Raw genomic sequence first — 121,896 nt, forward strand, 5'->3', positions numbered from 1 at the left:
TGGTACGATGGTGAAAATGCGATGGTACGATGGTGATAACGCGATGGTACGATGATGAAAACGCAATGACACGGTGGTGAAAACGCAATGGTACGATTATGAAAACGCGATGGTACGATGATACGATGGTGAAAACGCGATGGTACGATGGTGAAAACGCGATATTACATCGATATTTCACCATCGTACCATCGCACCTTCGCGATTTCATCATCGTGCCATCGCGTTTTCACCATCGTACCATCGTTGTTTTACCATCGTGCCATCGCGCCATCGCGTTTTCGTCATCGTACCATCGTGCATCGCGGTTTAGTATTAAATAAAAAGTCACGATTGTCCTAACGGAACACCGTAGAAAAATGTGAAGCCAGACCGAGACTCGAACCTGGGGCCTCGGAATACCGTTCCGATAATCTACGGACTGAGCTACCCGACCGCCTACACATTTTCTGCCCGTTTCAATATTCAAGTTCTATACCGTGACATATTTCCCAACCATTTTGAAATTCGTCCTCGAATTTCAGCGGGTACTTTATAAATCAAGCAATTACAGGCGTCGGAGACTAATCAGTATAATGCCTCATGGACCCACGTTGGGCGCCAAATGTCACAGGATGAGAAAAATGTACAGTCAGACCGGGACTCGAACCCGGGGCCCCGGAATATCGTTCCAATGCTGTACCGACTGAGCTACCGCCTATACATTTTCTCCCCATTTCAATATTCAAGTTCTATACCGTGACAATTCCATATAGGGGACGAAAAATCTAACCGTTAATCGCAAATTTTGGTACGAATATTAACTGGATATCAAGAAAACTTTCACAATAACCACTTATTTATGCGAATATGTGGATGGCAGAAGTGGGCACTAACAGGCAGTTTTGTCCTGTTAACATAATTATCTGGATAACACGCAATATTCCCACTTGCCAGATAATAACTGGATATGTGACATTTTCAGAGAAAATTGTCTACATAAATAAGTGGATATGTGGTTGGCAGAAATATGCCACCATACTTTGGAGATAGCAAAATAACGCTACCTTAGTCTTACCTTAGGTCTATTGTAAACCATACCTTAACTTACGATACGAATAAGATTTCGAGATACAGTTGAATATCGTTACCTCGATATCGGTTAGCTCGATACTCCGGTTAGCACGATGTGTTTTAGTCGGTCCCGATTTTTCCCTATATATTCTAATGTAATTATTTATCATTACCTCGATATGATTAGCTCGATATTTTGTTTAGCTCGATGAGATTTTTCAGTCCCGTCAACTTACCTGTAATGTTTTTACACCTGGTTTCGTCGATATCACAGCGTGTCAAAAATATCCATGTTATTTGTAAGGTGTGAAAAGCAACCTATTGTTGTCCGGCGATGTATTCATCATTATCAAGTTAGTGTGTTGTTATTTAATCTTTAATCCAATTCAAATGTTAGGAAGTTTGCATTTAATTCCCATTGTTTTCCAATACAACAACTAATTTGGATGAAATATTTTTCTGTATCTGCCGTTTAGGATTGAGTAAAAATACGCGTATTAAACAGGTAAACATTTTCGTTATCGAACACAGTCAAAATGACTACACAACTGAGAACATTACGGCTGCATTCAGACTTGTTTATGGAAGGAATAAAATGCTAAATTTTAATGTTTACACGTATATTTTGAAAAATTTAAAACTTAAATGAGTGTATGTACTATTTAATTAAGATGTTTTTTGTCAATGAAATCAAATTATTTACTTCTTATATTATTTCTTTTCCCTTTAAAACCCTCTGAAAAAAAACCCCAAAAACCTTGGATATAGTGACAGTAAAGACATCCGACAAAGTACAAGGTTGTCCCAGATAGTCGATATCGTTACGTCGAACTTCGGATACGTCGATGCAATTTTTACAGTCCCTTGAATATCGAGGTAACGGTATTCGACTGTAGTGGCTTCGATTAAACATGATAAAACGTATGTTATAGTTCAAACATCTTTTTTATCCAATGACAAGCCAAGGATTTTCAAAAATGTAACCAACTTATTTTCATATTATTTCATAACTGAAAAAAATGTTCCACTCATTAAGTGGTACAAAATTAATGAGTATTCATTATTCCGCCTACTATGGATTTCGCACATTCAGGGAGGCGGAGCAACTGCCAAAACAGGGACTGCATTCAAGAAATAATACGTCTATATCAATATAAATATCTAATTGTTTTTTCTTCTTTTATCTTTATAATGCAAGCTGTACTTTCGTAGTTCAATTTTTACCTTTCTGCGACTTTCACTCTTTGTACTAATTGTTGCATTAGAAAGTCAGTAAATGATCTATAACCTATACTTTTATTAGACTAGTACACGTCCGTTTTTAGGCTGGCGATATTCGCCAGACTATTATAACCATATATCGAGTTTCTGTAAAGTTCAACAGGTGCTGAGACTGACAACACAAAATATAATTTCATGCGCAATTTAAATAGTCCGCCACGTTAATCAGTTTTGCCATAGAGTTGTATAAAGATTGTTAAACTTACCTGTTTCAATAGATCTACTTGCGCAAACATGTTATAATAATGTTTTATTTTTCTAACGGTAAATACTTGAAAGATAACATTAGAAAATATTACATAATGATGGTAAATTAATTCGCCTCCATGAATGAAATGTCCGTATGAGTGGAACTAACTCAACGGTAACCGCTTCGTTATAGATTATGACCTCGGTCTATAAGGAGCTAAGTAAACAAACGCTGGTTCCAAGAAACAATCGTCGATATGAATTATACTGCGCATTATTCGACGACCTGACATAACGTGGATAATAAGAAATATGAAATATCAATTAAAATGAACTTATAGTGATATGAGTTATGTCAGGTCTTATATTTAGGGCTTAAGTTTTAAGAATCTATTCTTTCAGATCATTTGTTATAGGTACTAATGGACGTAATCGCTGCGTGATTGCCACAGTAACGTGATAAGAAACAAATGACCACATTATACCTGTTTTTAGGTTATTTTTATACTAAATTCGTTTTAAACATTATGACGAATACTGAAAGATATAATGTAAAAAGCGCGTTGTCACCAATTTGCTTTAAGGGTGGGGGTGTAGATGTAGCGAGTTTTGTTTAAACATACGTTTTCAACTTTTTTCAGGTTATATTAAGATAGTGGACCCGTATTGGTAATGTGTAACAATTGCACTAACTTGATACAGTCCTGAAGTTAACATATTTCGCACTGTGATTCATCTTTAAATGACTTTTACCGTGTCGTTGTTGCTTGTTTGTTTGTTTGTTTGTTTGTTCTTTATTTGTAAATTTTGTATAAGTTGTGTCTTTTTTTCCTCCAGCTGAAACAGAGACAAATTTCAAAGTGATAGCCGTTGTGCAAAACGATCACAGAGAATTCATTTTACCAAATATTTTTCTAAATGAAACCTCAAAATATAGCGTAACAATTATAAAACACAAAATAAAATTGGCGATATCAATTTTTCTGGGGAGCCTCGAGTAAAAGGATTTAATCGGAAAAAAAATTAAGCTCCAACTTTTGAAAATTATGGCCTTGCTCTATGCATTCATAAAGAACCATAGGGCAGAAGTAAAACCAACCAACCTACCTACATTTATTCCAAACTTTGTAAAAATAAATGCAAAATCAAGAACTTTTACAAATGTAATTAAGTATTTTTCAAAGATGTCTAAACATTCACCCTTCAGGTCAAATTCATTTGAAACAGCAAGAAATGACTAAGAAATGGCTAATGAAATAAAACATTTCCGCTTTTGTACGAGAGATCAATGATAATATGTCTTAAAAAAACAACAGTTTATCTTACTCGAAAAAAGAAAAATAATGAACAAAGTTTGGTCCTAGTAGGGGTTGAACCTACGCCCTCCTGAAAAATTAGTTAAAGTAATCTCATAGTAGGAACTGAATACTCTTCAAAAAATACATTATTACGGGTACGTCAATTTTCCTAACCACCGTATTAAGGAAGCAACATGACTAGACAATAATCATTAACAGTCCGGTTTATAGCGGGGTTCGAGCCCAAAATTTCCCTCATACCGACAAGAAAATCGCCCCATTTGATCAATGTTCATACATTCACACATAATGTGTGTGTTGGGTGGGGGGATTGCATATCGAAATATAGATGTTGTGTTTGTTACCTTTATATTTTATCTGATATTATGTCCCTCAATGTTTATTATCGCTTCGTAAGAAACATATATAAACGGTTATGGCACGCCAGTTGTCCAATAATAGCGTTAACCCAGGTTTATGGTAAAAAAAGTAAATTAACAATTACAGATAGACAAGGGTTTTCGAACGTAAAACCAGGTTTTTCTAATACTTACCCATATTTTCGGGCGAAAACACGCCCGTGAACCCAAGTTTCAACTAGGTTTTTCAATTGAACTTTGAATTTCGGCCGTTATTTTATGTTCACGAGCGTGAACCTACGTTTACGGGAGTATACCAGGGTTCTCGGGTGTAAACCATAGCTTACGAACGTGAACATATGTTAACGATCGAGAACTTAGGTTTACGACCGTGAACATGGGTTTACAACCGTAAACATAGGTTAACGCTGGTGAACATAGGATAATGACCAAAAACTATAGTCTTGTTCGAGAAACCACGTTTTTCGAACTTAAACCTACGTTCACGTTCATAAACTATGGTTCACGCTCGTAAACCCAAGTTCATGGTCGTAAACATAGGTCCACGTCCGTATACAATGGTTCCTGGCAATCAAATTATCCAACAATTACATTCTTTGTCGAAAAAATATGATTATCGAATACTAACAGAAATTTTTGAGCGAACACACAGTATAACGGGCTTAAACTATAGTTTACTCTCTTAGACCCATGTTTACGTCCGATAAACTAGGTTTCTCGATTGAACTTTAACTTGGATGCACAAGTTAATCAAGATCACAACAATACCCTATGCTCGCCTTAGTTTAATATGGAAAACCCATAATATCTAAGATTTTGCAAACCTCTTTCCCGCACAGTTTTCATTCAGTGTTTTGTGGTAGCCAGCCTTTTTGTACTTTCAGTACTTTGATTATTTCCCGTAAACTATTGTATTTCATATTATGTGTGTGGCGTCCTTTTTACGAGGATCATTGCGTAAAATTATCATCGTTATATTTCGTCTAACAGTATTTTCTATTTTATTCAGGCTATTAAAAGAAATCATAAAATTTATGTAATATACATATGTGTGGATCCATGCGAATATTAGCTTTGCATCGAGAAATTAGCGGAACAATATTGCATAATTTTACGCTGCAGAACTCGTGCATATTTCTCAACCGTAAATTTCTGCACATGATGAAATGGTGAATCGGTGCGTGTTATTGTAACTCACCATCATTATCATCATTTATAGTAACGGCAAAGACATTATGGTCATGCGTGGGGGTTAGAGAAATTAAAAGACTGACAGGTTTCCTAGGTTACTCAGTCTTAACAGTTGTAATAAAAAGGTGCAAAAACCTAAGAAAACGTTAGTATGGTTAAAAACAGGACAAATGCAAATGAAAGTATCAATGAAACTGATACATTATAGTACTCATGCCCAATGGGTTTTTTTTAAACTTTGTTTAAACATCTTGAAATTAAGAAAAAATGTGCACCTTACTAACTTTTATATTGCTTATTATTTTCGCATAAAAAGTTCATACACTTGTATGAGATCATACCTCGTCTGTAGTTTTACAAAAGTAAAACTTTTTTACATAGACCAAGACGTTTGTGTGGCTTTGATTAAAAAACACACAAATAGTATTTCTCTGAAACTGAACATCGTTAAGAGAACATCCAGAAGGCAGCATTTAATGAATGCGGGACAGTTTAGTACACCTACTAGACTAGCCGCTACACTGGTAATAAATATATTTCTACATTTTCCTCTTTTTTGTCTAATTCAATTTCATAGAGACAAAAGCCAGTCTATTTTAGACATTTTCACAGAGGAACGATGTTAAAAAAATGTAAAAAGGATATATCGTAGTCTAGGAGCTAGTCTATTCACCTACACCGGCGGTATTACTACGGAAGCCTCTGCAGCGTACACTTTGGACATCGTGGACCTATAGGCGCACTTCATGAAATACATACACTCATTGTAAGGCGAGGCCCCTGAGTGGGATTACGTGCAGAAATGGAAGAAGAAGAGTTATCATTACAACTCAGCAAACAGCGGATTTAATCAAGGCTCTTTTTGCGGCTTCTCTTCAGAATTTCAGGGTACAGTAGCTGTTTAAGGAGACTGCATGAGTTCATTTTGGATTCATGTGATGAAGCGGTCTAGTGCTGATATAGATTCCATAAAAAAGTGCTAGATTAACTCAGCATCAACACATAACTGAAATAGTGTTGAAAAATACCTACAAAAGCCAAAGGTACTGTGATATAATATATATATACACGACATAAGCGTAATCCATTATGTATTACCCTACTAAAAATTTCTTACATGTTCAGGTGATACGTACATTACTTTATCGTCGCAAATATATATATATATAGCATTAAATTAAGGGAATCCGTAACCAGAAAAATACACCCCTTTTGTCCCACTTGTAAAAAAGAATATTTATTTTATATCAAAATATCGATCTGTCCCCATCTGAATGACAGCACGACAGCACGATACATCTTTTTGTCGCGTTGGCGCCTCGCGTGACATGGCAGAAACGAGCCACCATATTTTGACCATAAACTAAATAACAGATACATTAAAATATCTGATAATTCCCTGAAAATATCCACTTGTCGAATAATACTTGTGATCACGTGTATTAGTATGATATCTGAAAAAAAAATCAGGAAGAAAAAAAGAACGTAACAAACACCTGTGAAATACTTTTTTGGTAATTTGGAGGGCATAGAAATCCTTTTCTAAGCTTTGTAATGTTTTGCAACTACGTCGCCACGTTCAAATTGGATGAGGGGGACGATATTGGCCCTCCAGTTGTCACAAAGTTTCTTTTAAAAGTCACATCAAATAAACAGACAGACGAACTGACTTCTCGTGACAAATGTACGAAGCAGGAAACGAGATTTACTAAGTGAACCGTTGAATAAATTCAGTGAAAAATATGAAGTATAAAGATATTATTACATTTGTACGTATATACCGTTTTGTTTTTGTTTGGCCTAGAGTCAAATCGACATATACTTAATTAGGTCAAATGATGACTTTAACAGCATGTGTTATTGAGGAAAACCAAATTTAACGTATCCCTCAGGCATTGTTCCAGACACAGACTAACTTATTTCGTTACAGGACTTTGATTTACAAATACTTTACTCTAGTATTGTGAAATGTATAAAATTTCCTGTTACCCAATCCAATACATTGGATGGTGTGGATGTTCCGTGACAGATATAAATCTTTTGTATTTTGTAGTAAGCAGATCAATGGAGGAATAATTACAAAATAAATAACAATTTAGTTCAATTACTGGTGCGGACATGCTCATTACACCAGCGACAGTGTTTAATTACAATTTCACATGGTAGCGTCATCAAATATTCAATTTGCTGTAGAGCGAGCTGAATCAATGAATGAGATAGACAATATACTGTTTACAGTGTGATTTTGTTTGGGAGTACTGCCGTAACATCAGACATTGCTGTTTTCATTTTCTCTCAGATTTAATATTTCTGTGGACTTGGATGTATTTATGCAATGCTGGAGTTGGATTATCCAATGGAAATGTCCATATCAATTTCACAGATTGCAATAAACGGACGTCGCATGACGTTACTAATCAGACGTCACTCACCTTAAAGGATGATGCGAACGGGGCCATGCAGTATACGGTGGCAGTTGTGTTTGTTTATAGTATAGCTGTACTCGGTGTATTTGGCCTTGGACTATACAACCGCAGGAAACACCGACGAAATCACGTGGACAACGAAACACGAGCGTTCTTGAAAAATTACGAGGACGTGAGACGAATATGTGAACAGAAGTCACGTCTAGGTGCTATACAAGCTTTGTTACATCAAATTCACAACGAACAAATGACAAATTGTACCGACTCTTCAGTCAATAACCTTGCCCTTCTGCCATTTTCTCTTTCGAACATAAGTGAAAACACTTTGACAGATTTTGTTGTCGATGGAGTAACGGAGTCAAACAAAAAACTACTGGACGAAGGAACACATAAACCAGAAAAAGGAAAAGGTTCTCCAGCGCGCGCGAAACTGACATTGCTTGGTAGTTCACGAAGGTCATATAAGGAATGCAAGCGATGCTGGTCAAGACGGGGTGTCGTGACAACTTATGACAAATGCATGTGTCGGTTTTACGACGACTTAGTTACAGGTGATAGTGGTCAGCTTACTGAAACTGTTGACTTATCGAACATTGAAGAGATGCATATAAATTCGGAAAATTGTGAAAAGACATTTAACAATGTGTCATTTCAGTAAATTTTTTTTAGAATGTATTCAGTATACATAATGCATAATCACACTACATGCGGTAAAGGAGTGGAAAAGCAGAATGAACTGCAAGCTGGAAAAAAAAAGACCTAAATCAACGAAAGGATACATATTACATAAATATAGTACTAGAGGTCAGTAAAAGACACAAAAAAATAATAATCCTGCCTTGCACTTGTCTATTTACCTGTACGACATCAGTCAAAAGGAACAATGAACTAACTAAATGGTTAAAAATTTAGTGATGAGTCACTTCATTGTAATGTCAATTTTCAAGGTAAACACTGACGAGTTTTTTTTTTCTTGTTTTTTTTTATATATATATATATAAGATGTGTGATATGGTACAAATAATATTATGTCTAAATTTCTGCTTAAACAGTGGATCTGAAATTATTGTAGTAGACTGTATTGGATAACTATTTTGGAGTCAGATCAATTCTTCTTGCACTAATTGGGTATTAAATATTTATCAGTGACTTGGTAGGTAGGTTTATGTCTAAATTCTGTTTAAATGGTGGATCTGAATTTATTTTATTGGACTTAAAACATCATCATATTCCTGATATCATACAATATGTATATATTGGAAAACTTTTTCGAAGTAAGATAATTTTCTTGTATTAAATATTTATCAGTGACTTGACAGGTAGGACTAGGCTACATGGAAATTAAATAAGAAATTTCAGAGAATCTTAAACCAAATCAAGACTTTAGTATTATACTTGGTCTCAGCACTCAACTTAGGTTTTTACTGTTTTTCATAATTTAAACTTAAGATACCATCTCTATGTTAGATTTTTGATCCGCTACATGATTTGTTTGTGAATTTTATCTTGAGCAAGATTTTTTTTGAATATAAGTTGTACATTATTTTATGATGCTGAATAAAACATGAAAATACAAGTCTAGGTGTGGTGATCGAAACTTTTGAATTTAAGGATAATAAATAATACTTTTACTTCAACATTGTCGAGAGGTAGTTGTCATCTTGCAGTGTTCAACGACTGCTGTCTTTTACTTATAATCCTTGAGGATGCATCTGAAGAGGGTCATTACACGCAGCTTCAAACAGATGTTTTGAATTTCAAGTTCAAAATTGTATTTCTACAAAACAGCATGTTTTCTATATGTGGTGACATCTGTAATGTACAATGCAACTTTCAGTGCATGTGCAATCGACAGATTTTTAGAATTGTTCTCCTTTTACTATATAGCACTGCAGACATTCGGAAAATATCAACACAACCATAAAGACTATAAAATTGCGCATTAAGCTAATAAAATGTGTCTGTGTTAATGCAAAACTGTTCGACACACAAAATGTTGATTGAATAATGACTGCCTATTTTACGGATTTGAATTAAATATAATCAAACCGACAAATAATGAAATAAAAACTAATTTGTTCATTTCCCAAAAGCAAATAAAATCATTTCGCATACTCTTTATTGCTTTGCAGCAATTAACGATTCTTGTTTGGTGGAAAACAGTATAATTATTTCATAGACGGAAGGTGAGGACTAAATTAGAGAGCCGACCACTCAACCTGTGGGCAGCGGATTCGAAACCCTTTGACAAATATGAAAACAGACCTGATTCTTTCCCAGAAAAGCAGACTCATCGTTGATTCAATACATTCGGAATAATGTATATTGTGCACTTTTTTCCTTTTTCTATACCAACTAGTCCAGGTATTTGTGTGGCAACACAGAGTCAAACTCATGAATGACTGCGAAATTTTTATAAACCAGACACCTGTCTTTGTGTTTCAGATGTTTTAAAAACAAGAGGACTTCTCTATTTATGTAAATTACCATGAAAATGGTGCTTTATAAATTTGATATAAGGAATATGAACCCTAAATGATCAAGTTTAGAACCTGATCAGGATTTTATAAAGACCAGATTTTGGACAGGTCAAGTGTTATAATAACACGGTTTTTCTGTAATCTGAATCAGTGCCCATTCGTTTTAAATTTTAATCCTAGACGACCCAGTTTCGAATCGACCTAGAATTTATAATTCAAACATTTTGACCAGGTAACATACATGTCAAGTAGAAAAAAGTAGTAACTTAAGTGCTGATAAAGGTTTTCTATGATTTTACCCTTTGAACATAGTTTTTGACGCAAAAGACCAAGTTGTGAACTTTACCTAGATTTCATAAAGACAACTCCTCTGACCAGATTGTATGCGGATCAAGCGGAAAATGTGCCACATGGCAAGAAATATTACGCAAATCATCTCAATGCAAAATGTATAAATAAGTGATGACCGCAACCAACGTTAGCACGGTGTGCACGGTCCTCATTAGGAGGGAAAAGGTTACAAGAAACAAAACAGTTCTGTGTAATATTAAAATCAAAACTCTTTTACATAATTGAACTCAGCCGAACTTGTGACAATATGCTATATGTTTACGTATAATGAAGATTGCTTACTGAAATGGGTCTTTAATACGTTTACAGTAAAATTATTATGACGGATAAACGGACAACGGATAGCGCACGCCTCTCGGAGAAGTATGGCGTTGTCTGTTGATGACGTGTGCCACTATTTTAGAAATTACCACGTTAAAAACTAACATATTACCTATTTCAAAGAGCTATAAAAATAATATATTTATACTTCTTTGCCTATTTGTAGATATCTGAGAGCAAATTGTGGATTTTCAAACCCATACATCCTTCATCTACGATTTAGGAAAACAGTTAGAATTACTTCCTTTTAAGGATGTACGATCGAATTTTTTCTAACGTTAAGAATTTTTTTCATACTCTGTGAGCTTGCAGAACATTAGTTTTCAAGACAAACAAGAGAAGAAAAAACATAGGTCACCGAACTCGTTTTAATTTTATAGGGCATTTTCTACACCCACTGTTTAAGAATTTCTGAAATTTTGTAAAATTGAAAAAATGGTTGTAAAATGCATCTACTTTATAAAACATATGATATCCCATAGGGATTTCATGTCTTACAGGTTAATATGAATACAAGGTGATGTCAGTATTATATAAGCATAAATGTCACAAACAAATCTCTTTCATTTTTACACCTTGACATAATTACCCCACCCACTTTATTTACAATGGAAAAAAATATATTTAGATCTACAAAAAAATTTCTGACGGTAAGATTTTAAAAATACTTTGCAGCTTTAATGACGCACAAAAATGCTTTAAAATGGAAAGAAAAAAAGTAGGGGTCACCGTGCATCTAAGAGATTTATTAAGAAAAAACTGTCAAAAACTGGTGAATTTTGATATTTTGTGTTCTTTTTTTATTTAATTTATATTTTCCAGAAAAAATAAAGTGCTGTCATGAAAACTTTTATTTCAGTTATAGCTTATCATTATATGTATCAGTCAGGAAAATATCAAAACGAAACCTGATCTACTTTCGTAGATATTTGAAATTACCTACCCCTATCCCATTGTAAAACTTACGTCAATTTTAGACAAATGCCAGCCAAAAATAAGGGTGAAAATTTTTTTTTCGCAAAGAGCAGAATCTATTTGTTTAAATGGTACTTTATTAGCCATATTTTAATGATTTAGCATTAATTTTCGGCAAAACATTTGTTGGAAGGCAATATTTGAAGAAACATTTTTCAAAATGGCGGATATCCTGAAAAAAACGCTCGTACATCCTTAATACGAAAATCAAAATTTTATTACGTTTATCCCCATTTCTCAACTTCTTAAAATGAAAATGGAAAAAGAAGCAAAGTATTATAACCATTTAAATTATAGATGATCAGACATGCATTTTCAAGTCTATAAATACTTTATTATGCTCATTATATATGTAGACAATCGATGAGATTGCATCATTGCAAGCATAATCTACTGTTGTAAGCGGCAGCGAACTTCATAAAAGCATAATGACACAGAGCGGGTGATTGCACATGCGCGAAGGGCGTTATATGGTAAAACGCCAGCAAAGCAGCAAGGGGAATGTGATTCTAGTGGTTTTGATGTAATTATTCAGAAAATTGACAGCCTGGCTGTGGAGATTAAGAATGTTACTCAGAATGTTACGGAGCGTATTGATAAAATGGTAATAGACTTGGAGAAAAAATTGACTGATAAATTGACAGATAAGTTTGCACAAGTGTTAGACAAACGTGTCAATACTGAAATGAAGAAGATCTCAAAATCTTTAGATGAACGCATTGATACGCTCAGAGCAGACTTGACCAATGATCTAGACACTTTGAATGGAAAAGTTAATTCATTGACAGATACAGTTCAGACTGTGAACCCAAATTCTAGTGATAGAAAAGTGAATGTAATTTTGAGAAAACTCCCTGAGTCGGTCAATGAAAATTTGTCAGATAAAGTGAACAGTATTATTAAGGACCATCTAGAGATTCCAGATGTGAAAACTAAGTCCGTTCGACGTATTCCCAATACGAACACTGAGTCGTTAGTACCAGGGCTGGTGGTAGCAACATTTTACACTGAAATCGAACGGAACAGGGTGTTGAAAGCTAAATCGAAGTTGAACAAAACTGTGTATAAGGAGGTATACATGCATGCTGATCAAACACCAGAGGAGCGCCTTACAGCGGGTAACATGCGGACACTTGTGAATGCTGTAAACAATCGAGGGAGAGTTTCGCTAAGAGGAAACCGTGTTATCAGTTTTAATAATGATTCAAATAGGCATCAGAATTTCAGTACAAATAATAATGCTCAGCATCGTGGTCAAAGTGTTAATGGTAATCCTCAAGCTGGCAACAACAGTGATACAAATACAAATAGGAACGTTCCCCGTGATACATCACAGGGAAATAGTAATTTTCGTGAAGGTGCTGGCAGACGCGGACGTGGTCAGGCATATCGCGGTCAAGGTCACAGAGGAAGTCGGGGTCATACAGGAAATGATCGTGGACAAAATGCATGGAGAGGACGTGGTGGCACTAGATAGGTGCAAATCGGGTTTTGGAACGTTAATGGCTGGAGCACCTTAGAAAATAGTAACAATTATTATTTAAGAGAACAGTGTTTATATTTTTTAGATTTTGATGTTTTAGAAATTCAGAGACTCATCTGAAACATGATCAATGTATTATTTTACCTGGTTACAAATGGTTTGGTAATAACAGAAAACTATTGCATATTAATGCTAGAACTGGGTCAGGGGGTGTTGGGTTTTTAGTTAAAGAAGAATTATGTAACTATTATGATATTGAGATGGTTGAAAACAGTCATAATGGTATTTTGTGGCTTCGTTTCTTTGAAAAACACACATGTTTTGTTTTTCATATTTGTGTTTGTTATTTGCCACCCAAAAATTCCAGTAGACAGGTTGACGAGTGTGAATTTTATGATCAACTATTAACTGATATATATACATTTCAAAATAAGGGACCATATTTTATTTGTAGGGATTTTAACAGTAGAGTTGGGGAAATAGATGATTTTATAGTTGGTGTAGATGAATTACCTTTGAGAAATGTCATAGATTTTACAATACAAGTAATTCTTATGGAGATAAACTGATAGAATTTTTAATTGATAGTAATACATGTATACTGAATGGGCGTAATTGTGTGAAAAATGATTTCACGTCAATTTCAGCAAAAGGTTCTGCCGTAGTGGACTATTGTCTTGTTCCACATGATTATCTGTATATGTTTAGTGAATTTTCCGTAATTAGAAGTACGGAGTTAATATCACAGTTGCAGCTGCATAATGGGTTCTCACCGTCGTCCGTGCCAGACCATTCAGTTTTGTCTTGGAAGGTCGATTTTTCAGAAGTTTGTAATATCGATAAGAATTCTGTTACAGAGTCATACATAAGCACATCTAGTTATGAAAAATTTGATGTGAAAAAATTGCCAGAAAATTTTATGACTTCAAACAGTTTTATAAATGCTGTCCACGATACTGTTTTTAAATAAGAGCAAAGTTTACGGTTGCAAAATGATATTGATGCTGCCTATGCTGATTTATGTTGTAATATTAAAGCTGAAATGTTTGATAAATTGCAATACAAAACAATAAAGGCCCCTTATATGGTTCTAATAAAAAGAAAAAGGTTGGAAAGCCTTGGTGGAGCAATGATCTTTCCTGCCTATGGACTAGAATGTGTGAGGCCGAGCGTGAATGGTTAAGATGTACAGATGGAACAAGGAGGAAAACCCTTAAGTCATTATTTGTCTCAGCCAGACGTGTCTTTGATAGGGAAGTCCAAAAGAGTAAAAGAGCTTATTGGGTGTCTTTTCAAAAAGAATTGTTATCGGACTATGATAATAATAACACTGATTTTTGGAAGTCCATAGGAAGAATAGGTGTTTCACATTCCAGGTCTAAACCAATACCGTTTGAAGTAGTAAATGATGATGGGTCTATTTCAAATAATATTGAAACAGTGCTTTGTAAGTGGAAAAATTATTTTAAAAATCTTTTTGTGCCTAGACCAAATAATTTGCATTATGGTAATAATGTAACAAATGACGTAGTAACAGATGAAAGTCGGGCTAGATGTTCAGAATTAAATAGAGATATTTCTATTCTCGATGTTAGAACAGCTATTATGAAAGCTAAATGTGGAAAAGCATGTGGAATAGATAGTTTGCCTGCGGATATTTTAAAAAATGACACATGTGTCTCCTTTTTACATATTTTATATAATGTTTGTTTTAACACAGGGGTTATACCATCAGAATGGGGTAAGATTATAATTAATTCTATACCAAAAAGTAGTACACTTGACCCTCGAGACCCATTATCTTATAGAGGTATTTCGTTATCATGCTCGATGTACAAAATATATTGTTCTATTTTGAATACCAGACTAGCTACTTGGGCGGAGCATTATGATATTTTAGTCGATGAACAAAATGGTTTTCGTAAGCAAAGGAGTACAGTCGATCATATTTCTTCCTTAACAAATATTATTGACACAAGAAAAAAGTCTAAACAATCTACCTTTTGTGCCTTCATAGATTTTAAAAAGGCTTACGATTTTATAGATAGAGGTATTCTGTGGTTAAAATTATCCGACCCAGATGTAGGTATAAATGGAAAGATTCTAACTGCTCTGAAATCTTTATATAGGAGAGATCGCCGTGACGTCACGCGTTAACATCTGTTTATCTGGTGGTTGGCAAAACAAATGTTTTTAACACCGTTTGCGTTTGAATCAGAATTTTTAATTTTTAATAACTTTTTTGCTCTTTATGGATATTCAAAATTCAAAAAGATTTGAATACTAACGATCTTCATATTTTTGTATCCAAATATCTTTTTTCAAATAATAACCGGTTTTAAATGACATATAATTTTAAAGCGGCGTAGTGATTTTCACAACCTTTAGAAAAACAGTGTAAGTTAAGCGTTCATAATTAATCCATTTTATTCGAAATAACAATTAAAAATAATCAATAAATTGCTTGTTTTATAACCTTTCCATTGATCAAAAAATTATTTATGTAATTTGTGTTTTAAAAAAGTTTAGACCGTTAGAAAAACATCACTGTTTACAAAAAAAACATGGACGATCGGGTTCTGCCCACCCGATCACTGTCTTATCAGTTCTAAAAATAGAAAATACACCGGATTTGTATACAAACACGATCTCTCCTATAGCAATGTTACTTCATGTGTGAGAATTAACGGTCTGTGTACCGACTGGTTTAATGTTCAATGTGGTCTTAGGCAAGGGTGCTCGTTGTCACCTAGGTTGTTTAATTTATATGTTAATGACCTTGCTGTAAGACTTAAGCAAGCAGATAAAGGTATAAGTTTAGAAAATAGTAAACTATGTATTCTTTTGTATGCGGATGATATAGTCCTACTAGCAGAAATGAAGAAGATTGCAATATATGTTAACATTTTAAATGAATGGTGTAACCAAAATAATATGGTTGTTAACCATTAAAAAGTAATATTGTACACTTTAGGCCACGATCTGTTCACAGAACTGCATATACTTTCACATGTGGAACCAATGATATAAAGGTGATTAAGAAATACACTTACCTGGACTGCTATTGGATGAGTATTTAGATTTTGGAATAACTGCTAAAAGTGTTTCTCAGAGTGCGGTAGAGCCTTGGTCTGCTGATTGCGAAATGTAAGTCTGTAGGGGGTGTGCCCTTTTAATGCTTTCAAAAAGTTTATATGACAGTACAGTATGGCAGTTTGGGGTACTAAATCTACTCTTTGTGTTAATGCGGTGCAGAGTCGAGCGATGCGGTTCTTTTTGGGTATGGGCAAGTACACGCCAAACAGTGCTCTCTATGGTGAACTTTCATGGAAACCCCCACATGTGAAACAATGGAGATCTGTGGCCAGCAATTTATTAGAATAAAGACTATGGATAATAATAGAATCAATTATAGAATCTTTGCTCTATGCTGTAATAAGAGTAATAGAAATTGTAACTATGGCAGTTTCAAGTTTAAGTTACATTTGTCTTATACTGGATTTGCTAGATTACTATGAAAATTGTGACAGGAATCGTCTAGATATTTTATGACTTAGTTGAAAATGCATCTATGGTAAATATTTGAAATTTGGAAAGAAAGTTTAGAAAATGAAGTTGGTCCATCTGGTAGAGGTAGAATAAATTGAGGACCTATGCCTGTTCAAAACTTGACTATGTAACAAGAACTATGTTAAGTCCTTTTAAAATACCTTTGAAACATAATATCAGCATGAGCAAAATTCAGATGTGGCGTTGCCCTATTAGACTTGAGACTGGTAGATATGAAAACTTACCAGAGGAGCAAAGACTATGTCCAATATGTAGGCAAGGAGTTTGAGAATGAAATGCATGTATTGTTTACACTGTAATGCTTATTGATCAAAGAAGTACAATGTTTACAAAGCAACTGATATTGATAATGGTTTTAATAATTTTTCTGACCAGGAAAAACTTGTGTTTGTTCTCTCAGCAATAATGATAATATGCTTAATGTCACTGCCAAACCGTTATAATATTTTTAAACTAGAAATAATCTGTTGTATAAGGAATAACTAGAATTATAATTCTTATTGAGCTACTATGGGAGGGTCTGCGATGGATATTTTTGGACTGGATTGGTCACGTTCTAGGTGTCTGGTTTGGCCGTCTACTTTGGTTTATCTGCACTGGTGTGCGCATTTACTGTCGAATGTTTGAAAGGCGGTGTGGATCAAGAAGCACATTGATGTTACCTTTTCTTGCGTGTATATCTTTGATGCTGGTCTTCTCATGGCGTAGCTCATTTCCTCATTTTATAGACATGTACAATATATTAAGCAATAGTGGTGAAACATGATTTATTTCATGGGAATCATTCCTTAATACATAAGCCTGTAGTAACACATTCTTTTTTCACCAATAATTGAGGAGGTATATGTTACAAATGGTCATTTTTTTTTTTGTATGTAATGTGAGGACTACTTTGTATGAAAATGTGACTTGTTTAGTAGTAAACCAAATTTTACGATGTAAATATGTATTAACTCAGTTAAATCTTATATAATGTAAAGGTATTCTTTTATGACAGTGCAGATTATCATTGCTAACCAGTCCCCTCATGATCTGATCATGGAGGGTAATTGGTTTTTTAAAATATTTTTTATTTTGCGCACTACTGCCCGATTTACAGTCTTCAGTATCTTATTAAGTCATAACTTTTTATTGCAGTTTTTTTTTTTAATAAAAAAGGTTAGCAGTGGTAAGCTGATTTTTAAGATGATTTTGTGTAAATATTTGTTGTAGCATTGTGTCTGTATAATGTCCTAACAATTAAAGCTCAGTGGATTACCAGATCTATGACGTTTAGCAATTATGTGATTATAAATTATGTTTGGTCTGATCAGAATATTACTTATCTTACACAATTATCATTGGCTGTGTTAGTTAGTGGTGTGAGAGTCCATGTCTTGGTTTTCCTCATTGATATGGCTTTATGATAAAAAGTCTCTTATAATTCTATTTCAAGAATGGCCAGTACTATGTATCTTATGTTTTGTAAAATCTTTATGTGCATATGTAATGTATTGGAAGAGACTGAAATAAATAAATAAAAAAAATAGTTAACTTTCTCATCAGCAAAGTTTTATAAATGCATTCTGTAAACAATACCATATTCCAGCGTGTACCTATTTATTTAGTTACTCCATTGACCTCGCTTGTCACAATGGTTCTACGCCTCTGTACAGCATTACAATGGAAATTTCATTTCAAACTGAAACCAAACAAATAATTATCTCTCTCTTTCTCTCTCATACATCTATTATTTACTCGCTTAAACAAGTAAGAGAAAAATCAATTACTCCATTCCTTCTACAAGCATTCATGACCTTATAACTGAACAACTGGCAAATACAATTTCACAGTATATTTTCTCCTTTTATAACTTAATTATTTTGCTGAAGATCAGCGTATGAAAATCAAGTAGGCACAACTGACTATAAAAAGTATGGAAATCTAATTAATTTTTTGCTTTAGAGGCAAAGTCTAAACAGACAAGTGATTCAGTTAGGCTACTATTTTGGAACGACTTTACCAGAAGTTCTTACTCGATTAGGCTAAACATACTGTGAATGAGTTTATGCAAAATTCTCCTTTTTTCTAAATTTGCTAAGACTGATATCATTTCTGTCGATGGTCGCAGTGCCTAGTGAATAAATCTTAACAGTCAGTGGGCTGCAACAGTACATCTTGAATTTTATTGCCACCGATTGAACCTCAACACACGACGCAGACAATATCAAATAAAATACATTCATAAGATGGCAATAACGTAAGCCACCGTGGATATGTAGGTTTAGAAGTGCCAATTACCGCTAAAGGTATTGTCATTTAATCAGTTATGTTTGGGGTGCTCAGTGCTTCCTGGGAAATCTACCTTAACATTTTATTTTTCATTACACCTGACCTTAAAATGACACACAAGGTGCTAGTAACCGATTATTGTCCATATCCCCAATTATTAAGATGGCTATGTGAAAGCAGTACACCATAATCTTAAACGAGTAGCATCAAAGCTTGAGTTATGGTTCTTGAGCAATGTGTATACTACCCATGATAGTCTTTAAAAATTCTACATTAGCAGATAGAGAAATGAGATGGTTGTCAAGTTGAAGGAATCGGGACAATGCTTTGAGATTCGTTGATGAGTCTATTAAGCATAGAAGCAAAGTTGTCCGTATAGCTGACATTCGTCGAAAACTCCGATGATGATGTAGAATCAGGCGTGCAGAAATCAGGCATACAGAGGAACGTGTTGAACTTCACATAATTTTCGTTAGTCAGCTTTCAAAAGCAGGTTTAGCAGATCGTTTGAAAAGTGATCTTTGGAAATAGCGTACTTGTGAACGTGACGTCCTGTGGTACCAGTGGATTCTTCGGCTGCGCCAGTGCCTCCAAGACGGATCCATTGAAGGTTCGTGTCTCCATGACCAAATACAAGCGGGATCGAATATATAGACAGTTGCTATACCTTCCTTATATTTCTTGATCAAAAAGAATGGATTCTATGGAAAAACATAACGTCACGCTACAAATGATTAAACTAAACACGAACTTTGTTGTGTGTATTTGAATCGTCATGACGTTACCAATGTAGATTCTTCACGGGTGTAAATTTTGAAATTGTTTATCTCTGTATTTTTAGTAAATTTTAACCTTTATTTAGTCTATTTGATGGAAAATGATATGCGGCTATGGTACCAAATTTACTCTGTGCCGAGAGGTGGTGACGGAAAATTGACTGTGGATTGCGAGTCGCAACAAACGTTCCTTTGATAAAAGATAAGAATATTTCGATATAATGTTGTGTTTAGATTTTTGATTTTATCTCTATAAATCTAATATTAGCTTAGAACTTATACAGAAATCTATCATTTTAGCGCCAAGTTTTCATTTCCGTTGAACGGTGGTAGTGCCGTCTGTGGCATTGGTGGTTGAACTGTGGTCGTGCTGTCTGTGGCATTGACCGTTGAACTGTGGTCGTGCCGTCTGTGGCACTGGGGGTTGAACTGTGGTCGTGCTGTCTGTGGCATTGACCGTTTAACGGTGGTAGTGCCGTCTGTGGCATTGGGGTTGAACTGTGATCGTGCCGTCTGTGGCATTGACCGTTGAACTGTGGTCGTGTCGTCTGTGGCATTGACCGTTGTATTGTGGTCGTGCCGTCTGTGGAATTGACCGTTGAACGGTGGTAGTGCCGTCTGTGGCATTGACCGTTGAACGGTGGTAGTGCCTTCTGTGGCATTGGGTGTTGAACTGTGGTCGTGCCGTCTGTGGCATTGACTGTTGAACTGTGGTAGTGCCGTCTGTGGCATTGGCCGTTGAACTGTGGTCGTGCCATCTGTGGCACTGACCGTTGAACTGTGGCAGGCCTGTAGCCAGAGGTAAAAATATAGAAAGGCACTTTCTAGTGGAGGGGGGGGGTCGGTGGGCATACTCGCCCGGGAAAATATTTTTCCGAGGGTGCCATTTCGTGCGTTTTTGCTTAATTTCAAACATGTTTTTCTTATGCTATAGTGTTAATTATTCGTGATATTAAAAACAAATGGGAGAAATGAAATAATAGTGCCTCAGCTCGGTTATGCTTTAAAAGATGCTGCCTCAAAACATTTCCTTTTTTTCTCATAATCTTGGTAGAAAAACAGGGAGGTACGCCTCCCTGTGCCTCACTGTAACAGCCTGTGCTGCCGTGCCGTCTGTGGCATTGACCGTTGTACTGTGGTCGTGCCGTCTGTGGCACTCACCGTTGAACTGTGGTCGTGCCGTCTATGGCACTGACCGTTGAACTTTGGTCGTGCCGTCTGTGGCATTGACCGTTGAACTGTGGTCGTGCCGTCTGTAGCATTGACCGTTGAACTGTGGTCGTGCTGTTTGTGGCGTTGACCGTTGAACTGTGGTCATGTCGTTTGTGGCATTAACCGTTTACTGCGGTCATGCCGGTTGTGGCACTGACCGTTGAACTTTGGTCGTACCGTCTGTGGCATTGACCGTTGAACTGTTGTCGTACCGTCTGTGGCATTGGCCGTTAAGCTGTGGTCGTGCTGTTTGTGGCGTTGACCGTTGAAGTGTGGTCATGTCGTTTTTGGCACTGACCGTTTACTGCGGCCAAGCCAGGTGTGGCATTGACCGTTGAACTGTCGTCGTGCCTTTTCTTGCGTTGCCATGTGGTCGTGTGTTTTGTGGCGTTGACCGTAAGAATGTGGGCGTGCTGTTCGTGGCGTTGACAGTTGAAATGTGTTCGTGCCGTTTGTGGCTCTGACCGTTGAACTGTGGTTCCATTTGTGGAATTTGGGGTTGAAATGTGGACGTGCTGCATGTAGCGTTGACCCATGAACTGTGGTCGTGCCATCTGTGGCGTTGACCGTTGAGCTGTGGTCGTGCCAGTTGTGGTGTTGACAGTTGAAATGTGTTCATGCCGTTTTTGGCACTAACCGTTGAACTGTGGTGCCATTTGTGGCATTGGGGGTTGAAATGTGGACGTGCTGCATGTGGCGTTGACCCTTGAACTGTGGTCGTGCCGTCTGTGGCGTTGACCGTTGAACTGTGGTCATGCCGCCTGTGGTGTTGACCGTTGAACTGTGGTCATGCCGTTTGTGGCATTGACCGTTAATCTGTCATCGTGCCTTTTCTTGCGCTGCCCTTTGTTGTCGTTCTGTATGTGGCGTTGACTGTCGAACATGTGGTCATGCCGTTTGTCGTGCTGACCGTTGAACTGTGGCTATGCTGTTTGTGGCGCTGACCGTTGAACTGTCATCATGCCGTTTGTGGCGTTGAGCTGTGGTCATGCCGTTAACAGTGTTAACCGTTGGACTGTGGTTGTGCCGTTTGTGGCTTAGACTGTTGAACTGTAATCGTGCCGTTTTAACATTAACTTGCATTTTTGAATCACTATGATTGATTTCTGATATTTTACCTGTTTTTTCTGCTTCACAATCAAAATGAGGACATAGTAACACATTTCGTAATTATCTCTTCTTATTCCTTTAAGTAATTATCAAATTGATAACTACGAGAAAATTATAGTTTAACAATAACTTAAATTTAACTAAGGGAGACATATTATTTTTGCCCTGTCCGTCCGTCCAATCAATAACTTGAGAACATTTTCACCTACAGCCTTCAAACTCCATAGGGTGATAGGGCTTATAGAGTAGATGACCCCTATTTTTTTTGGGGTCACTCCATCAAAGGTCAAGGTCACAGGGGCCCATTTCCGATCAATAACTTGAGAACCACTTGATCCAGAACCTCGAACTTCATAGGATGATTGGACATGCCAAGTAGATGACCCCTATAATTTTTGGGACACTCGATCAAAGGGGCCTGAACATAGAAAATCCGTTTCCGATCAATAACTGGAGAACCACTTGATACAGAATGTTGAAACTACATAGAATGATTGGACAAACCGGGTAGATGACCCCTATTGGCTTTAGGGGTTACTTCATCAAGTCACAGGGGCCAGAACATAGAAAACCGTTTCTGATCCATAACTCGAGAACCATTTGACCCAGAACCCTAAACTTCATTAAATGATTTAAAGTGTAGATGACCCCTGTAGTATTTTGGGTCACTCGATCAAAGGTAAAGGTCACAGGGGCCTGAACATGGAAAACACTTTCCGATCAATAACTTGAGAACCACTAAACTAAAAATGTTGAAACTTCATAGGACGATTGGACATGCCGAATAGACGACTCCTACTGTTTTTGGGGTCACTCCATCAAAGGTCAAGGTCACAGGGGTCTGTATATGGAAAACCGTTTCCGATCCAAAATTTGAGAACCACTTACCTAAAATCTTCAAACTTCATAGGTTGATAGGGCTTAAGAAGTAGATGACCCAATTTGTTTTCGGGCCCTCGATCAAAGGTAAAGGTCACAGGGGTCTGAACATGGAAAACTGTTTCAAATCAATAACTTGAGAACCACTTGATCCAGAATGCTGAAACTTCATAGGATGACTGGACATGCAGAGCCCTATTGGGGCCACTCGATCAAAGATCAAAGTCACAGGGGCTAGAACATGGAAACCCATTTCCAAGGGACCAGAACATGGAAAACTGTTTCCAATCCATAACTTGACCCAGAACATTGAAACTTAATGGGGTGACTGGACATGCCGAGTAGACGATCCCTACTACATTTCAATCACTAAGCCAACCATCAGTAGTTGACCCCTATTGATCTTGGAGCCATTCTTTCGGAGTTCAAAGTAACAGGGGCCAAAACATGGAAAACAGTTTCCAATCCATAACTTGAGACCATTTGATCCAGAATGTTGAAACTTCATGGGGTGATTGGAGACATGCCGAGTAGATGATTCCTATTGCATTTCAGTCAGTAAGCCAACCATCAGTGTCTCTGACTTTTGCTCCAGTCACATATTGACTTTTTGCCTATTACTACTATACCAAAGCATCTGCTAATTATATTATAATTAATAAAATTTATCAATATGGACACTAGTTATGCTTTCCTTAATGACGAGGATGCCCTCATGCACTTGTCATAGTCTAAATATTGAGACCTCGGGTAGACCGATTTTAAATTCTGATATTTCACATAGTCTACCTAGAGGGGGATATCGACCAGTCAAAAAAATATAACAAAATTCAACTGTTGGGTACAATTATTTGGACACAGTGAGTTGTCACTTTTATTGTCACAGTTATTCCAAACTTAATTCAGTTTTTTCATTAATTAGATCTTTTGAGATGTACTAGCAATTTTCTGGAATGGTTGCTTTGTACAAAATCATAACATTCTGTTCTTTTATCTATTTTTTTTAGTATAACACTCTTTTTTTCTGATCATATTGCTGCAAAATGCCTGTCATTTAAACTTGGTAGTTGTTGCAGTGTAGTAATGTGTAATTAGTGAATACTTAATTTAAAGTTAGTCTTTGTTTTTATGGTCTAGATTCACGGATTTCTTTCCAAATCAAATATTTTCTCGTTTTATTGTTTTCTGCAGTTAAGTGTCATTTGAGACACAGTATTTGGTAGTAAAGGTCATTTTTGTGTGCTTTATAACCCACCATCCCTGCCTATTCAGCATCAACAGTCTGGGTTTCAGACATGTCTGCTGTCCCTATTTGGGGAGTCTTTTGTTTTCCAGATGCCAAGTGTTGCTGTACAGTTATTTTAGCATTTTATACAAGAATCTTTGCTAATGTCTTAATTAAAATACTTTAGCTTTTTTCAGAAACTGTTGCCCTATATATCAAGCCCTTCATGATTGGACGTCTTACTACATCGCTATTATCATGCATTACATAACAAAAGCTGTCAAAAGTGACAATGTGCTCGGCTATTTCGATGCTGGATAGTGAAATTGGGCACATCTGAAGAAAATAACTTGGATCACCAAAAGATTGAGGATCACAATTAAGGCCACAAGTTATTGTTTCATATTTAACCAAATAGATCTATATAACTATAAAGACTGACAAAACTGTTACAGGACACAATTACCTTAGAAAATTCTCAGCCACATGGCCTACCAGCAGTGATGCTAAAGAAACATAAATATCATCATCATAGAACAATAATATGGGCGAAATGTATAATGATACCACACTGTTCTTATGGAATAAGTTGTTTTTAACATTACAAATGATGAACAGTGCTCAAATTATGTACAATCCAGTTCAGAATTCTTGAGTACTCACCAGTTTTACATTTCAGTATGAACCTGCATTCCCTACATTTACATTGCCTGCATTGATATTTCTTACAAAGATATTGAAAGTATAATTTGAAATGCTAAAAGTGATCAACTGTAAGGCACTGACATTATGAAAATGATATATATCAATTATTGCTGTAAAACTATTCTGAAATCAGGCCTGCAGCTTCTGAGGGAAAGATTTGTAAAGTTTATTCCTTGGTTGTCACAGTAGCCAGCTTTTTGCATGGATGACCCAGATTTGAAGAAGTTGAAAGAAGACCACCCAAGGAACATTCCAGTAAAATTTTATTGAAACTGGCCTTGTAGTTTGGGAAATGTTCTTTACTAGCAAAGAAATTGTGGACAATGGACAAACAGACATTAAATGATATGCTGATCAGGAGTCATTCTTGCTCAGGTGAGCTAAAAATTAAAGAAACTAAACACTAAATATAATGCGTAAAACCAGTATCAAAAGTAAATTCTGGATGTTTTATAATCTAATCATAGCATTTTTGCCCACCTTGTGGTTCTCTGTAAATGAAGTAACGTTGCAAAATCAATTTGAACATCTTTTATTTGATACAGAAAATATTTCTCGTTCACCAGTAACTTTCTGTCTCTAGTCACAAAGGAACTGACATCTGATATGCACTTTACAGCACTGTCCGATAAAATAACATGTTGTAAAACAGTTGCAGATAATGAGAGAGTTCCCAGTGGAAGTGCAGAACATCTGCCTTTCTGACAAGCAGTTATATTTGATCCCTCATCATCTTCAAGTCTATCAGGGTCGTTGATAAGGGTGACCAGCTGCTGCAACTTTTATCTGCGTCTTTATTGAACTGGGAGCTTTTGTCATCGTTGGATCTAAAATTATATAATATTTGTTTCAATGCATTTAATTTACAACAAGAGCTGTCGGAGGACAGCAACGCTCGACTATTCAACAGCCTTGTCAATTGAATGAATACAAAAGTTGAAAAAGGGGCATAACTTTGTAAAATGCAAAGTAGAGGTATTGAACCTCTGTACTGCATGTCATATCATGACAGTGAACAAGTGTGTGAAGTTTCAATCCTTTCCAATTTGTGGATACTGAGATACCAGCTTACATACAAAAACTTAACAAAAAACTGCTAAGTCAAAGGGGCATAATTTTGTAAAAATGCCAAGTAGAGTTATGGGACCTTCACAGTGCATGTTAGATCATGACAGTGAACATGTGTGTGAAGTTTCAATCCATTCCAATTAGTGGATATTGAGATATCAGATTACATACAAAAAATTAACCAAAAACTGCTAAGTCGAAAAAGGGGCATAATTTTGAAAAAAAAGAGAGTACAGTTATGGGACTTGCTTAGTGCATGTCAGATCATGGTAGTGAACAAGTATGTGAAGTTTCAATCCATTCCCATTAGTAAGTACTGAGATACCAGCTTACATACAAAACCTTAACCAAAAATTTCTAAGTCGAAAAAGGGGCATAATTTTGTAAAAAAGCAAAACAGAGTTATGGAACCTGTGCAATGTAGATCAGTTCATCACAGTGAATAAGTGTGTGAAGTTTCAATCCATTCCCACAAGTGGTTACTGAGTTACCAGCTTACATACAAAACCTTAACCAAAAATTTCTAAGTCGAAAAAGGGGCATAATTTTGTAAAAAAGCAAAATAGAGTTATGGAACCTGTGCAATGTAAGTCAGTTTGTCACAGTGAATAAGTGTGTGAAGTTTCAATCCATTCCCACAAGTGGTTACTGAGATACCAGCTTACATACAAAACCTTAACCAAAATCGGGACGCGGACGCGGACGCAGACGCCGACGCCGACGCATGGGCGAGTGCAATAGCTCACTATTCTATGAATAGTCGAGCTAAAAATTGAAGAAATTCTATCTGACTTTATACACAGTGAACTTTTGGAATTGTAAAATGACTAAAATGTCACTGCTGATTTGTGAGACATGATAACAGAGATTTGAGTACATATGCAAATGTTGAACCAGTGCGAATGTGTAGTTCAATTGAGTGTGTATATAAAGCAGCATCAAAACTAATCTTACTGGGTTAGTGGACTTGCTGTGAAATATGCACGCTTGTTTGTTCCGCTAGGCGCTTTGCCATAATTGGTCTGGTATATTGTGGTGGTGATTACCGGTAGTTCGAATAAATTCTCTCATATATAAATAAATTAAATATATATGTGTCAGTTTGTAGATCTTGCCATAAAGTTTGATGAGTGTGTGTATGAACTCAGTTGGATCATTAATGTGGGCTGTAGGATCAAAAATGTTGTTTATGAAGGTTTTAAGTTTCAGGTGAAGGTCATGTGAGGGGTTATTTATATATAGGTCAGTTTGTAGTTCTTGCCACAAGGAATGCTGAGTGCCAGTATGAACTAAATTCGGTCATTTATGCGGGATGTAGGCTAAATGGTAAACTCTGGTTAACAGAAATGTTGCTTTTTTGAGGTTTTAAGTTTGAACATCAAGGTCATCTATATAAGAGTCAGTCTGTCGGTCTTGCCACAAGATTTAATGAGTGTGAGTATTAGCTAAGTTGGGTCATTTATACTGCCTGCCGGACCATAAAATGTTGTTTATTTTAAGGTTTTAAGCTTGAAGGTGAAGGTCATATGAGGTTTAAGTTCAACTATATATAGGTCAATATGTTGGTCTTGCCACAAGGATTATCGAGTGTGAGTATGAACTAAATCGGGTCATCAATGTGACACATCATACAGACATAGACATCAATTTTTAAAACACTTTTCACTGAAAGGTCATTGCTTCATAAACCAAATTCAGCCTTTAATATAGAATAATGATATAAAATGTTCCCACTTACTCTGCATTTTCTGTTGCTGCTGTTGTGGCATTCCAGCTTGTGGAGATTCTGAGAGTCGGTTACGATTTGGTTTTAAATTCTTTCCAAATAATGTGGCTGCTACAAGCGTATTTGTATCAGCAATAGATGATGTTTGTGGCTGACTGCTCTTGTGACCTGTAACCAGCAAGATTTGATTTTTATCAAGCTTCAACTTTTCCACTTATTCTCCTAATAATTAAAACCTTGATTTTCAAATGAATTTTTTAAGAGCCTCTTTCAACTTGTGTGAGTTAATCAACTTGCAGTATTTTCTAAGGAAACACCTTACTAAAATAATTAATCAACGTTATGCACAGGTTTCCGCACAAAAAATATTAAATATTCCGTGCGAAGTAACAAGAATGTGCCAATAGTAAATTATCACCTGGGGCCTCTGCTGTAAATTAGTTAAAGGTTTCTGATGTTGGAATTTTTTTCTTGAGGAATAGAGGAAGCTAACAGTAGCTGACATTATGTCAGCTCAGTGGTTCCTCCCAAGCAGTAGCTGACATTATGTCAGTTCAGTGGTTCCTCCCAAGCAGTCGCTGACATTATGTCAGCTCAGTGGTTCCTCCCAAGCAGTAGCTGACATTATGTCAGCTCAGTGGTTCCTCCCAAACAGTAGCTGACATTATGTCAGCTCAGTGGTTCCTCCCAAGCATCTGCATGTACCTGAAATAATGTCCTCAAGGCCAAATACTAACGGTCTTTCTTCTTGAAATGCTGACATACGACCAGTATCATGTTTCAAAACCTTAGAACACAACAAACAAAATCTTCACTGACCTTAAATATTACAGCAATCCATTTTACTGAACAAGAGGACTAAGTAATTCACCTCATGTGGACCTTGACATTTTGGCCATGATTCAAACCAAGTCCTCTAGAATCCTCAAGAAAGGATCAAAACCATTTGGACAAAATTAAGGTCCAAGTATGGATGCTAAATATAAAGTCTGGCGACAATCCCTCAAACAACAAGAGGACCATGATGGTCCTGAATCGCTCACCTCTTCCCACATGACCCAGTTTTGATTATGACCTTGTTTTTTCTATTATTTGACATAGTGACCTAGTTTTTGAGCTCATGTGACCCAGTTTTGAACTTGACCTAGATATTATCAAGATAAAAATTCTGACCAATTTTCATGAAGATCAATTGAAAAATATGGTCTCTAGAGAGGTCACAAAGTTTTTCTATTATTTTACCTATTGACCTAGTTTTCGAAGGTACGTGACCCTGTTTTGAACTTATATCATCAAGGTGAACATTCTCACTAATTTTCATGAAGATCTCATGAAAAATATGGCCTCTAGAGAGGTCACAAGGTTTTTCTATTTTTATACCTACTGGCCTAGTTTTTGATCACACGTGAACCAGTTTCGAACTTGACCTAGATATCATCAAGGTGAACATTCAGATCAATTTTCATGAAGATCCATTGAAAAATATGGTCTCTAGAGAGGTCAAAAGATTTTAATAATTTTAGACCTACTGACCTAGTTTTTGACCGCAGTTGACCCAGTTTCAAACTTGACCTAGATATCATCAAGATGAACATTCAGACCAACTTTCATACAGATCCCATGAAAAGTATGGCCTATAGAGAGGTCACAAGGTTTTTTTATTATTTGACCTACCGACCTAGTTTTTTAAGGTACGTGACCCAGTTTCAAACCTGACCTAGATATCATCAAGGTGAACATTCTGACCAATTTTTATGGAGATCCATTCACAAATATGGCCTCTACAGAGGTCACAAGGTTTTTCTATTATTAGACCTACTGACCTAGTTTTTGACCGCACATGACCCTGTTTCGAACCTGACCTAGATAGCATCAAGATGAACATTCAGACCAATTTTCATACAGATCCCATGAAAAATATGGCCTATAGAGAGGTCACAAGGTTTTTCTATTATTTCACCTACTGACCTAGTTTTTGAAGGCACGTGACCCACTTTCAAACTTGACCTAGATATCATCAAGATGAACATTCAGACAAACTTTCATACAGATCCCATGAAAAATATGGCCTCTAGTGAGGTCACAAGGTTTTGCTATTATTTGACCTACTGACCTAGTTTTTGATGGCACGTGACCCACTTTCGAACTTGACCTAGATATTATCAAGGTGAACATTCTGACCAATTTTCATGAAGATCTCATGAAATATATGGCCTCTAGAGAGGTCACAAGGTTTTTCTATTTTTAGACCTACTGACCTAGTTTTTGACCGCACATGACCCAGTTTCGAACTTGACCTAGATATCATCAAGATGAACATTCAGACCAACTTTCATACAGATCCCATGAAAAATATGGCCTTTAGAGAGGTCACAAGGTTTTTCTATTATTTGACCTACTGACCTAGTTTTTGAAGGCACATGACCCAGTTTCGAACTTGACCTAGATATCATCAAGGTGAACGTTCTGACCAATTTTCATGAAGATCTTGTGAAATATATGGCCTCTAGAGAGGTCACAAGGTTTTTCTATTTTTAGACCTACTGACCTAGTTTTGATGGCACGTGACCCAGTTTCGAACTTGACCTAGATATCATCAAGGTGAACATTCTGACCAATTTTCATGAAGATCTTGTGAAATATATGGCCTCTAGAGAGGTCACAAGGTTTTTCTATTTTTAGACCTACTGACCTAGTTTTTGATGGCACGTGACCCAGTTTTGAACTTGACCTAGATATCATCAAGATGAACATTCTGACCAATTTTCATAAAGATCCCATGAAAAATGTGACCTCTAGAGTGGTCACAAGCAAAAGTTTACGGACGGACGACGGACACCGCACGATCACAAAAGCTCACCTTGTCACTTTGTGACAGGTGAGCTAAAAAGGCATCTAAAGTTGTTTTTTTATATTCTTTGCTCTGGCAGCCTCTTCAAGGGGTCAAGTGGAACCATTTGGAGTGATCTGACAGGACCATTCAAGGATGCTACAGACCATGTGGATCATGAGGAAAAGTTGCTTCCAGGTTTAATTTAAGCTCTGGCTGCCCTTTAAATGAGACAAGCACATCCATTTGAACAAATTGAGAGAGGTCCATCCGAGGATGCTACAGACAAAGTTTATGAGTAGAAGTCAATTAATTTTTTTTTCTACTTTTAGCTCTCACAACCCCTAAAAGGAGCGAAGTGAAACCATAACATGGATGAGGTTCAAACAAGGGTGTATGAGACTTAAGTTTGGTGAAGTAGCAAACTAGAAGAAGTCACTTAAAGATTTTCTGTTTTTACCTCTTGCGGGCCCTAAAAGATGCACAGCTGTTCCATTTGAACAGGTTTGGGAATGGACCATACAAGGATGTTATAGACCAGGTTTGTTTAAGATCCATCTAATGCTTCATGATAAGTTATTTTAAAGGTTCTTATATTTTTCTTAAGCTCTAATGGCCCTTGAAGGGGTAAAGCTAAAGTACTAGAAAAAATTGAGAGAGTTCAATGGCAAGATGATTCAGATCAAGTTTTGGAGTAATTCTGACCAGTATTTTCAGAAAAATATGTTTAAGTAAAAATGTTGACGCAAGATACAGACGACTGACACCAGATTATCCACTTAAACTTTTATAGCTCAGGCGAACTTTTAATAACATAGACACTCACTAGAATCATTTTCCCATTCTTCTCTTGTAGAATTTATAATATCTAGAAGGTTACTGGTCACTTTATTTAAGTTGTTCAGTTGTTTCTGAAAGAAAAAAAAAAACAATCAGCAGTCTGTCATACCAACAAACAGCTTGATAAACTGTGTAGTTTCCTACTCAAATTGAATCACAAACATGTATATAAGACAATCTGTTAAAGGAGCATAATTGAAAACATTTACTTCTATTACTATAACAATTTAACCATTATTTTTCTTTCTACCAGTCTTTTTTGCTTAGAACGTTAGTGACTCATCTACATGCCCAAACAAACCACAAAAGCCTGTATGCTGAAGTGTTATGTTATATCTATTTGTATGCCTTGCAAAAGAATAGGCTACTAAGTTCTATATTTAGTTCACATCTTTCTGGTACAGGAAATTTAAAATAAACATGTACATTTTTCTGACAAGGCTGTATCAATATTTTGACTGCAGGGTAAAAAGGTAGGGAAATCACACATTTATGCCTTATACATGGAGGGGCACCAGAGGTCTTCCCTAACCATCAAAATTCTGAAAGCTGCCATATGACCTGTAACTGTTATCATTGTGACAACTTTCTCATATGAGTTCCAAGCTCAAATTGGTGAGGGGCAAGTGGTTCATAGTCAGTGACCCTAACCACTCAGCTACCGACTCCCCAGATCCTGTGAAGCTTTTTGTGCTATGTGTGTGTGCTATGTGAAGTTATTGTAGCCAGATCATGTGGAACTTATTGCACTATGTAACTATATATTGTACTATGTAAACTTACTGTAGCAAGATCATGTGGAACTTATTGCACTATGTTACTATATATTGTACTATGTAAACTTACTGTAGCAAGATCATGTGGAACTTATTGCACTATGTTACTATATATTGTACTATGTAAACTTACTGTAGCAAGATCGTGTGGAACTTATTGCACTATGTTACTATATATTGTACTATGTAAACTTACTGTAGCAAGATCCTGTGTGACCTGCTGGGATTTGTTGGTAAGCTGCTGTGTCTTTTCCTCCACGTCTGGTTCCAGTTTAGTTCTCAGATAATTTGGAGCAATTTCATGGTTAAACATCAACACTCTACCCTCTGTCAATTTCTATAGAAAACAAATTGAGATGCCAACTTAGTAATACTAACAATAAACCATAACAATCTGAAATTAAAGACATTTTTTTTTACCAAAAAAAACAACAACATATGTCTCCCTATAATTTTCATGCAGACATTGTAAAATTAAGTTTGGTGTAATTCTGACCAGTAGTTTCAGAGAAGATGTTTATGTTAATTGTGACTGACGAATGATGGATGCCAGACTATCAAGTATCATCCAAAATTCAACCTGGACCTTTGGTTCAGGAAAGCTGAAAGTGGTAACGAAACAGGTGACAAAAAATGGGCAATCTTAGGCCAAAGATTTTACATCCAGGGCTCCGTATCATTATAGGGAATGCTTAATTAACTTAAAGTTTTTAAAGATGTAAACTTACATTCTAATGACAATTCTAGCCAATACTCATTTTTTAAAATAAATCCAAGAGTTTCATCTACTATGATAACAGTGATACAACAAACAGAAATGTAATGCACTTAAAATAGTAGATGTTTTTCAAAAAAAACTACCAGACTAAAACCCTCATTATACGAGTGGATGACAAACAAACAAATTTTATTATCAAATTTAATTGTTACCCCAAGATTTTCATCTGGTTCTGGACTAAGTTCTATGGGGAGAAGCAACTGGCTCTTCAGTGATGGTACCTTGTCACTTTTCAGTACACGACCAAGGGAATTCAACTGTCCTGACAGTAGAGCAAAGTTGTCCAGTACTGATGGCCTGCAAGTCAAATTTATTAATACAGCTGCAGTACATTATATTTTATTTTTGTTTTACATGTTCAGATATTAGCTATAATAATGTACTTTGTATGATTAAATGCCTAGATTAAAGCAATCTGGTTCAGAGAAAAACATATTATTAAAAGGGAAAAAGATTCCAAAAATTTCTTCAGAAAATCTGATGTATCTTATTTTGTCAAACTGATCAAGACAACTGACTATAACTGGGCTATAATATGATAAATGATTATAAAAGTACAAGTTGACAGTTTATTTCATGAAACTGTCCCAGAAAAATACTTAAAACATGTTTCTACTACCATACTAAAGACCATTTTACCTATTCCTTGAGTGCTGAAAATAGTCAGTACAATATAGAAATATCGGTAATTTTTTGATCTACTGTGGATCCTTGTGAGGTTCAATGTCATTTTTGGGATTAAAGGTTATAAATAAGGTAAGAAAATACTATCATACGGTAATGAAATGTTATCCTATCAACAGGTAATAAAATAATATCAGTTTTATTTGCTGCATGATTCTTCTGAAACAAGGAAGCTATTTTGTTCAATATGATGCTAGAAAAGCATGCCAGATTACTTTCTTACCAGGCAGTCCGGTAGTAATTTGTAAAGACAATGGTTTAGCATGACCTAGAGTGTAAACATTTAGTGATTTTAAGACAAACTAGAGTTGTCACAAGAGTGATGAATTATACCCCCACAATATGGCCTTGTCACAGAACTAAGCCAATGTCAAAGCCGAACTTGCTTGACCTTTGACCTAATGACCAAAAAATCATCAGAGGTCATCTGCTAGTCATGATCAACCTCCCTATGAAGTTTCATGATCCTCCGCCCAAGCGTTCTCAAGTTATTGTCCGTAAAAGGTTTAAATGACCTTTGACCTTTGGAACTCAAAATCAATATGGGTCATCTGCTTGACATGACCAATCTCCAGATTAAGTTTCCTGATCCTAGTCCCAAGCATTCTCAAGTTATTGTCCGAAAACTGTTTAAATGTTCCGGGTCACTGTCACCTTGACCTGTGACCTACTGACCTCAAAATCATTAGGGGTCATCTGCTAGTCATAACTAACCTCCCTATCAATTTTCCTGATCCTAGGCCCAAGCATTCTTAAGTTATCATCCGGAAACCATTTAAATGTTCCAAGTCACTGTGACCTTGACCTTTGACCTACTGACCTCAAAGTACAACTTGACCTGTATTTCATGTTACACCTGTGTACTAAAATTTATGATCCTTGGCCCAAGCGTTCTCAAGTTATCATCCGGAAACCATTTAACTGTTCTGAATCACTGTGACCTTGACCTTTGACCTACAGACCTCAAAGTCGAATTTGACCTGCATTTCATGATGTTACACCTGTGTACCAAAATTTATGATCCTAGGCCCAAGCGTTCTCAAGTTATCATCCGGAAACCATTTAACTGATCCAAGTCCTTGTGACCTTGACCTTTGACCTACAGACCTCAAAGTCGAACTTGACCTGCATTTCATGATGTTACACCTGTGTACCAAAATTTATGATCCTAGGCCTAAGCGTTCTCAAGTTACCGTCCGGAAACCATATAACTGTTCCGAGTCCCTGTGACCTTGACCTTTGACCTACAGACCTCAAAGTCGAACTTAACCTGCATTTCATGATGTTACACCTGTGTACCAAAATTTATAATCCTAGGCCCAAGCGTTCTCAAGTTATCATCCGGAAACCGTTTAACTGTTCAGGGTCACTGTGACCTTGACCTTTGACCTACTGACCCCAAATTCGAATTTGACCTGTATTTTCTGATGTTACACCGGTATACCAAAAATTATTTCAATTGGTCAATCCTTTCTTGAGTTATCATCCGGAAACCATGCAAAACCAACGGACCGACCGACCGACCACCAAGCTCACTCCTATATACCCCCCACAAACTTCGTTTTGTGGGAGTATAATGAAGGGTAAACAACTCTGGACCTACAACTCCAATCTGGTCCCTAATCCTATACATTTGAGAACTGGTGAATGGACTGTAAATACTGATAAAGACAGCATTTTGTAAAATTAAATCAATGTTCATTACATATGAGCCTTTGGACTTTGACCAATAATCCAACTTGAACAAAATCTTATTGACATACACTTTTTGTTCACATTTAATTTAGATTGCTTCGGAAATGTGGATGTGTCACTCAGTGTATACAAAGAAATTGCTGAATGACAATGTAGACATCTAACATTTAACAAGTTCACCGTGAGCACTTTTCACCATGAACAAAAAGTACTCATGTGAGCTAAAATCTGACAAAAGAAAACATACCAATTAAGGGTCTCATATTCATGTTCCAGCTTGAAGATAAATGCCCCAACAGAGTTCTTCAGCTCACTTACTCTTTGTATCAATGATTCTAGGGACAACTCAAGCTGCTTCTCTTCTTTCTAAAATAAAAACAACAGAAAATTTGGGTCTTGCTGCTGACCTGGCAACAAACTTTGACCTTGACACATAAAGGGGATTCATACCACAACTAAATGCTTTGTAATGGTAATAAATAATACTCATTGTTTCTGTTAATTCTACTATTCTATTTTTTTTTATTTTCCATGAATGAGTAAATTGTTCTTGTACTGTTCAGTTTAATCTTTAGCTTGCTTTACTTCTAAAATGGACTGGTTCATCATTCAATTTGGGCAGTACTACTTACCACTTGAAGAGGTGTTTACTGAAAAATTTATTGACTGCATAGCGAACAATGCAGACCATGGTCCGAAGGCAGAATCACTTGCTGCCAGCAAGCTAAAGTTTAATCCATTTTCACCTATCACTGTGTTATTTTGAACTCCATACAGTGTTTTAGTTAATTCAAAGTTACTTTTAATGTTAAAAGAATAATGACAAATAAGTACAAAAATATACAGTTATGATCCCCCTGTTCTTTATTTCTAGACATTAAAATAATTCCAAATCAAAAGCAACATTACATTATGACACTATGCCTGAATGGCTAATCTGGATGACTTATTTCATGATCTGATATTTTATAGTTGTCATCACTGCGACCTAACAGTGACAGTCAAAAGTTATCACGCTGTTCCAAAACGTCCTATTATTTGGACTAGGTCTAGAGGTCAGGTAACCGGACCCCTAGCCACTTCTTATTTAATAAGACCTTTGTTGAAATAAATGCAGGCTTTCAAGCACTATTTGGCAAAAAATTAGGGCTAAAATTGGGGCTATTTTTGCCAAAAATAAGGGCTCCCGGGGGACCTCAGGCCTAAATAGCCAAACATATACTGTTGTTTGTTGTTTATTTAAAGGTGTATGCTTGGAGGTTATAAATAATTTATGCTCGTTTGAGTGAAACTGAAACTGAATAATTTGATTAAACGCCTATTTTTATACAATGATATATTCAGTAGCGTTGTACCTAATAATAATTATTATAACAATATTAATAATGACAATAATAATAATAACAGCCTTATTGTAACAAACAGTCATGACCGCACCCCTCCCCTTGAGGTCATTTTACCCCTATTGCAAATACCAGTGCTTAGTATCACATGGTACACCCAGACAAGCTGCATACAGAGGTTCAAAGCCCCCGGTTAATGGTGCCATTATATACTATTCAAGAAAAAAATACTGCACACTACCCTACCCATAAAGCTTTACCAACAAGTACATTTAATTAAACAAACCTTGGAAATATAAATGTTGAAATGTAAAACCTTTTACAAATATTTAAGAACTATCACCAGCTGTTTTCGCATAATAAACAGTTATCAAAAAATTTAAAACAATGCCGCGAAATCTCTGAAATACGGTGTCTCAAGATTTTTTTTGAATGTGTCAAGTGATTTACTTTTGCGTAGTTCTAACGGTAGTTCATTCCAAAGTTTTGGACCAATAGTACAGAAACTTCTATTATTAAATGTTTTGCACTTGTTGTATGGAACAACATAACGACATTCAGAATTTTCAGACGAATTAAAGCCTTGTCTACTAGGAATATACTCTGTTAGCAATTTTGTTAAATACAGAGGTGCTCTGCCAGTGCGACAGCTATACATGAAAGAAAGTATCTTGAACTCAATTCTTGCTTTCACCAGCAACCAATGTAAGTAATACAATGCTTGTTTAGAACTGTCAAATTTCCTCCTGTGCAGGACAAGTTTTGCGCACATGTTTTAATACGTTGCATCTTACGCACCTCACAGTTAGCTACACCATACAGTATGACATTGCAATAATCCAGATGTGAAATAACTAGAGACAAAACTAAAATTTCAGTGGCTGGATGTTCTTAATTCGTAGGTAATTTAACATGGCTGTACGACATTTGCGATTTACATGATCTTTAAAGTTCAAGGTTTCGTCAAGAAATGCACCGAGATATCTAATTGTGCTTTCACGTTTGACATCATCACCAGCAATGTTAATAGAATTTGTAAAACATTTGTTCAATTGTGGTCTGCTACCAAACATAATAAATTCAGTTTTGGACGTGTTCATTTTTAGTTTGTTTCTGTTCATCCAGTCATAGATTATAACTGCGCACCTTTCAAGGTCTCCGATCGCCTGTGAGTCTACGGAAACAGATGTAGGACGATAGTTTTTACTTGCTATATGATCATCAGCAAAACCGTAGACTGATATGGATTTTGGAATGACATCAAAAAGAGTTCCAGCATAGGCGAGATACAGCCACGGACCAAGGAAACTGCCCTGGGACACACTGCATTCAAGATGGCGGTCTGATGAATATATATTGTTGATATTAACCTTACAAGTATGAGGCCTTAAACAGGAATCTACCCATTTAAGAGATGTATCACAGACGCCATATTGTGCTTTTAGGACATCTAGAAGAATGTCATGGTCGACAGTGTCAAATACCGCACTTAAGTCAATCGCAATAAGGGCCTTGACTTCCTTTTTCTCCATACCACTTAGAAGATCTCTAACCAACCGAAGTAGCGCAGATTCACAGAAGTGGTATTTCCTATATGCAGACTGGTTCTTAGGCAAAAGACTGTTTTGAATTACATGTTTGTATAATCTGTAAAGAACAGTTTTCTCAATAAGTTTTGATAGAAATGATAAATTAGTCACAGGACGATAGTTGGAAAGCTCTAGTTCAAGACCTGCTTTTACAGCAGAGGTCTAACAACTGCTTTTTGTATTTCACTGGGAAAACACCTTGTAATGAGAGAATCACCAATTTAGTGAAAGTAGAGAGTTCATCTACATGTGATTTCAGAATACGTGTTGGCAAAATACAACAAGAGGGCCATGATGGCCCTATATCGCTCACCTGTTATCATTGCACTTGAGGACAGAAAGGTCCTCAAAAAAAATATCTAAGTCCAAAGGACAGGAACAACAAAGGGAAGAAATTTAACCAAAAAGAAAAAAAAATTCTTACAAGGTACAGATATGTCAAAATGCACCTAAAAATTGGAGGTACCATCCATGTTGTACCACAGAAAAGTGGTCTCGGTTTTTCCCTACGGCCAATAATAAATCAAAGCACTGAAAGTACTGGAGGATCGATTGTCTCTGAACAACACAGATTGTACACATTATGTGTAAATATCAGTGGAACCTTTTCTAGTGTAAAGTAAAAATGTACACAAAGTTTGACATTTAACCATATTTGTAAACTTTACTTTTGATGTAGGAACGGACGGCTTGCATTCAGTAATCATATTTCACCATCCTATGACCTATCACAGCAGTATCTTGAATGGTAATCGAGAAGTAGATTTTAACAAAACGAAACTGAAAATTCAAAGCTTTCACAACAGGTGATATTAAGTTAAGGGGACGCATATTGCTACATTCACAGTTCATACAGCAATGCGGAAGGGGTGCATATTCAAGAAATCAATGGTGGGAAAATAAAAAAACATATTCCTAAACTGATATAATACTGATGGACACCTGTAATATTCAGTATTTTGTGGATAAGGATGTGGTACTATGAATGTAATAGGAAAACAGAGGTCTTTGTGAAAGTACATTCAACACAAAATATTACGCTTTTGTATAAGGAAAAAACAGGTTTTTCACAGTAACAGTGTTCCAAATAATGTTGAAGGGATGAGATTTTCTTTCTAACACACCAGGTTTGCTTAAACATGTAAAAATTTAACGCCACGTCAGTTCATCTCGAGATGGACGCCATATTTCTCATTGATAAAAAATGTAAACAAAAAAATCAGAGTGGGATTAGCATTGCAAGGGCATAACATTACATTCTACACAATGAATACCTTAGAACAGATATCTAAGATGCTACACAGGTCAGGCTGGTTAAATGCATAATGTCGATCACTTGAAATTCATCTTGAAAAGGTGGTTAATTTTAGTTTGTTTACATGGTTTTTAATTTTCCCACAACTTCTCGGCGATTCACTGCAAATGTATTACTGCGCCGGACGAAAGGTAACTCTAATAAACAACGGGAGACAACTACGGTGTCAGCACGTGTACGATTTTTAAAAAAACATGTCGATGATTATAATTTCTTATCAAATAATGAATCCTATTCAGATATTCGTCTTTAATATTAGAAAATTATTAATTTCTGTGGACATTTGTCAAAAAATATTACTTACAGTGGACTACTTTGCGCATCAAACTGGTTTCCGCTTCAGTTGTGAGGCACTTCCGTCATACTTTTTGACAACAATAACAAAACACAAAATGAATCAATAACGTCACCGACTGCTACTTTAAATCAGTGTAAGTAAAGTTGTTGTTACAACATTATACATGTTCGTTACGTTATGAGATAAAGTTTGTCTTGAACTGCATAATCCATTAATTACGTTTAGGTGATATTGCATTTACAACTTATTTGACCCCGTTTTTTTACGTGAATGACAGCATTCTCGTGCAACTCGTGCAAACAGAGTTATGAAAAGTATGGTGGAGAATTCAAGGACAAATTATAAATGACATTAAAGTGAGGATAACTGTATATTCGTCCAGTTTTGATCATTGACATTCCTGCTGTGTATTAGTAACTTTTGTGAACAAGATTAGAATGTTGCTTTTGCACATATACACATTGATTGGACCTCTCAACCAAATGTCATACCTTTTTTTAGGGATTTTTAAGAAGATACATTTTCAAAAGTTTGTTGAATGTGTTTTGATATTTAAGTGCATTGTAGTTCATGAATACCAAGTTAAAAATTAATAATGGCAACATTTCTAAGCCTTTATTGTAAGCCACTAGACTTCTGTAACGATAAATGTTTAATGTATTAAGGGGAATATACTCTTTTAGTTTTGGAATGTGGCATTCCTTGACCACCGTATCTTTTCTTATGCACTACTTTGTAAACAAACTAAATATTGTGTTTTAGCTCACATATGCCAAATGAAAAGCAAGACAGTGAACTTATTTCACATTTTTTCTTTAAATTAGAATCTGTAGGACATTGATAAATGTTTGGACAAAGCGAAGCACTATTATTTTCGCACCAAAAAGTCTTAATTGTTGACTTTGAATGTACACAAGAAGTCTTATGTAATTCAACAATAACTTTCTTGTTTCAGTTTTTCTCATTTTTATTTTAGTGAGCAATCCTTTGTGTACTTATAACAGTTGAAACAGTATTCATTTCATTTACCAAAACCTTGAACTTTTTTGCAGGTAAATTTTATAATACCCCACCCACTTTTTTCTAATTTCAAAGTATGCGTCCCCTTAAGCGTACTTTTTGTGAAATCAATTCAATATTTATTCAATGTCTGTAAAAAATATTATAGTTGAATATAACAATACAAACATATTAAAGCTATGTATATTGTATAGCTTTTGACTTTGGTATATTAGGGGTTGGTGGTACACTATAATTTTTACATTTCCTTTTTAGTCACTTTTTATGCAGAGCAGGTATGTTTTTATCCAGTCTACATTTTTTATACCCAGTAGTAAAGTACTCTCCACTGGGACTTGATGCCCAGACCTCTTCCTACATGGTGTAAGAAGCATTCTTACATTGAAATATAGAGAGGATTTAGCAAAATGTTGTAATACTTGAAATACAATATCAGAAGAATTCAAAACAAATGTATACACATTAGAATGACAAAGTGAAAATGTATTGTTATGCCTACATGTATTTTCCTCCATCTATTTTATTTCAAGAAATTGAAAATCATGAGATTAATCCAAAATTAAATTCTTCAACCAAATGCAAGTTTAAGAAATTACCTATGTAATTATTTTAAAATAGGATGAAAATTTTTCATAAATACTTATAGGTCTGTTTGTGCAGCATTTTTTAAACCTATAGTTCTCTTGTAAAGCTAGAAATACTTCAGTCACACTGGTAAAATTTACTAAAACTGAGTTGTAATAACATACAAATTGGACACTGTTTTTGGAAATCAGGAACATAAAGCAAAACCACTTAACTGCAGTGCCACCTGCAAACTCAAAGGTTACATCAAAATCCAACCATGCATGAAGAAGAACTTCAATTTGAAATTTGACCCCCAACTGTGACCTTGACCTTTGAAATAGGAACATGGGGTTTATGCATGTCACATCTTCTAACTTAGATAAACATTCATGCTAAATATAAACAAGATGCATGTAAAAGTTATGATTTGGACAGACGAACAAATGCACACACAAACACCTACTCCTTAAAATGATGACAAAGTCCAGTTTGTGGAGCTCATTGCAGGCAACTCATTTCTGTTGTTCAGAAGCTTATTGTTTCTTTTATATTTTTGCTTAATCTGGAATTTACACATGTACTCAGGAACCAATGTTTTTCTAAAATCTTGTTTCAAATCAAAATTTTGTTTGCACATAAGTATCAATATCTTTAGTAAATAACAGGTATCAGTAAGTTTATTCATTAGGAGAGCCGCGTCATGAGAAAACCAACATAGTGGCTTTACGACCAGCATGAATCCTGACCAGACTCCGGGCAGATATTCGCAGGCTGGTCTGGATAAGCGGTAGTTGCAAACCAACTATGTTGGTTTTCTCATGGCGTGGCTCAAAAATTTATTAGTCTGGACGGCTACAAAATCCCCTGCTAGGCATCAAGTTACCGGACAGCTAGACACTTCCTTTAATATTTGCCATTGTATTTTCACCATTATGTTTCCTGTAACTTTCCACATAAACGGACAAGAAAAAAAGTAGGAGAGCAAACTTTTGAAATCATCACCCGATTTTATATAGGAATGGGACAATTCCTTGGTTAATTGGATCCGATTTGATTACTAGGTGAAACCAGTTTCAATTTTGCAAAACCGCTAATTGCTCTTTATACTTTATCTTTATACATTTCTTTGACAAGCAAATAGACCCGCAATATATTTCTGCTTAAACACAGTGAACATAGTCAGTAGTCAATAATTTGCTTGTGATGATATATTTAAAATAAAGTACACCAAAATATGACTTATCAATTAGCGTACTGCTTGCAAATGATAAAGTCCGCCGGAAGTTCCTAATGTAATCAGCTGCTGGATGTACCTTGACACAGTCATCAGGAAAGAGAACAGCATTTTTAAATATGGCGGCCGATTAAACAAATCGGTTTGATTTCATATAAATAATCCGTTTCAATATTTTGAAATCCTCCCAGCCCTAATTTTAAAGATAAAATATATGTCTCTCAGTATTCATACTGTCCTGTACATGGTCTAAAAGTTCTGTTCTTGGGCCCACTAGTCACTGCTAATTTTAATATTTTCGTACTGATGTCACAATTCATCTTCGTTATTTTTTCTCTTACTGCGATAATGTCTGAATACTGAATATAAGACATTACATGTATATATTTCTTTCAGATGTTTAGATTTTAACAATTTTTTCAATGGATTTTCAAAGGTAAAACAGTTTTGAAAAATTTACAATTTTCATATTTTAGTATGCAAAAGATTTTTAAATTCCATGTCACACCAATAGTGGAATGTGATGTTCAAAATTTTAGAAAACCAGTAGTTAAGCGTTCATAAATAATCCACTTTATTCGAAATATATTGTGTAAAGTAAAAACTGATTAATGAATTATTTGGTTTATAAGCTTTCAATCCATCAAAAAGATATTTCTAAATTTATGTTTCATGGATGAAAGTTTATGCCATTAGAAAAACATAACCGGATGTTCGGCAATCAATGTTTTATCATTACTAAAAGAAAATAACAATGGATTTGTATACAAACACGGTCTTATTTGTTTTATCGACTGATAAATTGGTAATCTATCCGAGAAGTTGAAAAATGTACATTGGTATGTATTCACAGTGTGAATTTCATACAATATTTTGTTTACAGATTATTAAAGTACTGATATCATAAGTAAATAACAGTTAATCACCTGAGAATTTGTTAGCTGTCCGGTCACCGGAGGGCACGTCAAAATAATTTGACGTTCAATGTTTTACACTTAAAATAAATCCCAATTTGTCAGTTTATATTGTATTACTATTTTATTAATAATGCATATATTTACAAGACATTTCAAATAGCGACATCTGAATAGGTTCTGAAGCTAATTATTGATTTATTTTTGGCCGACTCACGGCTAGCGTAACCGCATTAGGTGTTTTGACCAATATTGCATATTTTGCACGTGCAGGGCATGCACACTAACATGCACTTGTTAGCGAACATTTTTGGCATTACTGACGAAAGTCCTACTAGAAAAACACATATCATTGTGAAATTGACACAAGAGCAACGCGCCCGGGCTGTCGGAATTTTACAACAAAACTCAAAATTCAGGTCACTTCAGTGAATTGTCCTTGGGTTAAATTTTGTCAAAAGAGCGCGGATGGTAGTAAACCAACGATTGAAGCTTCTTGTTAACGGAAATAAGGTTAACAAGAGCACCGCCTTGCGGGTGCTGACGCTCATCTGATTTGTTTTGTATAATAGAAATATTGTCCTACCCATGATTTTCTAAGTCTAAAAAGGGCCATCACTCTTGCAAAAAGCAGGATAGAGTTATGTTTCTTGATGTACAGTGTCCACTTATGATGGTGAAAAACTGTTGCAAGTTTTAAAGCAATAGCTTTGATAGTTTATGAGAAAAGTTGACTTAAACATAATATTCAACCAAGAAAATGATTTTTCTAAGTCCAAAAAGGGCAATAATTATTGCAAAAAGCAGGATGGAGTTATGTTGCTTGCTGTACAGGGTCAGCTTATGATGGTGAACAAGAGTTGCAAGTTTTAAAGCAATAGCTTTGATAGTTTAAGAGAAAAAGTTGACCTAAACATAAAACTTAACCAAGAAATCTGATATTTTCTAAGTCCAAAAGGGGCCATAAATCTTGCAAAAAGCAGGATGGAGTTATGTTTCTTGCTGTACAGGGTCAGCTTATGATGGTGAACAAGTGTTGCAAGTTTTAAAGGAATAGCTTTGATAGTTTAGGATAAAAGCTGACCTAAACATAAAACTTAACCAAGAAAACTGATTTTCTAAGTCCAAAAGGGGCAATAATTCTTGCAAAAAGCAAGATGGAGTTATGTTTCTTGATGTACAGGGTCTGCTTATGATGGTGAACAATGTATTCCAAGTTTCAAAGCAATAGCTTTGATAGTTTAGGAGAAAAGTTGACCTAAACATAAAACTTAACCAAGAAATCTGATATTTTCTAAGTACAAAAGGGGCCATAAATCTTGCAAAAAGCAAGATGGAGTTATGTTTCTTGCTATACAGGGTCAGCTTATGATGGTGAACAAGTATTCCAAGTTTCAAAGCAATAGCTTTGATAGTTTAGGAGAAAAGCTGACCTAAACATAAAACTTAACCAGGCAACGCCGACGCCGACGCCGACGCCGACAACCGCTCAAGTGATGACAATAACTCATCATTTTTTTTCAAAAAATCAGATGAGCTAAAAATGGAAATAACCATCAAAGTAACTGCTACAAACAAATTACATCAAAATTCCTTTGAAATTGCAAAAATAATTACACACGTGTCGTAAATGTGTCCCGGCTAGCAACATTCCGACAGCTTGATCGCGTTGCTTTTGTGTCAATTTCACCATGATATGTACGTGTTTTTCTAGTAGAACTTTCGTCAGTAATGCCAAAAGTGTAAACAAACACGTGCATGTTGGTGCACATGCCCTGCATGTGCAAAATATGAATGTTAGTCAAAACGCCTAATGCGGTTACTTTGACTGTAAGTCGCCAAAAAGTAAATAAATAATTAGCTGCAGTACCTATTCAAATCTCGGTATGTGAAATTTTGTGTGAATACATGCATTATTAACAAAATAGTTATACAATATAAACTGACCAATTAGGAATTTTGTTGAGTGTATATTTGTGACACTCCTGGCAATCTTAACATCAAAACTTTGAAGGACCAAAATAATGGAAGATATATAAATCAAAAAGTACAGTCATGTAAAGTTATTGGTTTTATCACTAAGGCCAAAAAAAAACACAATTGTTTCAGGTATCCCGACCTACCCTTAATTTTTCACCCGGCCCTAAAGTAATGTTTTTTATGGCCTTTGAGAATATTTTTTTTTAACTTTTTAACAAAAAGATGCAAAACTGCACTTTTTAAACTTTAAATATGCCCAGTGATGTTGGTAAGCAACTTACTGATGCTCTTAAGGCATAACCCCCTTATTTGTTTTCATTTTTTGAACAAAAATAATTTCCAAAAAGTCTCCCTTATAAAAAAAAATAATAATAATAAAACAAAAAATTAAAAAAATCCGAATTACCTAGACCCTTTTTTTTTGCATGTTACCGGAAACAAAGAATTTTTTTAGGCCTAACTCACTTGCAAAAGAAACAGTAGATGTTAATCGTGTACAGTACATACATAGGTTTAAATCACCAGAACATTTGTAATTTTGGATATTATTTGATAGTATTTACATAAATCAATCAGGAATTGAATCCCCATTTGATACATGTAAGTTGCATTTGAATTTATTGCAAATTCCGTGCAAAAATTGGCATTTAAACCTATAGCATGTGAAGCGTCAGCAGCGATGAAAGTTTCATTGGAATCGCTTCAACTATTTTGGTCTTTCGAGTGTTTGACGTGAGTGGAGATATTGCCCATTTGAAAAAAATATCTCAAGATTTCTGAGGACAACGTCAAATTAGTTTGACCACTCAAAGAACTAAAAATACACAGAATGGCAACTGGGGAAAATCCTGTGTCATCTCGTGTTAGAGCGTTATCTTATTTCAAAGCGTTTGCCGACTTGATCAATCGTGATCAAATCAACAGACGCTTACTGAAGTATAAAATTGACGGTACGCCCGAAGCGTAATAAACCGAATCGAGTCCTTTTTTCAAACGAAAACTGTTGATTTCTTAGACTTCCAATCATAAATTCATGTAGAAAATACTAATAACATTAAAAAAGCACCATTATCATTATAAACAATCGATCCGAGAGTAACCTTATTTAAAAGCGTTTGCCGACTTGATCAATCGTGATCAACAGACGCTTACAACGAGATCTCATTCAGTTGTCACGGGATGTTGGCGAGATTTGCTCTATATGCCTTTCAAGTTGCCAATCTATTTATTTTTATAGCTCTTTGGACTAGTGAACTCAGGCTGGTAGTAGACATACAGTTACCAGATGACGAGACACTTCCAATGATAAAATATATATATATTATATATAGCAATTTGTACACCATAATCAGAAGCTTTTCTTTAAAAATTCATATTTGTCTCGGAACTGATTGATGAAAATAATTAACGTTTCCTTCAGTCAAAGAACTATAAAATACAAAGAATGGCAACTGGAGATACTTCCGCATCTTCGCATGTTAGCGCCTTATCTTATTTTAAAGCGTTTGCCAAATTTATCAATTGCGACCAAATCAACAGACGCAAGCTTTCCTTAAGTATAAAACAGACTTACGCCTGGCCCTAATAAACCGAATCAAGTCCATTTTTCAAACAACAACTGTTGATTTGCCAGACTTCCAGTCATAAGTTCATTTCTTCCCCATGTAGAAAATACTAATAACAACAAAAAAACACCATTATCATTGTAAACAAACATCCGAAATTAATCTAATTTCAAAGCGTTTGCCCACTTAATTAATTGTAATAGTGATCAACGGACGCTTACAACGAAATCTCATTCAGTAGTCACGTGATGTTGGCAAGATTTGTTCTATATGCCTTTCAAGTTGCCGATCTATTTAATTTTTTTTAGCTCTTTGCTCCAGTAAATAAGGCATATGGAGTGTGCTCATGACTTGTTGTATAAATTATTCAGAATTATAAATAAAACATTTACAAAAATCACGATAACAACTAATCATAATTTTTACAAGCAATTACTTTATACACTTGCTTTACAGTACATAATACGTACATGTTACTTATTGTATATTAAGTAACGGATCTCTAACCAATAGCATTAAAATTGGGGACGAACTGACTGGGGCGAAATTACGCTTTCATCCTGTATCAACAAACTACAGCAGAGTCTAGAGCATTTACAGATTAAATCAGCATTCCTGTTGTACAATAAAGTTATGATTTGCCTGATGATTTGAAAAGTTGGAATGAGATATTAAACTCTTTTTGTTCGTGGAAAAATGTATTTCAGACAACATAATATGTACATGTTACTTATTGTATATTAAGTAACGGATCTCTAACCAATTGCATATCTTATTGGGGATGAACTGACTGGGGCGAAATTACGCCTTCATCCTGCATAAACAGATATCAACAAACTACAGCATAGTCTAGAGCATTTACAGATTAAATCAGCATTCCTGTTGTACATTAAAGTTATGATTTACCTGATGATTTGAAAAGTTGGAATGAGATATTAAACACTTTTTGTTCATGGAAAAATGTATTTCTGACATGTTTGCAAAGCACGTAAATAAAACAAAGGGAGGTAACTTTTTAAAGACGAATTGAACAACAGCTGTTTTCCTTGCTATCTTGGACTGTTTTTTTCCCCAATTCAATAAAATCTTATCGGACAAAATCGCTACAGAAAAGACTCTTCTAGGTTAGCTGTAATCTTTAAACAACATCTCAAGGATCAGTCTGTGCTGTAAACAAAGCTGGCATCGTAGGTTGTCGGTGATCTAGTTTTTGCGCATTAATATGTCAGTGCAGTCAGAAATACACAATAGAAATGTATATTATAAAAATTGGAAAATATGTTAAGAATTTCTTGTTTTGGACGTTCCACAGCTGAAAATACAGTAGTGACAGAATAATTGTATTTTGATGGTTGACCTAATCTCTATGGCATGGAACTACTTTCCACACTATTTTGTTCGGTTTGCAGTAAGGAAATTTCTGCATTGTTAACCTTGGATCGATTGTGAGACAATTGATCCAAAAAGTTACTAAAAATAAGCTATTTATAGTACCGTAAAAGGGAAGTAATTAAATTTTTTTTTACTGTAAGTGAACAAAAGAAGGATCTGCCAAATAAATCTGTTGACATAAATGAAATTTCAGATCAGTATCTTCATTAGTTACGGAGATATACCCATTTTAATTTGAAATAAAGGGAGGTAATTTGACATAAAATCAGTCCATAGTTAACTACCCTGATTGGCTCAGTCTAACTAATGACAATAATGAAATTTCAAATAAGTCCTATAAGTACTTACTGATATAAATCCATTTTGATTACAATCTGGGGAGGTAATCAGATATAAAATAACTCTGGAACCTACGATTGGATCTGATTTGTCATGGAATCCAAGATTTATTGTTGCTGAAGATATTTTGGAAGTTTGTATCAAATAAAACCATAAATGAAGTCTCTATATGGCTGCAAAAGCCAAAATAGCCAATTTTGGACCTTTAAGGGGCCATAACTCTGGAACCCATGATGCAATCTGACCAGTTTCAAAAAGGAATCAAGATCTTGTAGTAATACAGGTTGTGTGCAAGTTTGGTTAAAATCAAATCATAAATGAAGCTGCTATTGTGCAGACAAGGTCAAAATAGCTAATTTTGGCCATTTCAGGGGCCATAACTCTGGAACCCATTAGGGATCTGGCGGGTTTAAAAAAGGAACCGAGATCTTATGGTGACACAAGTTTTGTGCAAGTTTGATTAAATTCAAATCATAAATGAAGCTGCTATTGTGTAGACAAGGTCAAAATAGCTAATTCTGGCCCTTTCAGGGGCTATAACCCTGGAACCCATAATGGAATTTTGCCAGTTGAAGAAAGGAACCAAGATCTTATGGTGATACAAGTTGTCTGCAAGTTTGGTTAAAATAAAATCATAAACAAGAAACGTGGCAATGCCACGAAACCAGATTTTCAACACTTTTCATAAGAATAAACAAGAGTCCCAGAATGTCACAATATACGCCCGTCACAGCAAATTTCTTTACTCTAGCACCTGTATTTGCAGATGTAATTTTAATTTTGTGGTTGTTTAGTAATCATTGTAATTCTTTTGTTTTTCTAAGTCCACAAAAAAACTCCTTACCAGGTAGAGATACCTTAAAATACACCTAACATTAGAAAGTAACAACTATGTTGTACCACAGAAAAGTGGTCTTGGTTTTTCCCTACAGTCAATTATAAATAAAGTTAAAATATAAGTTATTTATAGTAACAACTAAGGGAAGTTAATCTTAAAAAAAAAAAAAAATACAAATTTTTTTTTTTACGTCCACACAGAAATCTTTACTAGGTAGAGAATGGTCAAAATACACCTCAAAATTGGATGTAACATGCATGTTGTACTACAGAAAAGTGGTCTCGAATTTTCCCTAGGTCTAGTAATGAAAAAGTTACAATATAAGCTATTTATAGAAACAACAAAGGGAAGTAATTCTAAAGAAGGGAACTGTGCACTTTGTCTCATGATGGTGTATAATTGTGCCAAGTTACATCAAAATCCCTCTATGCATGAAGAAGATATGCTCTGGACAAAGTTTTCATTCTTGTATCCTTTGACCTCTAAGTGTGACCTTGACCTTAGACCTAGGGACCTGGTTCTTGCGCATGACACTCCGTCTCATGATGGTGAACAATTGTGCCAACTTTCATCAAAATCCCTCCATGCATGTAGAAGATATGCTAACCCTAACCCTAACCCTATTTTTAGTAACAATGACCTTGACCTTGATCCCAGAAACCCCAAAATCAATCCCAAGCTACAACTTTATATAAGTTTTCTATACACCAAGTTTCATCATGATAGCTCATTCCTAAGTTAAGTTATTGACCGGAAACCCTTTTTCTATTTTAAGTAACAGTGACCTTGACCTTGACCCCAGAAACCCCAAAATCAATCCCAGCCTTTGTCTTGATATAAGCTACATACATACCAAGTTTTATTCAAATATCTTTACCGAAACAAAAGTTATTGACCGGAAACCCTTTTTCTATTTAAAGTAACAGTGACCTTGACCTTGACCCGAGAAACCCCAAAATCAATCCCAAGCTACAACTTTATATAAGTTTTCTATACACCAAGTTTCATCATGATAGCTCATTCCTAAGTTAAGTTATTGACCGGAAACCCTTTTTCTATTTTAAGTAACAGTGACCTTGACCTTGACCCCAGAAACCCCAAAATCAATCCCAGACTTTGTCTTGATATAAGCTACATACATACCAAGTTTTATTCAAATATCTTTACTGAAACAAAAGTTATTGACCGGAAACCCTTTTTCTATTTAAAGTAACAGTGACCTTGACCTTGACCCGAGAAACCCCAAAATCAATCCAAGCCTTTGTCTTGATATAAGCTACATACATACCAAGTTTTATTCAAATATCTTTACAGAAACAAAAGTTATTAACCGGAAACACCAGTTTGACGCCGCCGCCCGCCCGACTGACCGACATCTACCCCAATCTAATAACTCAGGTTTTCGTTGAAAACCTGGTTAATGAAGCTGCTATTGTGCAGACAAGGTCAAAATAGCTAATTCTGGCCCTTTCAGGGGCCATAAATCTGGAACTCATATTGGAATCTGGCCAGTTCAAGAAAGGAAACAAGATCTTATGGTGATACAAGTTGTGTGCCAGTTTGGTAAAAATCAAATCATAAATAAAGCTGCCATTGTGCAGACAAGGTCAAAATAGCTAATTTTGGCCCTTTCAGGGGCCATAACTCTGGAACCCATAATGGGATCTGACCAGTTCATGAAAGGAACAGAGATCTTATGGTGATACAAGTTGTGTGCAAGTTTGGTTAAAATAAAATCATAAATGAAACCACTATCATGCAGACAAGAAATTGTTGATGCACGGACGGACTGACGACGGACGACGGATGAAGAGTGATCACAAAAGCTCACCTTGTCACTATGTGACAGGTGAGCTAAAAAACAAATAAGAGCATAACTATGTTTCATGAAGCTGTAGCCTAGGAACTCATGGAAACTGACAGAAGCATCCTCTGTTAATGAATCTTAAAGAATATCAACTTCAATAACTTAACTGGTTCATTCAAAGAAGTATAAAATACACAGAATGGCAACTGGCTGTAATCTTGCGTGATCTCATGTCAGAGCATGAATCGGCATTGTCTTAGTCACAACAAACATCGGCGAGCATGGATTTACAATTTGTACCTTTAAAACTACATTTAAAATACATGTGAGCTTCTAAAACAACATTAGTTTAATGTGAAATAGTCTTAAGATACAAAATACACGTTTCTAACCATCAAAAGAAGCGTGGTCATACGGTGATAATTAATTTACTGATGAATAATTGACCGTGCATACAAAATGGTGCGTGGAGAACACATCACTTCCAGTAAACGAGATCTCATTCAGTTGTCACGTTTTTTTGGCGAGATTTGCTCTATATGCCTTTCAAGTTGCCGATCTATTTCTTTTTATAGCTCTTTGGTTCATTATATGCATAACAGTGCATTTTTTTTTTCTTTTAAGCAAATCCCGCCAACATCCCGTGATAACTGAATGAGATCCCATTTACCGGAAGTGACGCTTTCTCCATGCGCCATTTTGTATGCGAAAGTAATTATTCATCCGTAAATTAATTATCACCGTATGACCACGCTTCTTTTGACGGCAAGAAACGTGTACTTTGTGTCTTAGGACTATTTCACATTAAACTAAAGTTATTTTAGAAGCTAACATGTATTTCAAATGTAGTTTTAAAGGTACAAATTGTAACTCCATACTCACCGATGTTCGTTTTTACTAAGATAGCGCTGATTCACGCTCTGACACGAGTTCACAGCCAGTTGCCACTCTGTGTATTTTATACTTCTTTGTTTTAAGTTAAACAAAAATTACAAAAAAAATTGGAATACTTTAAAAATGAGGGTAATTAGGAATTTGGTCCTTTCTTAGTGATTTTTTAGAAATTTTAGGGAGGCCTAAAAAATTAGGACTTTTAGGAATTTTACGGCCACTTGAAAGCCTGTAGATTCTAAATGAGGTTCGAATATTATTGGGTACGAATTAAGTTTTAAATTGTCTTTCTTTCGTTTCCCTATTCTCACGTTTACGCGATAAAAAGTCTACTTTCGGTGTAACCGGAATAATAAAATCTAGGTTTATACCTGCATTTTAGAAATACAGAGCTTATTTGGATTTTTGGGGGAATCCCTTGTTTGTCCGGAAGCAATCCAGTGACAATGTATTACGCATGCGCTAATGTTTATTTTCGGCTACAGTATAAAGCCGCCATTATTTTGCCAGAGAAGACTGACATTGAATAAATTTGTTGGTAAATATGCGACACTAATGAACGTTTCTATCCTGATTTTTAATTTCCCACGAAAACTTTACGGTTGTCCTTTGGTGTTGAACTCATGCAGTTCATTCACCGGCTTTAACAAATGTGCTGAGCTGTAATTTCATTGGCGGGGGACAAGAGTCTGATTGAGTTGATTGGGCGTCATTCCTGACCAATTTATTGGTCCGTTTCTAAAATTTTAGCCATTCGTCTTTCTTGTTCCAAACTCGCGTGAAACTAACATAAACATTGTAGTAAAATGTTACTACTTCAAGTCAGTTTCAATGACTTTCAATCTAAATACCTCTTAATTCGCATTTTATTTCCGTATGACGTCATGGTGACATTTTTAGCTTTTGACAGATTTGCATATCCCAAATGGACATCTTACAAAGAGCCAAGTAGTAAGTCATGTTGTTAAACAGTGTCAACATGTTCTGTTTCAGTTTGTTACACTATATATATCTGTAAAGGTTTTTATATCTTAACAAAAGCTACACAACCTGGAATTTTCAAAGAAATCCGCGGTTCTTCAGATAATATAGTTCATACTTTAACATGTCCAATACATTGGGAATGATACTATTATTTCATTGGGTATTGAATTACCTTTCTAACGACTTTATCATTCGACTCCTGTATAAATCGTCGAAGTTTTAACTAAAATTTAAGGTACAAATCGAAATAATATTTCAATGAACTTCAATAGTTTTATTGTTTTAGATTTGTTGAGCATGGTGCAGTGAAATTCTTGATTTGAATTTCTTCAAATGTGTGATATTATTTCTAAAGTCACTATAGTTCATTGTAAATACTGTTATAACCAATGAAACTGCAGTTGTACCTAAATCAGCTCTCTGATTGTCAACTAAAACCCTAATGTACTGTGATGTCATGATAAAGTTATGAATTGTTTTCTTTTTTTGCTCCAATTTCTGTCGAACTCCATGTGGGGATGTAGACAGTTTACATGTCAAGACACTGAGGCTGTTAAAAGAAAAGAAAAAGAGAATATATAATAATAATATATATATACAAGTAAAAAGAAGGTAAGCAGGTTAAAACAGTCAAAAGTAAGCACATTTTTAAAAACAGCTTTAGTTAAGGTGAGAGTTGGGCAAAAATTGAGGCCAACAGCCATACTGAATAATTCAGTTGTTCAAGTGTTGGTTAGGATAGACTATTCCAGTGTTAAACAATTCATAGAAAATACGAGAATGTTGATATTTGCATTAAACTAAAACTCAGCTGATGGGTATATGTCAGAGGTCTACCTTCTGTGGGATGGCGACTGGTTCAAAACGTATGGAATAGCGCGCTCTCGTATTCTATAAATAGAACCAGGGGTGTGGAATTCCTGTGTCTGACTTGTCCGACACAGGACTTTTTGACAGGGGACAAGTGAGTTTTTGCATTCAGCTTGTCCGTTGACGAGCATAAATTTTCTGGGTTGAAATGAGAAAAGAAAAGAATAATTTTGAAACGCTGAACATTGCTTCAAGTGTATGGAGTTTATAAATGAATTTGACGTAAGAGTCGAATGTTTCACTCATCGAGGGCCTCTCGATTTCAGCAGTTTTTGGAAAACCATACTGTGTCTAAATTTAGCATCTCTTTTTCTGCATTCTGATTGGTTTACTGTCTCGGTCTCGCATAATTTTGCACACGGAACATTGGCAAATAGAAACCGGAAACGTAAAACAGTTATCACAAAGTTCGGGAGAAATTCGTCGTTAAAAATTTCGTCTGCCAGCAAAATCAATCTTCAAAGCACAAAGTGCTTGCCAGTAGAAGTCAGAAAGTTTCATGTACCCTAATACAGCTTCGCATGGCATGACGGGTGGTCTTTTAGGCATTTGTATTAAATGCTGTAATGCCTCACAGACACCAACAAGTCAGAGCTCTGCAAGTGTTGGAAAGTTATTTTTTTAAACAGTTGCAGTATTACACTTTATTAAATTTGCTTTTGTTATTGTCCGAAACAAATAATTACTATTAGTTTCATTTATAAATGTTGAAATGTTTAAAATCTGGGCAAGTAAGTTTTGACTGCGGACAAGTAGATATTAAGTCTCATTAGTCCGTGGTCAAGTGTAAAATATTTGGATTTCCACACTCCTGTAGAACACACCGCAGATATACCATAATGCAACGCGCGAATTGTGGACAGGTGAGCATTGTTTATATACAACGCATATATACATACTAAATTTTTACATTAACCTTTCAGTAAACTTCGAAGAGAATTAAAAAAGTAAAATACAGAAAATTTCACTTTGCCTGCATAAAATTCCTTGAAAAACCTGCTAAATAAAGGAATCAATAAGCATATACACTGGGACCTCGTTATAACGCTGTCCTCGGGGTCCAAGGTTCGAGACCCGCGGATCTAGCGGGGTTGAATTTATAACGCGTGTTGATCGTATAAGCGGTATATGCAATAACCCACCTACCGGTAATGTATTAGATGTATTTTGAACGCTGTTTTATGTTACATAAGAAATTCTAATCGTATAAACGGGACATCTATTTACCTTTAATGCTACTGAAAAATACATTAAAAGAATTATAACGCTGTGTCAGCTTCTCATTTCGTCGTGATTCTAAAAGAAAGTTGGAATTGTGTATCCCTGAAGTAAACATATAACGCTGTGTGACGAGTGTGCGGTCGTGAAAATTACATATGCATTGGGGGTTTATGTAACTAAAAGAGAAAAAACACGGACAGTCTTAAAAAATTTAATAATGAATACATGAAGAAAATCGATAAATAAGATAGAAAATTGTAAAATCATCGTCGTTAATATACGATATTTAAAAGGGAGAACAATCTCAATATGGCTTTCAGTGCGCCAAATCTTCGTTAATTCGGATGAACTGAATGTGATGATTACGTAAAAACGGCTGCATTTTATTACAAAACTGGGCCTGTTGTTTGATTTTTTATTCACTCAAATGTTCATGTCAACCACTTAAGGGGAAATGCCACAGTTGTGTCGGTTTTTTATATAGGCAAAGAAGGAAAATTTTAACTAGCGGGGAGAATTTTCTTAAACTTTGCATGATCATAGAGCATCATTAGGGTTGGATACTGGTTCCCGGTATCGGTACAATACCGAATAATCACTTCGAAAAGTACGGTATATACCGTTTCGTAAAAGAACCGGTTCCTATTTCGGTATTTCCATAAAAGTAAAAACAAAATTCTTACAAAATCTGCGGCAAAATAAAGCAGAAATTTAAGCAAATAGCGTAATAACGCGATCAACATTGTTTACTGTGATACCGCTCCGAGTAACCTCCCTTGACATAGAGAGCTAACCGTGCGAATAGTTTCGTATGCTAAATATTACCTGAAATAATTCTTTTCCCGTCGTTTTAAACAACATAAACCAATACTTCATTTCAAAATATACGACACTATTTTTCTTTGTAGTATTCTTTTAAAACTAATGAAAAAAATTATGTAAATAAAAAGTTACGAGACTAAGCTGTAACCTACGTAAACAAATAATCTGTTTTCGCGAACCATTAGAAATAATGTTATTGTTGGAATGTTGGTTGTTTCAAGTGTTTTGAAGGTTATTGTTCAATTTAAAATGTGTTGCAGAGTGTTTCACATTAAAAACATTACTAGTCAACCTAGTCGAAGATTATCATGAGTGAAAATGAGTCTGACTTGTTAGAGGGGTAATTTGAAAGCTAATAAGTGTTCAGTTTAACAGTTCTAGACAGTACTGAGCTTTAAAAGCATTACTACAGTGAGTGTATTCATAGATTTAAATTGCATAGTGAGCGAGGTATCTACTCTAGATTTTTATTTTGGAAAACTAGTCTGTAAGATATGTTTATATTTGACTCTTTCATAACCTAATAATACAACATTCCATTAACAGACTTAAAATGTTTATTTATCACAGCAAATTTTCATGTATATCTGCCTACATACAAAATGTAGGTGTATATAATACTAAGCAAATCACTGCTTATGTGATGTACTACAAAGCATGGGATCGGTATCGGTATCGTTAAAAATACCGTATCGTTTCGTTGGTATCGGTATTGGACCGCTTCGTCCTTAACGATATCCAACCCTAAGCATCATATTAGAAACAAATTTATGCAAAAAAATCTGCGGGTCCCTGTGCTACTTTTTGAGTTATCTGCACCTGAATGCGAGATTTTTGCTCTTTTAGGTCATTTTCAGAATGTTTGTTCGAATGAGATCAAGGTCGAGTTTGAATATGGGTCATCTAAGGTCAAAAACTAGGTCACCCAGTCAAATTATAGAAAAACCTTGTGTACCAATAGGGGCTGCATTTTACATTGGATATTCAGAAAGTTTAGTCAGAATAGTTGCCTTGATGAAATCTAGGCCAAGTTTAAAAATGGGTCATTTTGGAAACATGTTTACTCTGTTATGTGTTTCTCAGGTGAGTGACCTAGGGCCATCTTGGCCCTCGTTTTTTGCATTGACAGCGCTATATTTCCCCCCTACAGAAAGCCACAGGTTGTTTTGAAGAATCCAGAAAAAATCATTGTATGCATATCTCTTATATCAAATATTTCAAAGTTTATATACTTTAAAGTGTAAGAGATATATAATGAGCTTCATGTTCATGTATTACTGGTATTTATTTGTGTACATTATCAGACAACGAAAGTAAGTTTCTCTCGAACAGAGCAACTCTGTATTATATCTCAGTAAAAATGAGAGTAACCCACAATTTAAACACTGATTCAACATAGACTGTATTACTTAACATGCTATCTCTGCCCTTTACTTAAACTTCTGTTGCAGACTATAATAAATTAGTGTAAACTTGGTAATATTAAAGAATACTGGAATAGCAAGAAAACACTCAGTTTATACCATTCTATTTGTTGACCATTTCTGTCAAATGAAAGCACACATCTATTTTTCAGATACTGAGATACGCCAGAAGTGTAGGCTCATTGACAATGACAGATCCACCATTTGCTACAAGTGTTCCAGGAGCTGGGGTTTCTACAGAGGCTGCCAACATGTTACAAAACTTTTGGCCAAAGGTCTCCGATGACATCAGAAATATCAAGAATGTAAGTAAGACATTATCTACACAGACTGTTTTCTGTCTAATATTTATTTATTGATTTTTAACAGAGTATGGTTTATACTGAAGATTTCTTACATAGGAATGAAGTGGTCATGGTGAGCTTTTAGGATCTTTGGATGTCCATCCTTTAAAGTTTCAAACCAATAGGCCAGTTTCAACCGAATTTCACAAGAATCTTCCTTTGGTGGGCCTCTACCAAAAGTTTTCAAAGAACATTAATTATTCAATGCAGAATTCTGGTTGTCTTGGCAACCAAAAGGAAAAGCCATCAAGTCTGATTCTTCAAACTGCAAAGCTGGGTACTAAGGTATTTGGTATGAAGTGGTCCTCTATTATAGTCTATAGTAATTCAAGTTAAAGTTGACCCAGCACAGGAGTCACGTGTTTTACATAGATTAATGTAAGAAAAACTTCAGAAATGTTTGTATCTGAAGCGATTGGATATTTTGTATGTACCATTGTCTGGTGCTCCTCTACCCGCCAAAGGTGGAGGGATATAGATTTGGCGTTGTCCCGGGGATTTTTTTCTTTCACAAACTGACTGTGGTAAATGTAGTCTGTCCCCAACTGAAAAAGCATGCTTTTTCCCCCCAAATGGAAGGCAAAAATTCCCCAAATTAAGATCTAGTTGACAGAAAAAATGAATGAAAGGGTAAACTAAAGGGCTAGTTCGCGACTATAAATATTAGGATATGGACAATGCGAAGGCAGATCTTCTGTATTATTGAAATTATGTATGTTAAAATTGACATATTGATTGAACTGAATAGCAATTTATCAACAGTTTGCCCACAAAAAATCAGAAGTATATAATTCTGTCTGCTTTGGAAGGTTCTTCATTTTGGGATTTGAAAACTATATAATTATGTCTTTGCACTATCAGCACCAGGTCTACAAAGTGTCATCTCTAAAATCTTTGAGTATCACACTTGCTGCTCCACCGTCAGCTATTAGTAATCGTTCACCATGGCCCAGTGGATAAGGCGTCCGCCTCGGGATCAGGATGTCGGAGGTTCGAGCCCCATGGGGAGCATTCGTCTGGGGGGATGTTTGTCATGGGACTTATTCTGTAAAGGCCAGTTCATGAGTCGCAAGCTAGTTACCGACTTCTATCTGCCTGGCACCTGGCCTACAAATGTAGTGGTAGGAGTTGGGAGGTAATTGGTATGCACAATAAAGATGTCTCATAAGCCAAATTGGCTGGCCCTTTCAATAGGGGTGCCACTATAATAAACAAGACCTTTACCATTACCTTATTAGTAAAATGGTGTCAGTTTCTTTTTCCCCTAAATATATATAATCTGTAATTTACAACACTTTTCTCTCCATTTTACTTCCCCAAAATCTGATAAAAATCTCTTTGTCTGTCTGACTGTTTGTGAGTGTGTCCATCCCTCCGAAACTGAAAATGCTTATAATTCAAAAAGTAATTTAGCTAGAATCACCAAACCTCACATATTATTAATAAGCACATGACCTAAGCTCACATGTAGTATTATCCCCCTTGACACGGTAAAGTTTTCTCCCTTGACTTGGTAAAAAATAGGTATTTTAGACTGTTTTTATAAAGTAACTTATTGATAGATCATCATGAAATTTTACACAGTGTAGGTCACTTTAAGGCAGTGGTGCATGTGCAACTTTTTTTCAGGATCACTTTAGTGATATATAACTTTAGAGTGCCCATTAATTATTTTACAATCCATAAATTCCCACATAAAGTAATCCAGGGATGGACCTTCATGGAAGTTAAAATAAATAAAAACTAAAGGCCTTATGTGCTGGAACCTGCGGATCCTCTATAAACGCAGTATATTCGCCTTAAATTTTAAAAAGTGAAAAATCACAAAAAGTAAAATAATAAAAAGTAAAAAAAATCACATCGGGATGTACTTAATTTGAAGATATAGCCCTTTAATGTTTAATACAAATTACCCTGTTCACAAACACCTATTCCCTGACAGATATAAAAAATTCATTAATCTGTTCTAGCTTAATGTTTGGCCTATTACGACATTTAGTGATTAAGGTATTTGTTTTCAACCTGTAACAGGACAAAATAGCAGCTTCAGTCATGTTTTCCATGCTTCAAAAAAAAAGATTTAAGAGCTTCTGTTTAACAAGCTAGATAACAATTGGTTCAGTCCACTACAAATGTTTAAAAGTTGGTTACCTAGTTAGAAATGAATGAGCACTTAGTGAATAACAAATCAAATTTTGTAATGCCTGCATAGCCATTTTTTTTCACACACTATTCTTAGAAAAACGTAAGATTTCTATCTGAAACACTGAAAAATTGCCCCTTAAAATTTCATCATTTTATCTTACTGCCATTCGTTGTAAATCTATAATTATTTAGTCATTAAGACAGAGGCCATCATTTATCTCTTTTATTTCTAGTAAACGCCAGTGAATTCCCTGCATTTACTTTCTCAATCATCGACCAGGCACTCCTCTCATCAAGAAACGAATTATGAAATGTTGGTACTTTATACACAAATCCATAATTATTCTTTTATAAACCACCACAAAATGGAACAAGAAGATTGTCACCAAAACGTTTAATTCTGTTAATGATAATTTTTTCTCATAGCCACTTTGTAATAAATAAATTTTCCTTTTTTAATTTTAAAAGACATTTGTTATTTCATTATTAAAATAAAATAAACATAAAAATATACAGTTAGGTGGCTGGGTATTATATACCGTCTGACATGATGATCAACTCCCCAATTATAAATTTAACCCTGCTATCCGTGTTCGAATTGGAGACCCCGAAGACAAATAAAATGGATGAAACGATAGCTCAGACCCGTTGTATAATTTACTAAAAAGATTATTGACCATACTGTGATAGTGTCCAAGAAGTGTGAAGGAGAACCATTCTTTAAAATATTGTGCTTGATTTAATTCTTAAAAGTGATTAATTCCCCTTCGAACAAATAACCAATTGATTTCTCATTTAGACTTATAAACAAGTATAATTTAAGGTATATAGCGGATTTGATCTCTCATGTAATGAATGAGTTTATATAGCCCTTTATTTGTTTTTATTTATAACTAAAATATAGACTTTCTGCACAAAATCCTTTTCTCCAAATAACGGATATAAATTTACTAGAATTTGGCTATTGTTGACTTTTTCAAAAAAGGGAAAGAAATGTCTAGCCACAATAATTGTTTGACTATTTTTAAAAAAATAGATTATGTGCTCACTGTAGCGGTTTCGACGTCGGGGTTAGGCGTTCCGAAAAGTCAGCCCCAACTATCAAAGGTTTCAACTTGGTTGTTACAATAAGACTGTACAAAGAAAAAAAGTTTTTGAAGAGCTTTTGTATTAAAAAAGCAGATTTGGCTGCAAGTTGTGTATTAGGTCACTTTCTACCTAATGCTATCAAAGCTATGCGAAACCTTGGTTTAGCTTAGCCATATAATGAATGTATGCTAATCCCTCTAGTTCTTGCCAACAAATTGCTTTTCAAAAATCATGTCTAATTGTCAGTTTATGTTTAGGTCAGCATTTATTAACTTTCACAGACTTCTTTAGAAAAACTTGTCAAATCTTCTTATCTAATAACCGTAGAAGAACTACTAGCTTAGTATTGGCAGTTAGCATTCATGGCCAAGTTCGTTAGAAAATCAATATTCTTGAGTCAGGTTTTTGAGACAGAGGCATCATACTTCTCTTAAACTTCAAGCTATTGCTTTGAAAATTCATGTTCACATTACTGACCTTACAGAGCACACTCATTTCAGCTAACAATAACTTCCTCTGTATGGATTAGAAAATCATTGACGTTGATGAAGATGTTTAAGTACAATTTACCATAAATAAGCATGTTAAATTGCAATTCTTTTCACCCATCAGGACAAAGCACATTCAAGACATAACTCTATCCTGTCTTTATCACAAGTAAAGATGATGTTTCAGACTAAGCATTAGAAATACGTTTCTCTTCAAAAGTAAATAGCGTCCACCCCCTCTTTGCTTTGCAGTTAGATCATATATTCCAACTCACATTTTGAAACTAGCATCAGAGATGTTTTTTATTTTTTTGACTGTTAAACAGTACATAAAGTGAAAAATTTCATAGTATTGAAGAAAATATATTATATAACAATTAAGATAATATAACATTTAGGAGGACCGTTATTTTTGAACCAGACTTAGAAATGAAAATGATTGATCATATAAGGAAATTTCCTAAACTAAAAAGTGCCATAAAACTCTAACTCGTTTTGTTTTTCTTTCTCGTGGGTTATTGAATAGAAACTCATATCTTCTTTAGAATGATACAATTATAAATCTACATAAGACAAATTCTTTTGATATGTTCCCGTAACATTTTAAAGTTTATCATAACCATTAAATAAAGATTTTATTCTCCCACTTTATTGGGATTGGAAATTGTGTCCACCCCACAATATTGCTGATTGTTCCAACCATTCCAATAATGTAGACGGTGAGATGCTTGGGAAGGAATCTTACATTTTGATTATTTTTTACTGCTGGCCTTATATTTCGATTGAGAAAAACTTTTTCCCCCCCACCATAGCCTTTTGCTTATAACCTATCAAAAAGGTGAATTATAACATGGTGTCGGTACTTCAATTTCTGTCTCTAAAAACAGTTTTTTAAACTAATCTGCTCAATGTTTTGGGCATAATATCTCGATTGTAAACAACAAAATTAACTTTTCGAAAAAATGTGTGCAAGAAAATTTATCCATCTTCACCAACTATTTCCATAATATCTCGCCAAGATAACCAGATAAAAACTTTTCGATAATGGTTTACAGGGAACTATTTTGCCTTTTCAAATTAGTGAAAGCTTACATGCATCTCACAAAATTGTTTTTAGCTCATCTGCAATTTCGAAAAAAATGAGGCATCTTGTTATCCTTTGAAGCGTTCGATACCGGCGTGTGACGTCTGGCCTGTTCCAGATTAAAGTTTTAAAAGATTAGATAACGGTACTTTTTAAGCTTTTTCCTAAACTATAAAAACTTTTGCCTTCTAAAACTTGGAATATCTTGTTTCACCATATAAGGACCCTGTAATAGCCAAAGAAATGGACTTTTTCCCTTTGCTTTTTTTTGCAAGAATTATGGCCCTTCTTTAACTTCAAAAATATGAAGATTTTGGTGGTTCATCTTTACATTTTTAAGTGTCAAACTTTTCTCGATCAAACCCTATCAAATACAAAGTGTCCTTTAAATTGAACATACTTGTGTTCACAAAATTCATTTAATGCCAGTACCCTGGACACAAGCTAGAAAAAATAACTTTAAACTTTTAGCTTTTTGAAGAATTACCTTGGCCACGCTCATTTTGAAAATAAAATCTTTTTGTTGCATATAAGTTTTATGTTTGAGGTCACCCATTCTAATCCCCAAAAAATCAAAGCTATTCTTAAAAACTTGCACCTTGTTCACCATCATAAGCTGACCCTGTACAGCAAGAAACATAACTCCATCCTGCTTTTTGCAAGATTTATGGCCCCTTTTGGACTTAGAAAATATCAGATTTCTTGGTTAAGTTTTATGTTTAGGTCAACTTTTTCTCTTAAACTATCAAAGCTATTGCTTTGAAACTTGCAACTCTTGTTCACCATCATAAGCTGACCCTGTACAGCAAGCAACATAACTCCATCCTGCTTTTTGCAATAATTATTGCCCCTTTTGGACTTAGAAAATCATTTTCTTGGTTGAGTATTATGTTTAAGTCAACTTTTCTCATAAACTATCAAAGCTATTGCTTTAAAACTTGCAACAGTTTTTCACCATCATAAGTGGACACTGTACATCAAGAAACATAACTCTATCCTGCTTTTTGCAAGAATGATGGCCCTTTTTAGACTTAGAAAGTCATGGGTAGGACAATATTTCTACTATACAAAAAAAATCAGATGAGCGTCAGCACCCGCAGGGCGGTGCTCTTGTTTTGTAATTTCAGTTAGGATCAGGTATTATTACCAGACTCGGAGATTTTGGAAGGAAGCTCTTGCATCAGAGGCCATGGTTTTAGTTGTATTTTGGGTTGCTTGGATCTGGTTCAAGATCATTGTTACTAAAAGTAGAAAAGTGGTTTTCTCACAATAATAAATTAGTTCAATAGACCAAACCAGACAAATAGGTAACATTCATAGAGACCAGTCTTTTGGTTGCAACCAGGGTCTACTTAGTTACTAAATATAGAAAAATGGTTTGCTATCAGTAACTTAGGAAGGAGAAATTTCAGCTAAACTTGATATAAAAGGTAGCTTTCATAGACTCTTAACTTCAGTTGCATTTTTGTTTCCTTTCGTCAAGGTCAAGGACAGTGTTACTTAAAGATAAAACTAAAAATATAACTTCTGTTAGGAATGACATACTAAACTTTGCACTCGAGAATCTTACACATAGACCAAGGTACAAATGCATTTTCGTCATTGTTACACATGATATACACTTAAAATATAAAATGCCTTTTATTCAATAACCAGTTAGAAGTGAGGTACTTTTATTATTCCTCCCACATTTATGTGGGGGCATATAGCGAAATCTTGTGTCCATCTCCTCCCACACTATTTGCCTGATTTGCTTCCAACTTTCACAGATGAACCAGCTAGACGTGCAGATGACCATTAAGGAAGGAATTCTTTCTTTGATTATTTTTACTGCAGTTATGGCCCTTTGATAGTTTTGCTGTATAGAATATAGAGAAATATCTTGTGTGTCCAACTCCTCCCACACTATTAGCCTGATTTGCTTGTTATACGCCTGTCTCTGAAAGAGCGGGGCATATTATGTGAACACCCGTGGTGGCCGGCGGGTGGTCGGTGTCCAAAGCATGTCTGCTCTCTAAGTCAAACAGTTTTCATCCGATCAACACCAATCTTGCTGACAATGTTTGTGGGCATAATATCTCGGCCAAGTTCGATAACCAGCCAAATCGCCCCAGGCACTCTTGGATTATGGCCCTTGAATTACTCGAAAAACTGCGAATTTAGCCTTGTCCGCTCTAAGTCAAACAATTTTCATCCGATCTTCACCAAACTTGTTGACAATGTTCGTGGGCATAATATCTCGGCCAAGTTCGATAACCAGTCAAATGGCCCCAGGCACTCTTCGATTATGCCCCTTGCTTTACTAAAAAAAACTGAGAATTTAGCCTTGTCTGCACTCTTTAGTCGAACAGTTTTCATCCGATCTTCACCAAACTTGTTGACAACGTTTGTGGGCATAATATCTCGGCCAAGTTCGATAACAACCCATATCGCCCCAGGCACTCTTGGATTATGCCCTTTGAATTAGGCCAAGTTCGATGACCAGCATATTTTGTGACAGTCTGGCACTCTTGTTTCACAGATGTACAAGCTTGACGTACAGATGACCTTAAAGGAAGGAACTTTTGCTGTGACTTTTTTTAATGCGGTTAGTTTTGCTATATAGAATATAGAGAAAAATCTTGTGTGTCCAACTTCTAAAACACTATTGAAAGGGTAATATGCTTGAAAGTTTCACAAATGAAGGACCTTCATGTGAAGATGACCATAAATAATGGACTTTTTCTGTTGCTATTTTTTTCTAGAATTATGGCCCTTTCTTAATTTCACAAAATAGGCGGTAGTGAAGAAATTTGGTGTGTTCCACTCCTCATACACTTTTTGAAGGAATTGATTCAAATTTGCTCAGATGCACAACCTTATCTGAATACAAAGTGGTTCAAACTTTAAGTTGAACATCCTTCATGTGAAGATGGTCTTTACTAAAAACTTTACTATTTAGAAGATGGCACAGTATGTGGGGTCATGTGTGCACAATGGACACAATGCTAGTAAAAAATATTTAAACTGTTTTAGCTAAATAACTTTAGTAAGGAATGACGCTTTGGGACCAGACTGACATCAATTTTGAAAATATAAATGTTTTTTGTATGCATAGAATGTGTTTTCACTGAATTTGCATGTTTTTGTGCACCCATCCCTCCCCACCACCTTCCCCACAAAAAATAAAAAGATAAATAAATAAAAAATTCTTTAGGGAGGCACTAAGAGTTGCCCTTGTCCTTCTGTCTGTCTGTCCTTCTGTCAGAATTTGTGTTTTCATATGTCAAGAAGTATTCGACCCAGAGTCATCAAACTTCACATTCAGCACAGGAAGTTGTGCACCAGGGGTTTTGATTTGGATCTCACACAACCAGATCAAAGTTATGGCCCTTGTCTTATTCAAAAATATGCATAAAAAACATAGAAGTTGTGTCGCACATATCTCGAACAGTATTTAACATAGGTCATGAATCACCTGGAAATTTGTTCCGGATTTCTGTCAGTCAGACCATAAATGGGATAAAAGTTTGTGTTGCATGTATCTGACTTACAGTTAAGAAATAATGAACTGTGTTTTAACGTTATTAATACACGGAAAGAGGTTATACATCTGCAGAATAATTTCACGAGGGTGTAGCCCGAGTGAATTGTGGCGACGTAGAATCGATTTTGAGTGTATTAATTTAGGTAAAACACAATTTTGCTATACATTATTTCGATTCTAATATGCCCTTAATCTAATACAACGCATAAAATATAGTAGCGCTCTTTTGTGGTTGCAATAAAAATATTGACGTAATCGCATCTTAATGTGACATCATTTTTGCGTAATCGTGTTTTAACAGAAACAAGCAGATAAGAATCATAGGTTAAACATTAGGGGATTGTTATATAGCATCTTAAGTTGCTCACCTGGTGTTCTGCTTGGGATTTCACTCAACCAGACTGGAATTATGGTCCTTGACTTAATGAAAAATACACATAAAATGCTTAAAAGTTTGTGTTGCACATGTCTTAAAAAGATTTCACCTAGATCCATGAAACCATGTAGGAATAGTATTCAGCTTGTGAAGTTAGAGCACTCTTCTTTGACATTTAGAAAATTGTGTTGAAGTTGTGCATGTAAATTGGTACTTTTGCCATAAAATGTATTATTTGTGTTGAAATAACTAGTTACATAATACGTTAGTCTTGCCTGACTATAATGAAAGTAATGGCCCTTATTTAACTTAGACATTGTTGTACAATTGAAAATGCTGTCCTATGGACAGCTCTTGTTTATCTAATTCTACTGAAGTTATGTAGATGAACCAAGTTAACTGTTTATGGTACAAAGACACAAAAATGAGTGGTTTAACCTCAGTTCTTTTTTGTTATGACAAATGAGGAATGTTAAAGTTAGTTTTCTATGTATTTTCAGATGATAAGTGCAGAAGCTCCAGTACTGTTTTCTAAAGCTTGTGAAATATTTATCAGTGAATTGTCTTTGCGAGCTTGGATCCATACTGAAGACAACAAGCGCAGGACACTACAGGTATCAATATACTTTATAGATAGTTTACGAAATAATATTAGTGTGAAGGCCTCTTAGTTATATTCTGCCTAAATAAACATCATTTAATGTTATGATAAAGTTGGTATAACAGTAAAAATTAAGAGTAGACTTTGGAAGCAATGAGCATGGCCAACACAACCAGAGCCACACATCCTGAAATACACCAACCACTAATAGATAAATATTGTTATGGAAAGATGTAGCAGATGAGCTGTTTCAAATATCCATTAACAAGTACATTGTATGAAATATATCAAAAAAGGGTAAAGAAAAGTGGAGTGTGGGAAGAGGGGCAAGGTAAGTTAAAAGGGAGGAGGGGGGATTAATGGAAGAAACACCACGGTGTTGCATCAAAAGAGGTGTTGCCTTGATGTCATGCAGAAGATGGTAAGATGTAATTTTTCAACAGATTCATTTAGTAATATAGTAATGACACCATGGCACCAGTGTCTTATTCCAACTGAAAGTTTATCTGTAATGGCTAACAAAAAAATATTTTTATTTACAGAGAAATGACATAGCAATGGCCATAACAAAGTTTGATCAGTTTGATTTCCTCATTGACATTGTTCCTAGGGAAGACATTAAACCTGCTAAAAGACAGGTAAAAAAATATATATGTACTGTATATTTATGAAATAGTTATGGCCTTTATGTTGTTTATTTTCTACCAGAAATTTTACAACAAAGGCATTTGCCAGAGTGGTTAAATATCCAGACATCTGAAAGACGGACCAGGATAAATTGGAGGATTAAGCTCAAGAAAGCCCTGTTTATTGTCATTCTGATATGTTCATTGAAATATTATGATAGAATTTAAGCTTGACTTCATTTATATGAGGAGTAATCATGCAGCAAATTGATGTTATAATACCAGTCCATGCATCAGCTGCTGTTTATTGCAAATTTTATCACGGTTATTTTCCTTCATTGTGAAAGCAATCAACAAATCAGTTACAATCTATGTTTTAGATGATTTATCAAAATCACGAAGGCAAATTGAAATCAGTTTTCTTGCAAAATATGTATTGTTTATATTTGTAAGAGAGAACACTAATGGTTAATATAGTGGGACCATATTTAAAAGAAAGGTTGATTTCAAGTTGTTATATCACCAGGTTCAACTTCTTTTAGAAGAGCTTACTCTTTTTTTATTGAAAAAAAAGTAAATACCAATCAGGAAAAGAATCCATCAAAATCAAAATGTGAGCCGTGCCATGGGAAAACCAACATAGTGGGTGTGCGACCAGCATGGATCCAGACCAGCCTGCGCATCCGCGCAGTCTGGTCAGGCTCCATGCTGTTCGCTTTTAAAGCCTATTGGAATTGGAGAAACTGTTAGCGAACAGCATGGATCCTGACCAGACTGCGCGGATGCGCAGGCTGGTCTGGATCCATGCTGGTCGCACACCCACTATGTTGGTTTTCTCATGGCACGGCTCATGTCAAGAAAAACCTGTTTATTTTTTTTAATATGAGAACTTTTATAATCATAAAAAGGATGAAGTTCGAACATCAGTAGTACCGGACCAGATCCAGTACTATCTCCAGTTAGCTCAGCAGCAGGCCCAGCAACAACAGCAGTCACAGACCACTGCTCCTCAGGTTCAGACCACTGCCCAGATACCACAGGGAGCTCAAACTGCCCAGGCTGTTGGTGGAATACAGATACCAGGTAACTTTCTTATTGGGGCAGTGATTTTGCTTGACTTTCCGAAAGACACATAGTATTTTGTGAGTAAATGTACCAATGGTAACGTCTAAAATACATAGAATTAAAGAACAGCTTAAGTCATGTTTATGGCTGTTTAATTAAATATTTATTTGCCAGTAGAATATTTTAATGATAAAAATTAATGATAGGATAATGTAATTTCAAAATTACAGCATGTTGCAAGAAAGGCTAAGGAAGTGAAAGTGATTCATGATAAAAGCAAGACATGATCACATTATTGTCAGTCTAGATTTATACTTTCCCTAAAGTTTCATACTTGGAAAAATGGTATTGTATTTGATGCTGTTTTGTCTCCCTGCCAAAAGGCAAAGGTTATATGGTGGTGTTTTGTTTGGGATTTTACACAGCCATACCAGAGTTATGGTCCTTGATTAAGTCAGAAATATGCGTAAAAGGGCTTAAAAGTTTAACCTTGGTTCATGAAATATTTTAGGAATATTATTCAGCAGATGAAGTTGTGCATCTGGGGTTTTGTTTTGGATTTCACCTTGCCAGCCCAGAGTTACTGCCCTTTACTTTGTAAACAATCTGCATAAAGGGCTGTAAAGTTTGAGTTGCTACTCTCTCAAAAAGAATATGAGCTAGTCATAAAACATTTGAAGATTCTAATAAAGAATGTGAAGTTGTGCATCTGATGTTCGGATTGGATTTCACTCCGCCAGACCGGAGTCATGGCCCTTGACTTAATGAAAATTACACATAAGGAGCTTGAAAGTTTATGTTGCATATATCTCAGTGTTTGAATCGGAGTCAAAAAACCATCTTTGAATATTATTCATCATGTGGACGGGTAGCTCAGTGGTTTGCACACTGGCCTTCCAATCCTGAGGTCTGGGGTTCGATACCCGGCAGCTACTATTCGCAGCGAGCTAGGCTAAGTTAGCCGGACATGCCTGTATCTGATTTCTGATCTCTCTGTCGTGGGGGCTTTGTCTCACTCTGTCCCTCTGGTCAGATCGCTCTGTGTCTGTACTAGAAGAGGGTGAATTATGCGCCCTGTGTGGCTGCATTTGAACTATGTAAAGCGCCTTTGAACATGACATTGATCATGAAAAGGGCGCTATATAAATCTGGTATTATAAATCTGGTATAATAATAATATGTGAATTTTCTAACCTGGGTTGTTTTTATTGTTTGTTGTTTTTTATGCCCCCGAAGGGAGGCATATAGTTTTTGAACCGTCTGTCGGTCTGTCCGCAATTTTCGTGTCCGGTCCATATCTTTGTCATCGATGGATGGATTTTCAAATAACTTGGCATGAATGTGTACCACAGTAAGACGACGTGCAGTGCGCAAGACCCAGGTCCGTAGCTCAAAGGTCAAGGTCACACTTAGACGTTAAAGGATAGTGCATTGATGGGCGTGTCCGGTCCATATCTTTGTCATCGATGGATGGATTTTCAAATAACTATGCATGAATGTGTACCACAGTAAGACGACGTGCAGTGCGCAAGACCCAGGTCCGTAGCTCAAAGGTCAAGGTCACACTTAGAAGTTAAAGGATAGTGCATTGATGGGCGTGTCCGGTCCATATCTTTGTTATCGATGGATGGATTTTCAAATAACTATGCATGAATGTGTACCACAGTAAGACGACGTGCAGTGCGCAAGACCCAGGTCCGTAGCTCAAAGGTCAAGGTCACACTTACACGTTAAAGGATAGTGCATTGATGGGCATGTCCGGTCCATATCTTTGTCATCGATAGATGGATTTTCAAATAACTTGGCATGAATGTGTACCACAGTAAGACGACGTGTCACACGCAAGACCCAGGTCTGTAGCTCAAAGGTCAAGGTCACACTTAGACGTTAAAGATCATTTTTCATGATAGTGCATTGATGGGCATGTCCGGTCCATATCTTTGTCATTCATGCATGGATTTTAAAATAACTATGCATGAATGTGTGACACAGTAAGACGATGTGTCGAGCGCAAGACCCAGCTCCGTAGGTCAAAAGTCCTAAACTCTAACATCGGCCATAACTATTCATTCAAAGTGCCATCGGGGGCATGTGTCATCCTACGGAGACGGCTCTTGTTTTACTCAGCAAGACCAGAGTTATGGCCTTTGACTTAGTCTAAGATAATGCATTAAAGGGATAAAAGTTTGTGTCCCTAATGTCTCAAAAAGTTGTCTTGGAGTGATTAAGCTGTATAAGAATATTGTTCAGCATGTGAAGTTGTGTTATTTTGGATTTAACCCACCCTACCATTCATGATTAACTATATGTCAGCATCCATGTTGTGTTTCGAGATCTAAAACTTTATTGCCCCATTTTTCAGCTCTTGTTACATACCAACAATGGATCTATGGTTAAGTATATTATATATTTAGTATACTTTCACTGTGATGTGTTTCAGGTGCTCAGATTATTCAGCAGCCATTCCAGGTGGCTCAACCAGCACAGGCTAGCACAGGAGCTGTAAGTATATATGCACAGTTCAATTTGTGCATCATCTTACTTCTATTGAACTACTCTGTTGGATTGTATTGACTTTTATAGTCTTATTAGCTCGACTATTCGAAGAATAGTCTAGCTATTCTACTCACCCTGGCGTCGGCGTCGGCGTCACACCTTGGTTAAGTTTTTGCATGCAAGTACATACAGCCATCAATTTAAGGCATATAGCTTTGAAACTTATTTTTTCTTTTTCTAGGTCAATAACCAACCTCTCTGGGTCAAGTCCCATAACTCTGACATGTATTTTGAGCAAATATGCCCCCTTTTGGACTTAGAAAATTTTGGTTATAAAGTTTTACATGCAAGTTACTATCTCCAAAACTAATGCAGATATTGATTTGAAACTTCACATGTGTCTTTGGGGTTATAAAACTAGTTGATAGCAGCAAGTCCCATAACTCTGACTTTCATTTTGGCCAAATTATGCCCCCTTTTGGACTTAGAAAATTCTGGTTAAAGTTTTGCGTGCAAGTACATACAGCTGTTTCTAAAAGGCATATAGATTTGAAACTTATTTTTTCAATTTCTAGATCAATTACCAACCTCATTGGGTCAAGACCCATAACTCTGACATGTATTTTGAGCAAATTATGCCCCCTTTTAGACTTAGAAAATTTTGGTTAAAGTTTTACATGCAAGTTACTATCTCCAAAACTAATGCAGATATTGATTTGAAACTTCACATGTGTCTTCGGGGTTATAAATCTAGTTGATAGCAGCAAGTCCCATAACTCTGACCTTCATTTTGGCCAAATTATGCCCCCTTTTGGACTTAGAAAATTCTGGTTAAAGTTTTGCGTGCAAGTACATACAGCTATTTCTAAAAGGCATATAGATTTGAAACTTATTTTTTCTTTTTCTAGATCAATTACCGACCTCACTGGGTCAAGTCCTATAACTCTGACATGTTTTTTGAGCAAATTATGCCCCTTTTAGACTTAGAAAATTTTGGTTAAAGTTTTACATGCAAGTTACTATCTCCAAAACTAATGCAGATATTGATTTGAAACTTCACATGTGTCTTCGGGGTTATAAATCTAGTTGATAGCAGCAAGTCCCATAACTGATATGCATTTTGGTCAAATTATTCCCCCTTTTGAACTTAAAACTCTTTTGATATTTAACCTTTTTGGGTAATATTTTCCTGCTTCTGGGACAATATTTCGAATAGTCGAGCTTGGCTGTCTTACGGACAGCTCTTGTTTTTCTTTCATACTTGTCAGTTGTCTTCAATTTCATAGGTATTGAATTTTGTACTTTATTGAAAAATTGCTTATTGTCAGTATCTCCAGTGACCTGTATTACCAGTCAAAGTACAATGTGTACAAATGTACTTGTAAAAATTATAATACAAATGTATATGGAAATGCCGCTGTTTTCAGTCTCAGTCTCAGGTGATCACTATACAGCCTCCTCAGCAGCAGCAGCAGCAACAACAGCAGCAGCAGCAACAACAACAACAGCAGCAACAAACTCAAGTAACCCAACAGAACCAGGTAAGAAATTGGAGATTGGCTCTTCATGATCTTAATTGATATTCAGCTTATTTTGTCAGTCTCAGAAAGTTGCTTTTACCACTTTCAATTATTCAAAGGCTTTTGCTTCATTTTAGGCAGAAGCAAAAAGAACTTTTATTGAAAAAGAAAGATTCATCTTGAAGCAGAGAATAGCTTTTGTCGAGCTCAACATAGTTGTCACAGTGGCGGTTAGGTGTATGTGCATCCGTATTTGTTTGTCCGGACCATAACTTTGACATGCATGGAGCAATCTTGTTATCCCCCGACGAAATTCGGAGGGATATAGTTTTAGCGTTGTCCGTCCGTCCGTCTTTCCGTCCGTCCGTCCATCCATCCGGAGCCATATCTAGGAAATGGTTGGGAATATTTATTTAAAACTTCATATACATGTTCACCACAATGAGTTCTTGCGGCCCGTCAAGTTTCAGTCAGATTGCCCAAGTAACACCAGAGGTATGGCCCTTAGAAGTTTCTAGTGTTAACTATATAGGGTTCTATAAATATGGCAATTTCTGCATCATAACTTTTGATATATTTGACCTAGAACTATGAAACTTAAACAGAATTTAGAGCACCATAATGTGGTTGTGTACACACAATTTCATTTGGATTTATTTGTAAATTAAGAGTTATTGCCCTTTAATTGTATAAAAATCCACATATTTGTACATAACAAACTTACCATTTTGTAGAATTTCATTAAATTTCTTTCATTCTTTCCATGAACATTTATTGTAAACATGTGAAGTTGTGTACCCACACCTGGTCACCCCCTTACCTTGATCACACACCCCCCCCCCCCACCCCCCGCCACCCCCCCCCCCCCCAAAAAAAAAAATTCATTCCTTATTTTAGATTTTTTTTCAAACAAACTTCATGTACATGTTCACCACTATGAGGTTATGGGGCCCATCAAGTTTCAGACAGATTGCCCAAGTAACACCAGAGTTATGGCCCTTAGAAGTTTCTAGTGTTAACTATATAGGGTACTATAGATCTATAGATATGCCAATTTCTGCATTATAACTTTTTTTATATTTGACCTAGAACTATGAAACTTTAACAGAATTTAGAGCACTATAATGTGGTTGTGCACAGACAATTTTGTACGGATTTCTTTTTGTAACTTCAGAGTTATTGCCCTTTAATTGTCTAAAAATCCACATATTTTTACATAACAAACTTACCATTTGGCAGAATTTCATTAAAATTCTTTCATTCTTTTCTGTGAACATTTATTATAAACGTGAAGTTGCGCACCCACACCTGGTCACCCATTTGTCACACCCCCCCCCCCCCCCCCCCCCCCCCCCCCCCCCCCCCCCCCCCCCAACTTCACCCTTTTACCCTTTTTTTTTTTCATTTTTAATTTTCAATCAATATTTATAATCATCATGTGAAATTTTGTTTCCTCTCCCGTTCCCCTGCACCCCCACCCCCTGAAAAAATAAATATATACATATATCTCAGGGCTCCGAAAATTTTGATAACTCAATCGGTCCGAAACGAAAATCCTGACATCGGCGCTACCCCACCCACCGCATTCCCTATATTACATATTTTGTAAAACGTGATAGAGTAAAGAAATAAGCATGTCATGCATTAAAACTGAGTTACCAGTCACCGCGAGTTACCATACAATGAAGACAGTTATTCAGTGTTATGTGTGATCGTTACTTTGTTTAAATTTCGATGTTTTTCCTGCAAGGATAAAATTGCCGGCATTGACACTGTGCACGTAACTAGTCTAAAAGCCAACGCACGTGACTTCGGTACCGTAATCACGGCAGATACTTTGTGATGTTTCCTCATTCTTTGACAGAATTCTATAAAATACAATGTGTCAAAGTGAATTACACGACACATATTCTCTGCTAAACAACCTCAGTATTTTAAGAATACTCTGCCGCGGACCGAATGTGTACGTTATGTGAACGCTGAGATCGAATTTCCTGCATTTATAGTACCAAAAGGTCACGCAGGTTGGCCACAGATGATTTCATTTCACTTACGTTGTACTTTTTTATAAAGTTATATGTTCTCTTCTGATGTAAACAAAATTTCATTTTGAAACGTTTTTTAAAAAACCAATTTAATAAACAGCGCCACTCCGGTTTTCTTTATCATTCATGTTTGCCAGTCCATCTTTTTTTTTCTTTTTCTTGTTTGTACAGTCGGGTTTCAATGACTATTTTCTGCACTTTTTTCAACTGGAGCCCCAACAAATGAATCATGTAATTATAAAAAACATTTTTATCGGTTTTCCGTGTGATGTCTCTTTAAATCAAAGACCTATAATGTACATGATTAAATGCAGTGACCATTTGTTTTTTACCCGTGATCAAACATAACCTTTTGAAAAAAAAAACATTCGTCGGATTCTAAATAAAAGAAGTGGATCCCCGTCGAAATGATTTGGATCCAGTCAGAAACATTTGGAAACCAGTCAAAAACGTTTAATACATTGCAGTCGGCTGTCTGCAAACATTAAAGGATGTGCCGCTCAAGCGCTGATTGCGTCACGTGCTAATTACGGACCGATTATCAAAGTGACAATCAGACCGATTGACACGTTTATTGATTATCTGAGGGTGCGACCAACAGTTTCCTGCTTGGCAGGTGATCGTGTATTGAGATATCAGACCAAAATTTAAACTTTTCTCCATTTTTACGGGACCGATTTTTTTCGTTTTTTCACTTTACGAATCGGTCTGAAAAGTCAAAAATCGGTCCAAAACCGACAAACCGGCAAATTTCCGAAGCCCTGATATATCTATATATAAATATATATATTTCCATCCCTTTTTTTTTAAAATGTTCAAACCTTCAATATGTTATGTTGTGACTGCACAAACCTTGCCCTCAGCCATGTTTAAGATATCTTACCTGTGTTCTCTTAAGGACATCTGATCTTTTAAGTTCAAATGTACATGTAAAACAGCAACACCTGGTGCCAAACCACTCAAAGACAATATTTCATTCCAGTTAAACTTCAAGCTCACATTTCAATTAACTGCATTTAATTTTAAAAGCTAGGCTTATTACAGTAAGCATATCCCATTCAAAATAAATTCTTTAGTCAGGATCAAAGTATCATACATTTATTATGTACTCTTTTAATTAAACATTTGTTTTCTGTTAAATTGATTTTGACTAATGAAATTATTTGCTTCTTATTAACATCCTTAACTTTTTGCCGGATATATCTTTTTGCCATTCTTCACCACAAACCCTTTCGGCGGGGGATACCAATTCATCGAATTTGCTTGTTTATATTTGGCATGAATGTTAAACCTCAGTGAGATGGAGTGTCTTGTGCAAACTGCAGGTTCCTATCCCAGACCCCTAAGGACAAGGTCATACTTAGAGGTCAAAAGTCAAAACTTGATGCAGTTTTCCTTGTCCGGGCTGTAACTCAGCCATGGATTGAGGGATTCTTAAACAACTTGGCATAATTGTTTGCCTCAATGAGACAGTCTGTTAGGTGTAAGTAGTTGAAAGGTCAAGGTCACACTTAGGTGTCACAGGTCAAAAGTTGATGCAGTTTCTCTTGTCTGGGCTGTAGCTTAGCCATGGATGGAGATTTTCTTAAATAACTTAGCAGAACCGCTATTAGTTCTCGCTGCCAATAGTATTCATAAATGTTAGTCCTTTTGAAAGCTTGAATGCTTGACATATTGCCCATGGGCATCTAGTTTACCTGTCTTTTTTTAGCCAAATTTTAAATTTGTCAGTATATATCAAATCATATACCATACATCAGTGTATAGTTTTACAAACACAAAAGTGATATTTTTTTATTGCAGTACCATTATAATAGTATTTAGTATCTAAACAATCGTGGAAAAGAACCCACCTGTGCATGCCAAGTCCCAACATCAGTGATAATCATATTTATCTGTACAGCAAATTATTTGATATACACACTGGTGGCATATATCCCATTTTTGCATCAATTATAAAATTTCAAGAATGAGTTTTCCAGCTTCAATGTACACACAAAATAAAATTATTTATATAATGTTTATAATTAGGATCATTTGTAATGATCAACAGACATTTGTCAGGTTTCTGTCATGACACTGAAAGAAATAGTCACAGTGGAAACAGTAGTTGCTGACATATTTTATTTAAAAACTGTAATTAGTGGCAGTGTCATAGATTAACATGTCTTTGATCTCGGCAGACATTAGTAAATTGTAACATCTAATGTCTTCATCTGAAGTCAGTTGTTTTCAGACATTTAAAAGTTAATAAATTAATTTCACCTCAATTCAGATATGATTGTAGTGGCATGCAACATAAAAATTATTCGAGGTTTAAGCCTTTGCATGATGTATTATTTCATTAATTTGTTCCACAAAAACTAATTGTTTCTTATTGTAAAAAGCCAGGATGAACAAGAATGATGTCAACTTTGGGATTTAATTCAACAGATTAACATAATCATGAAATCTATGAAAACCTGACAAATAGTAAAATGATTTCACATTAAAAGAAGCCATTGAAGACCATCTTTACACTTATATTTTGTATTTTTGAGGTATTTTGTGCTGTACATTTGTCATTTTTAGCTCGACTTTTTGAAGAAAAAGTAGAGCTATTGCACTCGCCCCGGCATTGCCGTTGGTTACAGTTTTTGATGAAGTCAAATATCTCTGTTATTATCAAAGCTATTGACTTGAAACTTAAAAAAGTTATTTACTATCAAAGTCTACACCAGGAGAAACAATCCCCATAACTCTGATTTGAATTTTGACAGATTTATACCCTTTTTAACTTAGAATTTTTTGTTAAAATTTTTGATAAGGTCAAATATCTCTGTTACTATATTAAAGCTTTTGACTTGAAACTCAAAATAGTTATTTACAATCAAAGTCTACATCAGGAGACACAATTCCCATAACTCTAATTTGAATTTTGACAGAGTTATGTCCCTTTTTAACTTGGAATTTTTTTTACTGGCAAAGCTCTAATTCAGAGTCGAGCACTGAGAAAAGTCGAGCGCGCTGTCTTACGGACAGCTCTTGTTAATAATTGAGCTTAATGGCAAGTTATGTAAAGATCAGAGTTAAATACTAGGGTGATAAAGGAATGCTCTGAAAAGTTGACCAAACAAAATACATCTTGCTTTGTTTGTCTTGCACCTGTAATTTAGCTGTAGTCTACCACCTGTGCTTTAGGCATAGGTCTTACACCATTGATTTTGGGGTGGGTCCTACAGCTGTGGTTAAGGTGTAGGTCTTCCACCTGTGATTTATGCACAGGTCTTCCACCTGTGATGTAGGCGTGGGTCTTCCACCTATGATTTAGGGGCGAGTCTTTCACCTGTTATGTGGGGGCGGGTCTTCCACCTGTGATTTAGGTGCCGGTGAACTACTTGTGATTTTGTCCATAAGTGTTTAGGTATGAAATCAAGGTGATAGTTTATGTGACCCCTGCAGAGCTCGACAAATCCACTTGTCTGCTCGTAAAAACATGTAGAAATTGGCCTCAGGCGAGTGGAACATACTGAAGTACTTGTCCTGCAGAACAAGTGCAATTTTTTACCAAAAATATAATAAATCTAATTTAAGCAGATAGCTAAAAGATCTAAAACTAAAGTTAATTTGTTGTTTGCAAGTCTAAAATCCATCCCGCTCTGTTACAGTACTATGTTCAAGAACAGGATTCCGTATTTAATGGACTTTAAGATAGACACTGTAAAAATCATTTTCTTAGTGAATTGCAGGACGAGTACAAATTGCAACAGGGCAAGTAAAAATTCTAGGCAGCTCGTTCTGCAGGATGAGTTGTTTTCAAAGACTTTGTCGAGTCCTGCACTGTGAAATACTGTTGGAAAAAGAAATTCATCTTGGACAAAGGCAGTCAGTTTGATACCAAGTTATGGTTGCCCTAACAGCTCTTTCATTGGAAAATTAACATTTTAATTTATGGAGTATTTCTACTAGAAGTACAGTAGCAGTATCTCAGACTGCAGTTTAATGTTTACATTTTTAGACAAGATTTACAAGACAAATCTTGTTTCCTATTATGATCGCTCATCGTCCAGCATCCGGCCACACTTTCCTTTAAACAGCATTTCCTCCTAAACCAGCAGGCCAATTTGGATGAAACTTCACAGGGATGTTCCTTGGATGGTCTTTAAAAATTGTTCAAAGAATTGAATTACATACAGAACTCTGGTTGACATTGCAACGGAAATGAAAAACTTTAAAAATCTTGTCCAAAACCACATGTTATAGGGCTTTTATATTTAGTATGTAGCATCATCTAGTGGTCCTCTACCAAGATTGTTTAAATTATTCCCCTAGGGTCAAATATGGCCCCACCCTGGGGGTCACATGGTTTACATAGACTTATATAGGGAAAACTTTAAAAATCTTCTTGTCCAAAACGACAGGGCCTAGGGCTTTGATATTTGGTATGTAGCATCATATAGTGGTCCTCTACCAAGATTGTTCAAATTATGCCCCTTGTTTGAAAAGAGGCCCCGCCCCAGGGGTCCCAAGTTTTACATAGACTTGTATAGGAAAAAACTTTAAAAAATCTTTTTGTCTGAAACTCCAAGGCCTAGGCTTTTGATATTTGGTATGTTGCATTGCCTAATGGTCCTTTAGCAAGAATATTCAAATTATGCCCCAGAGATGAAAAGAGGCCCAACCCAGGGTGTCCCAAGTTTTACATAGACTTATATAGGAAAAAACTTTAAAAATCTTCTTGCCTGAAACTGCAAGGCCTAGGCTTTTGATATTTGGTAGGCTGCATTGCCTTATGGTCCTCTACCATAATTGTTCAAATTATGCCCCTGGGGTGAAAAGAGGCCCTGCCCCGGGGGCCCTAAGTAGACTTATATAGGAAAAAAAATTTTAAAATCTTGTCTGAAAGTTCAAGGCTTAAGCCTTTGATATTTGGTATGTAGCATTGCCTAATGGTTCTCTAACAAAATTGTTCAAATTATGCCCCTGGGGTGAAAAGAGGCCCCGCCCCTGGGGTCGTTTGTATATGAGTTATATAGGAAAAAAATTCTTAAAATATTATCTGATCATATTTCCTAGATTGTTTAATTATAATTACCTGATGACCCCCAAGTAATTAGGGTTCACTTGACTTTGACCTTGACCTGCTGACCTACTTTCTTGTTTTTTAGCTCAGCTATCCTACTCGCCCCGGCGTCGACATGAGCATTAGCGTTAGCATGAGCGTCACACAAATGTTAAAATTATGGCCCCTTTTCGACTTAGAATATGCTTATTGTAATGTTAAAGTTTGCGTACCACCCCAAATATTTTCAAATTCCATTGAGATATTGCTTTCATATTTTGCATACTTGTTTATCATCATGACTCCAGTCTGTAAAAAGGAGGAGGAAACTCTGTCAAGCATTTTGAGTGAATTATGGCCCCTTTTCGACTTAGAATATGCTTATTGTAATGTGAAAGTTTTACTCATAGCTTATATTATACTATCAAGCACTGAGAATAGACGAGTGCGCTGTCAACTGACAGCTCTTGTTAAGATACAGCCTTGAAATTTGGATGACATAATACAGTTTTGCACACCGATCATAACAGCATAGAAATTTGGACCACGTCAATAACTTTCGATGAAGATTTCAATACTCATCCTTAATGTTCTTAGCCCTGACCTACTGACCTACTTTCTTGTTTTCGAAACTACAGCAAAGAGATTTGTATAATTTTTTAACTCATTTCAGTACTATCTTGAAGAATCTTTACCATGACCTTCTCATCTAGTAAAAAGTCCTAGTTTTTTTTTTTGAAGCATTAACAAAGAAATTTCTTCAAGCAAGCAACTAAACTCAGGTGAGCGATATAGGGCCATCATGGCCCTCTTGTTTCATGTAGGTAAAGGAAAAACAATGGAAACAAGCTTTTTCAGTTTATACTCCTAAGTGTAGTGTTAAGCAGATTATATTAAACATATTATATTACAGGTTCAACAAATACAACAACCACAAACACAGGTGTTTCAACAGGTGATTACACCTTCTGGTCAAGTAGAAAATGTCCCAGTAAGTATAGTACAAGCTTCTCTAATAAAATATTCATTGGTCGTCTTGGTGTCTATTGCACACAAATACAGTTGGCAATTCCAGCTTAGTCAAGGAGAAAGATCCCAGGTTCCTATTCATATATCAGGCACTGGGTGGAACAAGGGTACATTGGTCAACTTCTACAAGCAAGCTGGATAGCTTACTCTTTTGAAAGAGTTCCACAACCAGATTGAGGTTTCTCAGTTGTGGAGAGTCCAGTTTATGTTCCTTGTACTGCACTGGATTATTGTTCTGATTTAACTACTCATTATGCAAATGTGTTCATTATGTGTGCAAATTACATATATTTGGGGAGATTTCAAGTTAGTAAAGCTGTCAGAGATCGCAAGGGTCATGCAGAACTTCTGATGTGTGGTTTCTAATATATCAACATACATTTATACCAATATTTACAGCATCTATCTTTCATTACCCTTTTGTAACAGTAGTACAAATGTAAGCTATATCATCTGGTTAATATTATTTCAGATCCAGCTTACACCACAACAGTTACAAGCTATACAAATGCAGTTACAAGGTAAAACTAGTAACCAGCCAATAATTATACAGACATCTGGTACCCAGCCACAACAGACAGCACAAACAGTTGTTTCACAAGCAGATCAAGTACAGTTTGCAAATCAGGTATTTTGATATTATATTGCTGAGTATAGCATTGTACTGTTGATAAAATAACTAATAAAGAAAAAAAAAGAGGGTAGGGTAGGTACGTAGGTCTGGGCAGATTCTTTTTGAATTCCAGTACTGTTAGTCTGGCCACTTTTACGGTCGTATTTGTGTAGAATCTGCCCACATTTACGGATTGAATCTCTAGATCAAACGTATATCTGCCCACTTTTATGATATAGTAAATATATATATACGAGCGGCGTTCAATAAATACCCGGAAAAGTGCTCTGAATTCTTCATGTATCATCAAAAATAAATGAAAATGCTATAAAATGTAGACTAGGGAATACTGAGTTGATTTGTCAAAATTAGATTGTCTTTGGATAAATAATAAGTAAATGCGAGTCCCCATGGCAACGTCATGTGACGTCATCTGGCCCAATTTTGTCTCTTTTTCTATTTTACATGCACTAAAACATTACTTGCCACTTACCTATTTTTCAAGCTACCTTTTCTTAAATTGGGTGAATATTGATATGAAAAGTAAGTGTTACGCCAATAATGTCAAATTATAAATGTGACATCATTAAAATATTTGGCAGGCATATTGAGTTGGTTGTCGCTTGAAAATCAGTGTTGAACGGAGATGTGAGATAACATTTTGTGTTCTGAATCGAAAATCAAGGAAAGAGACAAATGCTATGCTGAAAAAGGTTTAAGGGAAAATGCCCTGGAGAAAACAAAATTTTATTAGTGGGATGTGACGTTTAAAAATGGTCAGGAGAATATTGCTGACGACTTATGTTACAGACATGAAAAATAACACTCAGTCACATTTAATAAATTAAAGAGCTCCTTGATAGGGCATCAGTTCAGTGTCCAATTTCTTCAATACGACAGCAACATCATATGAACAGTATTTATTATTTCTTAGGAAGGTGTAAAAATACATTTAATGGTGATAAACATTGAATCAATGGTAATCACAAGTTGCATTGATTAATTGAGTGTGATATGACAGCATCATAATGACGTTGGGCCGCTTTTGAGGTGATGGCGTTGTCTAGGAGATGACAAATAAATATTGTGCATGTTCTGAAATCTGTAATTTAGGTATTTACATTCAGCATGTTCATATCCGTCATATTTTCAAATTTTAGCAAAATGAGACCAGAAATAAAGAAATGAGAGCACTTTTCCGGATATTTATTGAACATCCCTCGTATATCCAGCCAATATTTACATTTGGCTGTTTACTCATCATGACCACGACAATGAAAGCCACAGCCTTTATGTAAAGGGATGGTATTATTTCAAAAAGTGTGAAGATCTTTCATTTGGTTAGTTGATGGTTGTTATTTTACAAATAACATGGCATGAAGGGAAAGTAAGCTAGGGCTGTGCACATCTTGCATTCACACTTCCTGATTTAGGGGATAATAATTGTGTATTTTAAGATTTGTTGGGGTAATATCAGTGGTTTTTATATCACAAATTTAGTTTTTATATGTGATATATGAGCAGAGGATGTAAAACAGGTATTTGCAATATAAACAACCACATTTACTCAAATATCTGGAAAAAGTCATGTTCAGCACATTTTAAAAACTAAAAATCCAAGTATCTACAAGCCTGATTCTTCATGATTCAGCCTTATGAATATCCAAATTAGACCTTGTGGCAGTAAATGGACAGTTTATATACTGCAAAAATAGCTAAATGACACCTGTTCAAAAAAGCAGTAACAGTTGTCTCCCTTGCACCATGATTTGAGTGATTTTAAAGGAAAGTCATATATTTAATAAATATCTTTAAGTTAGTTCTGCACATTGATTTTTTGCTAAGTTGAATTGAAAAAATTGGACCCTACAAAAGATGTGGGGGTCAGTGGGAAAATCACAATAAGATAATTTCACATGAGTAGAATTTTTTCTACAATGTAAATTTTAATGAATTTTCTCACAGTTATAAATAAACACATGGTCTATAATATGGTGAAATAAATAGGTCCATGTGCTTGTTTTTAAGATATTTGACTACAATTAAAGAGATTGACACATTTCAAGCTGATTTTGATCCTTTATTTGGAATTATTCAACATGTTGAAGTTTTTCATATCATATTTTATCTCTAAATAGATAGTGATGTTGCTGTTTAAATAATTATAATCACAGGTTGCCATTTCTTTATGAAATGATTTTCGTTTCTGTATGCAGAGTCCAGGCTTTTGTACGTCATATGGGAAAATGACGTTTTGCCATTCTGGGTTATCAGACATGCAGAATTATCTTAACTTATAAAGAAACAGCAAAAAAGTGACCTCACTGAAATAGAACTTCTGGCTGCTTAATTTACAACACAAAATGTATTAATTCCTGTTTTAATCGCAATATACAAAGGACACCAATTGTAATTGGCTTTTTTTTTTTCTTGGAAGTCAATGTAGGATGTGTGTTTTCTGTCGTTAAATCTGTGTGATATCTGTTCAAATAAAGAGTTGTTACTGTTTCAGGGAGTATTTCAAGTACAGCAGTTACAAGGCTCCGGTCAACAAGTGTTTATACAGCAAGATACAGATCAGACAGACACCTAATCAGCACTTTCCAAATAATTGTATATAGAGACATTGTAGATAGCCTGTGATGCATAACATCTCTTATGTTGAAAACTTTTTTACAAGTATTATTGGAGTATATAATTTATATGATGTGAACTTATTAAATTTTTATATCAAATACAAATGTTGTTATATTGAAGACCGATGTTTTATGGTTGAATAAGAATAAAGAGTAAATGCTTTTTAGCCTAGGTACGGTACTTAAAAAATGCAGTTTATTGTATATCTGTTACAGCACCACAAAGCTTGCATTATACAATGTACTTGATACTTGCCTTTATTGATTAATCTTAAATTATGCAAAATGGCAAGCTGGTGTTGTTGTTTTGTTTTTTATTGAGAAACAGCAATCAATCATTGGTATTTAAAATTGTTCAGTGGCGGATGTATTATCTAATGAGAGATAAAGATATGGAATTCTTTGTGTGGAATGATTCAGTGGCAGATGTAATCGAGATGTGTAGAATGATTCGGTGGCATATGTAATAATGTTTCTGGAATCCCATGTGTAAAATGATTCAGTGGAATATGGAATCCCTTGTGTAGAACGATTCCGTGGCGTATGTAATCAAGATTCTGGAATCCCTTGTGTAGAATGAGTGGCAGATGTATAATCAAGACTGGAATCCCAGTGTGAGATAGAGATTAATAATCTGTTATGTACTTGGCATTGTTCAGTGCAAAGATCCAGTTGTTCCTTTTAAAAGTTTGCTATATTTAACCTTTAGCCTGCTGATCGCAAGTGATTATGCCTTTGCGACCAGTGCAGACCAAGATCAGCCTGCACAGACCTGCCAGCACTGTTCGCTATTCATTCAACTAATTTTTGGGAAACACCTTAAATAATAAATAGTATTGCCCAAATTGAATGATGGACCAGTCCATTTTAGCAATGATAAGATACTAGTTTTTATACTGTATGCAATTGTAGGTCAATTAGTCTTAAATGTCCATCTTTGTAGGATCGAGGCCGTTGTGTATTTCACAATACCGGACCAGGTGCTCAAGGTTTGGTTGATATATAATATTACCTAATCATATCCACCCAGATTTCTTTTTGTCATTATCCACGAACCAGATGATACGCTGTTCCAAGATCATATTTTATTAGAGTTATCGCCGGTAGACCTCTTAACTGGTTCATGTTGACCTTGGGAGTGTTTGTATTTAATAAAGCAGTTGCCCCGCTTAGTCATAAAAAATAATCTTTTTCCCCTACTGGAGGGGAACAGAAGTTCAAAGTTAAAGCTACATTGATCATTTTACTAAAAAGTCTGTTCGAAAACTTAGAACCAGAACTCCATAGTGTCAATGCCTAGGCGAGAGTGTTAACTTCCATATCACTGACAAGGCATAATGTTCGTCATATTTGTTTTACTATGAGAACTCGAGCCAAAACGAAAAAAAAACAAAAAAAAACGTGAAATTATAATTCAGAAATGCAAGTCCATTCTAAATGACGTAGGATTTATATAGTTCTGTATCATTTATAAGTGGCCTATATTTCACGTTTTTTTATAGTTTTTTTTCATTTTGTCTTACTGGACATGGTATTAAAGTTTTTATTTATACGATCCGAGACCAATACTTGTGCCAGTGGCTTCACATACCCGAACAAGCATTGGAAACAAATGTCTACTTGAATTCGGGTATCGTGTAAATACCACTCTTAATCAAAAATATGGCACAAGGCATTCGTGTTGTGGTACTTTCAAAGGACAGTTTACATTCCATTGAGTTAATTTATAGACTAACTGGTTGAACCAATTCATGTAAACTATGTTGCGATGATAGCCTGTGATTATCGTGTACTGCAGGGAACTCGGACGTGTATCCAAGATTTCAAGAAAAAGGGGGACACCAAACACAGGATAAATTTAGACCATCAACAGAATTTTTATGTAAAGATATATCAGTATCAATAGATAACAATCGTGTTGTTGGGTCTTTTTCATCCACATTCATGTTACTATTTAGAAAAATAATACAGATTGCTAGTTTTACAATTTTTATTACATGGATTTTCTCTTTTTTTTTAAATAGAAAAATAACCTATAAAATACAGATCACGATTCGACCCACTGAGAAATACTCATTGTTCATGTATAACAATATAAAGAATCACAAATGAATACATACTATGCAGTTCAATTCGATTTGAATGAGGACAAATAGTGAACACAAATACATGCGACTTGATGGAAAGTTAACATCACGATTGTCCAGTTTAGAAGCACTTCCTGTGTACAATGGATGGTCCAGATTCATCATATTCCTGTTTGCTGATCCACATCTGTTGGAAGGTGGACAGTGAAGCAAGGATAGAACCACCGATCCATACAGAGTATTTTCTCTCTGGTGGAGCAATAATTTTTATTTTCATGGTGGATGGCGCAAGTGCGGTGATTTCCTTCTGCATTCTGTCGGCAATACCTGGGTACATAGTTGAACCACCAGATAATACTGTGTTAGCATACAAGTCTTTACGGATATCAACATCACATTTCATAATACTGTTGTATGTAGTTTCATGGATACCGGCAGATTCCATACCAAGGAAAGATGGCTGGAACATGGCCTCTGGACAACGGAATCTCTCATTACCAATGGTGATTACTTGACCGTCTGGGAGTTCGTAGCTCTTCTCCAATGAACTTGATGAAGCAGCAGTCTGCATTTCTTGCTCAAAGTCCAAAGCTACATAGCATAATTTTTCTTTAATGTCTCTAACAATTTCTCTCTCAGCCGTTGTGGTGAAGGAGTAACCACGCTCAGTAAGGATCTTCATCAAATAATCGGTTAAATCTCTACCAGCCAAATCCAATCTCAAGATGGCATGGGGAAGGGCGTATCCTTCATAGATAGGCACAGTGTGTGATACACCATCACCAGAGTCCATCACAATACCTGTGGTACGACCAGAGGCATATAGAGACAATACAGCCTGGATAGCGACATACATGGCTGGTGTATTAAAGGTCTCGAACATGATCTGGGTCATCTTTTCTCGGTTGGCCTTTGGATTAAGTGGGGCTTCTGTAAGAAGTACTGGGTGTTCTTCGGGGGCAACACGAAGTTCATTGTAGAAGGTATGATGCCAGATCTTCTCCATATCATCCCAGTTGGTGACAATACCGTGTTCAATGGGGTATTTCAGGGTAAGGATACCTCTCTTGCTCTGGGCTTCATCACCAACATAGCTGTCTTTCTGTCCCATACCAACCATCACACCCTGAAATAGGCAACAAAAAAATATATAAGAAAATGCAATTCAGTAATCGCGCTAACGTGGGAAAATGGCCTAAAGCGCCACGCGACAATAGTCAGAGCCAGGCATGCGCACAAGGTATACCGGCAATATGCAAATTATGGCCGCATATCGTGGATATTGAAAATTTTCAAAAATTTCATGAATGAAACAAAATCGTAGCTTAATTTTTTAACAAAAACCAGCTGTTTCGTAAAGCAACATTAAAGCACAAAAAATTCTTCATATAAGAAAATTGCCAGCGTACAGAATAGAACAAAGAAGTATAAAATATTTATTTTTATAGCTCTTTGAATAGAATAACTTTTACATGAAATTCAATAATGATACACGATACGGCGTGCTAGCAAATCAAAATTTGTCTATAATATCTAAATTTTGAAATATGTTAATTAATAATAAGTTAATTGTAATTCATGCCCTTGACGAAATAAAATAAACTAACCTGATGTCTAGGTCTTCCGACGATTGATGGAAATACGGCTCTTGGAGCGTCATCCCCGGCGAATCCGGCTTTGCACATACCGGAGCCATTGTCAATTACCAAAGCAGCTACGTCCTCGTCACACATTTTTGATAATTCAAGATTTATCTACACAACCAAGCGATCACTTCAAATTCTAGTTTTCGAATGATCGTACAGCCGGCAATCGTTATTTTATATTCTGCGACCTATACCACCGCTTAGTCATTCACTACGCATGTGCGGATTGATTTTATTGCCTTATATGGGCATAGTTCCCGTTAAGCGTTAGTTAGTCTGGTGGTCACGTGATATTTTACAGGTGAGGAACGAATGACTACTAAAGTGACTATGTTCTTGATATGGTTTAAAGTTTGTAAACCATACAGAATTAATTAGGTGGGTTAAAATATACATGCAAAATGAAAAATATTGTTAAAATGTATTTGCGCAACAATTTGTAATTAATGACTAATTATTTAATTATTTCGTTGGTGAGGGGAAAACACTCGTGAGTTTACTTCATGTGCATTTTCCATGTGCTGAAAAATGCACTTAATGCGCTTTGCACACTTAATTACGAACTTTGCACTTTACAGACAAGACACTTTTTATACGCCCGTTTGAAAAACGGGACGTATTATGGGAACGCCCCTGGCGGGCGGATGGGCGGTTGGGCGGGCGGGCGGCGTCCACAGACCTTGTCCGGAGCATATCTTCTACATGCATGGAGGGATTTTGATGAAACTTGGCACAGTTGTTCACCATCATGAGACGGAGTGTCATGCGCAAGAACCAGGTCCCTAGGTCTAAGGTCAAGGTCACACTTAGAGGTCAAAGGTCAAATTCAAGAATGACTTTGTCCGGAGCATATCTTCTTCATGTATGGAGGGATTTTGATGAAAGTTGGCACAATTGTTCATCATCATGAGACGGAGTGTCATGCGCAAAAACCAGGTCCCTAGGTCTAAGGTCAAGGTCACACTTAGAGGTCAAAGGATACAAGAATGAAAAATTCAAGAATGACTTTGTCCGGAGCATATCTTCTTCATGCATGGAATGATTTTGATGTAGCTTGGCACAGTTGTTCACCATAATGAGAGGGAGTGTCGTGCGCAAGAACCAGGTTCCTAGGTCTAAGGTCAAGGTCACACTTAGAGGTCAAAGGATACAAGAATGAAAACTTTGTCCGGAGCATATCTTCTTCATGCATGAAAGGACTTTGATGTAGCTTGGCAAAATTGTTCACCATCATGAGACGGAGTGTCATGCGCAAGAACCAGGTCCCTAGGGGTAAGGTCAAGGTCACACTTAGAGGTCAAAGGATACAAGAATGAAAACTTTGTCCGGAGCATTTCTTCTTCATGCATTGAGGGATTTTGATACAACTTGGCACAAATGTTCACAGCATGAGACGGAGTGTCATGCGCAAGAACCAGGTCCCTCGGTCTAAGGTCAAGGTCACACTTAAAGGTCAAAGGTCAGATACAAGAATGACTTTGTCTGGAGCATTTCTTCTTCATGCATGTAGGGATTTTGATGCAACTTGGCACAATTGTACACCCATCATGAGACGGAGTGTCATGCACTGGTCCCTTCTTTAAAATTACTTCCCTTTGCTGTTACTATAAATAGCTTATATTGTAACTTTTTCATTACAAGTCGTAGGGAAAAATCGAGACCACTTTTCTGTAGTACAACATGCATGTTACATCCAATTCTGAGGTGTATTTTGAGCTATCTCTACCTGGTAAGGATTTTTGTGTGGACTTGTAATTTTTTTTTTTCGATTTTTTTTTTTTTTTTTTTTTTTTTTCTCTTTAAAGATTAACTTCCCTTAGTTGTTACTATAAATAACTTACGTTGTAACTTTTTTATAATTGACCGTAGGGAAAAACCAAGACCACTTTTCTGTGGTACAACATTGATATTACTTTCAAATTTTGGGTGTATTTTAAGGTATCTCTACCTGGTAAGGATTTTTTTTGTGGACTTAGAAAAATAAAAGAATTACAATAATTTCTAAAAAAAACAACATTGTAAACAACTAGAAAATTAAAATTCCATTTGCAAATACAGGTGCTAGTGTAAACAAATTTGCTGTGACGGGCGTATATTGTGACATTCTGCACCCTTGTTTGCACTATAGCATTTGATATACATATATATAATATTGCATTTTCCCACTATGTAGCTTACACTCTCTCAGTATTTACAGACTATTTATGATAATGTGGCATTGTATGTAGACTGTTGCAGGTATATGCTCTCGCAAGCATGAATATTCTTCAATTTTCACCATCACAACCACCAACACCATCATTATCATCAGCATCATCATCTAAAGTGTACATGTCTCTATAAAAGAAGTCCTGCATAGTTAGTTTCAGAAATTTCAACAGACAGCTTAAATTGATGAAAGTGACCAGTGGCGAAATGTTGTTTTGATGTTTTGTATTTTGATGTGTTTTATGGGGTATTTTGAATAATTGACAGCCGATCATCAGACCAATTTATTACTATGTTCACAGCCTGTCTTCTGTCTGTCTTATATGCAAATGTGTTCTTTATTGAACATCTGGTCATTTTTTATGACGGGTCGTGAAAAAAATGGTAATCATCAATGAATCATGTATTTATACTCTTGTAAATAAGATGATATGAAAACAATGTGTTTTTTGTTGCGATTACATATTCGGAAGAATTGATTTAATGTTCTAATTTGACCTTTTGCCCCTGGTTTCCAATTCTATATAGTATTAAATTACTAAACATGCTGACAAAGGGTTACGCTATTTGTGTTTGCCATAAACCAAGCTTGATCGATATTTCACTACCAAATTTTAACCATTTTGTTAGGTTAACTTTTTTATACAAAATCACGTGTATAACGGTAGATAGATTTTTCAGGATAAGCTGTATATTTTACGTCTAACTCTCATACTATAAAGACAGAATAAACAAACACAGCCAAACACATATATTAGACGTTTTATTTCTTGCTGGGTTTCACACTGTCATTTATTAACAGGCTACAACAGATCATAGTCAGAATTACCTGCCCCTTCACTGTCGATTAAAATACATAGTACTACAACTAATAATTTTAAAAATGAAGATGCTTTAACACAAATCTTGGTTTTCCTAAAAGCAATTATGGATTGTTTTTTACTATGCCTTAAGAATTATTTGATACTTTATCTGACTAATGTCTTACTATATGTATCATCAAACATCTTGACAGTTATCAGCGATATCAGGTGTAATGTTTGCATACTTGTCCACCTAGATAATTTCGTTGACAATATGTTAGAAAATACCTTACATTACATGTACTATAACTTGCCAATCTCTCAAAATAAATGACCCAAAGGATCACACTGTCAAACTGACGTCACTGGGCGTGGACTAGCTGTGTACAAGATGTCCTTATATGTCCCGTATTTCACGGAGGACCGAACACTTGACAAACTTGACCCGGAGCAATGTATTGATCAGCAGATTAAAATACCTGTAGTGTACTTTACATTTAAGGTATTGTTTACTTTATCAAACTAAATACCTTTTATGGTATTTTCTTTCTACGTCCTAAACATTCTATATCAGACACCTACGTTGTAATCTACCTATCCCGTGCCATAAAAGGCGAACTCCTTGAAAACGTTCTTCGCTATCTTAAAAGGACTGAACTTCAATTTACCATTTACTGTTATAAAACATGTTACAACTCATACACGAAGACCTGTTTCACTGGAACAAAACTTAGTAAAATGAGAATTACTTAAAATTATTCGCGTTTAAATCATTTATCTTTCTAATTTTAGTTAACTCCGCATGAAGAATTTTTTATGAAAATATTACAAACATCTCAAAAGTATACTCGTTTTACGATTTAAAAAATAGCAAAACAATCTAAACAAGTAAATTCCGTTTTGAACACTGAACTAGAACTTTCACGGACGGCATTAATGCTGGAAAATGGATAGAAGCTAATTTTGGAGAGCCGTATTCCATTGCAATGCTTCGCGCCCTTGCTATAATATTCTGAAATATCTTTTTTTTTTTATCATATATGTTACATAAAACTACGCATTAAAAACCGCAATTATTTTGAGGTGCGAATGGGAATGGGGACTTTAAAATTTACAGACTGAAAGTAAATAAGAGCTGTCGGGGGACAGAAACGCTCGACTAATTAACAGCCTTGTCCACGGAATGAATGTAAAAGTCGAAAAGGGTCACACTTTTGTAAAAATTTAAAACAGAGTTATGTAACCTGTACAATGCATGTCAGCGTCAAAGGACAATCGTATGAAGTTTACACCCATTCCCATTAATGGGTACTGAGGTACCAGCTTACAAACAATAACTTTACCAAAACACGGGCGGTAAACGCGCAATCCAATTCCCGCCGGGAATACGCTTAAAATGGGTTGCGCAACGTCCGGTGCTGGTGTTGCGCGTAAAAAAAGACGAAATTGAGGTATGTGAAGTTATGATTTTGCTTAGTATGAGACAAGAATGAATTTCTCGAAAAAAGCAAAATGCTATTCGACACAGATATGATAATACATCATATGTGTAAAATATCTGGTTTGTAATTTATGATTCGGCTCTATTATCACAAAAACTCTGGCGACACGAAACGTGAAAAAAGTATGAAATCAACAAAAATGGAAGTTTCTGACCTCATATACCTAATCTGAGGACATCTGATGCTTTTTATGATAACTCAACTGTTATAAAGTAACGAATATCAAAATTATTTGTTTCAAATCCTGCTTACGGGGACATAATTGACAAAATAATCATCGGGAATGGAGTTGCTCGTATACATCATTATGTATATAATGTATAGGCGCAACTCCATTCCCGGGGAGCAACCCCATTCCCGATTATTTTTTTTTTGCCAATCTTTCCCCCAAAAGCAACATTTCATTCAAGTGTATGTAATATTCATGACTGTTTTACACGAGTTTGATCATTCGAAGCGTCAAATTTCCAGAAAGAAGGCACAAGAGTTAGAAAATTTGCATTTTTTATGATTCCATGCTTTTTTTACAGCTCGAGCCAGCAGAGTTTATGTGATAACAGAGCTGATTTTTAAATTAATAAGTTGGTATTTCACACATGATTTTTATTCATTTTTGTGTCGAATAGCATTTTGCTTTTTTTTTCGAAAGCACTCGTAAATGTGTCATTATTTACAAAAACAAAAACCCACCTACCTCGATTTTGTATATATTGATGCGCAACACCAGCACCGGAAGTCGCGCAACCCATTTTTAGCGTATTCCCAGTGGGAATTGGATTGCGCGTTTACCACCCGTGCAAAAACTGCTAAGTCAGAAAAGGGGCATAATTTTACAAAAATACATGTAGAGTTATGGTACATGTGAAATGCACATAAGATCATATTAAGTGGATACTGAGAAACCAGCCTTCATACACAAGGTTAACCATAAATTACTATCTCAAAAAAGGGGCATTCAAGGGTCTTCAAATCCAAATTTTATATTTTTCATTTCGAAATTTATTCAGTAAATACTTGAATGCATTGATCAAAAGTCTGTAATGAGGTAGTAACGCATTGAAAAAGGAAGAAATACAGTTATCATAGAAGATTGTTATGTTATGATTACGCTTAACAATATTTTAAAAGCGTTGCTATGAAAATGTACTTGTGCGGAAGCAAGCCATATTATGATGATTTTCTGAGCAAGGAAACTCGCCTGGCTTTCACTTAAAGGCCTAGATCTAGGCATTGGGTCAAGGGACTTCATTAACACAGTTGGGGGCTAATCACTAAACAAGGGTCATTGTTACAAGTGAAGGGTAGCCTGGCAAACCGTTGATATTTGTGCTTTGTCAAAGTAAATCATACCTAATATCTATGCATTAAAGATCCCACTTAATTTGCGCTAATTAGTGTTAATTGGCATTCGTCGAGTATTTGATATTATCAATTTGCATGTAGAAAAAAAGAAATCGTCAGACTGGATTCCCAGGCTATGAGAAGGGGAAGCAGTGTATTTTATTTAATAAATATGTGATAACTTTAAGATTTGTGGCAAATGTTATGTCAAGAAATATTTGTTGATCAAACGTAATAATAAAATAATAAGAAACTTATTTAGGAATATGTTATAAAGTTTATCGTGCTGAATATTGCTCTGAAACTTCTCACAGTTAAAATAAACATTATGGTCTACAATATTGTAAAACGAGAGGGTCAAGATGACCCTATATCGTTCACCTGTTAAATCTGACCTAGGAATCATCAAGATAAACATTCTAATCAAGTTTCATGAAGATAGAGTCATAAATGTGGCCTCAAGAGTGTTCCTTTGATTTGACCGAGTGACCTAGTTTTTGACCCTTTATGACCCAGTTTAGAACTTTGCATAGGAATTATCAAGATAAACAGTTTGACTAAGTTTCATGAAAATATGGTCATAAATATGTCCTCTAGGGTGTTTAACAAGCTTTTCTTTGATTTGACCTGGTTTCTGACCCCACATGACCAAGTTTCAAATATGGCCTAGGGAGCACTAAGACAAATATTCTATGCAAGTTTGTATCAAATCAAAGCATAAATGAAACCTCTATATGGCTGAAAGGACCAAAATAGAAAATTTTGACCCTTTCAGGAGCAGTAACTCTAGAACCCATGATGGAATATAGCCGATCTTATTGTGACTTAAGTTTTTGTAGCGTGGTAAAAAATCAAATGTAAAATGTCACTTCTATCATGTTCACAAGGTAAAAATTAACATTTTTTTTGCTCTTTCTGGGGTCAATCAGAGTCGTAACTCTGGAACCTATGACGGGATCGGACAGATTCATCATGGACTCCAAGATCTATTGTTGTTAAAGATATTTTGCAAGTTTGTTTCAAATCAAACCATAAATGAAGTCTATATGGCTGCAAAAAGTCAAAATAGAAAATTTTGGTCCTTTAATGGGCCATAACTCTGGAATCCATGATTTGATCTGATCAGTTTTCGAAAGGAACAGAGATGTTATGCCAGTACAGGTTGTGTGTAATTTTTATTAAAATCGATTTCAAAATGTGGTCTCTATCGTGTTCACAAGAAATTGCGAACGGAAGGACGACAGACTGAGGGCCGTCACAAAAGCTCACCTCTTCACTACGTGACAGGTGAGCTAAGATGTCCTGATCAAAATTTAATGTGTCTGCCTTCTTGCAGTAACAAGGAAGTCATATAAAGATATCATTTTTAAAATCTCAACTACCTGTAACCTAATATTCGCGTTTTTTTTTTTCGGCGTGTCGTATTAAGCACGATTTTATGACCTCGTATGACCTTATGCCGCCTGAACAATGTACCAATCGGATTGCTTGGTAAGGTATTCTCGGTATTTCAGCCATATTAAGAGATTTTGTAAGATCGGCGCTGATTGGGGAAAAGGCTGAAAATGCTTCACTCCGAGTCATGTTTGACACCGAGTGAAATGACAACGCGTTCGTCATCTATAACCTCTATAAGTACAGCACCATCGGGTTGTATGCGTACAACTTGAACAGGTGTGCGTAACCAAATATTCATCTGCTCATCCGGACATATTTCTGTTTTGTTAAGTTTTCTTGTTAAGTTATTTCTGTTTTGTGAAGTTTCCTTTCCTTAGGTTTTGTTTTTACAAAAAGGTAATTTGTTTTTAGTCATTAACTCTTACCCTGCATTACAGCAACAATATCTAAGCAGTGCAAATCATTACTAGCCTGCAACATGTCCGATACTGTTAAATTTTAGACTCTAAATTTTAAATTAATCTTTCCGGTGACTCACAGTGAAACAGTACTGTACATATTCTGGATGATAGACAAATTTGATAATAAGCTGAAGTAGGGTAAGGGTTCATGTTGCTTCCAACAATTCCAGAAATAAAGTATAGAACGTTATTTCAATATTGTTTGCTTACTGTTACCTTTAAGCACAAAGGCTCAAAGTGAGCTTTTGTGATTGTTTGGTGTCCGTCGTGTGTCCCTCCACAATCTCTAAACACAGTTTTCTTCAGAACTACTGTCCTCATTTATACAAAACTTCACAGATGCCCCTTTCAACATTGCCAAAATATTTAAAATACAGGTTTCTGCCCATATATAACTTGTGCTTCAGTTACATCAGGCCGACCATCTTTTTTCAAGATATTTCTTGTTCAAAGAATGTTTCCCCACTCAGTAATTTTGCATAGCCGATTTAAATCCGATGGTAAAAATTTATTATTAATAGCAAATTTCCTGCTAAATTCAGTAAATAAAAAACAAGAGGACCATGATGGTCCTGAATCGCTCACCTCTTGCCACATGACCCAGTTTTGAGTATGACGTCGTTTTTTCTATTATTTGACATAGTGACCTAGTTTTTCAGCTCATGTGACCCAGTTTTGAACTTGACCTAGATATTATCAAGATAAAAATTCTGACCAATTTTCATGAAGATCCATTGAAAAATATGGTCTCTAGAGAGGTCACAAGGTTTTTCTATTATTTGACCTATTGACCTAGTTTTCGAAGGTACGTGACCCTGTTTTGACCTTTATCTAGATATCATCAAGGTGAACATTCTCACTATTTTCATGAAGATCTCATGAAAAACATGGCCTCTAGAGAGGTCACAATGTTTTTCTATCTTTATACCTACTGGCCTAGTTTTTGACCGCACATGACCCAGTTTCGAAACTGACCTAGATATCATCAAGGTGAACATTCAGATCAATTTTCATGAAGATCCATTGAAAAATATGGCCTCTAGAGAGGTCAAAAGATTTTAATAATTTTAGACCTACTGACCTAGTTTTTGACCGCAGTTGACCCAGTTTCAAACTTGACCTAGATATCATCAAGATGAACATTCAGACCAACTTTCATACAGATCCCATGAAAAATATGGCCTCTAGAGAGGTCACAAGGTTTTTTTATTATTTGACCTACTGACCTAGTTTTTTAAGGCACGTGACCCAGTTTCAAACTTGATCTAGATATCATCAAGGTGAACATTCTGACCAATTTTTATGGAGATCCATTCACAAGTATGGCCTCTGGAGGGGTCACAAGGTTTTTCTATTTTTAGACCTACTGACCTAGTTTTTGACCGCACATGACCCTGTTTCGAACTTGACCTAGATATCATCAAGATGAACATTCAGACCAATTTTCATACAGATCCCATGAAAAATATGGCCTTTAGAGAGGTCACAAAGTTTTTTCATTATCTGACCTACTGACCTAGTTTTTGACGGCACGTGACCCACTTTCGAATTTGACCTAGATATCATCAAGACGAACATTCAGACCAACTTTCATACAGATCCCATGAAAAATATGGCCTCTAGAGAGGTCACAAGGTTTTTCTATTATTTGACCTACTGACCTAGTTTTTGAAGGCACGTGACCCACTTTCGAACTTGATCTAGATATCATCAAGGTGAACATTCTGACCAATTTTCATGAAGATCTCATGAAATATATGGCCTCTAGAGAGGTCACAAACTTTTTCTATTTTTAGACCTACTGACCTAGTTTTTGACCGGACGTGACCCAGTTTCAAACTTGACCTAGATATCATCAAGATGAACATTCAGACCAACTTTCATACAGATCCCATGAAAAATATGGCCTTTAGAGAGGTCACAAGGTTTTTCTATTATTTGACCTACTGACCTAGTTTTTGACGGCACGTGACCCAGTTTCGAACTTGATCTAGATATCATCATGGTGAATGTTCTGATCAATTTTCATGAAGATCCCATGAAAAATATGGCCTCTAGAGAGGTCACAAGGTTTTTCTATTTTTAGACCTACTGACCTAGTTTTTGATGGCACGTGATCAAGTTTCGAACTTGACCTAGATATCATCAAGGTGAATGTTCTGACCAATTTTCATGAAGATCTTGTGAAATATATGGCCTCTAGAGAGGTCACAAGGTTTTTCTATTTTTAGACCTACTGACCTAGTTTTTTACGGCACGTGACCCAGTTTCAAACTTGACCTAGATATCATCAAGGTGAATATTCTGAGCAATTTTCATGAAGATCTTGTGAAATATATGGCCTCTAGAGAGGTCACAAGGTTTTTCTATTTTTAGACCTACTGACCTAGATTTTGACGGCACGTGACCCAGTTTCGAACTTGACCTAGATATCATCAAGATGAACATCCTGACCAATTTTCATAAAGATCCCATGAAAAATGTGACCTCTAGAGTGGTCACAAGCAAGTTTACGGACGGACGACGGACACCGCGCGATCACAAAAGCTCACCTTGTCACTTTGTGACAGGTGAGCTAAAGTCAGTGCTTCGTGCAGAAAAAGTATAAATGAATATTTTTGTGTAAAAACAATTTTTTTTTGAAAATGTTCGTGAGAAAAATGTACCTGATAACAAGAGGGTCATGATGACCCTATATCACTCACCTGTTAAACTCGGTCTTGAAATCATCAAGATAAACATTTTGATCTAGTTTCATGAAGATAGGGTCATAAATATGGCCTCTAGTGTGTTAAGCTTTTCCTTTGATTTAAGCGGGTAACCTAGTTTTTGATCCCACATTACCCAGTTTGGAACTTGGCAGTGGCTAGGTAGCCGGTTCCACCTACCTAGACCTTTAGTCTACGTAGCCGGTTCCAACTACCTAGACTAAAGGTCTAGGTAGCCGGTTCTATATATACATAACGTATATGTACATGTAAGGTCAAGGTAGCTGGTTTTGATAAACTGTATTATAAAGGATCATTATATTAGTTAAATAAATTACATTTCTTGTGATTTATTATTTATATTTTGTGACTTACTTGTTTATTTCGCCGTATTTACGCACTTATATCATATCTGTCGATACTTTGTTATGTTATCATGTCGTTTTTGTCACTGGCGTGCTTAAATGGCGCGTTTATAAATTCTTAAAATATCTTTTAATGATTTTTTTTAGTTTGTTATATATTGAAAAACATTTTTGATAGATGATGTCAACTGACGGCGATTCTTTAGCATTAGGTCATTAGTTATTATCTTTCGTATCTAGAATATTACGCTGCCTTAGATAAAGAGCTCATATGTTCAAACAAACAATTAGAACCAATCAAGATTATTGACTAATAACAAATTGGCGGAGAAATTTTGTAGTAGTTAATTAATTAAAGACGCACAATCATAGAGGTGGGAAAGTGATGATCACCTACAATTATCACTTAAACGGGCGCAGGAAAGGATCAAACGCCATTATGTTCAGTTGAGCCTCATCATTTAATGTACATTGATGCTCTTTGTTTTGCCCTTTATTACTGTTTGTTTTGTTTTGTTTTAAGAATGAATCACAGTATCTCATATATGTATCGAGTACGTTTTAACATAACAAATTGAAAATGTCGCCCGATATGATATGAGCGCGTAAATACGAAATATACCGGTTAAACGCAAATAATAAATAATGAATTACAAGAAATGTAATTCATTAAACTAATATTATGATTCTTTATAATACAGTTTATTAAATCTGGCTACCTTGACTTACATGTTCATATACGATATCTATATATAGAGCCGGCTACCTAGACCTTTAGTCTAGGTAGCCGGAACTGGCTACGTAGACTAAAGGTCTAGGTAGCCAGAACCGGCTACCTAGCCACTGCCTTGGAACTTGGCCTAGGAATCATCAAGATAAACATTCTGACCAAGTTTCATGTAGATAGGGTAAAAAAATGTGGCTTCAATAGTGTTAACAAGCTTTTCCTTTGATTTAACCCTATAACCTAGTTTCTGACTCCATATGACCCAGTTTTGAACTTGGCATAGGAATCACCAAGATAAACATTCTGACAAAGTTTCATGAAGATATGGTCATAAATGTGACCTCTAGTGTGTTAACAAGCTTTTCCTTCGATTTGACCTGGTGACCTAGTTTTTGACCCCACATGACCCAGTTTAGAACTTGGCCTAGAGAGCATCAAAATATACATTCTGTGCAAGTTTGTATCAAGTCAGAGCATAAATGAAACCTCTATATGGATAAAAGAACCAAAATAGAAAATGTTGCCCCTTTCAGGGCCAGTAACTCTAGAACACATCACGACATCCAGCCGATTTTCGAAAGGAAGTGAGATCTTATTTTGACTTAAGTTGTGTAAGTGTGGTTATAATGGAATGTAAAATGTCATTTCTATCATGTTCACAATATTTTGGCTCTTTCAGGGATATCAGGAGTCGTAACTCCGAAACCTATGATTGGATCTGATGGATTCATCATGGACTCCAAGATCTATTGTTGTTAAAGGTATTTTTGCAAACTTGTACCAAATCAAAGCAAACAGCAAATTTTGGCCCTAACTCTGGAACCCATGAAAGGGACCGAGCATCCCAATTAAAACGGAATTGGGAGGAAACCTCACAATAATGCTACACACAAAGTTCAATGAAGATTCCTTCTATGGTTCATCAGAAGCTATTGCTCCCAACAGTCACTTGAAAATAGTTATTAACTTCAAATTTAAATTTAAACCTGCTATTTAGATATAAATGACAAATAAAGTTTCGTTATCAAACTCAGCTGAGACTGAAAATGTTTTGTGAACACGGGGCCTGGACACGAAATATGGACAAATTTGACCTTGACCTTGGACCTATCATCCTGTTTCATGCACTCTGCGTTTCATCTAATCACCACCTACCTACATCCAAAGTTTGAAATCAATACCCTGAATACTTAATAACTTATGCAAGGTGAACCATTTGATCAATCTAGATAGAGGTCCATGCCTGGATGCCACTGACCAAGTTTAGTGTAATTGTAACCAGTAGTTTCAGAGCAGATGTTTAAGTAAACATGTTGATGTAGGAGGCTGGACTATCCACCTATACTAAAAGCTCACATTGAACAAAGTTCAGACGAGCTAAGAAAGTTAAAATGGAATTATATATGTGTAACAACATAGGTAGACTTGTTATAGTCATCATTCAATTATTATTTTGAAAGTGTTTCTTATGCTTTACACATTTTGAAACATTTCTCTGTTCAGGAGTACTTTACTCTGCAATTTCCGTGCAATTATGTATTTGGAAGCAATTCGATATTCTGTGGACGTAATTATAGCTTAACTTTCCATGAAAAACGAATAAATGCTGAAAAAGCATATGGAGATTACGTAATTTGATGATTTTCGTTACAGCTCCATTTTCTTAAACACACTACTAGTATATTGTTGTAAACAAGGTAAGCCGGTAACTTCAGATATTAACATTAATTTACAACTGAACTGTTTTACACAACTTGAAACAAGATGGCCATGATGGCCCTATATTGCTCACCTGAGTTTAGTTGCTTGCTTGAACAAATTTCTTTGCTAAAGCTTCAAAAACAAGAGGGCCAAGATGGCCCTAGGTCGCTCACCTAAGAAACACACCATAACAGTGTAAAACATGTTTGACCTAGTGATTTCATGGAAACAAATATTCTGACCAATTTTCATTAAGATTGGACCAAAAAATTGGTCTCTTGCGATAAAACAAGCATTTTCTTAGATATGACCTAGTTTTTGACCCTAGATGACCCATGTTCAAACTCTATCTAGATTTTATCAAGGCAATCATTCTGACCAAAATTCATGAAAATCAATTGAAAAATACAGCCTCTATCACATACACAAGTTTTTTCTTTGATTTGACCAAATGACCTAGTTTTTGACCTCAGATGACCCATATTCAAATTCGACCTAGATTTCAATAAGGCAATCATCCTGACCAGATTTCATAAAAATCAATTGAAAAAAACAGTCTCTATCCCATACACAAGATTTTTCTTTAATTTGACCTAGTGACCTAGTTTTTGACCTCAGATACCCCATATTCAAACTCGACCTAGATTTCATCAAGGCAATCACTCTGAGCAAATTTCATGAAGATCAATTGAAAACTACATCCTCTATTGCATACACGTTTTTTTTTCCATTTGACCTAGTGACCTAGTTTTTGACCCCAGATGACCCATTTTCGAACTCGGCCTAGATTTTATCAAGGTAATCATTCTGGCTAAATTTCATGAAGATCAGTTGAAAAATACAGCCTCTATCGCATACACAAGGTTTTTCCTTGATTTGACCTAGTGACCTAGTTTTTGATCCCAGATGACCCATTTTCGAACTCGGCCTAGATTTCATCAAGGTAATCATTCTGACCAAAATTCATGAAGATCAATTGAAAAATACCGCCTCTATCGCATACACAAGGTTTTTCTTTGATTTGACCTAGTGACCTAGTTTTTGACCCGAGATGACCCATTTTCAAACTCGGCCTAGATTTCATCAAGGCAATCATTCTGACCAATATTCATGAAGATCAATTGAAAAATACAGCCTCTATCGCATACAGAAGGTTTTTCTTTGATTTGACCTAGTGACCTAGTTTTTGACCCCAGATGACCCATTTTCGAAGTCGGCCTAGATTTCATCAAGGTTATCATTCTGACCAATATTCATGAAGAATAATTGAAAAATACAACCTCTATTGCATACACAAGGTTTTTCTTTGATTTGACCTAGTGACCTAGTTTTTGATCTGAGATGACCCATTTTCAAACTCGGCCTAGATTTCATCAAGGCAATTGTTCTGACCAATATTCATGAAGATCAATCGAAAAAAACAGCCTCTATCCCATACACAAGGTTTTTCTTTGATTTGACCTAGTGACCTAGTTTTTGACCCATTTTCGAACTCGGCCTAGATTTCATCAAGGTTATCATTCTGACCAATATTCATGAAGATTAATTGAAAAATACAGCCTCTATCGCATACACAAGGTTTTTCTTTGATTTGACCTAGTGACCTAGTTTTTGACCCGAGATGACCCATTTTCGAACTCGGCCTAGATTTCCTCAAGGTTATCATTCTGACCAATATTCATGAAGATTAATTGAAAAATACAGCCTCTATCGCATACACAAGCTAAATGTTGACAGACGGACGACAGACGACGGACATTGAGCGATCAGAAAAACTCACCTGAGCATTGCTCAGGTGAGCTAACAAAAAGTAGGCGAGTATATAGGTTCACAGTAAAGATAATTTAAGATAACTACTGAAATCTGTATGAAAAATTATATAGGTGGTAAAAATCTCTTTGCTGTAGCTTCAAAAACAAGAAAGTAGGTCTGTAGGTCAGGTTTAAGAATATTAAAGATGAGTATTGAAATCTGTATCAAAAGTTATGCACGTGGTCCAAATTACTAAACCGTACCTTAAAAAACAAGAAAGTTGGTCAGTAGGTCATGATTAAGACTATTTAAGATGAGCATTGAAATCTGTATCAAAAATTATACATGTGGTTTAAATTTCTAAGCTGTAACTTAAACAAGAGGGCCAAGATGGCCCTAGGTCGCTCACCTAAGAAACACTCCATAACAGTGTAAAACATGTTTGACCTAGAGATTTCAAGGAAACAAATATTATGACCAATTTTCATTAAGATTGGACCAAAAAATTGGTCTCTTGCGATAAAACAAGCATTTTCTTAGATATGACCTAGTTTTTGACCCTAGATGACCCATGTTCAAACTCGACCTAGATTTTATCAAGGCAATCATTCTGACCAAAATTCATGAAGATCAACTGAAAAATACAGCCTCTATCACATACACAAGTTTTTTCTTTGATTTGACCAAGTGACCTAGTTTTTGACCTCAGATGACCCATATTCAAATTCGACCTAGATTTCATTAAGGCAATCAACCTGACCAAATTTCATAAAAATCAATTGAAAAAAACAGTCTCTATCGCATACACAAGATTTTTCTTTAATTTGACCTAGTGACCTAGTTTTTGACCTCAGATAACCCATATTCAAAATCGACCTAGATTTCATCAAGACAATCATTCTGACCAAATTTCATACAGATCAATTGAAAAATACATCCTCTATTGCATACACAATGTTTTTCTTCGATTTGACCTAGTGACCTAGTTTTTGACCCGAGATGACCCATTTTCGAACACGGCCTAGATTTTATCAAGGTAATCATTCTGGCTAAATTTCATGAAGATCAGTTGAAAAATACAGCCTCTACTGCATACACAAGGTTTTTCTTTGATTTGACCTAGTGACCTAGTTTTTGACCCCAGATGACCTATTTTCGAACTTGGTCTAAATTTCATCAAGGTAATCATTCTGACCAAAATTCATGAAGATCAATTGAAAAATACAGCCTCTATCGCATACACAAGGTTTTTACGTGATATGACCTAGTGACCTAGTTTTTGACCCCAGATGACCTATTTTCGAACTTGGTCTAAATTTCATCAAGGTTATCATTCTGACCAAAATTCATGAAGATCAATTGAAAAATACCGCCTCTATCGCATACACAAGGTTTTTCTTTGATTTGACCTAGTGACCTAGTTTTTGACCCGAGATGACCCATTTTCGAACTCGGCCTAGATTTCATCAAGGCAATCATTCTGACCAAAATTCATGAAGATCAATTGAAAAATACAGCCTCTATCGCATACACAAGGTTTTTCTTTGATTTGACCTAGTGACCTAGTTTTTGACCCGAGATGACCCATTTTCGAACTCGGCCTAGATTTCATCAAGGTTATCATTCTGACCAATATTCATGAAGAAGAATTGAAAAATACAGCCTCTATCGCATACACAAGGTTTTTCTTTGATTTGACCTAGTGACCTAGTTTTTGACCCGAGATGACCCATTTTCGAACTCGGCTTAGATTTCATCAAGTTATCATTCTGACCAAATTCATGAAGATTAATTGAAAAATACCGCCTCTATCGCATACACAAGGTTTTTCTTGATTTGACCTAGTGACCTAGTTTTTGACCCGAGATACCCATTTTCGAACTCGGCCTAGATTTCATCAAGAGTTATCATTCTGACCAATATTCATGAAGATTAATTGAAAAATACCGCCTCTATCGCATACACAAGTTTATTTTGATGACCAGTGACACTAGTTTTGACCCGATTACCCATTTCGAACTGGTAATTCAAAATTATCATTCTGACCAATATTCATGAAGATAAATGAAAAATACAGGTGATCTTGCATACACACTAAATGTTGCCAGCTGGAGGCCAAGACGCTATGGCTCAGCGTCAGTAAAATTGCATTTCAGTAGCTAAAAAAGCACTGGTGATGTGGACCAAATTGAACTTCTTGAGTGTTCAAATTCACAGATCATTCTATCAAGGACAAATTCTTTGTACACAAACTTGCATGTGGCATCAATTGAAAGCTGTAGCTTGAGAAATTGAAAGTAGGTCACCTAGTCAAATTCAAGGACAAATTTCATTTGTACACAAAACTATGCATGTGTCAAATTTGAAGCTGTAGTTAAAAATTGAAAGTAGGTCACAGGTCAATCAAGGCAAATTTTTTCAGGCACAAAACTATGCATGTGTCCAAATTTGAAGCTGTACTGAGAAATGGAAAGTAGGTCACTAGGTCAAATGGTCAAGGTCAAGGTTTTTCACCAAAACCATACATGTGTCCAAATTGAAGTTGATTAGCTTGAAAGAAGATTTAAAAGTTTCACTAGTCAATCAAGTAACCGTGTCAAGGTTTATTTGACTCAAACCACTGTGGTCCAAATTGAATGTTGTGGTTTGACAAGAAGATTTTAAAAGCTTCCTATATAAGTCTATATGAACCATGTGACCCCAGGCGGGGCCATATTGACCCTAGGGGGATAATTTGAACAATCTTACTAGAAGACCACTTGATGATGTCACACAAAATATCAAAGCCCTAGGCCCTGTTGTTTTGAATAAGAGGTTTTTCGAAGTTTTTCCCTAGACAAGTCTATATAAACCATGTGACCCCCGGGGCGGGGCCATATTTGACCCCAGGGAAAGAATTTGAATCATCTTGGTAGAGGACCACTAGATGATGCTTCATACCAAATATCAAAGCCCTAGGCTCTGTGGTTTTGGACAAAAAGATTTTGAAAGTTTTTCCCTATATAAATATATGTATATTATAGAAATAAACAAAGGGCCATAACTCACTAAACGATTGTTGAACCAGTATGATTTTCAGGGGGACACAACTAGGGTACCAATACATCATTCTGACAAAGTTTGGTCAAAATCCCCCCAGTAGTTTCCGAGAAGATGCGATAACGAGAAATTGTTAACGGACAGACGGACCACGGACGCAGAGTGATTTGAATAGCCCACCATCATGATGATGGTGGGCTAAATATCAAAAGCCTAGGCCATGCAGTTTAAGGCAAGAAGATTTTTAAAGTTTTTTCCTATATATGTCTATGTAAAACTTGAGACCCCCCGGGGCTGGGCCTCTTTTCACCCCAGGAGCATAATTTGAACAATTTTGGTACAGGACCACAAGGCAATGCTATATACAAAATATCAAAGGCCTAGGTCTTGTGGTTTTAGACAAGATTTTTAAAGTTTTTTTTACTGTGCAAGTCTATGTAAAACTTGTGACCCCCAGGGCAGGGCCTCTTTTCACCCCAGGGGCACAATTTGAATAATCTTGATAGAGAACCAGATGATGATGTCACATGCCAAACAAATGCTCTACGCCTTGCGGTTTTGGACAAGAAGATTTTTAAAGTTTTTCCAAATGGAATTAAATTCTTTGAACAATTTTGAAAGGGGACCAGGAAAGGATCTTTCCTGTGAAGTCTGGTGTAATTCTGTCCAGTGGTTTTCAAGTTTTTTGTAAAAAATGTTGACGGACACACAACACAGGATGAACACTGAGCGGTCACAAAAGCTCACCATGAGCCTTTGGCTCAGGTGAGCTAAAAAATGGACTGGCAAACCCCAAATGACGGAGTGGCCAATCGGCCAGTTTATCAAATCGGGCTTTAAAAAATGTTTCAAAATAAAATTTTGTTAACTTCAGAAGGGAACATATGACTTTATACAAGAGGGCCAAGATGGCCCTAGGTCACTCACATGAGTAACACACCGTAACAGTGTAAACATGTTTTACCAACTGATTTCATAGGGACGAATATTCTAACCAATTTTCATTAAAACTGGACCAAAAACTTTGCCTCTCAAGTGTAAACTAGAAAATGCTTTTGTAAAAAAGCGCATGTCTCCCCCAATGCAAAGTCCTATAGGCAAGAAGTCAAAAGGGGTCAGGAGTGAAAGTCAAAGAGACACTGATGGTTGGCTGCAATAGGGATCATCTACTTGGCATGTCCAGTCATCCCGCTAAATTTCAACACTCGTGGCCTAGTGGTTCTCAAGTCACTGTTCAGGCTCCTGTGACCTTGACCTTTGATCAAGTGACCTCAAAAAAATAGGGGTCATCTACTCTGCATGTCCAATCATCCTATTAAGTTTCAACATTGTAGGTCAAGTGGTTCTCAAGTTATTTCCAAAAAATGATTTTACATGAACAGACCACTGTGACCTTGACCTTTAATAGACTGACCCCAAAATCAATAGGGGTCATCTACTACGCATGTTGGTTCTCAAGTTATTGATCGGAACTGGTTATCAATGTTCAGGCTCCTGAGACCTTGACCTTTAACGGAGTGACCCAAAAAACAATAAGGGTCATTTACTCTGCATGAACAATCATCCTATGAAGTTTCAACATTCTGGGTCGAGAGGTTCTCAAGTTATTGATTGGAAATGGTTTTCCATGTTCAGGCCCCTGTGGCCTTGACCTTTAACAGAGTGGCCCCAAAATCGTTAGGGGTCATCTACTCTTTATGATCAATCATCCTATTAAGTTTCAACATTCTGGGTCAAGTGTTTCTCAAGTTACTGACCGGAAATGGTTTTCAATGTTCAGGTCCCTGTGACCTTGACCTTTAATGGAGTGACCCCAAAATCAATAGGGGTCATCTACTTTGCATGTACAATCATCCTATGAAGTTTCAACATTCTGGGTCAAGTGGTTCTCTAGTTATTGATCAGAAATGGTTTTCAGTGTTCAGGCCCCTGTGACCTTGACCTTTGACAGAGTGATCCCATAATCAATAAGGGTCATCTACTCTTTATGACCAATCATCCTATCAAGTTTCAACATTCTGGGTCAGGTGGTTCTCAAGTTATTGATTGGAAATGGTTTTTAATGTTCAGGCCCCTGTGACCTTGACCTTTGACAGAGTGACCCCAAAATCAATAGGGGTCATCTACTTTTCATGACCAATCATCCTATGAAGTTTCAACATTCTGGGTCAAGTGGTTCTCTAGTTATTGATCGGAAATGGTTTTCAATGATCAGGCCCCTGTGACCTTGACCTTTGACGGAGTGACCCCAAAATCAATAGGGGTCATCTACTCTTCATGACCAATCATCCTATGAAGTTTCAACATTCTGGGTCAAGTGGTTCTCTAGTTATTTGTCGGAAATGGTTTTCAATGTTCAGGCCCCTGTGACCTTGGCCTTTGACGGAGTGACCCCAAAATCTATAGGGGTCATTTACTCTTCATGACCAACCATCCTATGAAGTTTCAACATTCTGGGTCAAGTGGTTCTCTAGTTATTGATCGGAAATGGTTTTCATGTTCAGGCCCCTGTGACCTTGACCTTTACGGGGTGACCCCAAAAACATAGGGGTCATCTACTCTAGCAGCCCTACAACCCTATAAGTTTGAAGGTTCTAGGTCAAATGGTCTCAGTTATTGCTCGGAAATGAAGTGTGACGTACGAACGGACGGACAGGGCAAAAACAATATGTCTCCTGGGGGAGACATAACAAGCATTTTCATTGATTTAACCTAGTGGCCTAGTTTTTTACCCCACATTCGCACTTGTGTAAATTTTCATGAAAACAAACATTCTGACAAAAGTTTCGGGAAGATTGGAGCAAAAAAGTGGCCTCTACAGGGTATACAAGCTTTTCCTATGATTTGACCCAATTTCTGACCCCACGTGACCCAGATCTTGAAATCATCCAAGACTTCATGATAAACATTCTGACCAAAATTTATGAAGACAGAAACAACAAGAAGCTGCGTTCAATAAACGCTTGATGCCCCTGGTGGCATCCTTGTCAATACAAGCAACCAAAGTCCAAAACAAGTCAAGTTCAAGGTCAACTGAGGTCAGGTGATGTCCGAAGATGAGAATGGTCTCAGGTTACATCTGTATTAGTATCAAGTCTTTCAGTAAGGGTATGATGCTAGACGAGCGGTCCCATTTGGTTAACAAGAGATGGCCCATATAAAGCAACCTAAGTCCAAAATGAGGTCAAGGTCAAACTGAGGTCAGTTGATGTCTGAAGATGAGGAATGGTCACAGGTTACATCTGCATTAGTATCAAGTCATTCTAGTAAGGGGTATTGATTCTAGACGAAACAGTCCCATTTGGTTAACCTCGTACGAACGGACAGGACGATCACTATATGCCTCCTGCATCAGTAGATGCCGGGGGCATAAAAATGAGCCCCCTTGGGTGTAAACAAGCTTATACCTTGATTTAACCTGGTGACTTTGTTTTTGACCCCATATGACCCAAATAAAAATTCATAAGATATTTCATGCAGACAAACATTCTGACCAAGTTTCATGCACATCAAATGAACACGAGTGTTAACAAGCTTTTCCTTTGATTTGACTGGGTGACCTAGTTTTTGACCCCATATGACCCAGTTTCGAACCTGGCCTAGGAATCAAGAGAAAACATTCTGACCAAGTTTCATGAAGATAGGGTCATAAATGTGGCCTAAAGTGTTACTTTTCCTTAGAATTGACTCAATGACCTAGTTTCTGATCCCATATGACCCAGTTTCAAATTTGGCCTAGAAATCCTCAAGATAAACATTCTGACCCAGTTTCATGAAGATAGGGTCATAAATGTGGCCTCTAGGTTGTTAACAAGCTTTTCCTTTGATATGGCCTGATGACCTAGTTTTCGACCAGACATGACCCAGGTCTAGAGATCATCAAGATAATCATTCTGTACAAGTTTGATCAAACCAAAGCATAAATGAAACCTCAGGGTCAGAAACTCTGGAACCCATGACGGAATCTAGCAAGTTTTCGAAAGGAACCGAGATCCTATTGTGACGCAAGTTATGTATAAGTTCGGTTAAAATCAAATACAAAATGTCACTTCTGTCATCTTCACAAGGAAAAATTACCAAATTTTGGCTCTTTTCAGGGGCCGTAACTCGGAACCTATGACTGAATCCGACAGATTCATCATGGAATCCAAGATTTATTTTTTTAAAGATATTTTGCAAGATCAAATCAAACCATAAATGAAGTCTCTATATGGCTGCAAAAGCCAAAATAGCGAATTTTTATCTGGCCAGTTTTCAAATGAACCAAGATATTATGCCAATACAAGTTGTGTGAAAGTTTGATTAAAGTTGATTGCAAAATGTCGTCTCTATCGTGTTCACAAGCCAAAAAAAAAAATAAAATTTTTTGGCCCTTTAAGGGGCCACTCTGCAACCAATGATGGGATCTGGCCAGTTTTCGATAGGAACTGAGATATTGTGTGCAAGTTTGATTAAAATGGAATACAAAATGTGGTCTCTTTCATGTTCACAAGGAAATTGTGGATGGACGGACGTACTACAGGCGTTCACAAAAGTTCTCCGTCACTACGCGACAGATGAGGTAACAAGAGCCGTCAGTAAGACGATGCGCTCGACTTTTCTCAGTGCTCTACTCAAAATTCGAGCTTTGCCAGTAAAAACTTTAAACAAACATTCTAAGTTAAAAAGGGGCATAACTCCTACAACATATGGGGATTGTTTCTCCAACTTTGATAGTTAATAACTATTTTAAGTTTCAAGTCAATAGCTTTGATAGTTACAGAGATTTTTGAATTTCAGGAACTTTAACAAAAAAATTCTAAGTCAAAAGGGGAATAACTCCATCAAAATTCAAATCAGAGTTATGGGGATTGTTTCTCCTGGTGTAGACTTTGATAGTAGATAACCATTTTAATTTTCAAGTCAATAGCTTTGTTAGCAACAGAGATATTCGACTTTTATCAAAAATTTAATCCAAAAATTCCAAGTTAAAACAGGGCACAACTCTTGCCAAAATTCAAACCAGAGCTATGGGAATTATTTCTCCTGAAGTAGACTTTGATAGTAAATAACTATTTTAAGTTTCAAGTAAATATCTTGAACCAACAGCGACGCAGATGCCGGGGCAAGTGCAACAGCTCTATTTTTTCTTCGAAAAGTAGAGCTAAAAAACGTAGTTGTTTATTGAAGTACAATACCAATGAAATGAATTATCCGTGTAGATTGTAGGACGGCCAACCCACGTGACCTTTGATATTATACGCAAGGGAAATTCGATCTCAGCTTTCACTAACGTACACATTTGGTCCGTGGCAGAGTGCTCATTGTAAATCATTTCTAATGCACGATATACCTATTTCTTTACTCCATCATGTTTTACAAATATAGTTTATATGTAATATGGTGGGTGGAGTAGCACCGATGTCGTGATTTTCGTTTCGGATCGATCGAAACTTCCAGAGCCCTGGTCTCTATACGGCTACAAAAGCCAAAATAGCAAATTTTGGTCCTTTAAGGGGCCATAACTCTGGAACCCATGATGGGGGCTGGCCAGTTTTCAGAAGGAACCGAGATATTATGCCAATACAAGTTGTGTGTAAGTTTGATTAAAATCCATTGCAAAATGTGGTCACTATTGTGTTCACAAGAAATTGTGGATGGACAACAGGCGATCACAAAAGCTCACCTTGTCACTATGTGACAGGCGAGCTAAAAATGTTTAATCTGCAAAGTTATTTTTATACTCGTGAATGATACTGAAAGGTCACCTTGGTTGGCCACAAAGAGAAACAGGGCCATCATGAATGCATTTGTTTTTCTAATATTTGTAGTGGCAAAGTGCGCTAGGAAAATGAACAGTTCTGAATTTTTCTTTTTAATCACTTAATGAACTAGTAACCTGCTCTGAGGCCAAAGGCAACTTAACAAATTGTCTCTCAAGACAACATTACACTGAATCCAATAATTAAAACTTGTGGAATTATGTATCAGATCTCGTGAATAATCTCGTGCAGCACCAATACTTAAAAACCTGTACGTCCAAAACTTTAGTCAACACAACTATAACTCAACTTTGATGACTAGCAATGACATTTTCCTTCAATGAACACAAAAACATGCGACATTATGGAAAGTTATCAGTGTCATGATTGTCCAGTTTAGAAGCACTTCCTGTGTACAATGGATGGTCCAGATTCATCATATTCCTGTTTGCTGATCCACATCTGTTGGAAGGTGGACAGTGAAGCAAGGATAGAACCACCGATCCATACAGAGTATTTTCTCTCTGGTGGAGCAATAATTTTTATTTTCATGGTGGATGGCGCAAGTGCGGTGATTTCCTTCTGCATTCTGTCGGCAATACCTGGGTACATAGTTGAACCACCAGATAATACTGTGTTAGCATACAAGTCTTTACGGATATCAACATCACATTTCATAATACTGTTGTATGTAGTTTCATGGATACCGGCAGATTCCATACCAAGGAAAGATGGCTGGAACATGGCCTCTGGACAACGAAATCTCTCATTACCAATGGTGATTACCTGACCGTCTGGGAGTTCGTAGCTCTTCTCCAATGAACTTGATGAAGCAGCAGTCTGCATTTCTTGCTCAAAGTCCAAAGCTACATAGCATAATTTTTCTTTAATGTCTCTAACAATTTCTCTCTCGGCCGTTGTGGTGAAGGAGTAACCACGCTCAGTAAGGATCTTCATCAAATAATCGGTTAAATCTCTACCAGCCAAATCCAATCTCAAGATGGCATGGGGAAGGGCGTATCCTTCATAGATAGGCACAGTGTGTGATACACCATCACCAGAGTCCATCACAATACCAGTGGTACGACCAGAGGCATAAAGAGACAAAACAGCCTGGATAGCGACATACATGGCAGGAGTATTAAAGGTCTCGAACATGATCTGGGTCATCTTTTCTCGGTTGGCCTTTGGATTAAGTGGGGCTTCTGTAAGAAGTACTGGGTGTTCTTCGGGGGCAACACGAAGTTCATTGTAGAAAGTATGATGCCAGATCTTCTCCATATCATCCCAGTTGGTGACAATACCGTGTTCAATGGGGTATTTTAGGGTTAGGATACCTCTCTTGCTCTGGGCTTCATCACCAACATAGCTGTCTTTTTGTCCCATACCAACCATGACACCCTGAAATAGAACAAAGTAGAACATGAGTGCAAACAAAAATATGCCAACTAAACTACGAATAATGTAGAGATTAATCAATGATCAAAATAATGTTAAATACAGACAAAATATTCCGTCCATACATTTTAAATGTTTGCTTGTTGTTATATTTAATATTAATGTGTTATTATATGAATATTTAAGAGTATATATTATTATTCTGAAAATCCAGGCAAGTTTGTTCGGACGTGGATTTTAAACTAATAATTGAAACAATGACCAAAGCCTGTAAACACTAAATCTGCACATATGTAAACAATGGCAATTAAGGAGAGAAAAACACATGAATTTCAATTAACAAGTGGGCCATGAAGGTCCTGTATTGCTCTACTGACCTACTGACCTAAAGATCATCAAGATATGGTCATAAATATGATCTCTAAAGTGTTAACTAGCTCTTCCTTTGATTTGACCCGGTGCCCTAGTTTCTGACTCAATATGGCCCAGATTCGAACTTGACCTAAATATCATTAAGATTTACATTCTGACCAAGTTTCATGAAGATAGTCATCAATGTGGCCTCTAGAGTGTTAACAAGCTTTTCCTTTGATCTGACCTAGTTACCTAGTATTTGACCCCACCTGACCAAGATTTGAAATCATCCAAGATCAACATTCTGACCAAGTTTCATTAAGATATGGTCATAAATGAGGTCTCTACAGTGTCAACTAGCTTTTCCTTTGATTTGACCCGTTGACCTAGTTTTTGATCCTACATGACCCAGATTCAAACTGGACCTTAAGACCATCAAGATTAACATTCTGACCAAGATTCATGAAGATACAGTCATAAATGTGACCTCTACAGTGTTAACAAGCTTTTCCTTTGATTTCACCTGGTGACCTAGTTTTTAACCCCAGATAGTCCAATATCAAACTCTTCCAAGATTTTATTGAGGATAACATTCTGACCAACTTTCATTAAGATTGGGCCAAAATTGTGACCTCGAGTATGTTAACAAGCCTTTCCTTTGATTTGACCTGATGACCTAGTTTTTGACCCCAGATGACCCAATACCAAACTCGTCCAAGATTTTATTGAGTGTAATATTCTGACCAAGTTTCATTAAGATTGGGCCAAAATTGTGACCTCTAAAGACTGTTAACAAGCTTTTCCTTTAATTTGACCTGGTTTTTGACCCCAGATGACCAAATATCAAACTCGTCCCAAGATTTTATTTAGGGTAAAATTCTAAGATTGGGCCAAAATTGTGACCTCTAGAGCGTTAACAAGCCTTTCCTTTGATTTGACCTGGTGACCTAATTTTTGACCCCAGATGACCCAATATCAAATTTGTCCAAGATTTTACTGAGGGTAACATTCTGACCAAGTTTCATTAAGATTGGGCCAAAATTGTGACCTCTAGTGTTAACAAGCTTTCCTTTGATTTGACCTGGTGACCTAGTTTTAGACCCAAGATGACCCAATATCAAACTTATCCAAGACTTTATTGAGGGTAACACTTTGACCAAGTTTCATTAAGATTGGGCCAAAATTGTGACCTCTAGAGTGTTAACAAGCTTTTCCTTTGATTTGACCTGGTGACCTAGTTTTTGACCCCAGATGACCCAATATCAAACTTATCCAAGATTTTGTTGAGGGTAACATTCTGATAAAGTTTCATTAAGATCGGGCCAAAATTGTGACCTCTAGAGTGTTAACAGTCAAACTGTTGACGACGGACACAGGGTGATCACAAAAGCTCACTTCGTGCTCAGGTGAGCTAAAAACAGACTGAATTTCAATTAGAAACTAGACTGTTTGAAAAGAACAAGACATTTTCCTTCCGATATACAGAAATTTTTTTTCTTTGAATTGGAATGCAGGAAAATACAGTTAGCTATCCTCTATTCCTAAAAGCACCAAGTTGAATGCAGCTTAAAACATGGAATGAATTTTTTCTAGTAACTAGTAAATTTCTGAAATGACAGAACACACCTAGTCAGTTTCATTTAAGATTTTATAGTACTGTTAACAGGCCAAAGAGGTCATGAATGGGATATATAACTAAATCTTGTAATATATATGACTAGGCTCATAGCAGATTTAGGTAACAGAGAATATTGCGAAAAGTTAAGGTTGTTGGGCTATCCCACTCTGGAATATAGAAGGCTTAGGGGAGACATGATACACATGTTCAAGATCGTCCATGGGTATGATAGAGTTAACAGTGAAAAGTTTTTCCCCTTGACAGGTCATAACAGAACTAGGGGTAACATTTATAAGTTATATAAGAAACGATCTAACTCTGAATTGAGAAGAAGTGTTTTCAGTCTAAGAGTAATTGATACCTGGAATGAATTACCTGATAATGTAGTGTCAGCCCCTCAGTAAATGCATTTAAATAAAATTTAAGGCTAGTTGCTATCAATAATGTTGTGACATTGTGACGACTATAAGTTAATAAGAATATGTATGTGAAGAATGCATCATGTACACAAATTTGTTACTAACGAAGAATTTGGGAGAACACAAAGAAAAGGGCCGTCAGAAACGATACGTTTATATGAATTTATTCATACGTGGCCTCTACAACAGTATGAACAGTATAGCATTAGTTTTAAGATCCAGAAAAATTCCATTGTCATTCTCACAGGGAGGGAGTGGGCACCAGTTTAGAATGAAGGAGTCACCAGCAAGGTGCATTGCACAGAGTGGGAGTAGGTACGTGGGGCTCCGCTAGTGTTAGGGAGTCGGTGGTCTCCCCCAAGTAAAATTTTAAAATGGAGATATGAACAGGTTGGAGACTTCCCCTGGATTGAGAGACAGTCTCTCGATCTAAACATTGTCTCTCGTTTGAAAGACAAAATGTCTCTCGATCGAAAGACTAAAATTAGCTTAAGCAATGAAAATCAATGAAAGAGTAATTAAAACTCTCTTTTTAGAATGCGCAAATTTATTTCAAATATAGAAAATTATCTTTCTTTTATCAAATTTTCAAAATCAAAATTATTTGGGAATTTTGCTTAAGCATTATAATGCTTAAACAAACTTCTATGACAATGTGTTTCTTGTACAGTTTATTTGAAATAACAAGTTGTTTCAATGAATAGATAATGCGCCTGTAAGGAAATTATCTTATTAATAATGATTTTTTTGCAACACTTAAGCTAAATATAGTCTTTCGATCGAAAGACATTTTGTCTTTCAAACGAGAGACTGTGTTTACATAGAGACTGTCTCTCAATCCAGGGGAAGCATCTGCCATGGAGCAGCTTTTTAACTAAATCTAGATATGGGAGTGGGTCCCCCTGCAAAATTTTTAAATATAGGTACGAGTTGATGGTCTCCGGTGCATTGTTATGGTCTTAACTATCGCGTGTCGGAGACAATATTCCCACACATTTTAGCATTTGGGTTTGTCAGGGGGTCTCTCCCTCTTTAGCAATAACCACAGTAAAGATGACTCTTGCAAACACCTCGTCTAAAAATCTGACTGACTTTTTATATTTGATGCAGACATTTACTGTATTGTGCAAATGTTACTTAAAACAGTATTTATAGTCACATTAAGCTATATTTCCAAATTTCGCTGTAATTTAGTTTAAAGCCAAACGTCAACAAACACCGGAACCACGTGTAAAGCCGGCAATATGCAAATAAGCTTAGGTTGCCCCGGATAGAGTATAATAAAAATTAACACGTGTTGGCTGTAAATAAAAATACCTCCATCCGCAAATATACTCTGCTTTGAATCTCTTAACATTTAGAAGTCTAGAAGTAAACGCTATGAACTCACCTGGTGTCTTGGTCGGCCAACAATAGATGGAAAAACGGCCCTCGGAGCATCATCCCCTGCAAATCCGGCTTTACACATACCAGAACCATTATCAATTACTAAGGCGGCCACTTCCTCGTCACACATCTTTGTAAGTTTGCAGTTACTTTTGTGTACCGTCAATAAATGCCTTCCTTCTCCAAGACGTTTTGAGAGACTGAAGCTGCTATGTCGCCAGACTACGACGGTACTGACTGCGCATGTGCAAAATATGTACGTGACCATATAAGGAAACTAAATTTAGCTCGTTGGATCGCGTTCCAAGAAAGTGTCTATTTAAAGGAACCACGTGATAAAACGACAATATGGCGAATGTCATATATCAATTGTCTAAAAATACCTGCTTAATATGTGACGCACAAAAAAAAGGAATCGCAGGGCGCGAATGAGCGCCTCTGGTCAGAAGTGCTTATCTATATTATAGTCAGTCAGATTCGCATACCTCTGGCCAAAGAACTATAAAATACATTTATTTTTATAGCTCTTTGCTCTGGCAAAGACCGAACAAAGAGTTGCGACTATCATCATTCATGTGCTGTTTTGTTCATAGGAAATAACTCTTGAGGCTACTGTATTTAATTTTGAAAAATTAAAAGATCTATAACTACGTGTAATCGTTAGTAGGCCTACCAAAGAGCTATAAAAATAATATTTTATACTTCTTTGTTTGTACTAATCCGTGACTCAAGTTACCTCCCCTGACGGTCAGATACCAGATAGAATCTACAAGAATTTATATTACAACTGGAACAACTGATAGCAAAGATAGCTTATCATTTATCGTTTATGAGCTATTTTCTGAAATATGTATTATATATACAAAATAGAGATTTACAGAGATAAAGCAGTTGAAAGGGAAGGATATGATAATGTGTTTTAACATATTAGTAGATCCGTTAAGAAATTTATATTAAACTACAGTATGCAGATCTACATAAGACAATGGATAATACTTATAATAAGTAGATCTATAGCACCGTGTAATAGAGACACAGAATAGTGTTGCGTAACGACGTTTAACATGACTTTACACTACGTACATGCCACAAATTCACATCTCAATTTTGCCAGAATTAGACTTGCGCGATTGGACTATAATATCAGTTTTAAGTGTTTTACGTCACATCCCAGACATTTTGTTTGTTGTTTTGTTGTCACAAGATAAGAAAGAGTTGTGTTTTGTAATGGTTTCGTTGATTTAACCATTTTTCTGAGTCCACGGTGTACGATTTTGACAGCCTTCCGTGCATTTTCAATAATATGCTAAGGGGAAATTAACTGCCAGTGTTGGCTTTTATTAAATCGGCATGATTCATCCATACAAACCACTGGCACGAGTATTATATCGGCCTGGGATGAAAAAAAGACTAGTCAGACTAAAACCCTGTTTTCATCCTAATCCAAAATGAATAAAAAAAAAAAAAACACACACACACCCAGGTTCGATACGTGTGCCTGACGGATACAACGAGACTGTTTGAACATAAAATGTTTATTTCTTGGTAAATCCTATTTTCGATGCTTATTGCCAAGGATTTGTATATTGATTAACAAAGTGTAAAATGTTATTGAATTCTTTGTTTTAATATGACTAACATCCCTTTTATAATGTCAAGTGTAATATTGAAAGTAGTGGCTTTCTAATAACGTCTACTTGGGTAAGTACTTTAAAAATTGCATGTTCTTAACATAAAATAAAATAAAAGTCTTATATGGAACTTTAAACAAAAACGACATTTAATAATGGGCATTTCCATGATTTTCTGGAAGGGGTGAGCAAGTGGGGTCCGGTGCAGGAGGGGACTCCCCGCTCCTGTATGTTTGGATATGTGAAGCCTCCACCGATTTTTTAAAATCTGGAATGCATTTCATGCAACTTGACATAATATCTAAAAAAAAACATATCAGGTAAGGACTTTTTCTCGCTTTATCATACAATTATAAAGATTACAAACTCAGAAGCAGCTGTGAAGTGAATGACCTCTTCTTATTTAGTGAATGTGTTTTCGCCATAAAAATGTCACAACGTAGCGAACGTTATTGGTAGTACCGGTAGCTATATATGCTGGTATCAGTCGTTAGAGTCCATCAAAACAAATATTTATATGAAAACAAGTTCATTTTCGCTTTAGTATGATCACTTAGTTTACAATATCTTTTCTGTCCACTTTTATCGTAATTTTTCTGCCAAGATAAGCGCCTTGAGCACAGACTCGGTCATATTGAACTATCAGTTGAACAAAAGCTGTCTGATGACAGCTAAATTGAGCTATTAAATACCAGCTTACATACAAAAGCTTTAACAAATGTTCTAAGTAGAAAAGGGGCATAATTTTGCTAAAATGTAAGCAATCTTGAGTTATGGAACTTGCCACATGAGGTCATATCATAATATTATGCTAAAGACGCGTGGAGAATCTGAATACATGTGGTCAAATAATTCCAGAGAAACATGCTTAAATGCGTTTATATGTTAAAAACGGGCATAATTTTGGCCTAGTAGTTTCTGAGAAACCTGTTTACATTCAAAACTTAAACCTGAAATACTATCTTAAAAATGGGCATTATTTTGACAAAGTAAAAGCTAAAGTGAGATCATCTCATGATGCCAAAGACATTGTAAAGTTTGAAAGAATTTAGAAAAGTAGTTTCTGAGAAACCTGCTTAATTGCAAAACTTTAACATGAAATTCTAAGTTAAAAAGGGGCATAATTTTGACGAAATAAACGCTAGAGTTATGGAACTTGCCATGTGTGGTCATCGCATGATGCCAAATCATGTGTGAAGTCTAGGTGCATTTAGCATAGTCGTTTCTGAAAAACTTTCTTTCATGAAAAACTTCTACCTGAAATTATTAGTTAAAAGGGTCACCTGCTTACATGCAAAATTTTAACCTTTTGTGAGGCGGACACGGACGACGACGCTGACGAGATCTATATTATTTGAAACATTTCAAAAAGTTGAGCTTAAAATCATATTTGCCAATTGTATATTTTCTTCATTCCTACCGGTTTGCACTTTCGTATAATTATGTTCTATGTATTCCATTTTGTGACTTTCTCACTTAACTCACGATGCCACATTTATTATTTTTTCAGTGCCACATCTATTTTTTTCTTGATATCTTATATTTTTTACAACATGCTTATCAGTATCTATAGTATCTACTGGCAAGTTTTTAATTACCGATCTGAATCGTTCTGTCAGGATGTTTCTACAGATTGGGAAAATATTGAAAGTGCCGCATCTGCACATTAACTACATGTTTGTTTTCGTGTATGAGAAACATATATTATATATACTATTGATTAAGATACATGCATAACCTATAACATTTGTATTGACCAAGTAGCTGTTTGCTGCATTATATATAGTATTTATCAAAAATATGATAAACAAATACATGTTAGTTAATATACAGATAAAGTCGTTTTGTGTGTGTTATTTCAAGTTCATCCATTTGTTTTGGAAAGCATATAAAATATGCGAAGTGTCTCTGCGATATGAAATATTGAGACAATGTGACTGGTACACAATTTGTATATAATTACCCATTTACCGAACTAAGCGTTTTAGCGGGTAAATACGCGATTGAAATGGGTTTGTACATTTTCCCTAGCCCGCCCGCTTAGCTCAGTAGGGAGAGCGCAGATCTTACGGATCTCGGGGTCGTGAGTTCGAGACCTGGGCGAGGCGTATGTTCTCCATGACGAATTGATGAAATATATTGCGTCTGAAATCATTCGTCCTCCACCTCTGAATCATGTTGGGAAGTTGGCAGTTTCTTGCGGAGAAAAGGTTTGTACTGGTGCAGAATCCAAGAACACTGGTACCTAGGTTAACTGCCCGCCGTTACAAAACTGAAATACTGTTGAAAAACGGCGTTAAATCCTACCCAAACAAACAAACAAGAAGTGCATTTTCCCGTTCATGACCATGGTTCTTCTAGCATACATAGGGATAGGGTAAAACAGAAGTGTTTTTTTTTCCTTTCTGGTCTGGTGCCATTGGTTATTTGATACTCGAATTTACAAGTTCTTATAAATTACAGAAGAGCACAAAGTGATACATAATATGGAACCATATATAAAACCCAGTTTTATGCTTGGAATGTTACAAACGATATAATCTACTCTATATATACAATGAAGATGACATTTATATAAACATCCGTTTTGACGGCTGTACATTCGTGTTTCATGTGAAGTTCTTGTCTGTAATTAAAGGTAAATCGGAAATATACTTTTCAGTTGTATAAAAAATACAAGAAAATCAATAAGAACAAAAGCGTAACAATGACGAGTCAAATTTAGTTGGAAAAACAAAGGGCAATGCATGCCGTGAGCCTATATATGTTCTGTGAAGGTTTCTATACACAGCTGGTCAAAGCCTATACAGTTTGTGACAGATATGTAAATTGAGCTATTAAATACCAGCTTACATACAAAAGCTTTAACAAATGTTCTAAGTAGAAAAGGGGCATAATTTT

At 36.0% G+C, this 121,896-nt stretch overlaps 4 protein-coding genes across 6 annotated transcripts; 2 read left to right on the forward strand and 2 right to left on the reverse strand.

Moving 5' to 3' along the window:
• The first annotated feature begins 7,361 nt into the window (after positions 1-7,361).
• On the forward strand, positions 7,362-9,910 carry LOC123524494 (uncharacterized). Its single transcript, XM_045302743.2, has one exon. It carries the CDS (start codon positions 7,715-7,717, stop codon positions 8,474-8,476), a length of 762 nt encoding a protein of 253 aa, XP_045158678.2. The 5' UTR covers positions 7,362-7,714; the 3' UTR covers positions 8,477-9,910.
• A 15,782-nt stretch (positions 9,911-25,692) lies between these two features.
• LOC123524495 (mediator of RNA polymerase II transcription subunit 8-like) lies at positions 25,693-53,177 on the reverse strand. Its single transcript, XM_045302745.2, has 7 exons — positions 53,037-53,177; positions 35,821-35,939; positions 33,347-33,491; positions 32,613-32,753; positions 31,627-31,711; positions 27,983-28,138; positions 25,693-26,003 (listed from the first exon to the last, which is right to left on the reverse strand). The coding sequence occupies exons 1-7, from the start codon at positions 53,040-53,042 to the stop codon at positions 25,921-25,923; spliced, it is 735 nt and encodes a 244-aa protein (XP_045158680.2). The 5' UTR covers positions 53,043-53,177; the 3' UTR covers positions 25,693-25,920.
• LOC123524491 (nuclear transcription factor Y subunit gamma-like) lies at positions 53,093-84,815 on the forward strand. 3 transcript variants are annotated; one of them, XM_053538821.1, is made up of 10 exons: positions 53,093-53,203; positions 58,139-58,291; positions 67,539-67,652; positions 68,182-68,277; positions 69,174-69,348; positions 71,771-71,832; positions 73,254-73,367; positions 81,346-81,423; positions 81,934-82,089; positions 84,587-84,815. In XM_053538821.1, exons 2-10 carry the CDS (start codon positions 58,175-58,177, stop codon positions 84,665-84,667), a joined length of 993 nt encoding a protein of 330 aa, XP_053394796.1. In that variant the 5' UTR covers positions 53,093-53,203; positions 58,139-58,174; the 3' UTR covers positions 84,668-84,815. The 3 variants fall into 3 exon arrangements, with proteins under 3 accessions (XP_053394796.1, XP_053394797.1, XP_053394798.1); XM_053538822.1 differs by lacking the exon at positions 53,093-53,203 and adding an exon at positions 53,457-53,616; XM_053538823.1 differs by lacking the exon at positions 53,093-53,203 and adding an exon at positions 54,131-54,261.
• A 1,867-nt stretch (positions 84,816-86,682) lies between these two features.
• On the reverse strand, positions 86,683-117,588 carry LOC123524499 (actin-2-like). The gene is made up of 3 exons (XM_045302749.2): positions 117,369-117,588; positions 112,846-113,590; positions 86,683-87,655 (listed from the first exon to the last, which is right to left on the reverse strand). Exons 1-3 carry the CDS (start codon positions 117,492-117,494, stop codon positions 86,919-86,921), a joined length of 1,608 nt encoding a protein of 535 aa, XP_045158684.1. The 5' UTR covers positions 117,495-117,588; the 3' UTR covers positions 86,683-86,918.
• Between the last annotated feature and the right edge of the window lie 4,308 nt (positions 117,589-121,896).

The sequence above is a fragment of the Mercenaria mercenaria genome, chromosome 3 (assembly GCF_021730395.1).
Source record: "Mercenaria mercenaria strain notata chromosome 3, MADL_Memer_1, whole genome shotgun sequence".
NCBI lineage: Eukaryota > Metazoa > Mollusca > Bivalvia > Venerida > Veneridae > Mercenaria > Mercenaria mercenaria.

Coding starts and splice junctions, on each gene's coding strand:
- LOC123524494 (XM_045302743.2), top strand. CDS start 7,715: ATGTATTTATGCAATGCTGGAGTTGGATTATCCAATGGAAATGTCCAT.
- LOC123524495 (XM_045302745.2), bottom strand. Junction 32,754..33,346: donor AACCAGATGAAAATCTTGGG/GTAACAATTAAA, acceptor TGTTTTCTATAG/AAATTGACAGAGGGTAGAGT. Junction 28,139..31,626: donor AGAATGGGAAAATGATTCTA/GTGAGTGTCTAT, acceptor TGCTGGTTACAG/GTCACAAGAGCAGTCAGCCA.
- LOC123524491 (XM_053538821.1), top strand. CDS start 58,175: ATGACAGATCCACCATTTGCTACAAGTGTTCCAGGAGCTGGGGTTTCT. Junction 58,292..67,538: donor ACATCAGAAATATCAAGAAT/GTAAGTAAGACA, acceptor ATGTATTTTCAG/ATGATAAGTGCAGAAGCTCC. Junction 81,424..81,933: donor GTCAAGTAGAAAATGTCCCA/GTAAGTATAGTA, acceptor ATATTATTTCAG/ATCCAGCTTACACCACAACA.
- LOC123524499 (XM_045302749.2), bottom strand. CDS start 117,494: ATGTGTGACGAGGAAGTGGCCGCCTTAGTAATTGATAATGGTTCTGGT. Junction 113,591..117,368: donor TTGGCCGACCAAGACACCAG/GTGAGTTCATAG, acceptor GTTCTATTTCAG/GGTGTCATGGTTGGTATGGG. Junction 87,656..112,845: donor GAAATGTGATGTTGATATCC/GTAAAGACTTGT, acceptor TTAATACACCAG/CCATGTATGTCGCTATCCAG.